Raw genomic sequence first — 144,179 nt, 5'->3', positions numbered from 1 at the left:
CACATTTTCTAATTTTCTTATATGCAAAATAGAAATCATACAAAAAATTTAAAGAATGTTATACATATATATTTGTATGTATGTGTATTGTGTATATAGACAAACATGATTCAAAATAAAGCATGTTCTTGTGATAGAATGATCAACAATGCAAGTATTTGAACTCTTCCAACAAGATAAGATCCGGGGCTAGGGATCCATGTCAATTAACCACCTGAGATCTTGAAGTACAGTTAAGTAAATTATCTAAGTTTCTGGAACATATATTGATATTTAGCAGATCAATTAGGCTGGTCCTCAGCTAAGGCTCTTCAAACTCTATACTAGTAACATTTTTCTGTATATAAAATATATCACATGTTAAAAAAAAAAGTTAATTTTTTATACTATTTTCTTTGGAGGAAACATCCTTTTATGAATTAATTATTTTTCCAAGAAATACGTGCAATATGATGGATGGATCATAGATCCTTTTTTTTTATTCCTTGGATTTTAACAGTTTTTGAAGATACTTTAGCAACTGCCCTAACTCCTAATCGCCTAAACTATGTATTAATGTAAAAACTCCGTGGTAGTTTTGATGTGGTCAACCAAGTTAAATTATGTCATGTTATGTTTGATCCTTGTGTCTAAGTGTGCAGGAGTTTAGCAACACAAGAAGTCGAGTGGAAGGCGCAGTTAGCGAGAAGGATAGCACGGGAAAAGGAGCCGATAGGCTCGGTGCATCCGAGGGATGAGATGCTGTGGAAGAGTACACCGGTAGACGAGAAGGATGTGCGCAACGTTCGAGAGACGAGAAGTCGGGGAGAAAGCATGCTCGAAGAGAAGGTCGGAGTTGGGTTCGGGTGAGTTCAACTCCGGTTAGCCGGAGAATCACCCACGTGAAAAGATCAACCACTAAGGAGTTGATCTGCCACTTGGAATGCACCTCCAGCCCTTGAAGGCGCCTTCCCTAACCGTTACCCGAAGATAAAGTTTTATCCTCGGGAGATAGAATTTATCCGATGGAAGGCGCCTTGGACCACCTTGAAGGCGCCTTCAAGTTGCGAGTAACATTTTCTAGGTACTATAAAAAGACCCCTGGACCTAGAAAATATTAACAACTTTTGTATTAACTTTTCTAGTCATTTCTGAGCCGTCAACATATGTAAAAAGCTTCTTCGCCTTCAACGAAAGAGATCTTCTAGTGCTTTTCAACACCTTGGATTAATAATCATCTAGGTTGTAACCAAGTAAAACTTTGACCTTTTACCTACTCTCTTTAAGTTGTTATTTCTTTTATTATTGTTATTTGTATTGTGCTATTAATCAAATCAAAAGGAGTTCATTTTTTTGGTAGATAATTCACCCCCCCCCCCCTCTCTCTCTCTCTCTTCTAGGCCCTGCTGCAACAACATTACTTGCTTATGAACTCGATTAATATGGTTATTTAGATCAACGCACTCTTTGACAACTGCAGCATGTAACAGATGATATAGTAGTTGGATCTTGCTATAAATTAAGTATTGATTGAAGAATATGGTTAGGAAAATTTTATAGAAATGGAGTCTTGGCGCAATGGTAAAGTTGATACCGTGTGACCTAGATGTACGAGTTCGAGTCACTGAAATAGCTTCTTGCAATGCAGAGTAAGGCTACATACAATAAACCCAATGTAGTTCGATTTTTTCACGAGGCCCCACATTGATGGGAGTTTCGTGCATTGGACTGCCCTTTTTTATTCTTTATTTCTTAGAAAGTAGAATCAGAAACTATAAAAAAAACTAAATATAATAAAAAAAAATATTCTTTCTAAAGTATCTCATTAGAAATTTTTTTAAAATGTGAAAAAATTTAAACAAAACAAATGAAATTACAAGATTTCTTTTATTCTCATTAAATAAATAAAGGGGAAATAAAAAATAAAAAAAGAAATCAATCAAAAAAAAAGGGCGATCGGAGTGATACAAAGAGAACTCTGTTCTTTGTTAGTCCTATCCAAAAGAAAAGAGAGGAGAATATATGAAAAATGTAATTGATTCTTTCGTTTACTTGAGCCACTGGCCATACGCCGGAAATTTCGGGTTTAATACCGATATTTTAGCAACAAATCCAATAAATCTAAGTGTAGTGCTTGGTGTGTTGATTTATTTTGGAAAGGGAGTGTGTGCGAGTAGTTTATTTCAAGAATAGTATGGATCCATCCATCTGCACTTATGGTATTTATAAGGGATAGGGGAAATAGTAAAAAAGCGCATGATCTCGACGAATTTCTTCTGAATAAATTAAGAAATTATATGCAAGAACCATAGCATTTCGTGATTTATTGGTAAATCAACTTTGATTCTCAATCAACCAATAATGCGAGACCTTTAACATGGTTAAAGCTAAATTGTTTAAAGTCCGGACAAAACATGGTATTCTTTCTACCACTACGTTAGTAACCAAATAGTTCAAAAAAAAATTGGTAATTTATTTGATTTTTATATATAACATTCATATCAATAAATAAATTGAAACTATTTACGAGATAAAAAAAGAAACTTTGTTTCCTTTTTTTATCTAACGCCGAATTGGCGACCTATGTATAAAAAAGAGGAATTTTTGGATTTGAAGAAACAACAATATAATATAATTATTATTATTATTTTAATTTCTATAATCACATTTCCTTTTTTCATTCAAAAAAATGAAAAAAAAAGTACAAATACAAAAACAACTTTGCTAACAATTTTAGATTTTGATCTGGTCTAGTCGGAAGAGTCTTCCTAATATTCTGGTTTTTTATTTTATGAGTTTGATATGTTTAACTACAAATAGAAAAGAGAAGGTAGGCTCATTACATTAAAAAAAGCTATGGGAATACTCATACCATAAATAAATAATTGAACGTGAAAGACAAATGAATTGAAAGATTCATGTTTGGTTCAGGAAGAGATCACGGAAGTTGTGAAATTAATGGTAAGATAATCTACCTTCATTAAATGATTTATTAGATAATCGAAAATAGAAGATTTTAAGTACTATTCGAAATTTGGAAGAATTACGTAAAGGGGTCGTTGAGCAGCTCGAAAGAGCCCAGACTTGCTTACGTAAAGTGGAAATAGAACGAGGAAAAGTAAATTTGATTAATGCCACTAGTGATAGTTTGGAACAATTAGAAAATTACAAAAATGAAATGCTTCATTTTGAACAAGAAAAAAGCGATTAATCAGGTCTGACAATGAGTTTTCCAACAAGCCTTCACAGGGAGCTCTAGGAACTTTGAATAGTTGCTTGAATAATGAGTTACATTTCCGTATGATCCGTGCTAATATTCGCATTCTCGGAGCCATGCAAAAAATAACGGATTAGCCTTAGTTTCTAATTTAGGCATTATTTTTTTCCTTCCTAAAAAGAATAAAGAAACGCTAATGGTAACCCTTTGAGCCGACGAAATTAATAATATTATCCGTGAACGTATTGAACAATAAACTAGAGTAGTAAAGATTGTGAATATCGGTACCATACTTCAAGTAGGCGACGAAATTGCTCGTATTCATGGTCTTGATGAAGTAATGGCAGGTGAATTAGTAGAGTTTGAAGAGGGTACAATAGGCATTGCTTTGAATTTGGAATCAAATAATGTTGGCGTTGTATTAATGGGTGATGGTTTGATGATACAAGAGGGAAGTTCCGTAAAGGCAACAAGACGAATTGCTCATATACCCGTGAGTGAGGGTTACTTGGGTCATGTTATAAATGCTCTGGCTAAACCTATTGATGGGAGAGGTGAAATTTCATAATCTCCTGCCCCAGGTATTATTTCGAGATGTTCTGTATATAAGCCTCTTCAAACGAGGCTTATTCCTATTGATTCTATGATCCCTATAGGACGCGGTCAGCGAGAATTAATTATTGGGGACAGACAGTCTGGCAAAACAACAGTAGCCACAGATACAATTCTCAATAAAAAAAGGCTAAAATGTAATATGTGTTTATGTAGCTATTAGCTCAGGTAGTAACTACTTTCCATGAAAGAGGGCGATGGAATACACTATTGTGGTAGCCGAAACGGTGGATTCACCTGCTACATTACAATACCTCACTCCTTATACAGGAGCAGCTCTGGCTGAATATTTTATGTATTGTGAACGACATATTTTAATAATTTATGATGATCTCTCCAAACAAGCACAAGCTTATCGCCAAATGTCTCTTCTATTAAGAAGACCTCCCGGTCGTGAAGCTTATCCAGGAGATGTTTTTTATTTGCATTCACGACTTTTGGATTCCGGCATTAAATATATCGACAGATAAGAATATGTCTATCTGTAATGGAAATTACATTAGTAGGAATATAAGCTGAAACGTCTCCAGATTGAGTCTCATACAAGGTGAATGATGTGAAAAATATTTATTTTTCCTTTTCAATATAATGGGTTTATTTTAATTTCTAAAAACTGCAAACTAAAAAATATAAAATTTTCACAAACCAAACAGTTTTACATAACATAGCACCTCTAAAGTCTATACAAATTGCCTCTAAGGCGTAGCGCAACGCATGGCATCTCTAGCCTAATAGCCAGGGGTCGATTCTCAGGAACTGATGACATGAGGTTTATCCCACCATGCGCCTAACACCTGTATACCTGCATTTACCTCCCTCCATATCCGTGTGGTCGGAACTAAGGGGTCGTTAAGGTGGCGGATCTACTTTTTTTCTAAAGTCTATACAAATCAAATAAAGATCCTTAGGATATTATTGCTCTTTACTGGACCAAATGTACAGATTGACTTGGAGAATGTCTTGTTCCAACCATTGTGTATATGCAACGTGTTATTTTGGGTATCCCAACAAGATGGCAAGATAATCCAAGCATTTTTAAAACAAAATCATTTATAAAAAAACAAAACAGATTAAGAAGATATATGATGGAAAAGAGAACTAGCATTGCAGTTAGACCAGGCATTAAAAATTGATTTATTACTGAATAACTTAAAAGATAACAGTCTTTACCAGTTAGACCAAGCACTGTTGATTAAACAGAAAAATAGTGCTAGTTAACTCATTGCACTCTTCTTTTCAAAAATAAACTTTTTTAAAAAATTATGTTGTCAACTGCTTGGTATTACTAGCACCTATAGTGACAACAGTATAAGCCAGCAATGAATACAATGGAAAACGGTAACCGTTTACCATGTCTTATTTTATAGAATTTACCATCATTTCCAGCTTCACCCAAAAATTGATGCATGATCAATATGTATTAGTTATTCTGATGATATTCCAACAAGCTAGGCATACCAAACCTAGTTACTTTTCTTTCCAACTAGCTAGGTATAACAAGCTAGGCACAAGTAGCTATACAATAATGTGTTAGTGACTTGGTCTAGTTGTTAATGCTTTGTTAGTAATTTGAAATTAATATTCTTACATGGGGAAGCACACTGCAACTTGGTATTTTAACAATAAAGAAAATAATGATGAAACAAACAATTAAGTTTTCATGTCATATGGTGGTTCAGCAAAATCAAACAAATAATAATTATGAAAACATAAAGCAGGTATGTTAATTGAAGTATAGGAGTGAAAAGAACATACCCAAAGGACGGTTCCATCACCACCAAGTGTTACAACTAGATCAACCTTTGAGTGCAGCTGCTTTATATCCTCATCTAAAAGGTGGTTCTAGTTAATTCACATCCATACACTTATGAGCAAACAAATAGACAAGACATCCAGAATTTGGACTTTGAAACGACAAACTAAAAGATGACTAGGGAATGTGAACCAAAGCAACAATCATCCAACTTCAAAGATTGTAAAATTAGAAAATCTTCATACATATTACACAATATTTTAGTACAATAAAATATACCACATATAAGGTTAAATGCTGACAGAGAAATATTTAGCCAAAACAAGTAGCGGATAATAAAATCTGAATAGTAGATAAAATAAAACTTGCAACAGCTATCAAGCAAGAATTAATGTATCACTTACCAGATAGTAAAGGATAACTATCATCTATGATGGTTTACTGTTGTTTACTTAAACCCATGGCTGCAATGAATCTCATTCATATGCTTTACTTGAACAGGGTGGGCAGAGAGTAAGCTAACTGATGGGCTTTCTTCTGAATCCCTGAAGTTCTTTTATTGGAGGAGCCACAAAACTATATATATTTAACTATCACTACGATGGCTTACTGTTGTTTACTTTTTAACTTGAGCTGCAATGAATCTCATTCGTATGCTTTATTTGAACAAGGTGGAAAGAGTAAGCTAACTGATGGGCTTTCTTCTAAAACCACGAAGTTCCTTTATTGGGTTAGACACAAAACTATACATTTATAAATCAATTCCAGACCCAATTTTATTGACATTGAACCCCAACAGCCACTAAGTTCTCAATATTACCAATTTCTCTATTTAACCAAATTTGTCCTTGACCTTGTTTGCATATTATAGAACCTTCCTCTAATGGTATCCATAGTTGTACACCTTAAGTTATTGCTACATATTGTGCTTACATATACACTTATGCTTTGGTACGTGCAATTCATCTCATAAACATGATCACCATTTGCTCATGTCTGGCACGAGGTCTTGGATGTTGGATAGGCAGCATGCCAACTTGCATTGAAGAGAACACTTGCACAACAGTGATTAGCAAAACGTAAACAAGTTGTACCAAATACATTCTATTACCATCCGTTTCCCAACTCAAAAACTAACAGTTGCTAAATAGTAAATACCAGTCTAACCTATAAAGTTTTTTTTAGAATCTTGTACAAGGACAATCAAACAAAAAAAAAGGGCAGGCACGAAACTTCCGCCAATGTGGGGTCCCCAAGAAGGATACATTGTGCGCAGTCTTATCGTGTTTTGCAAGAGGTTGTTTCCGAGACTCAAATCCGTAACCTCTAGGTCACACGGCTACAACTTTACCGTTGCGCCAATGCTAAGGAAAATGAAACAAAAAAGTTAAGAAATTGTTATTGTGCATGCTTTATCTGTTATAAGGCTTGCAGGGAGTATAACTATGTGTCAACGTTTGAGAGGGAAACATACGAAGCAGCTAAAATGTTTAAATAAATACCTATTTAGTGAACTAGAATTTAATTAGAGATTTTGAATGCCAAAGGCAATGAAAATACTCAATAATAGCAATCACAGGAGGTTGATTAGAGATAGGATTTATCTGAGAGATCTTCCCTTTCCATGCAATTCATTTTCAGAAAAACCAAAATCGATTAGAGATGGGATTTATCTGAAAGACTTTTCCTTTCCATGCAATTTATCTTCAAAAGAACCAAAATCTCATTGTCTCATCTTATTCAGTAATCCATATTGTCACAATTCTGCACACAACATACAGCCAAAAGGATATCAGCCACTCTGCATCTATTTATTAGGTCGTCGCAAATTAGAGTTGTTATATGTGTAGGTTATTTAGCAGCTAGTTATCAATTAATGAATTCATATGAGGTAAATTGCTGTGTTTAGGGATTTTAAAACCAAATTGGAATATCTAGGTAACGAGTTGGTGGTTTATGGGTTCAATATGGGTATATTTGGTATTAGATGGCTAGTTGAGGTTGGACAGGTGGAGAATGAGTAGGAATCACATTAGGCTCAAGCTGGGCCTGAAGTAGAAGCCTGAATCAATCCACTCAGATTGGATCAAGTTACAGTTTTTCAGATATTAAAAATTTCCTTCTTTCTCCTCCGAATTGCAAACCCCACCTCCCAACCCCAGAGCCTCACACGCATGAAGTGATCCTAGCCCCTCTCATTCTCTTCTGAAACTACATAGCACAAAGCTCATCGCCAGAGTCATCACCAACATGTTCGCCAAGAACCTGCCTTTAATAGTCATGCATATGCATACATGGCCAACCCTCTACACCATACAATCAAAAATTGCATGGGTTTGTGCCCAAAAGATGGATCTCTTATCAATTGGTGTTTAGCGATTATTAGTAAGGTGATCATGTAGTTTACATTAGGTATGCATTGCAATTAAAAGTCATAGCATATTTTTCATCTATTTTATGCTCATGTATTATCCTTTTTATAACATTATTATGTTGCCTTACCTTCTCATTTGTTAATGTTGACCCTCCTCTTGCTACTCCAAGGACACGACAACTAGGTGCTTGCCGTTACTTTGATGGGTTGAGATCAAATCTTTACTAATACACTTTGAAGATATTTAAGATTTTAAGTTTTGCAATGTTATTATTTATTTTATATTTATGTAGTTAGTCTTTAGGTATCTTATTTCTTCTATGTTTCATATATTTTTGCAAATAGATTAAGTCTTTATGACTAATAATGAAATTTTAGATTCTTTAACGACTTCTCTTTATAGCTAGGTTAATTTTTAATTGTAGTAATTTTAACAGTATTCGATTTGTATTTCTTGTAAGTGGTTCTTTTATAGCATGGCCGACCTCACCTAGTGGGATCAAGCTTGGTTGTTGTTGTGGTGGTGGTGGTGGTGGTTCTTTTATAGCATAGTTTTTTTGACTAAGGACATGTTAAAGAAATCCTTCAAATTGTCTTGTGGCTGTCATGTGTGTCAAGCCATACCTATAGCCAATTGAGACCTACTTGGATCCTGACAAGAATAAGATACAATGTTACCTACAATTCATCCTAGCCTTGCCCTAAAGCTACCCTTACAGGGTTTACTTGGAGGAGTTGGAAGGGGGGAAAGTGATATAAAAATGTACATAAGCGGTGGAGCTCCTTCTGTAAATTAGCAAGCCTTTCACTCTCCCCCTCCTATCTTTCGAACATGATCTTAAGAAACCAAGCCTTACATGTCAGCGAGAGTAAAAGAATGAACCTTTCCCACCAAAAGTGGATGTTAACCAAGATTAAGATAGTTGGGATTTTTCATATGCAAAAATTAAGATTCCTAGCATGATGTGAGAATCAAATATCACATTAAAAATTCATAAATCAAAGGAATCAGTAGAATCACATGATATATATCCATAAATATCCTTTTCTGAATTATAAAATAAGATTATTAGAATATTCATTGGGCAATCTCTTTAACATATTGTGACTAAATTTGAGATAATATAACTAACCATTTCCCCATGTCTGGACGAATTCAAAGAAAGAGGTTTCTCTCAAGAGTTCTGATCTCACTTGAGGCTCAACAAAAACATCAATTTCCTTATGGTTCTTAAGCCACCTGCAGAAACAAAAGAATTAGTATATTGAATAACGAAGTGGCTTCTATAGTGGAGGTGTTTGAATAGATATTTTTAATCTGTCATTCCTGAATCAATGGCATATGAAGAATTAGATCAAAATAGTATTTAAATTTTATGGCTCAACTTTTATCACTATGATTTTTCTTTTTAAATGAGAACACCAATGCATCTGCATATGTGGTTAAGTATGTGTGACATTGGTACCATACCCTTCTTAAGACCTTGCATAGCATGACCAAAAAAAATTAAAGGTTCTAACTATGTTACTTCTAGAAAATAATTCAGTTTTGTAGGAATACTGAAAAACAAAGAAAAAATTTCCTACATTTTAGAATATTTCTTATAGTTTGGATCACTAAGTTTGTACATGTTCCAGAAAGCTTCTTCTTAAGGTAAGCATTCATTCCTTTAGTTGCAAGCTTTTACAGATGCACTCAAGCATCAGCAACCTTACCACAGGTGTATAGTCCTTGTCTTACCACTTCCAGCTATTTCATGCCCACCTGGTTCTTAGTTTAAGACTGGAGGAACAAAAATAAAATAGATGGGTGTGATTTTTAATTTTATTATTGTTTTTCCTCAATGGATAGAGAATCAGAAAAGAATAGGAATAAATAGTATTTCAGCATCATAACCATATACACAACTATTGCAGATAATATGGAAAACATTTCAAAATAGTTTAAGCTAGGAATGAAAATGGCAGGAAAGAAATATCAAAAGCTTTGACAGCACGAGAGAATAAGAGAATGACAACTGCTATCTGCAAATCATACCTGATCATTTCAGAACAAAGGACGCCGACTGATTGTGAATTAGGCTTTGTTAAAATAAACACAGTCTTCGGTTGAGTTTCCCATTTTAGCAAAATCTGGAATCATAATTTTAGATCATGTAAAACAAACATACCATATACTGCAAAATCTGAATTATTAGAACAAGAACATCTGCGGCAGCATTCCCTAGTTGAACAAGGAGCAAGCTTATAATAAAAGAAAGTTATCTAACCTGCTTACTGCTGCGCTCTGCAGTCATTATGTCTCCTCTTTCGAAGGAGACAACTTCATGCTTATGCTGGCCACTTTTTTCTCCATTGCATCCCCATGAAAGCCTAAATGATGCCTGGAATGCCCAAAATGTTCCATTTGAGATCATTTAGAGGTAGAGATTTTTGCAGCAGTAGACACAACTACACAAGACTATTATCTAAGTAGAACTACTTAGACGTAGAATGTAGCATATGCTAAACCTCCAAAAAAGACAGTAGTGTGTATTGACCTTCCTTGCAACCTTTCTACCAATGAGTTTGGAGCTGGAATCAGTTGGTTCATCCTGAAGAATTTCATGCGAACAAATACCATGCTTCCTGCAGCATCTTTCACTTTGCTCAACAGCGGTAGTATCAGGTTTTGTTTCATCACATGTATTAAGCATTCCAACTCCAGAGTTGGGTAGATCACTCTCAGATGGATGAACTGTAGTAATAAACATCCTTACATATCTGATACTCCAACACTAAATAAAATTGTTGAAGAGTTGTGCAAAACATACTGATTACATATCAAAAAAAATGTTAATCTTTGAACCATTTGCTTGGTGACATTATGTTGAAAGTTAATAATTAAGAATAATAGAAATGAATTATGATAAATAAACATAATAACTCTATACACTGGAATTTTTTGTCAAAAGACACGACAAGAAGGAACATATAATAATACTATTTCAGCTATTTCAAACTTTCTATTTAGGTAGAGAAAGCATAAATAAGGCAAAGATTTATGTTGATGGTTCACATGTACACATCTATATCTCCTAATAACTATTGATGTATGCATGTGCAGATTCCAGCAAAAAAAAAACATTGTTCAATACAGACAGCTCAAAATTCATTGATCATGTATGAATATTTGAACCCTTCATAGAAGACACAAAGAGGAAAACTACCACATTGCTGCCAGTAAATGTTGCATTGAACAGTTGAAAACCATCAAGAGAATAAACTTTTCCAGATTTTAAAAGAAATAGAATTTAGGCAAATTACTAGGAAGCAATCAGCTGCAATCAAACATACAAAAGGACAACCTAAACAGAAAGAACAGACAAAATGATAATTTTTTTAAAAGGACAATCCGATTCAAGTGTTTTTGAAGGGGCCTCATCTGGGCTTTTTTTCAATAATAATAGCCCTTCTACGGTTTTTGCCCATCATAGATTAAAAATGATAATCTTAATTCAAAAATGTAAAAACATAAATATTTAATTATTTGATAAAAATAAATGTTACAATAAATTAATAACTAACATCTTAAGTTTTACTTTATGTATTAGCATATTAGATGGTAAAAACATATTAGTTTTAATTTATGTATTAGTTACTCTTTAAAATGATAAATGTATCGCCACTGTGCACCCTATGCATTCATAAAGATTTGGCTTATCTTTTTATGGTTTTGCCATGTCCTCATTGTCTGTGAAGATTTCCGGGTTTCTTTTGAAGATCCACATTGAAAACAAGACATGAATGTGGAGATACGTAGTCTTTTATCATGAGGGACATGAAAACTTGTCCATCCTCCTAATATGTGTAACCCTTGTCAATGCACATTTGGTAAAATCTTACCCATCCTCATACTAATGTGTAACCCTTGTCAATGGACATTTGGTAAAATTGAAATTTATAATGTTAGACTGCTGAGACATCTCACTTGTTACTTGTCTCAACTCAGTCAGTGTACGTGTATTGTTTTCCTTAATAGTAAATCACATTCAGCGAACATTTCAAGACATCGAAAATGTCTTAAGCCCACATTTTCTAAAGAAGTTTTTGGAGCAACCACCAATCTATTTAATTCAAGTGAAAACTAGCAAATCTTAAAAATATTGTTCATAGTTTCAAACAAAGTCCTAAAATGTGGTTTGAGAAGTATTGGACAATAACACTAATATTCTGATTTGGGCAATTCATGTTGATTACATTCAAATAACAAGAAGTGATGTGCAAGAAATCATAGACAACAAAAATTATCTTGAAGCAAAATTTATTACAAAAGGTGTGAGAAGGCCTTGTTATTTTCTTGGAGAAAAGTTTCTTATAGCTCTTAAGGAACTTCCTTATTCTGAAGAATATGCTATGGATAGTTTACAGGATGTTGGCTTGCTTGAATGTAAACCAAAAGAGCTTTTAATTATCCAAAGATTAAATTTTACAAATGAAGACTGGTTGCTAAAATCATTTATCCAACAGTTACCCAACCACACTTGCTTTGCAATTGGTGCTATAAGTCAGCTCATGCATCAGCCTAAGAAATGTCACCAAGAGGCAATTTAAGAATTCTTTAATATATTAAAATGTCTCTGATGAAAGGTTTATCGTACAATAAGCATAGACAAATATCAATGCCCTCTCAAATACAAATTGTGTTAGACCAAACATTAAGAGAACCAGCTCAAGATCAACCCATATGTTGGAGGCAATGTTATATCATGAAAAAGAAAAAACATGGTAGTGTGATCTAATGCCTAGGGCAATGGCACATGTGGCCCTTTAAGATTATGTGAACAAAATTCCTTCAAGATCTTGAAGAGATTAGGCTTTAACACTACAGAATGAATGGATACATTGCAAACAATTGAATGTTCTATGAGCGCATGAAGCACATTGAGATAGAATGCCCCTCCATTTGTGATGCAGGTATGTATAATAAGATCAGCGACCATACACTTTATCCTAAGAACAATAGATATCTTTATCAAGCATCTCTTTACTACTCAATTTGTTTCTCTAGAAGTTAGGTGTGACAGATATTACTTGGTGGGGAGTGTTAAAAAGAATAGATTAAAAAACTTAGTCATAGATTACCGAGTCATATATTTAGCTAGTTTGTCCTTATCTTTGAGATACTTATTTTTTGTCTATAAAATCATGAAACCTTAATTTCATTTAATGAATAACACACATCAAATTTTCCTCTCGACTGCTAAAAAAAGAACAAGCCGTCAAATTTTGTTTCCTTCTCTTCAAGCATACATAAAATAAATATTCAATTGAGTTGTTTGGGCATAAAAAAGTAAGTTCTACAACTTAGCAAATGTAACATCAACTTATCCTCTCAACTGATGACAATAAAACTAACCATCAAAACATTCATCCATACTCTTCAAGCATACAGAAAATAAAGATATTCACTCAAGTTGTTTGGGCATAAAAATAACTTTCTCAATGTATCAAATGCAAGCACAGAATCTTCGCAACTCACAGTTAAATACATTATTTAGAAAGTTAGAGATCACGAGTATTGGGTAATCAACAATCAAAACCATTGTTCATATTACCCAGAATATTTTCCTTCTCCAGGGAAACAAGTAAAGAAAAAATTTGAAGATGTAATACTCAATCGTTGAAAATATAGAAATCAGATATCTAAAACCAACCTTCATGTCTATTTCGCAAGTTGTTTGCCCTCTCAAATTCATATTTACGCTTCCATTTGGCTGCCTCTTCTTGAGCAGCAGCTTTTGCCTCAGCAGCTCGTCTTAGTGCCTTTGCAACAGCTGCAAGTTAAAGGTTGCTAAGAATACGTTGTCAACATTACAAGAAACAAACAGAAAAACACAAAAGACAAGAAGTTCTGAGATTAAACATGAAGGAATTGCTAGGTGAAAAATAAAGAAAGTGTGTTCACTCCAGATACGAGTGATGTAAAAAAGAATAAATTTATGAACATTCTGATAAGGATAAAAAAAAAATTATTCCATTGCAAACTAAATGATGAATACACATGCATGTTATTTGAAAACCATGTTACAGAAATGAAAAAAAAACATGTACTTAGACTTCATAATAATATTGGCCAGATTAAATATGTTGTACATACTACATAGTGAATCGAACAAAGGAATTTCTGAATAGTACTGATAAGAGATCACTTTCTGAATAATACTGAACAGAAAACTAATAAACAAAACTAGAGGAAAAAAACTATTTGCCAGGTTAAATAATATAAAGGGAACAGTGAACTGTGGAAAAAACGCAGCAAAAATATTCAACAGCAGGAATTATATACATGAGTGCATGAGATTTTTTGTTTAACAATTAATGGTCAGGACCATTAGCTATCCATTATCATGAGCATTAACTATGTTACAAGAAAAGTTGGGGTTTTAGTTCAGGAAGCACCATGTAGATGTTGTACCAATCCAATGATTTCCAGCACATAAAGAACTTGAAGAAGAAATAGAGTAAGTAATCTCCATCCGTCCAAAAAGGAGTGTGATGCAATTTTCATGTATTGCATTCATGCAAGACAGAGGCACTTCATTTGTTATTGTCAATCAAATCCAAGTGTACAATTTATCCTCATGTGGTTGTGATCACCAGTAGGAGACTATAGTCCTACGATTCATAGATGATGGCACTCTTAGGTAATATTGGCCAAATTGATTAAAGTAGCCATTTCCAACAAGAAAGTGAAGTCAATCAAAGCCAAAACTCACACTGTTAGAATCAAAAGATTAACTACCTTATCAAGACAATAACAGTTCAAAACCATGCCATTATTATGAGTTTCTTGGCTTAAATGGGCTTGCTTTTATCCTTTCCTACCTTCTTGACATTGTCTTCATTTCTACTCCTCCCTTTCCGTTCTCTTCTTTGGTATTTACATGTACCAATGAGTACCATGTGTCAATATCTCAGTCTGCCTAACATGGTACAGTACAAAGTCATGTCAACCTATGGCTGGAATGACTTGAACTTAAAAACCATGGAGATCAAACAATAGGATGAGCTCATTGAAGATAGGTAAACTATCTAAGTATTTGCTGGTTTGTTATTCTTAGGTTTTTAGTCCAAATACATAAGCACTCAGTTTAAGTTAAAGAAAGAGTTTTGCTGGTCATGTAGAACAAGTCCAATGTAAATCAAGAGTCTGCTAATCATGTAGAAAAAAAGGATGAGGAGAAAAAGAAAGAAGTTTCAGGAGAAACATAAGTCCAGATTGTTTGTTGTATGCATTTATGCAGCTGAATAGAAAAGATTCTCATTGGCCATTAAATTATATTATCCAGAAGAAACTAGCAAAATAAATCTGAATTACGAACGTCTTTCCTGTTCAGAGTAGGATATTTGTGAGTTAACTAGTTATAATAAATTTAGATTGTAGGTATAGTCTTACTTCTCATGGCTCCTGCAAACTCAATAAGATGGTCATCTGTTGCCTTAATCGGCGATTCTTGCATGTATTCATCAATGGTCTTCTCCATTTCCTGGTTATCTGCAGTGTCCAGAAAACCATTCTCCTTAACAGGTGAACTAGCTCCAACAATGAATACTTTGTCATAAGAATCCTGCAATAAGTGAGATATGATTTGGAATTATAAAGAGTCAACAGAGGTTAACTTTTGCTATGTTTTGGTAATAAAACATAGCATGTTGTGCAATCCCGATTAAGGAAAAATACCAGACATAATGGTAATGCAGAGTAGAAATTTAATTTTTCTTATAAAAAAATAGAACTTTGTAAAAGCTTATTTTAGTAGAACCTTATAGTTAGTGAAATAAGTTAATTTGGTGGTGTGATTTGGTTATTGTCATTAACAGAGAATAGGATATTTAGTCCAAGTTTGACTTAGTTGGATGATGTCTTCCCTAGAATATTTGAGAATATTTGAATTTATTTTCAATTTTGTTTAGGTTGGAGCCTTTAAAAGGGATCAACCGCCCTATATTAATCATCTTTTGATAAATGAAGTTCCTCTTTGTTTCATTATTTGTGAGGTGCCTTATTTCTGTGTGAGACGTTAGCCTTGTTGCAGCAATATGGTATCAAAGTCAATTCTTGATAGGTTTGATGCTTCCTCACGATCTCTTGTAGTCTTGCTCTCCTTTCATTCATCATTCCCTTTCATTTGCTACACTACTACCCACAAAACCTTTCCACCATTGTTGCCCATCAATTTGCATTAATCTCCTCTTATGCTAGTCCGTGATTCATGTCTTCCCCCTTCTCCTACACCGTCAATGCTCTTAACTAAGGCCACCTCCAGTAAAATCCACAGCCAAAATTTTGCCCTGTGTGAATCTATTCCAAACGAACTGACAGAGGGACATTCTTTCTGCTATCTCCACCTCTTATTATCCTTGGTCACCTGCAGATGCTAGCAATCACAAGCCTCTACTTTCCTATCATTGCTTGGTCTAAACAGAGAAAATGAGCATTATTTGCACACAAGTACATTAGAGCCAGCACAAAAGAAGCATACCTCCTCTTTTGACCCACCCAATCTACTTGAACCCTCTCATTTAGAAATAAATTTTTGACCAAGGGCTAGATCAATAATGTTTTTCAAAGTCACCTCAATTTGACCAAATTTTAACTCAATTTCATCCACTTCCCATGCTTAATTTCATCAAATTTCAATTGATTATATTAATTTCCTAACGTAATCTATCTAACTTCTAACTAATTTGCTTGAAATTTACATTTTTTTTCTAAATTTCTCAATTTTTGTGAGATGTCAATTACTCAGGAAAAAAAAAGACTTGTCCATTGCCAATATTGATCCAACTTGAGCAATCCGTATTGGTATTGGCACGCTTTGCCAACAAGGATATTCACTGAATCAATTTATTCTTTCCTACATGCAGAATTGATTGTGATCATCAACAGCAACAAAGAAGAGCTTGCAAGACCAATAACAATTCTTCTGCAACCTAAAAGATCTCCATTGATTGTTGACCCATAACTTGTATACTTAATTTAACTTGCTCCTTACAGATGCAGTTCACGTCTTTCATAAAAAATCTTCAGATTCTGCCTATCATCAGAGTTATAATCACTAAATTATTGGTCAATAAGATTTTATCTTCATTGACCAGCTATTGTCATCATAAACTAACATTACTATGTCAACATAGGCTTCCTCCTAGAACACATTGGTTCAATGCAGGATATGGAGTCAGAGATGCAAGAGTTATCATCTGACTTGAATTTCAATCAGATGCCTAATTGAACAAACAACTTAAATAAAGCATTCAAATATTAGATGTTTGACTAACATCTCATACAGATGAATTTGTTGCTTTTGTACAGCAGAAAATTTGGTGACTAGAATTGGAACTTCAAGACTTCTAGTATCAATTTGTATGGTTGTCTCAATTAGAAAATCAGATTTTTTGCAAAACACACACACTGACGCAAAAGGCCGTGAAAGTGAGATCTAAGCTCAACCCAATTCCTCTTCAATGGTTTCATATACCTGCAAAAAGTCTTTTTCATTTTTTTTTATGCAACCAGAACCTTATCACATGGACATAAAGCGTGTATCTCCACCTGCATTTATCCTTCGTATACTTCAGCTGCCTTACACTTCCCAAAACAAAAAAGGAAGTCCACATACGCTAACAATCGTGCAGATGCGTGAATACATAAGTAGAATCGTCATCAATTTAATGAACGATCACCCAAGCAAATCACGAGATCCAAGATAGTTTCCGAAGCCAAGAAACATCCAGGTCTTGCAATAACTACGGAGCCAAAAATAACCAAATGGCAGTAAGCCTGTACCTACTACTCACAGATTGAACTTTGTCCGTCTCTGCTCGGGTATTCAGGCAAGAATGCATCAGATAGAAAAAAACAAAACAAAAATAATTACTGATTACGTCCCCATTCTATGTCAACGCTACCAATCGAGTCTATACAAGTTTATCGCAAAGATCCCAATATAACGGACGCCAGGCGAACGAAAATGGACACAGAAATTACCTGGGAGATCAACCGATGCGGAGTCATATCCGGAGGAGGAGGAGGAGGCAGCGCTGCGGAGAAGCAAGGGGAGCCCGGCAAATGTCTATTCCTCCTCCTCCCTCCTCGCCGAGGGCTGACTCGTAATTCCTAGGGTTCGATTCGCGGAGGCCGATGTGAAGAAGAAAGAAGAAGACGAAGCAGAAGAAGAACGTTATAATTGGCGACGAAGGTGCAGACCGGTGGACTGTTGGGGGGATGTGAGTCCCCTTTCACGGGAGTGGGGTGCGTAGTTGACCGACTCCTTCCGGTCACGCGTAGCTACCGACTCCACTAGTCTCCCTCATCGTCCCATCGCCCTTGTCAACGCCGTGACTGGACCATCAATCCCTCCTTTATTCTGGACGAACGAACCGGTAGGAAAAAGGATGACTTGAATGTATAATTAAGGAATTAATTTATATCTGCCCTTCAAAGTAACTGGCGTTTCCCGTTCAATTAAAAGAATATTTGGAAGCTTCCAACCCATAAAGATAAGTCTGAACACTTCCCATGGGAACGGGATGGGAGTGACAGGTTCGATTAAAATCGGATTGAAAAAAAATTATTAAAAATCTATAAGATATAGAAAAATATTTTAATTTTTTAAAATAAAATTTAATTGAACGCCAGATCAGATTTTATTTTTTTTTAATCCCTGGGCAAAGCAAAGCTAAGGGCGTTGAATTAGAGCGTCGAAGCGTTCAAGGGTCTGTTTTGTTGGGTTCTTTGGCATCGCAGTAAACGGTCAAACTCGACGGTGTTCTCCACCACGTTCCAGAATCGGATTCCTTGGGTCATAATTTATTGATTTAGCCAGATGCAATTAATGCGCTACTCGATCGTGGCGCACGCCACGGAGTCCGTAAAGATAATGTTTCTAGAAGGATCCCATTCCCAGCCGGCATCTCGGTTAGTGTTCCGTCCAACCGCTGCCACCAGACTGTTTATACGAACTCTGAAGAGATGTAAAAATGATAGAAATTATTTTAAAATTAACGGCAGCTGTGTTTGTTTGATCAAATAAAAATATTTAAGACTGTCAAGGAATAATTAAAAAGAATCCATTTATTTTGATCCAGTGAAGAGGGCTTAGGAGATTAGAAGAAGAAACAACATTGTCAGCCAAACTTCAGGAAAAATGACAAACGAAAGAGGCGGCTTGTTGACTCCCGTGCCATCGCTTTGAATTTTGCGCCCTGTGCGTGCCAAACAGCCAATACGCCGTCAACAGTGAAGGTCTCTATCTAACAAATGGGGCAATGAAGCCGTAGCATTTACATGGGTAAAACAACCGATAGCTGTTGTCAATTGTGAGTGCGGATGACAACTTCATCTGAATCTAATCTAATGAAGAATTTGATATTCAATTTAAATAGAGAAGGGTAATATTTGATTGATGTTAAAAAAATCTTCAGATATATTAATTACTTTGATTGAGACATCTTATATAAAATATAAGTAGGATAGATAAAATAGAAAGAAATATCGAGTATTTTATATGATCGTAAAGTATCTTTTAAACTTAAAGTTAAGTTTTATAAAATTGTAGTTAGACATATTGTATTATATGGAGTTGAATGTTGGGCTATGACTCTAGTACATGAGCAGAAGATGAGAGTTGCAAAGATAAGGATATTAAGTTGGATGTGTGAACATACGAGGATGGACACAATAAAAAATGAAAACATTAGAAAGAAAGTCGAAGTTACATCTATTGAGGAAAAATTTCGAGAGACACATTTAAGATTGTACGTACATGTATTTAGACGACCAATAAATGTTCCAGTTAGACGATGTTAAACTATGATAAACATGCATATCAAACGAGAAAGAGGAAGACAAAAAAAGAATTGATTAGCAACAATAAAATAAGATAAAATTTATTTAAATATAGATGATGATATAATAGGAGATAGAGTTCAATGACGTAAAAGGATTCATATAGCGACCCCACATAGTAAGAAAAAATCTGATTGTTATGTTATATATGTTAACTATTTTGGTTGATATTGGAGTAAGCTATATAAATATTTATTCTATTTTTAAAATTATATATATATATATATATATAATAAGTTAATTCTAATATATTTTTATTAAAGGATGATAATTAGATAAAAAGAAAAAATTATCAATATAAAAAATATATGCAATGATTTGTGTAAATAGAGTATCTTTCCCAAATTCACCATCAGATACATTCAATTCAAACTTAAAAAAATAAAAAAGTACATTCTATTCAAACTTAAAAAAATACAAGAAAAAAAATGTGTAAATAGAGTATCTTTCCCAAATTCACCATCAGATACATTCTATTCAAAATACATCCATTCACAAATTTAATTTTCAACTCAATAAGGCTCGTTTATTTAATTGTGTGGGTATATAAATATATAATAAACTTAAATATTAATAAGCTTGGTTCATTAATATTCATAATATATATAATAAATATTAATAAGCTTGGTTCATTAATATTCATAATAATTAATGAAAAAACTTATATATATTAATATAAAATTTAATTATAAAAATAGTATGTATACAAAATATTTTTGATTAAACTTACCCTCAATTAGAGCATAGATATTTTTTTTTTATCAAATTTGACAAATAAATTCAAAGTCAATTAAATATAAACTGTTGAATTGAATAGTCACCTCAAAAAATGGAATGTACTGGCTGTTCGCAAATAGATTCATTCTATTCAAACTTGCAACAATATATTAGACACCCCTTAATAAATTTAATGTTCAATTCAAAAAAACTCCTTTATATTCATTTAATTGTAAAAAAAAATAACATATTCATATTCATTTAATTGTAAAAAAATATAACATAAAAAACTTAAATATTAATAAGCATGGTTTATTAATATTCATAATAATTAATGAATAAACTTATATCATATGTGTCAAACCGCTTTGTGTTACTCTTTTATGATATGACGACTTTTGACTTTGGACTTAGAGAAACAATTAAAGAAAATAATAAACAGGCTTTACAAAATCAAGCAAAACAATGATTTTTCTCCGTCACCATCTCCATAAATATGTAAAATCTAGGATTTCATAGTGAAAGATCCATTTGAATTATGACAATTTTGAAAGAAATATTTAACCATCGAAAAATGATAATACTCTCTAAAGCTTGTTATGATTAAATTCATTTGAGATTCCAATATTTTAAATTAGTTAGTGAATATAATGAGATTCCAATATTTTAAATTAGTTAGTGAATATAATTCAGTAATTTTCAAAATTAGTTCTCAGTTAAAATTATGTGGAGAGAATATTATTGATTGTGATATGTTAGAGAAAACACTTGTCACTTTTCATGTCTCGAATATGCTCCTGTAGCAACAATATCAAGAAAGAGGTTTTAAAAAGTACTTAAAACCGATTTCTCGTTTACTTGTGGCTTAATAAAATAACGAGTTATTGTTAGGACACTTGAGAGTTAGAGAGGTGATTAGTTCTGATCGCTTCGTTGATGACTTGTTACAATGAAAACTTGAAGCAATGTTAACTCGTTGGATTTTACCTAGTCTCCACCTCATTAAAGTGACTAATCCAAGGATTTACTCTCCTCACTCACAGATGCATTATAAAAACCTCATTCTTGGAGACGGAAAAACCTCATACAAACTTAACACAAGAAATACAACAAAAAAAATATAAAGCAAATACAAATGAAATTGAACAAGATTTATAATAATGAAAAACTTGCTTAGCTTGCTCTTTTATTTTTTTGATTAGTCTCTTAATGCTTAAAAATTGTAACAACACTTCTCCTCCAAACCTCAAGAACTGGTGTAAATTGTTGTGAGCTTGCTTGTCTTGAATCCTTCGTGAAAATACTTTTGATTGTCCCGATCTAGGGTTCCCAATCGATTGATTTTACTCCCAATTAATTACCACGTCAGATCTGATTGTTCGATCCTACAGAACAACTCTTTTTTGCTTGCATAATTGATTGGTAAGTCAAACCAATCGATTACCAGCTTCTTGATCGATTACCTAATCAATTCAGAAGTTTTCTGTTTTCACGAGAAACATTGTCAAATTGATCTACTAATCGATTGAGCCAGCCCCAGTCGATTAACTAATCGATCTGACACCCTTTTGTTCTCTCATGATAAACCAGTTAATTGATTCCCAATCGATCAACATCAGACTTAATTGATTGAGCATCTTCACAATCGATTTAGCCCTGCCACGAGAAGGTTACTATGCTTTACGAAGAAATGATCTCCCAATCGATTGGGGCATTCCTTCTGTTTTCATGTAAAATAGACTCCCAATCGATCAACCAATCAATTAGATTGACCTTAATAGATTATTCAATCGATTACCACACCTTCTATAGTGTGCTTCGTGAACCAATTGATTCTTTGATTGATTGATCCCCAATCAATTACCCAATCAATTAGTAAGCAATAAAAGTGTAGAGTTCTAAACGAGCTTCATTTCGCATTTAAGATCACCTTGTTCCAATATCCGAGTCAAAAGTTATGACCTTCAAAAGTTTACTATGTCAGAACTTCCTCGTTTCATTGTCAATTCCCTATTAGACTTACAAATATCAAGTGTTCAGTCAACCTTTGACCCACTTGGATTTTCTCTTACCTGACCCCGCTAAGACATTCATTTCCTAGTTCTCAACAAGGACTTCACTCATGTCAAGTATTTAGCTTCTAGCTAATCCACCTTGTTCCTAACTAGGTTTGCCAAGTTCCACTAGGACTTCACTTGTGCCAAACGTTGGAGCAATTGGTGTGACCCTAGATTTTGATGTTTGGGTAAAAGTTTAAGTTATGTTTACCCTTGCATTTGATATGTGTATTTGAGTTGGCTTGATGGCTTCAAGTTCGGTAAAGGATGAAGCATCTGAGGGACTGTGGACAAGGCAGTAAGGACAAGTCGAGGGAAGAGTACTTCGAGGCATACGTAAAAGATGATATTGGGGCAAGCCATGGGCTTGAATGCATCTGAAGGACGAGAGCCAAAGGAATGAGCCATGAAGGCAAAAGGTCAAGACTGCGAGAAAAAGTCAAGAGAGTCATAAGAGTCCAAGTGCGAGATAAATGTACTCGGGAAGGGAAACTCTATGTTTAGGGTGTTTTACTAGTCGACTGGAGTAGGGCATATAATAATGGTTGTGAAAACCAGTCAACTAGTACTATACACAGTGGACTGGTAAAGAGCCATTGACAGAATCACGGATTCTATAGAGTGTTGTTGGCCAGCACCAGTAAACTGATGCAAGGACCAATCAACTGGTAACGGTAAAATTTGCTTGTTAATTTTCCCAAACTCTATATAATGGAGCTTGGGGTGGCTGACCTTGGTGATAAAACAGACTTGGTTAAAGCCTATTAGAGTCTCAATATCTCAGTGTTGATTCGCGTGATGTGATCAAGAGATTATGACAAAGTTTCTCCACCAAGAAGTTTAGTACCCCGAGGTAGTTTTGATGTGATCAACCTAGTCAAGTTAGGTCTTGTTGATTTTTAACCCCTATGTCTAAATGGGCAGGAACTTAGGAGCACAGGATGTCGAGCGAAAGACGTAGCTAACGAGAAGAACGACATGGGAGAAAGCCGACGAGCTCGGTGCGTCTAAGAGACGAGGTGCTACGGAAGAGTACACGGGCGGACGACAAGGAGGTGTGCGACATTTTCGTGGGACGAGAAGTCGAAGCGGAAGATTGCTCAAAGGCCGAAAGTTGGGTTCGGGTGAGCCTTATTCCGGAAGGCTGAGATCACCCAAGTGGAGCCGGAGCTAGAGCGGAAGACCCGGACCTAAGTCAGCGGAGCCAGAGCAAGAACCCGGACCAAACAAGTTAACAAGTTGTTAACTTGGGTTGGGGCGCCTGGACCATGAAACTTATCCGGATCACATCAAACTCGATCTGTTGCAACGAAGATAAAGTTTTATCCTCCTCCAGGTGCCTGGAACCCTTCCAAGGGCCCCGACTAGAGCTATAATTACAACCCTGGTCCCAGAAGCTTAGATAGAACACTTGTAAACGATTTCTTTTGTCTAGCTTCATATTTTGAGTACTTCAACTGCTATAAAGAGGCTTTTCCGCATGAAGGAGAATTTAGTGCACTTTTCATCTTCCTTGAATTAACAACCTCTCCGGTTATAACCAAGTAATTTCTTTGTTCCTCTTCTTTTTAATTTTCATCTTTTAATTATTTTTATGCAAGTGTTAATTTTGATAAAGCTATAAAGTTTGAGAAATATTCGCTACTTTTGTAGGATTATTCACCTCCCTCTACCGGTCGCCAAGGGTCCTACAAGTGGTATTAGAGTCAGGACGTCTCAAAAAGACTAACCGCCGACTGAAGCAACGAGACGATGGCCGGTGCAAGCATTCACCTACCAAAATTAAAGGGAGACGTCGCACAATGAAAACGCCGAATAGAGGTATTTTTTAAAATAGATTTGAAATTCTGTTAATCATGAAATATGATTTTGTAGCACCCAAAGACCAACATGGAGCTGGAAAGGAAGAGTGTTTATGGACGAACAAAGAACAAGCCAATTTTGTGGCAAATGGTAAAGCAGAATTTCATTTGCTGAGCATCCTTCCATCCCAGGAGGTCAATCGAATCAGCAGCTACGACTCCGCCAAAGAGCTCTGGGAGAAGTTCCTGAAACTCCACGAAGGCACTTCAGAAGTAAAGTTAGCAAGGTGAGACATCCTCCCTGCTGGATCGATCGCACATGAGAGGGGGACGAGTGAATCACGTGGTTTTAAAAAACTCGTTTTCTCATTTTGAAATCAAAGTATACGAATGCAGCGGAAAAAGAAAATGAAAATAAAGAAATAAGAAAAACACAGGCGATTTTACTTGGTTAGGAGTCTTCGACGACTGCTACTCCAAGACCCAGGTCCCTGGACCTATCGATGGGTAATCCACTAAAAACTTCTTTCGGTACCTTCGGAAGAGGAAATCGAGTACAAAGAAAATTGAACAAGTACAACACACTACACTTGTCCTTTTGCAGTAATTAATTTAAAACAAATACTGACGCTTTAAATAGTGAAGTGGGAGCGCTTGTGTCGATGTCGGTCTACCGACCATGATCAGAAGTCCTCGGAGCAGTCGTCTGGCGCAACAATTTTATAGTAGAGTCGTAGCAGGAGCTCGGAGCAATCGAAACCTCAAAAGAACGCGTAGTAGCTCGTTAGTAGTTTTTGTGCAATGCCTTCTCAAGATAGCCTTATAAAAGGCATGGAAGGCGCCTCCAATGAGGCAAAATTGATTCCGAACAACCCGACACTTATCCGCAACTTCGACCAAAATTTATCCTGCAAAAGGCGCCTTCCATAGCCATGGAATGCGCCTTCTATGAATAGTACGAAGGCACCTTCCATAGCCATGGAAGGCGCCTTCGGACACTGTTCACCCGAAGGTAATTTTCTTCTTTTGTCCTGCAAAACAATGTTAGTCCAATAAACCTGCAAGACAAGTGTTAGCATAATTATAATTAAAGAATAGTAATTAGTTTCTGTCCTCCCAAGATAGGAACTAGTCAAGGTCTCAGCTTAGGGATCCCAAATGGACCTAAACTAGACCGATGTCTACCGTCCCTTCAACTGGGGCGCATCCTCACTTGGTCACTCTCCTCTAATGACTTACCTTAACTTACCAGTTTGCCAGACATCCGGTCAACCTGTTTGGACTGTTGGACCCCGTGATAGTTTTGATGTGATCAACCAAGTTAGTTACGTCCTACTGTGTTTGATCCCTGTGTTTGAGTGTGTAGGAGCTTAGGAACACAGGAAGTCGAGCGGAAGACGCAGCTAGCGAGAAGGACGGCACGGGAAGGGAGCCGACGGGCTCGGTGCGTCTGAAGGACGAGAGAGCTGCGGAAGAGTACTCCGGTGGGCGTGAAGAGCGTGCGCGGTGCTCGAGGGACGTTAAGCCGGGACGGAAGGCTGCTCGAGGAGAAGGCCGGAAATTGGGTTCGGGTGAGCCCTATTCCGGTTGGCCGAAATCACCCAAAAGAACAGAGCGTCGGAAGCTGGAAAAACCAAGCTGGAATCTGTGCTGCCAGCTTGGAGGCGCCTCCATCATGAAGGCGCCTTCAACCCTATTGAAGGCGCCTTCAACAGGTCAAATTTGACCGTTTATGCTGCGGATAAAGTTTTATCCGCTGACCGAGCTGGAGGCGCCTTGAACCTTGTTGGAGGTACCTTGGACCCTAGGGATAGACTTTCCAGGAGCTATATAAAGGCTCCTGGAGCTAGGAATTCAACAACAACTCAAGCAATCAATCTATAAGCAATTCCTAAGCAACTAGTGAGCTTCAAAAGTGTAAAAGGCTTCTCCGCCTTCAGAGAAGGAGATTTTTCTTACTACGCTCTTTTCTACTGTCCTGGATTAACAACCTCCTTGGTTGTAACCAGGTTAAATCCTTGAGTCTTTTCTGTTCCTATTTCTTTTTCTGTTTCATTAATTTAGTTGCTGTTATTTTATTGCTGATTTAAATTCTGAGTTGAAATCCGAGGAGGGTATAGTTTGTTTTTGTTTTCAGCAATTCACCCCCCTCTTGCCGGTCTCCGCTGCACCAACAAGTGGTATCAGAGCCTGATCGCCTCAGAAGGACTAACCGCCAACTGAAGCACTACGATCAAGACGATGGCCGGAGCGAACATCCATCCCCCAAAGTTCGACGGAAACTTCGCCACATGGAAGCGCAAAATGGAGGTATTTTTTAAAACCGAATTTGATATTCTGTTAATAATGAAATATAGCTATGCAGTTCCGAAAGACAAGGAGGAAAATACCTGGACGAAAAAGGAGTGAGCAGATTTCATCGCCAACGGAAAGGCTGAGTTCCACCTACTCAGCATTCTACCGCCGCAGGAGGTAAATCGGATCGGAAGCTACGACTCAGCGAAAGATCTCTGGTAAAAATTCCTGGAGCTTCACGAAGGTACTTCCGAAGCGAAGCGCAACATCCTCCGAAACCAGTTAACGAACCTCCGGATGAATCAAGGCGAGAAGGTAGCGCAACTCCAAGCGAAAATCAAGGAGCTGATAACGCAACTAACGAACCTTGGAGAAGAGGTAACCAATCGGGATTCTATCTGATACGCGCTCAATGCCTTCCCGAGAACTCCAGAGTGGGCCTCCTTAGTAGATGCGTACTACATCTCTAAGGACCTCGAGGTAAGTACGTTAGAATATTTATTTTCGACTTTTGAACTTCACGAATCTCGAGTTTCAGAGCCAAATGGAGTAGAGAAGACCAGTCAGAGCATAGCTCTAAAGGAAAAAGTAAACGGTTCTGACTCCGAAGCCTCAGCCGATGAATCCGAAGCGGCACTACTGGTAAGACGCTTCAATAAGTTTTTCAGTTATAATAAATTTAAATCGCAGAGGCATCATCGAAAGAAGAGGACGGTTCGTTGCTACAACTGCAACGAAGAAGGGCACATCAAGGAGAACTGTCCAAAATTGAAAAGAAAGGAGAAAGAAAAGGAAAAAACCAAAATACAAGAAACCAGAACCCTCAAAGCACAAGAATCTGAAGGCTACTTGGTCAGATTTGTCAACCTCTGAGTCGGACATCGAAGAATTCTCAGGGTTAGCGCTATTGGCGAACCATCAACCGGAAGAAGACTCAAGCTCAGAGATGAGCATCGATGAAGGGGGAGGAACATCAGAAGAAGAAAGCAACAGTGAAGGGGGAACGTCACCAGATCAGGTAAGTAAGGTACGCAATCTAACCCCGTCTCAGTCATTTCGATTTATTAAATCGTTGTTTAAAGACTTATTCGAAGTAGAAAAAGAAAATAAAGAATTAAAAATGAAATTAGCAAAAGCATGTCCACTTGAAATGTATGATAGTGTAAAATCAGAAAATGATAAATTAAAATTAGAAATTGAAAAACTGAAATCTGCTGCATACTTAAATCAATTTCCAAATTCAAAATTAAGAATTTATGGTAAATTAAATTGGTATATAAGGAAGCATCAAGGTCAACTTAGGAAAATACCAAGAAACTGTGTACCCCCTAGATTTTTGAATAATCCTGTAGGAAGGAACCTCTATTGGGTTCCAAAATCTGTGCTTAATTAATTTTTCAAAAATTAAAAGCTTACAGTGAGCAAATTAAACATTGAAATTCTTTATGGAAGCTTTGTCCAAGGAAGTGGTTGTTACTCCAATAACCAAGAAGGTCTAGTGCCTCGCCACGACCTAGAAGCTAAAATATTGAAAGAAAATGTTTAATTAACTTTCTGAAAAAGCATTAAACAAGAATTAAATAATGTTTTGAAAGTTTATCAAATATTTGTTAAAATAAACAAAAATTCCTTAGATTTTTTTTTTAATTTTAACTCTTTTTTTTTTTACATTTACTTAGGATTTTTTTACTTTGAATTTTTTTTTTTGGAAAATTTATTTTAACTTAGCAATTTTTTCAAAAATTCATTTTTAACTTAGAAAATTTTCAAAAACTTCAATCTTACTTGAAAATTCTTAAGACCCCATTTTTTGCTGTGATCAAAGGGGGAGAGAAAAGTACAAGTTTAGGGGGAGTTAGAAAAATAATGTTTAGGGGGAGTTAAAAAAAAAAATTCTGTTTTTTTTTTAAATTATGCTTAACTTGTTAGTTTAGTAATTTCTTTTTTAAAATTACTTTTTATGTCTATTTTTACCCTAACTTGAACTTGGGTTGATGCACATCAAAAAAGGAGAAATTGTTAGACCCCGTCGTAGTTTTGATGTGATCAACCAAGTTGGTTAGGTCCTGTTGTGTTTGATCCCTGTGTCTGAGTGTGCAGGAGCTTAGGAACACAGGAAGTCGAGCGGAAGACGCAGTTAGCGAGAAGGACGGCACGGGAAGGGAGCCGACGGGCTCGGTGCGTCCGAAGGACGAGAGAGCTGCGGAAGAGTACTCCGGTGGGCGTGAAGAGCGTGCGCAGCGCTCGAGGGACGTTAAGTCGGGACGGAAGGCTGCTCGAGGAGAAGGCCGGGAATTGGGTTCGAGTGAGCCCTATTCCGGTTGGCCGAAATCACCCAAAAGAACGGAGCGTCGGAAGCTGGAAAAACCAAGCTGGAATCTGTGCTGCCAGCTTGGAGGTGCATCCAAGCTGGAGGCGCCTCCATCATGAAGGCGCCTTAAACCCTGTTGAAGGTGCCTTCAACAGGTCAAATTTGACCGTTTATGCTGCGGATAAAGTTTTATCCGCTGACCGAGCTGGAGGCGCCTTGAACCTTGTTGGAGGCGCCTTGGACCCTCGGGATAGACTTTCTAGGAGCTATATAAAGACTCATAGAGCTAGGAATTCAACAACAACTCAAGCAATCAATCTGTAAGCAATTCCTAAGCAACTAGTGAGCTTCAAAAGTGTAAAAGGCTTCTCCGCCTTCAGAGAAGGAGATTTTTCTTACTGCGCTCTTTTCTACTGTCCTGGATTAACAACCTCCTTGGTTGTAACCAGGTTAAATCCCTGAGTCTTTTCTGTTCCTATTTCTTTTTCTGTTTTATTAATTTAGTTGCTGTTATTTTATTGCTGATTTAAATTCTGAGTTGAAATCCGAGGAGGGTATAGTTTGTTTTTGTTTTCAGCAATTCACCCCCTTTTTGCCGGTCTCCGCTGCACCAACATGGACTTCATGCCAGCTATCCGGTCGGCCCGTTGACCTAGCTGGACTCCCTCAGACCTATCAACTCCTGCACACTGGGTTAGTACAATAGATAAAATAGTAAAGTAAAATAGTGTCAACATATTTTAGGATTCGCTGGTACCTTCTTAAGGTTGTCTAGCTTCACTCACTAGGACTTCCATTGTTTGACTTCACTCATCAAGACTTCCTCCGCTTAGCTTCACTTACTAGGGTCCGGCTTCACTCACCAGGACTTCCACCGCCTACATTCACCACCAGGACTTCCACCACCTACCTTTACTCACTGAGGCCTGACTTCACTCACTAGGACTTCCACCACCTAGCTTCATTCACTAGGGTCTAGCTTCACTTACTAGGACTTCCGCCACCTACCTTCACTCACTAGGGCCAGACTTCACTCACCAGTACTTTCACTTGCCTAACCTCTAGTTAGGACTTTTCACTTGTCTATCCTTCGGTTAGGACTTACCCTTACTAGTTATCTAGTCTTGACTAGACTACTATCTTCCAAACATCAAGTCCTATTTGGATTAACCCTTGGTCAAACTGACCAGACTTAGGTGCATTGTCAAAAATCGAAACCTTAGAGGTCAATTGCACCAACACTCTGAACCCAGCTAACAAACCTATGGATGAACAGTGGAGAAAAGGTAGCGCAACTCTAAGCATGGATAAAAAAACTCATCACTCAGCTCAACAATCTCGGAGAATCAGTAACGAACCGAGACTCAATCCAGTATGTGCTCAACGCCTTCCCGAGAACTCCAGAATGGTCATCCTTAGTAAATGCATACTACATCTCTAAGGAGTTCGAGGTAAGTACACTAAAAAATTTATTTATTTTTTACTTTTGAATTTCACGAAACTCGATGTATAAATTCTAAAGAAATCAAGAAGTCGAACAACAATCTTGCCTTGAAAGCCAAGAAGGAATATCCTGACTCCAAAGTATCGATCGACGAAGATGAAGCGGCGCTACTATAAGAAAGTTTAATAAATTTATTAAAACTAATAAATTTAAATCATAAATGAGAAAGCATTATCGGAACAAAAGGAAGGTCCAATGCTATAATTGCAATGAAGAATGACACATTAAGGATGACTGCCCAAAATTGAAGAATAAGGATAAGGAAAATAACAAGAAGTCAGCTCGGGCCAAACATGATCTAAAAGCCACATGAGATGAATCATCGTCCTCCGAATTTGAAATCGAAGTCCACACCAAACTAACCCTAATGGCAGACCATCAAAAGGAAGATGAAACTAGCTTAGAGATGAGCATCGACGAAGGGGGAGGATCATCAGAGGAAAGTTATAATGAAGGGGGGCATCAGAATATGAGGTAAGTCAGGTACGTGCCTTATCTCCTGAAAAGCCATTTAAATGTAATAAGATTCTTTCTAAGGATTTAGTAAATTTAGAAAAAGAAAATATAGACTTGAAAAGATAATTAGTCAATGCATGCCCCTTAGATTTATTTAATAATTTAAAATTAGAAAATGACAAATTGAAAACAAAAATAGAATATTGGAAAAATTATGCATGCTCAAATAATCAAAATATTAGAAGATATAAGTTTAGGAATGTTTTAACTTTTCACACTTAAGATAACACTCTCCCCTTTTAGCACACATCAAAAGTATATGAACTTAAGGTTAGTTTCTATTAGGTTTTGCACCAACAATGTGAGAAAAACTTTCCGAAGTGTTTCTGAAATTAAGCTTAGGGCTTTCAAATAAAAGATTAAGTATTTAAATTTATTAAAGGTTTTGTCTAAAAGTGGTTGATAATCCAATAATCAAGAAGGCCTAATGCTTCGCCGCAGCATGGAAGCCAATTTTTGAATTGAATATTTAATTGGCAAACTGATAAGTATGAAACAGTTAAATAAAATGATTTTAATATTTGTCAATGATTTAACATTTGTTAAAATTTCTTTTAAAAATATAAATTTTTTTAACTTCATTTAAATTATTTCTGTTAATTTTTTTTCTAATTTAAATTTTTTTTTGACAAGTTGCACAAAATTTTATCTTTAACTTAGAATTTTTTTTTTGCAACACTCAAAAACTTTCTAATTTATTGCAAAATTTTTTTGAGAATGACCCTTAGACTTGTTAAGAAATCTCATTTTTTATATGATCAAGGGAGAAGAATATTAAGTCTAGGGATAATAATCTAATTTTTTAATTGAAAAATCTTCTTGTACTTATTTGCAAAATTATTTATTTTTACATTGCATTTGTTTACCCTACCTTAACTTGGGTTGCTCATATCATCAAAAGGGTTGCATTTGTTGGAACCCTAAGATTATTTTGATGTGATTAAACAAGTTAAATTAGGTCATGTTTGATTTAACCCTTGTGTTTAAGTGTGCAGGTGCTTAGGAGCACTGGAAGTCGAGTGGAAGACGCAGCTAATGAGAAGGATGGCACGGGAGAGAGCTAACGGGCTCGGTGCATCCGAGGACGAGGTGTGGCGGAAGAGTACACCAGTGGACGAGAAGAACGTACACGATGTTCTAGGGACGAGAAACTGGGGAGGAAGGCTGCTCGAGGAGAAGACCGGAAGTTGAGTTCGGGTGAGCCCTATTCCGGATGGCCGAGATCACCCAAACTAGCAGGGCCAAAGCGGAAGACCCGGACCGAGACGAGCATAACCGGAGCAGAGGAACCAGATCGCAAAAAGCCAACCTTATTGACTTGTGTGGTTTGGGCGCCTGGAGCCTATAGAGTCCCGGTGCCTGGAACCCAAAGTTTATCACAAGTGACATGGACGTTGACTGACGCGTCGGGAATAGAAATATAACGCTTATTTCAACAGTTAGAATAACAACTTGTAATTCCATTCTTTCTGTTTTACTTTTATTTGTGGGTTGTTAACGTTGTAAGAGGCTACTCCACCTGAAAGAGATCTTCAGAAAAGTGCACTTCATTCTCCTTGGATTAGCAATCTTCTGATTACAAACCAAGTAATTCCTCCTGTGTTTATTTTCTTTTAATTAGTCTCTTTATTTTTAATTACAAGTGTTCCTATTCAAGTTATAAGTCGAGAAAGGGTTGATTTATTTTTGTAGGGCAATTCACTCCTCCCCTCTTGCCGACCACCAAGTGACCAATATAAACGGGTATTTTAAATACCATAAGGGTCAAATTAGGAAAATATCACAGAAATACATTGCTAAGAAATTCTTAATAAATCCAGTATGTAGGAACCTATACCGGGTTCCAAAATCATATTTAGGTTAACTATTTTTCTGGACTTAGAGCTTTCAGAAAGAAAATTAAATGTTTAAATTTTTTAAGAGACTTTGTCTATAAGAGGTTGATGCTCCAATAACCAAGAAGACCTAGTGTCACGTCACAGTCTGGAAGTCAATTATTGAATTGAATGTTTAATTGACTTATTGTGAAACATTTAACTAATACTTTAAATTTTTGTTAGAAAAATAAATCTGATCATTAAAATTTGTTTAAAGTTTTTTTTTAAACGTTAATCTAAACAATCTTTTCCGTTAGATTTTTTTTTATCAAAATGCAAATGTTTTAAATTTGGTCAAAAAAATTCAACTTTTTGTGAAATTTTTCTGTTCAACCCTTGCAAAAAAAAAAAATTCAATTAAAGGAGTTTTTTTTTTGGTTTTTCCCTTAGGCTTTTAATTTTTCAAAAGTCATTTTAAAAGTACCTCATTTTTAATGTGATCAAAAGGGGGAGTAGTAAAGATTAAGTCTAAGGGGAGAGTAGTACAATTTTTTAATTTTTGTACTTAATTTTTTTTTATTTGCAAAATTTTTTATTTTATAACTTTTTTTTTGTTTTACCCTAACTTAACTTGGGGTTGCTCATATAAAAAAGGAGGAGATTGTTAGGACTCTAAGATAGTTTTGATGTGATCAACCAAGTCAGATTATGTCATGTCGGTTTTTAACCCCTGTGTCTAAGTGTGCAGAAACCTAGGAACATAGTAAGTCAAGTGAAAGTCGCAGCTAGCAAGAAGGACGGCAAGAGAGATCTGATGGACTGGGTGTGTCCGAGGGACAAGTTGCTGCGGAAGAGTATGCGGGCTCGCGACGTTTCTGAGGGACGAGAAGCCGGAGCAGAAAATTGCTCGATGGCTGGAAGTTGGGTTCGGGTGAGCCCTATTTTGGAAGGACGAGATCACCCAAGTGGAGTCGGAGCCAGAGCGGAAGACCCGAACCTAAGTGAGAAGAGCCGGAGCAAGAACTCAGACCAAACAAGTTAACAAGCGGGCACCTGGACCATGAAACTTATCCAGATTGCATCAAACGTGATCCGTTACGATGGGGATAAAGTTTTATCCCCTCCAGGCGCCTAGAACCCTTCAGGCACCCCGACCAAGGTATAAATATAGCACTGGTCCTAGAAACCTAGATAGAACACTTGAGAACACTTGTAAATGATTTTTTTTCTAGCTTCATATTTTGAGTACTTCAACTGCTGTAAAGAGGCTTCTCCACCCGAAGAAGAATTTAGTGCGCTTTTCATATTCCTTGGATTAACAACCTCCCCATTTTTAACCAAGTAATTTCTTTATGCCTCTTCTTTTTAATTTCCATCCTTTAATTATTTTTATACAAGTGTTAATTTTGATAAAGTTATAAAGTTTGAGAAAGGTTCACTGTGTTTTGCAGGACTATTCACCTCCCTCCAACCGACCACCAATGGTCCTGCAATAAGGAGTCGTTCACTAGTTGGAATTAGTTGGGAACTAATTCATCGACGGATAGGGATCGTTCGCCTTACAAACACATTGTGGAGTAGGAGCTCTAATCTCCAAACTACGTTAAATCGTTAGGTTTGCTTTCTTGTTTTAATTTAATTTTTGTATTTGTATTTCCACTAAGTGCTAACGAGTGTAGGAAACAAACAAATAATTTGGAGTGGACCGTCTATTCACCCTTCTCTAGCTGAGCATCAAGGATCCAACACCAAGTGTTTCACTCCCAAGGACGATTGCACCAATAATTATTAATAAAATCATGAATCTTGTCCAACTGCTCTAGTCCATTCCCTGAAGTGAATGTGTCAACTGACAACAATTCTAGACGTGGATGAGGATGTGGAAATAGTCATCGTCAAGGACGTGGCTATCTTCATGACAGTGGTCATGGCTAGAATGTTTACTGTAATGATCGTAGTGGACATACAAATCATCAAAAGTGGAAAAATAATGAGACAAAACAAGAAAAAAAGTGGATCTAATTAAAATGTTGAGAATAAAAACTACGGATGTTGAGTGTTTGGACATTGGCCGCATACCTATCGTATGCCAAAGTATCTTAACGAGCTTTATGAAGTTTCATTGAAGGAAAAGAAGAAGAATGTCGAGGCAAATACTCTATCTTAAAATAATGCTAATAATATTTGTGAGGGTCTTGAAAATTTACCTCAACTAAAAGTTAGTGATTTTTTTAGATAACGTTGAATTTGATGATTTTAATTAATGTAATTATTTTCATTCCTTAATATCTATAATAAATTCAAGTTTATTGTTTGTTTGTTTTTTTGAAAGACTCGTGGATATTATTGCATCTAAACTGGGATTAAAGATCGAAGATGAGAATCTCTGTCTCGTAGTATGTGACTACACATATAAATTTCTAAACAAAAGATATTTCTCTCATCTTATTATGAAAAAGCAAATTGTGAATATTATTTCGGGTTAGTATAACCTTAATCGAAGGCTCCGGTAAAACAAATGTTTAACTACTAGAAGGGACTAATTTTTTGATCAACAATGCATTATTTCCACTCAAGTCCCATAAAAAATTATTAAGTTTTAAATATGTTCATTTTAATGGCTATCATTCGAAACAACCAATATGGAAATAACGAGTATTTATGCATTAATCAACCAAGGAACAAATGGATTCTAAGGATAAACCCTCAAAAGAAAAGAGGAATAAATGGGCAAATTGATCATATAGAAACGGAAATAATTCATTATTTCAATAAGGAAAAACTTCCAGAAGAAGTTGAAAGAAATAAATAAGAAATATTGATAAATTACATTTCTACAATGAGATCGAACAAATACAAATATTGTTGATATATTTACATACAATGTGGCAATTGATATTATGAATGAGGACTTTCAACCCATGACTTTAAAGGAATGTCGATCAAGAAGGGTGTAACGATCCGCCTTCTAACTACTAGGCTGTAAGACGAATCGCTACAGTTGTACTGAACTGGCTGTGCGGAAAACTGATCTAATTTAAATTTTTGCTAAACTATTAACTTCGGATCGATCCACAGACCGATCTACTGATACTGGTACGGTAGGAAACTCCGGATCGTTCAGCCGACCGATCCATAACTAGGCTATAATTCTGTACGCTGCTGGATCGGTCTGTCGACCGATCCAGCCGGCCCCTGATCAGTCTGCTGACCGATCAGTGAGCCGCGATCCAGCTCCTGATCGATCCACGGATCGATCAGGGAACGAACAGAAAGTTTCTGTTCGCAGAAACCAGATCGCTGATCGGTCTACCGACCGATCAGAGGCTTCCCAGCTCTTGATCGATCCACAGATCGATCAGAATACGGTCTACCGACCGATCAGAGACTCCCTGATCGGTCTGCTGACCGATCAGGGGTTTCTGATTTCGAGCTGAAACTCTGATTTCAGCACTCTGGCGTGCCAAAATACCACATAACAACTATCTAATGCATGATAAACTATTCTAATAACATGTAGTAACAATTCTAAACTTAAGCTAAAGCAAGGTTCATCAACTCACAACCTTTAACTACTAGAAATGCATAAAAAGCAAAGTATAAGAAAATGTCTTAAGGAAGAACTAGTTTCTAATTTGCTAAACTCTCCAAGGTCTTTTATTCCAGTTCCTGCCACACACACCATCCTTTGCATTGTCCTCCAGCTCCCTCTGCTAGTCCATCTTTCTTTTACCTTTATCTGCAGTATAAGGAAAAATAGTATCTGTAAGGTTAAAGCTTAGTAAGAAACCATCTACCTCACAAAAACATGCAACGATGCAAATATGATTTTAAATCATGCTATTTGAAAAGAACATACTGAATATGCAAGCATGACATGGCATGGTATCGTACAAAGCATGACATAACATAAGCTGAACATAAGCTATCATAAGGTATAAACAAGGAAGAGCTAAACTGAAGCTAAACTGATACTGAAATCAACCTCAACTAATATAACAAGTTTTGAGTTTTGAAAACTATTTCATAATAAGTGAAAATACATAATCATGCTGTTTGGGCCCGACAGCTGTGCGCGCATCCCTAACTAGACCCGAGTTTGCAAGTCCCGAATTTAGTAGGGTTAACTAGGTTATCTAAACCTAGGGACGACTGTGGGAGTCCAACCCAATGGATATCTGATCCAGTACAGTGCCACTGAAAATAAAATACTGAAAATAGCTAACTGTTCTAACTTGCTGTTTCTAGGTTATCTAAACCTAGAGCTAGGTTGTCTGAACCTAGAGGCGAATATGGGAGCCCACCCATTGGACCGTAGTCCCATATAAGCTAAAATACACTGATTTACTGTTTTAAACGCTTCTAATGCATTTAACTGAGCTATTAAACATAACTGAGGTGGTATTTAGCTACACTAACATTTTACCGAACACTTGGTGTGCTCCAACTCTCTCCTCTAATAGGGAGGTCACCTCTAGACACCCGACAACGTCTAGAATCTCCAACTAAAGGAGAACAACGTGTCCGGCCCGTCTAGAGGTGCTCAACTAGATCCCTAATCCTCGAGGAGGGTTTAAACACACCCCAAGCGCCGGAAAAACCTGCATATAGCTAAAACTAATGCGTGGGAAATCAAACGGAGCTATTATACTGCAGGTGAGGGGTTTCTTACCTCCTATTCGTAATTTCTTACGATTCTATTCGCTAAAACTCCGGTGGGGATGATCTTCTCGACGATCCGCTCACGTCTTCGCGTTCCTCTCGCGGAGAAGAACCTTTTTCGTGTTGGAGTCGTCGCCGGAAGGAGTTCCCTTGACCCTTGGGCTTGGTGTGCTGTGAGAAGGAGGAGGAAGAGGGGCGCCGAGAGAAGGAGGAAGAGGAGAAGGGTGGCGTGAGGGTTTCGGTGGAGAGGGATGTTGCCGAACCAAAATCTAAAATAAACCAAACCCAACTTAAGTTCTTAATTTATATTAGTTGGATTATTGAACCCAACTCCAATATAAATATAATTGGTTCCTCTTTTTTTCAGCACGGCCCTGCTGGGTTCACCGGTTACTAACATTATCCCGTATACCATAGGTCTCGGGTTCCATTCCCGCCTAAGCTATTTTGCGGTTCTAATTATTTTTGCTACTTCCGATACTCGGAAAATTCCGGAAAAATATCTAAAAATTCCAGAAAAATCATAGAATGTTTCTAAAAATAATTTGAGAATTTTCGGGCGTTACAACTCCCCATACCTTATAAAAAGTTCGTCCTCGAACTTAGAATAATTCTGGGAACTTCTGTCTCATGCTGGCTTCTGACTCCCAAGTTGCCTCTTCTGCTGTGTGACTGTGCCAAATGACTTTGACTAATGGTACTTCCTTGTTCCGCAATTTCTTAACTGCTCGGTCTATTATCTGAATAGGCCGACTCTCATAGCTGAGGTCTTCACGGATCTGTACCGACTGGGGCTCAATCACCTGAGTGACATCTGGGGTATGCTTCTTCAGCATAGAGACATGAAATACGTTGTGGACAGCTGACATTTCCTGGGGTAGCTCTAGCTCATATGCTACCTTGCCCACTCTTCTGCTGATAAGGTATGGTCCCACATATCTGGGACTTAGCTTGCCCTTCTTCCCAAAACGCATTACTCCCTTCATGGGAGCTACTCGAGAACACCGCATCCCCCGAAAACTCTAAGGGTCTAGGGTATCGGATAGCTTTTGGCTCTCTATCCTCTGGTGGATCTGTTGTGCAGCTGTGGTATCTGCTACTAGATCTGTCTCAAGCTCTAGTTCCTTCTGTTCACCACTCATACTACCAGATTGGAGATCTACACCTCCGTAGAGAGCCTCATAAGGTGCCATGCCGATAGTGGCACGATAGTTGTTGTATGCAAATTCCGCTAAGCTCGGATATTTGCACCAACTTCCTGAAGTCTAGGGCACACGCTCGGAGCATATCTTGAGTACTGATTTACTTTGCTGTCCATCCATCTGCGGATGGAATGTTGTCTTGAACTTTAACCGTGCCCAATCTTGTTGTACACACTCCCGAAGTATGATGTAAACCTCATCTCATCGAAATAATAGTACGTGGGACTCCATGAAGTCTGACGATCTCCTGGAGATACAACTGAACTAGCTTCTCCATGGAGTAGGATATCTTGATAGCTAAAAAGTGGGCTGATTTAGTCAACCTGTCGACTATTACCCAGATGACGTCAAAACCGTTCGTGGTTCTGGGTAGTCCCACTATGAAATCCATGGAGATATCCTCCCACTTCCATTCTGGAATCTGTATAGGCTGCAGAACTCCTCCTGGTCGCTGATGTTCTGCCTTTACCCTCTGAGGTGAGGCAGATGCTAACATATCTGGCGATGTCTTGCTTCATCCCGGACCACCAAAAACGGTTCTTCAGGTCTTGATACATTTTGGTGGAACCTGGATGCATCGCATAGGGAGTCCTGTGAGCCTCATCTAAAATCTGTCTCCGTAGCTCCTCCTGATCTGGAACACAGAGTCTGTCACCAAAATACAACACCCCGCTATCGGACACTCTGAATTCTCTACTCTTTGATTCTGCTAGCCCTTGCTTGATTTTCTGAATTTCAGGGTCCTGTTCTAGAGCTGACTGAATATCACCAAGCAAGGTAGACTCTAAGGTCATAGTAGAGAGCTGCCCAACGATGAGTTCGAGACCGAAATTTACGATCTCCTTCTGTAGGGTTGGTGACATGGCTGCTAGAGATAATAAGGCAACACTGGATTTTCTGCTAAGTGCATCTGCTACCTTATTTGCTTTCCCTGGATGGTAGAGGATGTCTATATCGTAGTCTTTGACCAGCTCTAACCATCTACGCTGTCGCATATTCAGATCCTTCTGAGTGAAGAAGTACTTCAGACTCATGATCAGATACTCTGCACTGAGCTCCATATAGGTAATGTCTCCAAATTTTGAGGGCGAACATTCTGCAAGCTCAAGGTCATGAGTAGGATAATTCTTCTCATAATCCTTGAGTTGTGAGGCATAGGCGATCACCTTGCCGTTTGCATCAAGATTGCTCCTAGTCCCAACTTAGAGGCATCACTATAGATGTCAAAGCTGGTGTTGTCTGGTAGAGCCAAAATGGGAGCACTGGTCAATCTCCTTTTTAGCTCGCTGACAGTCCTCTGTCCACTGAAATTTCCTGTTCTTCCTGGTAAGAGCCGTCAGTGGGGAGACTATCCTGGAGAAGTCCTCTACAAACTTTCTGTAATATCCTGTTAATCCCAGAAAGCTCCTGATTTCGCTGGCGTTCTTAGGTCTCTTCCAGTTACTTACTGCTTCTATCTTGCTGGGATCTACCATAATACCATCCTTTGAGATGATGTGACCCAGGAAGGACACCTGATCTAACCAAAATTCACATTTCGTGAACTTGGCGTATAGCTGGTTCTGCTGAAGGGTCTGCAATACTAGTTTCAGGTGCTCTGAATGTTCTTCTTGAGTTCCTGAATAGATAAGAATGTCATCGATAAACACAATAACAAACTTATCTAAATACTTCCTGAATACTCTGTTCATGAGATCCATGAATGTAGCTGGAGCATTGGTCACGCCAAAGGGCATGACTACGAACTCGTAGTGTCCGTATCTGGTTCTGAAGGCTGTCTTCGGTATGTCCCCTTCTTTGACCTTCACCTGATGATAACCTGATCTGAGATCTATCTTAGAGAACACTGCTGCTCCCTTTAGCTAGTCGAACAGATCATCGATTCTGGGAAGGGGATACCTGTTCTTGATCGTGACTTGGTTCAGTGATCTGTAGTCTATACACAGTCGCATGCTTCCATCCTTCTTCTTCACGAACAATACAGGCGCTCCCCATGGCGAGTGACTCGGGCGTATGAAACCCTTGTCGAGCAGCTCCTGTAGTTGCTCCTGAAGTTCCTTCAGTTCTGCTGGAGCCATGCGATAAGGCGCTTTGGAGATAGGATTTGTACCGGGAATGAGCTCTATCTCAAAGTCGATCTCCCTGTCTGGTGCTAAGCCTGGTAACTCTTCAGGGAAGACTACTGGGTAGTCACACGAACCTCTGCTAGCTGTTGGTTCTTGTCCTGGCTGGCGTTGACTACATGCGCTAGGAATCCTGTACACCCTGAGTCCAGTAGCTTCTGTGCTTTCATAGCTGAGAGAAACCTCTTGGCCTTTCTCTTTGGTTCCCCGCTGTATTCGAATTGCACTGCCGCTTCAGGTTGGAAGATGACTTTCTGTTTACGGCACTCTATGGTAGCACCGTATCTGATCAGAAAGTTCATTCCAAAGATAACATCATAGTCGGTCATTTCTAGCACTATCAGATCACAAAAGAGCTCTCTGTCTGCTATAATGACTGGCACTGCTCTGAGCCAGTGCGTGGATGCCATGATCTCTCCTGAAAGTAGTGTCGTCAAAAATTGACCACTGAGTGCTTCTGAGGGTATTTCTAACTTTTCGGAGAACACCCTGGCTATATATGAATGGGTTGCCCCAGTATCAAATAGAACAGTAGCACTATACTGAAAAATGCTAATCTAACCTGTGACAACTGTCGATGTTAGGATCAAAAGTAGCTAGAGGGGGGGTGAATAGCTCGTCGCGTTCGCTCGGTGCTTGGCGTTGCTCGGCGTTGCTTGTTTCTTCAAGAATATGCAGCGGAAAATACAGAAACAAATACAACTACGCTAACACTAGGATTTTACTTGGTATCCACCTCCAAAGGAGGTGACTAATCCAAGGATCCACACCACGCACGCACCCTCCACTATGAAACACTCCTTTTCGGTAACTACCGAGGGCGGAGAAGCCCTACAAGACTCTCGGTACAAGAAGAAGGAAGGGAAATACAAGTTAAGCAAAAGCTTACAAGATGTGCAGTAAAAACCCTAACCCTAACTTCTTCCTCTTGCAATAGATCTGCCTCTTGACTTGGAAAGCCTCCAAGAACCTTCAAGAACTGGCGATCACGTGCTTGTAGAGAGCTGTGGAGGAGCTGGAATGACTCTGAGAAGAGCTCGTAAAAGAGATGCCGAAGACCACGCTCGCCTGCGGACGACGCCAACGGTGGGATCCCGATCGATTCGAATGTTCGAATCGATCGGGGGGCTGAATCGATCCACGGATCGATTGAGCGCCCCCAATGCTCGTGAAAGCGCTGGATCGATCACGGATCGATCCACGGATCGATCCGGCGCTTATCACGCGAAGCAGCTCGTCGATCGATCGGCTGATCGATCGGGACCTCGATCGATCCACGGATCGATCCGAGCTTCTGAAAGAATCCGGATCGATCCACCGATCGATCCGTGGATCGATCCACGGATCGATCCGACTTGGTTTTGCCCAAAACCAAGTCCCAAACCTCCTAACCAACATCCGGTCAACCTTGACTGTTGGTACATCATGCCTCGCATCTGGTCACTCCCTTGACCGGGACTCCCTCACCAAGTGTCGGTCAATCCTTTGACCCACTTGGACTTTTACTCGTCGTGCCAATCCGGTCACTCCATTGACCTACTTGGACTTCCACGGATGTCCGGTCAACCTTGACCCATCGGACTTCCTTCCTTGCCAAGTATCCAATCAATCCTTTGACCTACTTGGACTTCCAACACCGGATGTCCGATCATCCTTGATCCATCTGGTTTTCCTTCCTTGCCAAGTATCCAGTCAATCCTTTGACCTACTTGGACTTCCCAACACCAGATGTCCGATCATCCTTGATCCATCTGGATTTCCTTCCTTGCCTGGCTTCACTCACCAGGACTTTTCACCTAGCTTCACTCACTAGGGTTTTCCATCTGCCTAGCTTCACTCACTAGGACTTTCCATCTGCCTAGCTTCACTCACTAGGACTTTCACCTGGCTTCACTCACCAGGATTTCCTTCTGCCTAGCTTCACTCACTAGGACTTTCGCCTGGCTTCACTCACCAGGATTTCCTTCTGCCTAGCTTCACTCACTAGGACTTTCCAGTCAAGTATCCAGTCACTCCCTTGACCTACTTGACTCTTCTTCAATCAATATCTTATTGTCAAACATCTAAACCCTAACCAAGACTCAGCTTGGTTAACCAGGTCACCCTTGACCTGAGGGATATTGCACCAACAGTCGAGGCATTGGCTACATCCTCTCTGGTGAGTGAGTAGATCCTCGCATTCGCCATAGCTGGAGGGGCTTCTAATCTGCCTTGGCTGATAAGTGGACCTTCTAGAGTGGCCTGCATCTGATATAACTGAGCTGGCTGGCCTGCATACTGAATCTGCTGTGGCTGAGGAAGACCGGTCTTGTTCGGGCACTGCTTGGCCATGTGCCCTTCTTGTCCACATTCAAAGCATCCTCGTGTGCCCTTGCGACAAACCCCTGGGTGGAATTTCCCACAAGTAGCACACTTTGGATAGCTGGGTCGCTTGCCAGATGGTCCTCCTTTTGGTTCACTCCCTGATTTGCGCTTGCTGTTGGAGTTCCCTTTCCAGTTAGAGCTGTGGCCTTGCTGTTTTTGAGTGTGAGAGTTTCCTTGGCCTTTGGACTCTGAGGAGACTTGCTTCTGCTGCTTTATGCTGTTCTGGTAATGCTCTGTGGTCAAGGCACTGCTCACTAACTCCTTTGTGGTTTGTGGCCTATGTATGCCACCAGCCACGTTCACTATCTTCGGCCTCGGCATCTTGAGCATCAACCGGATTCGTTCCTTCTCCGTGCTGACTAGCTTGCACAGACGAGCCAACCTGTTGAATTTCTTCACGGCTTCCTCAATGAAAGGTTGACGAAACTCGGTGAACTCGTCGTAGTGGCGGTTCAGTAACCCGTATGTGGAAGAACTCCTCGAAGAACTCCTTCTCAAAGTCAGCCCATGACACTGGGCGCTTCGTTCGATTCTTCTCCACCACATGCGTGCGTCTCTGTCAGCGTATGAGGCACACTTCACCTTCGTGTTCGGCGGTCCGAAGCTCCATCGTGCTCTCCGATATTTTGAACCGGCTTGTGCATCCCATGGTTCACTAGTGCCCGAGAAGTTCTCCGGCTTGCCGCTGCCACTGGATCGATAGGCTTCCTTTCTTGGCTCACCTGCTGGGGCTGCTGGTGCTGGTGGAGCTGGTGGAACCTCCAAGACTACCGGAGTAGTCAAATTCGGTTCGGGGTGACTGTGGGGTACTCTGATTAGCCTTTAAGGTGGCTATTTCTGTTGCTGTAATCGAGCCACTAATCTTGTAAGGTCCGGAGGAGGCACCGCGCCTCTTCTTGGGCTCGATGAGCTAATGCCCTTCTAGCTGGGCGTCCTCGTGTCATTTCTAAAGACATAGAGAACATAACATAACTAATGTAATCATAGTTATATAACTACTGATATCATGTTTAAAACTAGCACAGACTAACAGGCAGTAGACATATAAACATGAACTGTAATAACAAGACAAGGAGCATAAATAAAGTAAAGGTATTCTTACTTGGAAGCTGCAGGTACAATGCTGATGTGAGTGTAGGAAGTATGGAACACTGCTCTGATACCACTCTGTAACGACCCGCCTTCTAACTACTAGGCTGTAAGGCGAATCGCTACAGTTGTACTGAACTGGCTGTGCGGAAAACTGATCTAATTTAAATTTTTGCTAAACTATTAACTTCGGATCGATCCACGGACCGATCTACCGATACTGGTACGGTAGGAAACTCTGGATCGTTCAACCGACCGATCCATAACTAGGCTGTAATTCTGTACGTTGCTGGATCGGTCTGCCGACCGATCCAGCCGGCCCCTGATCGGTCTGCTGATCGATCAGTGAGCCGCGATCCAGCTCCTGATCGATCCACGGATCGATCAGGGAACGAACAGAAAGTTTCTGTTCGCAGAAACCAGATCAAGGATCGGTCTACCGACCGATCAGAGGCTTCCCAGCTCTTGATCGATCCACAGATCGATCAGAATACAAACATAAAGTTGCTGTTCGCAGAAATCAGGTCCCTGATCGGTCTACCGACCGATCAGAGACTCCCTGATCGGTCTGCTGACCGATCAGGGGTTTCTGATTTCGAGCTGAAACTCTGATTTCAGCACTCTGGCGTGCCAAAATACCACATAACAACTATCTAATGCATGATAAACTATTCTAATAACATGTAGTAACAATTCTAAACTTAAGCTAAAGCAAGGTTCATCAACTCACAACCTTTAACTACTAGAAATGTATAAAAAGCAAAGTATAAGAAAATGTCTTAAGGAAGAACTAGTTTCTAATTTGCTAAACTCTCCAAGGTCTTTTATTCGAGTTCCTGCCACACACACCATCCTTTGCATTGTCCTCCAGCTCCCTCTGCTAGTCCATCTTTCCTTTACCTTTATCTGCAGTATAAGGAAAAATAGTATCTGTAAGCTTAAAGCTTAGTAAGAAACCATCTACCTCACAAAAACATGCAACAATGCAAATATGATTTTAAATCATGCTATTTGAAAAGAACATACTGAATATGCAAGCATGGCATGGCATGGTATCGTACAAAGCATGACATAACATAAGCTGAACATAAGCTATCATAAGGTATAAACAAGGAAGAGCTAAACTGAAGCTAAACTGATACTGAAATCAACCTCAACTAATATAACAAGTTTTGAGTTTTGAAAACTATTTCATAATAAGTGAAAATACATAATCATGCTGTTTAGGCCCGGCAACTGTACTTGCTGTGCGCATCCCTAACTAGACCCGAGTTTGCAAGTCCCGAATTTAGTAGGGTTAACTAGGTTATCTAAACCTAGGGACGACTGTGGGAGTCCAACCCAATGGATATCTGATCCAGTACAGTGCCACTGAAAATAAAATACTGAAAATAGCTAACTGTTCTAACTTGCTGTTTCTAGGTTATCTGAACCTAGAGCTAGGTTGTCTGAACCTAGAGGCGACTATGGGAGCCCACCCATTGGACCGTAGTCCCATATAAGCTAAAATACACTGATTTACTGTTTTAAACGCTTCTAATGCATTTAACTGAGCTATTAAACATAACTGAGGTGGTATTTAGCTACACTAACATTTTACCGAACACTTGGTGTGCTCCAACTCTCTCCTCTAATAGGGAGGTCACCTCTAGGCACTCGACAACGTCTAGAATCTCCAACTAAAGGAGAACAACGTGTCCGGCCCGTCTAGAGGTGCTCAACTAGATCCCTAATCCTCGAGGAGGGTTTAAACACACCCCAAGCGCCGGAAAAACCTGCATATAGCTAAAACTAATGCGTAGGAAATCAAACGGAGCTATTATACTGCAGGTGAGGGGTTTCTTACCTCCTATTCGTAATTTCTTACGATTCTATTCGCTAAAACTCCGGTGGGGATGATCTTCTCGACGATCCGCTCACGTCTTCGCGTTCCTCTCGCGGAGAAGAACCTTTTTCGTGTTGGAGTCGTCGCCGGAAGGAGTTCCCTTGACCCTTGGGCTTGGTGTGCCGTGAGAAGGAGGAGGAAGAGGGGCGCCGAGAGAAGGAGGAAGAGGAGAAGGGTGGCGTGAGGGTTTCGGTGGAGAGGGATGTTGCCGAACCAAAATCTAAAATAAACCAAACCCAACTTAAGTTCTTAATTTATATTAGTTGGATTATTGAACCCAACTCCAATATAAATATAATTGGTTCCTCTTTTTTTCAGCACGGCCCTGCTGGGTTCACCGGTTACTAACATTATCCCGTATACCATAGGTCTTGGGTTCCATTACCGCCTAAGTTATTTTGCGGTTCTAATTATTTTTGCTACTTCTGATACTCGGAAAATTCCGGAAAAATATCTAAAAATTCCAGAAAAATCATAGAATGTTTCTAAAAATAATTTGAGAATTTTCGGGCGTTACAAAGGGATTGACCAAAATGGAAGGAAGTAATTCAGACAGAACTAACATCTCTCTTAAAACATGAGGTTTTAGGATCCATTGTAGAAATGTCTGAAGTTGTTAAACTAATAAGATATAAATGGGTATTCAAAAAAAAAAAATGAAAAACCTGAGAATGTATGATACAAAACTCGACTAGTTGCATAAGATTTTTTCACAATGACATAAGATTAACTATGAAGAGATATATTCTCCTATAATGAATGCTATTACTTTTTATCTTATTAGTTTAGTAGCACAAAGAAGACTTCATATTCAGATGATGGATACCGTTACAACATATTTATATGATGCACTAGATAATGACATAGACATGAAAGCCCCAGAAGGACTAAAGATGTTAGAAGCATGTAATTCTTGAGAATTATTTTCTATTAGATTACAAAGATATTTGTATGGTTTAAAATAATTTAGACGTATGTGGTATAATTATCTTAGTGAATATTTATTAAAATAAGGTTATATAAATAAGCATATTTGTGAATATTTGTTAAAATAAGCTTATATAAATAACCATATTTATCCAAGTATTTTTATAAAAAGGTATGGATATGGTTTTGTAATAATCGTTGTATATGTTGATAATTTAAATATTATTGGCACTTCTGAAGATATCTTAAATGCAATAGATTATTTTAAAAAAATCGAAATGAAAGATTTTGGTAAAACTAAATTTTGTCTCGATTGAAATTTCGAGTATTTAAAGAACAGTATTTTTATCCATCAATCAATTTATACTGAGAAAGTTTTTAAATGATTTAATATGAATAATTTATACCCATTAACCAGCCCAATGGTTACTCGATCACTTGATATACAAAAGAATTCTTTTCTTCCTTAGAATGATAATGAGAAAATTCTTGGTTCTGAGTGTCATACTTAAGTGCAATTGGTGTTTTAATGTTTCTTGCTAATAATACCCCCAATCATTTGACGGTCGACTATAAGTTGATCTAGTAATTTATTTCCTTTCACATAACCTGGGGACGAGCTGAAGGGGCACTTGAGATGAGCATAATCATATTTTTTTCTACAATAATATGACCCAACCTAATTTAACAAAAACCTAATTTTACTTTTGTTGTAAATTTATTAGTAAGATATAATTCTGCTCCAACCAAAAGATATTGGAACATAATTTAACCTTTTTTCGATATTTCTGAGGGACGATTGATATGGTCAAATGCAAATTTAATTGGGTATATAGTTGCATAATACTTATATGATCCACACACAACCAAGCCTCAATCAAGTTATGTGCTTACATATAATGGAACAACAATATCTTGGAGATCTCTGAAATAGACTATAACTGTTACTTTATCAAATCATGCTAAAATAATTGGACTTCATGAGGTAAGTCATGAATGCGTGTGGTTGAGGTCAATAACTTATCACATTTAGATATCATGTGGTTTATTAATAAATAATAAGACTCCAACGATACTTTATTAAGATAATACAACTTGCATAGTAAGGTGGAATCTATCATCCCAATGGCTCCACACGACCCACCCCACAATCATCTATGAAGAGATAAATCGATAAATTATAGTTGGTCATTGTGTGGATATTTTTCTAGGCTTTGCCAAGATTTAGCCCCTTGCCTATTATAACAATATCTACCCAATAATAATCAACTTATCATGCTTCGGATATATCAAAGCACATATGATCTACAATAAAATGGAGATATTGACACATAAAATTTCAATCAAGTAGGAATTCTAGCTTACCGATTTATTTAAAAAATATTACCAACTATAATATTTAAGAAATTGATTCAAAAGATTGGAATAGATAGTAAGTGATGATTTAAACATGGGGTTTGTAATATCAAAATACATGCATAAAGAAGGATATACTCTTTTAGGGTTGTTTTTTTCCACTAGATTTTTTCTAGTAGGATTTTAATTAGGCATATTCTTTATACAATAAACTTCTACGAGAGGGTCTTATAAATGATACGCATTTATTGCGGATGTTTACGAGTGACCTTAGTGACCTTTTGAATGGATGATCATTGACTTTTGTGTTACTCTGTCATGATATAGTAACTTTTGCTATATTAAATAGATGTATCTTTCCATTACGTATCAAAAGGCTTATAAATAGATATCTTTGTAATATAGTAAAATAAAAACTTATTCGTTTTTTTTAAAAAAAATTCTTTCTATTTTCTTGATATTTTATTTTAATAAATTAATTTATATAAAATTTAATTATAAAAAGTATGTATAAAAAATATTTTTTATAAATTTGGGATTCTCTTCCAAATATAATATTTATAGCATGTTAAAAATAAAAAATAATATGCATTTCATAAATAAAAACAATATAAATTATAAAAAAAAACATGATAGATGAACTCGATTAAAAATTTGAATAATAAATCGTGAATAAGATTTATGAATAAACGTGAATTTGACTCGAGGATGAAAATTTTTTTAATAAATGAACTTAAACAGGTACATAAATAAATAAATAAACAAAGCTAAACTTAGCTCCACTCGTTTACTCTCCCAATTTTTTTTTTTCTAAAAATATACTAGATTGTTAAATCAATTTTATGGACTAAATAACTACAATCAAATTTAAACTCCTCAAGGTAAATAACCACATCAAATTTAAACTCAATTTTATTTTTTTTAGTTGACATATTTAACTTACAGATTAATCCTAGGAATGATCGATTTGACTCTATAAAAATTTTTTACTGATCATCAGACTAAATCAAAATGTACAAATAATCCATCAATCTAACATTATTAGATCAATCGTCCATTAAAAAAAAAAAATCATCTTTTAATCTATAGAAATGGAACTCAATTCTAGTATGTTTAAGAAATTAAGAAGACGCTCTACCATGCTTGGTAAGTCAGCAGCTAGTAGAGGCATGAGGGTTTTCAATTTTTAGTAGTGCATTTTCCTCTTTAGCCAAACCTATAAATTGGCTTTTGGGATAGTATTCAACACTGATTATTTGTCTTAAATTAAAACGGAAGCTAAGCTGCAACTCAAATGAAATGCAATCAAGGACAGTAGAAGTTAGTCCCTAAGAGACTACTCAAACCAAAATCTAATTTTGTGGTATTATCAAACATGACAAATAAATAGCATTTCCGACCAGATTTTACCCACCATTTTATCTGTTTGTTTTTTTTCTTGTCTTAAAATCCTTGCAGACCAGCCACCACTTCTCAGTTTAATGATGGACCGATATTAAAACTTGTTACGAGAACAGTCAGCAAAAGTTTAATCTTCCTGGTCACTCCTCTCTCTTTTTGGAATTAAAAGATAAGAGAGCATCGGTGGCACTATAAACCAGTTCACGGAACAAATGCTCTGTCTGCCACATGAGTGAGTATATACTGCTTTTTTAAACTACTGTTAATGTTTGCAAGCTAAAGCACCACTAAAGTTGAGATAAGAGCATCTTTAAAGAAAAGATTATGCTTGATGCGTCCAATGCTAAAAAAATACTCTAATAATTTCCACATGTACCCACAATAGTGCTAAATTTGCCGTATGCCTATAGTGTTATAGTATAATAATACTTCATTCGCTACAACATAAAGTATTGCTACAGAGGCATTGGAATTATTAGTCCAGCTGAAAAAGAGGCTCAGGGTCTCAGAGAAACCATTAATCCATCACAATGCTAAGGCAGGTCAAGTTACTAAATTTTTTTCAGAAGAAACAGTCAACTTAGCTTCCATCTGGAAATTGTCTCTGAACTAAGATCAACTTACTGATCAATAAGTTGATCATTGCAATAATGAGTTTTATCATCAGAAACATATAGAGATTTTAAATAGAAAACATGCCTAATCAGTTATTTCATACAAGTATATACCATTTTGGTAGTGCCATGTTGAATATCTTCCAAGGTAGTAGTTCCATACCCCTTCAGCTAAGGAATCTAACTTGAGCAGTGAAACATCCTCATCGAAAGTACCGGAGCCATGATCTGCCTCTAACTTCCCCGCAAAAGTTATCTGCTCACCATCTTCTCCCGGTGAACTGTTTGGCAAGTGAATATCTGACTTCAAGAAGAAACATGACATTCTAACATTGTCATTCCCAATGCTTAGATTTATTTCATCATAAATCTTGAGAACACGCGGAGAATTTTCTCCAGTGAAGGAAACTTCATCTGTTTTTTCTTTACCTGACAAAATGAACATATAAACTGCCACTGAACATATTGAGGTGGAAATAAAAAGAGGGCAGAAGAAGATGAGAACTTTTGAGCAAAGAGGGCTTAATAAAGAAACAAGAATGATGATAAAGACAAAGGGAATGAAAAATTGATTGTGCAACCCATCCTCCAAGTGAGCATTGAGATTTTTCATCAGCACAGGGAGATTAATAGCCATGGCACCAACACAAAATTAGACAGCACCAGCAAATTTATAGAAGAGAATATATTCTTCAACTTCAGAGTGTGACATTCTTACAGGTTGGGAGTTAGTGGAAGCAATTCAAAGAGAGATTCTTCCTTTAAAATTGTGAAATAATTTGAAAGATGCTCATGAATAAGTACATTAATAAACAGGAGCATATTTTCAGAAGAAAGCAGTACACTGTTCTGTAAATGTCTTTTATAAAACTTCAATCAAAATGAAAATGGAGCACTGCAGCAATTGTACCTCAATATGGACTCAGTCAGACTTAGACTGATCAAACCAAGTCTAAGTTTAGATAAATGAAAATTCCTAATCATATTAAAAAAAATCCAAAAGTTTCCAAACTTCACATCCCATTTTGATCATGTGTACTATTTACACAATTGTCCAAGTGAATTCAGTTACTTCTAGTACAAGCATCTGGCTGCTACTCCGCAACTGAATGTGATATAGATAGACCATATTCTCAGTGTAGGGCTCCTTAACAAAATCTTACTATTTTATTAAAAATCTCCTCCCTTTACTAACTAATTTTGATGAAGCCTAAAATGAATTTACGTTAATATCCTTTTTTCTTTTCACACTAAAAATAATTTCAAGGTTTATTAGTAATTTCACAAGCGAAACAATCAATGATCTAGAATTCGAGACTCAGCTGCGGCATATTATTATGAATTTTTTTCATCATTAATTTTCTCTGGTTGTTTATATAAAAACATATAGTTCTCTTTAGTCCCACATCTTAGAATTGACAACACTATGATCAAAGAAGTTTCTATAAATATTTTAGGCCGACAATGTTAAAAAATATACTTTTCTTAGTTTTTTTACTAAGATAAGTATAATATTAAATTAATTAATTTTTTTCATAGGGAAACCGTAAGGGTGACACTCGAAAATCCAAACAATTCGGATTTTCAAAGTCCAAAATAATTCAGATTTTCAAAAGTACTTTACCCTAATGACTCTACTAATGATTCAACTTTAGTATTTTAATGCTAAAATACTTTAATTAATATAATTTCATTAGTAAAGGGTCAATGTAATTTCAATGTATTATATTACACACGTTACGCGTGTGCACAATCACTAGTATTAATGACAAATATAATCAATCCAGTTTCAGCATTTTGGCAGACTGAGAAGATGGAGACTCAAAAGTGTTTCTTCTCTTTTCATACAACTAGGATTCTGAAAGGATGATGACTTATGAGTGCAAAAGTTGGTTTTCAAAATGGAAGTAAACTACAAGTTTTGCATTGTGATTCAGAAAGAACAAGAAAAGAGAAATGATCTATTTCCCAAAATTTAGGAAAAATGAGTTATTAGACCTAATATAAACTCTTTAAAAAAACTGCACCGCTGACAACAGTAAAAAGTGTATATGAATGATAAAAATTATCAATAAAACTTAATAATTTGTCATTAAATTTTTTGATGATAATAATTTTGTTACTAGATTTGTTGCCCTAAATTCCGCTAGAAATAATCTGATACGGCAGGAAGTGTGAAATTAGTGACAACATTCTTCGTCACCAAATGATACAATAGTGATAAACGTTTGTGACAATTTTTTTTCCCATCACATACATAATTATAATCCACAGAGATTTAACACTAAAAAAAAAAAAATTAATGACAGCTATTTAATATTATCTGTGGTTAAAATTTCATCTTTTTATAGTGAACCCACAATAAAACTATGTGGATCATGAGTCCATAACTTTTTTGACTTGAGCTCGAACCCAACTTGGGAAATCAAAAACCTGCTCAAAGGGATAGGTTGGGTTTTGGATCACTAAAGAGTAAAGAATGCTATGGAAATTATAAATTGGGTCTAGTTGGTTAGTTGTGAATAATCTTTTCTTTGATTATGGAATTGGTTGGGTTATGTCATTTGTAGGTCAACTGCTACATATGTTCCACTTAATGAATTGGGTTGAATTAGATTTTCAGGAAAATGTAATAGGAGGAGGGTTGTGGTGGATAGAGTGAAATAGTTACAATGACCATGAGTCATGAAGGTGAACGACAGCTATTGGTGATCATTCATCAATTACTTCCTCTCACAGTGAGAAAGCTCATCAGTGTGGTCAGCATGATTCTTTGGAAATTTATAAATATGGTGAAATATTATTCCATATATTAAAATAATAGAATAAATTGTAACTTGGATCCAAATAGTGCATTCTTCCAATATATACAACACATCTAATTCAGTGACAATGCAAGTGTACCAAAAAAATAAGAACATACAAATTTAGCTACATGTCCTGCAACAATAAAAATCAGTATCAATCACTGATTTCCTTAATTGCAGTCACAGCTGGTGTTCTTGCTTTAATAAGTATCAAGAGATGGGTTTGAATTCGCAAATAATCCCAAAGGAAAAGAAGAATGGCATTCTTTTCTGGTTTCCATAGACTTACATTTAAGATTATCTTCGCATCACGCGATTTCTTTCTCGTTTCCGAAATCTCTCAAGCATAAACTCATCAGTAGCAGTTTGCCTCCATCTTGCAGCATCTGAAGTTTCTGTTGGTTTTCCATCCCTTTCATTTTCTCTCGTACCTTGGCCTTTGTACAACTCTGGATGCTCTGCAATGCAAAGACTAGCAACTGAATACCAGAGAGAATTTGATCATTCAGCTAATTAGAAAATGAATATGGTTTGTTAGTGTTGTATATGCAGGAGAGGGAGGGAGGGAGGGAGGGAGAGAGAATAAAAGCAACTTCAAATAACTGAAACTAACACACATACATCAAACATTTAGAAACACTTGACTGTTAATAGAAATAATTAAAGTTTTGGTTGGCATAGTTGAGTATTGATGATATGCACCTTCCGGTGCAGACCAATTATGTGTATGTGCAAATTGGACTAATTATTAAGTTGAGTGAAAAGTCAAACAAATAAGAGAAACAAAATTTCTCAAGATATCAAATAGATAGCAAGCTAGATATTAATATGCAACTACAAATCAAATAAAAATTAATGTGAATTTGACTTGCATTTGTTTAAATCAGAGAATAAAAATTAATGTGAATCCCAAACAATCATACCAAAAATAATATGTATTTTAATTTTTTTAATGATAGAAAAATCAAATAATACATAAAATTTTGTCATATTTATAAATGCATGTATTCACATACACATGTATACTAACATATAACATAGGGTTGTAAATGAACCAAACATTCGTGAACAAGCTTGGTATACAGTTCGATAAAGCTCGTTTATATTTGTTCAATAGTAAAAAGAATATATAAAATAAACAAGCTTAACGCTAGAAAGGTTGGTTTGTTAGCGTTCATGAACAAAAAAACTTATTAATTAAGTCGCGCAAAATATAATTATAAATTTTTTCCATTCAAATACATACAAATATAGTAATTTATAAATTTTATAATTTTAAATTATCCATAATATGTTAAAAATAAGAAAATAATATAAGTTCCATTTGTTAAATACGCATTTAACCTAATTTATAAGGGCAATGACACTGTCAATCAAACTCGACAAAAAATCCAAACTTAGCTTAAACTCAATAAAAGGGTAGCCCGGTGCACGAAGCTTCCGTCATGCGGGGTCCCGGGGAAGAATCCATTGTATGCAGCCTTATCCTGCTTTTTGCAAGAGACTGTTTCCAAGATTCGAACCCGTGACCTTTTGATCACATGACAATAACTTTAATGTTGCGCCAAGGCTCCCCTTAAACTCAACAAGATTTTTAATAAAGAAGCTTCAACAAGCTCGATAATAAACAAGCTTGAATATAGCGAAGCTCAGGTCGGTTTGTTTACACTCCTATATATACATGATTATGCTTATATCTATATATCCTTGATGGTTCAATTCAATTTTAGAGATTTATCATTAGCCTAAAATAAAGCTCAAAGTTCGAATTCTTATCTCGAACTAGGGTTTCTCTTCTCAGCCGAAACAAGACAATGTCATGCCGAATGTACCAACAATCCATGTAAGAGGCACTAAGGAGAAGAATTGGGGAAGGAGGTGGAATGCTAGCAGAACCTTTGTCCAAGGTGAAAAACTATGGAAGATGGTGGAACATTTGACAAAACTCTTGAACATGGAGAAGAATTGAAGAAGGAGGTGGACACGCAACCAACCAATGTCATAAAACATATGCAATCTCACTGTCATCGCAAACACTCAACTCAACCAACCTTACGAAACACTCATTTAATCCATGCTAAAACTAAATCTAAACTTGGAACTTTTTATTTTCGGAACTAAAACCAAACCCATGAACCAAAATTTTTAGTTTAGTTCGATTTGGCTTTTCAATCTCAATTTGGGAATTACACCCCCCACCAAAACCCATTGGGCGACACATGGGGATAACATTGGTGAAGCATGGAATTTTCACCAATACCAATTGATTTTTATTTTGACAAGCGGGCACAATGGCATCTATCATTTGTATGAGATACAGAACAAGTTTTAAACTATGAAATTGAATTTTTGAAGTTTAGCATCTTCTAAAAATTTACTAATTCTATTTCTCTCTATATAGACCAAAAATGGCATAACTTGCCATCTTAATTATAGTAATTTATCAAACACTTGTATCCTTCTAGTTTTGACATTTTCCTACACTCGAAAACTATCTTTATTTAAGGCCACGTGCATGTGAATGATGAGGATGTTGAAATTTAATGCATATGTATTGACTATCACACTAGATAATTCACCAATAGTGAGAAGTGAACAATCTCAAATCCACCTCAAGGATGCTCAATGTATTAACAGACCTTGCCTAATATCAACTAATCCTACAAGATTTGCTTAACTTGCACCACTATCTAGTATACAAACAAATGATGCTTATACTTGGAAGTGCATATCGAAACATTATTTCACTAAGAAGGTATTAAGAGAAATAAATAATATTTTATGAACACAAAATACCTCTCTGAAGCTTTTCTGCATAATCCCGACCACGTTGGAAGTAATCTGCACTATAACTTGAAGGAATATTTAACTCGGATTTAGTTTTCCTGACAAGTCTCTTCTCTTGCAATAACTTTTTGGCAGCCTCAGTTTCTTCAATATTCCGTAGCTTGTATCTGTAGCATGAGAAAAATCCTAAGTAAAAGTGTACTGCATGAAAATGTCTATGAGATTAGAGAAAATTTTTTCACTAACATATGCTAATAGCGATATAGAGAAAGTAGATGGTATATCAGATGAAAGAGATAGAAACTAGTTCTTCAATAGAACTGCATCATTTCATGTTTACTGACACATGGACACAACTATGAGCTTTTTCATGATGGGCAGAGTCTGGCCAATGAAATTATCCAACAATTTCAAAAGTTATTCAATTGATACATATGAACTGGAAATAAGAAGTTCAAAAACATGTTACACTATTGAAGTTGTACATTTGTCATAGGTTTTAAAGTTTCTATTTTATCCCCAAAACATAAATTTGGTTAATGCTTCCTCTAAACACTAATTTATTATCACATTCCTCCGGATGCAACCTGGAAGATTGCCCTCTTTTTTCTAATAATACCCCAGAGAGAAGCCAATGAATCTCACTATTCCAAATGATTTATATAGCCTACTGATTCTGTGAAATTGATGTGTTTATCGAGTTATTCATGAAGCTGCTTTGAGTATCTTCATTGACAAAATACTCCCTATAAACACCAAAAAAATCTTCTTCCATATGTGAGAACAACTAACTGGGGTGTAGCCAATTTTATGGTACCAAATCAATTTTTATCTGAGCTCATATTCAATGGCGCCATCTTATTTATAGATAGAACATGCAGTCTTTTATTCTAAAGAAGAATCTAGTGTTCACCTCCTATAAATATTAAAATAAATAAAAAAGGGGAGGGAAATTTTACAGAAAAAGATATAAGAGATATCATTCTAATAAGGGAAGTTACTCTATCGGAAGCTGGATTTCAGCAATGCCCGTTGTCCACTGTGTCGAGCTTTCTTCCGAATTCCTCTTCTTCACCTGCAATAAGAGTGTAAATTCTCTCTCTCTCTCTTTTTATCTTTTCCAATGTAAGCTAATTTGAGCTGACCTTAAGATGTTCAGGCACAACATACAATTCATCCATCGGATCTTTCTCCTCCTTCTCACCTGAGTCGATCCTCTTACCGTGCCTCTTTGCCAGTTCTCGCTCCACATACTTAAGCCTTCAAAGAGAAACCATCAAAGCAATTTGCTCGACTTGTCAAAAATTTGAGAGGGGTGTCGAAAGGACCAGCACGTACATGTTGGGGTCCTCGATGGTAACAGCTGTCTCCTGAGCAAAGGTATCCTGCAGAACGAGGTCCTCCTTGCCGCCATCTCCATCGCCTTTATCGCCGCCCCCTCCCCCTCTGCCTGCGGAGCCCTTGCGGAAGGCGGATCCGGGGCCGACTGATGAATGCTGTGGAGTTGTGGAGAGAGCCGGGATTCCGTCCTTCTTCTCCCGTTGCTTCTGACGGAGCTTCACCTCCTCCAATGCCAACCTGAAAGCAACAGATCCCCGTCCACATAAGCAATAGGAATGGGAGGACGACTGAATCCGAGAGAATATTTTTCTGGTGGAACGGAATCCTACCGGCGCTCCTCTTCGTCGTCATCGGTGTCATTGCCATGCAGATCTAGGGTTCTCTTCCTGAAGTTCTTGGCCCGCATGGCTTGATTCGATTTGGGCTTGCCTATCATATTTAATCCAAAACTAACGTGTGATGTGGTATAGGGTTATGTTTACCGCAAGCACAATAAAGATAACCAACTTTTCAAAAATACTAGTAGAATTATCAAATTAAATAAAAAATATAACTGTCCTGTCCCATAAATACAGAGAGATAAATATAAATATTAAATATATAGTGGGATAAATTCCGCTCATCGTTTATTATCAAATTAAATAAAATTGAATGGATGCACTTGAGAAATTTAAAATAATAATAATAATAAATAATGTAATCGTCTAGTTTAAAATATAGTATTTCTTTTTAAAAGATATATATCTATTTGAGAATGGGTTAATTCTCAATTTAGTCCCTCATTATTGATGTGGTGTTTATTTTATCCTTAATTTTTCAATTGATCAAATTTAGTTTTTCAATTTTCGAAATTTTTTCCAAATTGATCATTCCGTCCAAATTCCTGTTAAAATAGACGAGAAGACTTGTTTAACCGATGGAAGTGACCAGTTACTATTATTCTTGCGCTATTTCCCTAATCCTAACATTGATTGAGTTTATGATTTAAAAATTTGTTTCCTTTGTTGGTTTATAAGCTCCGAGGAAGCACTGACCGAGACATCAAGGCTAGCAACGAGGCCTTCACCTCGGCAGGACAAGCTCCCATTCTTATGGCAATTGAAGTCATCATCAATGTAAGGACAAGATCCAGGAGGATAGAAGGGTTCAATACTTTCATCCCACACCCACCTCCCGCCGAATATGTCGCATTCCGTGGAGAGACCGCTCTGAGCTTTCACCTTGGCAGGAGGACTGGACTCGTTCCTTATTAATGCAGCAGCATCAGTAACGACAGGGACTGTAGCGGCTGCATTAGGAGAAGGAGGAGGAGGAGTCTTCACGACTAAACTGCTAATCTTTTTTCCATTTGTTCGATTCTTCTCATCAGGCTGTTGATGTGTAATTTGGAGATCTTGGTCTTCAGTTCCGCTCTTATCAGAAATCCACCCTTCAAAATAAGTCTTTTCCAAAGAAAAAGAAGAATTGGCACCGCCATTTTCGTTCTCGGAACTGACTCCTCGGTTCGCCAGCAACAGATCCGCCAAACCCTCGCTCACCGCCGCATCTTCTCTTGGGGAAGGCGACGTTGGAGGCGGTGCGGAGAGCTAAGAGTCCGCAGGCAAAGAGAAGAAGCGAGAAAGCGGAGAGAAAGAAGCAGAGGGATCAGCGTTGAGAAGGAGGCGTGAGAAAGCAAAAATAGAGGCGGTCACCACGAGAATGAAGAGGAGGAAATAAGTAACTGGTCACTTCCATTAGTTAAACAAGTCTTCCCGTCTATTTTAACGGAGATTGGACGGAATGATCAATTTAGGAAAAAGTTTAAAAATTGAATGATTAAATTATAGGGGGGAATTTGAAACTTTGTAAATATACTCTAAACTATATTAGATGCTGAGAATAGAGCCGTTAAAAAATGTTGAATCCTACCCAATAATGGTAATGGTGACACTTATGTTGCTTGTGTCGTAATAGAAGATGATAGAAAATGGGATTGTGCTCAACATTAACACAAATTATCAATATCATTTAATTGCGTTCAGGTTCTTTTCTCCTTTCCTCCTCTATAATAAGCAATCGCAAAAGATCTTCCGAGCAATGAGACTTAAAATTCAACGAACATTAGTTGAAGGTTGCCGTTGTCAGTGTTACCTCTTCGACAATCAAATCAGTAAAGAGAACTTGAGAGAGAAAGGAAGATGGAAAAAAATGACTGCCATAAGGAAAAATCATACCTTTCACCTACCTGAAAGCTTATAAAGCTTCATTCGAAGAGAATCCAAGTCACCTTGCTAGTTAGCCTGCGTCAAGCCATGTGGACAACTACATGAGCGAGGCGTATCGATCGCACAAGCGAACCTTTCTATCACAACTATTAGTTTGTACTTATTGCCGGCTTTCTCTTGTTGTAAGTCTAATGTCACTTTCACCATGTTAGCAAAAGATGACTGTACTTGCGTTAGCACCCCGACTTCTGTCAACCCGTACTAAGATGAATATGGATGAAATAAATCATGAATGACTATTAATCTTAAAATAATGATTAATATGTAAAAGAGATATTAATCTTGACCACGTCAAAATTCAAATCCTCCGTCAAAGATAGATAGGGGCGGGTATCTGAAAGAGCCAGTTTAGCATGATCCCTATATAGCAAGTTTTTAACGGGGCCCAAAACTAACCGGGCCACTTTGGATGTAAAAGAAGGTTAATTACATGTAATGGGTCCGAAGAGGCCCATGGCCTGTCTAGCTTTATCCGGACAACATCAAATTGCGTTAATGGAAAGACACTCGGATTTTTATTTATTTATTTATTATTTATTAATGCTTCATTAGTTTCCAAATAACTGACTCATTTGCAAATCTAACCTAAACTTATGTAAACTCGTGACTAGTTTAATCTCAACTTGAACTTGACTCATTTACTAAGCGAATTGATATCTCAACTCGTGTAAGGTTGTTTATAACTAGATTAACGCACTAGGATTCTTTTAATTAAATGAGTTATACGAATTATGTGAGACTGACATAGTTGCTATGAGTAAGAGTTTAATGTTAAAATTAATAATCCTAGTTAATTTCATTGATTATTTTGGAGGTGATCGATTTGATTCTATGGAAGTTTTCCTCCAATCATCAGGATAAATCGGAAAGCATATGTAGCGGTCAGCCTATAAGACCAGCATTCTTTGGTTGCGCCCTTTATTTGAAGGAAAATTTTTTACAAATATATCATAGCTTGGATTTAAACCGTAGATATTTATTATCTGAGTGACAATCTGAATATCCTACTATGATATAATAGCTCGGGACAAATTTAGTGTTAGAAGAGTATAGTGACAACATTAAAAAAATATTTTAATTTATAATAATTAATATTTTTGTATTTATCTTAAAAAGGGTTTCTATTAGCTTAGATTTGTAAATTTTAGAATTCTCTCCACTACCTATCCATAAGTAAGTGCGAGTCATTAGCTTATGTTGATTACGTCCCTACCCTTTATACACATTGTCCGTCGCTCCTATCGATTGAATGGTCCGATGAAGTGTTCGGATTGGGGAGATGTGGGTGGTTCGCCACTCACGACGTTTTGAGAAATCCATTGAACCTTATCATTTAGAGGAAGGAGAAGTCGTAACAAGGTTTCCGTAGATGAACCTCTGAAATGATCATTGTTGAGAGCATCATATAGAATGACGGATGATTATGAATGCATGAATGTATCCCTTTCCCTCGTGTGATTTAAAATTTTGACCTATTATTATTGCATTGTTAAACAAATTTTATTGCTGGAATTTTGATTTAAACGAAATCAAATCCAACTTTTTATTTGATATGGAAGCCTCATGATTTTCGTTTCAGTTAGAACTTGGGAGTCAGTCGATAAATTATTTTTTTAAATTTTTTTTTTACATGGTTTACCTTTATTTTTGTTTTGTCTTGTTTTTTCAAAGCAAATCGAACCATTTCTATGACCCGCCCTGAATCTTAATTCAGGGACTGTCCAAGAGCTATTGTGCGATTATGAAGAATTTTGGGACCAAATTCAAATATGACGCGTCACTCTCTTCCCGCTTCATTTGGCCCAACGGAGCACCCTAATTCTATCCCTCAGTTGTTTCAAACAGCATCAGGCAAAACCCTTCTCTCTCTCTCTACTTCTATGGCTCCGCCTTTCGTCTTCCCCTCCGATCTCAAAGACCTAGAAGACTCCGGTGACGGTCTCTCGCTCAGCGTGGAGTGCTCTGTTGACGTCTCCTCTCTTCGCTCCTCCCAGCTAGAAGAGCTCGTCAAAGGTCAGCCGCCCTCTCCTTTGATCTCTCTCTCTCTCAATTTGCAGTATTGTTGATTTACTTATAATTTGATGCCCAAGGCGTTGCTTTTGACCTCTCCGACCGGGAGATTTTCTGCATCGAGGAACAGGACGTCTTCGATCGTGTCTACTCCCTCGTCCGGCACTTCGCCAATCTCCCCACTTCCTCCAAATTCAATCTCGTCGAGACCCTTCGGTCCAACCTCAGTGTTCTCCTCCCTAGCGTCGACTCACTCTCCCGCGCCCCCAATTCGTCGTCTCCGTCGCCAACATCTTCTCCAGGGACTGCTGCTGATCAGGTCCCCGATATCACAACACGCATTGCTTCCCACCGCAATGCCCTTAAGATTTACACCTTCTTCCTCCTTACTATCGCCCGAACAGAGGAGTTGTCTGGCTCCGACTCTGGCGCTAGCTCGAAGGTGCTCCTTACCTCCAATTTTAAAGTGTCTTTGTTTCCATTTAGAGAAAGTATATTGATTTATTGTTCCTGAATTAGGTTGGAATGCAAGGCCGGAAGAAGAATCCTACATGTACATGGAATTGGCAGGCACAAAGGGTTCGGATTATCAATCTGATTGCAAACTCTCTGGAGATCAATCTATCATTGCTCTTTGGATCAAGTGATATTGATGAGAACTATCTTTCCTTTATCTCAAAGTATCCATATTTTCTTACTCAAGATTTAATAGATTATAATATGCAAGGTAGTAATGAGAACATTTAATGTTGCTAGGTGCACTTTCAGTCTGTATGAGATCCAGGCATTGTTGAAAGATGCAGACACCAGAGAAGGCCTGGCGCGTATAATCGGCACTATTTCCACAAAGTACCGGAGAACTGCAGAATCATGTGCATCAATTCTGCACTTGATTTACAAGTTTGACTACACTGTTCCTCATCTTGCAGAGTTGGTTGCTGCAGCTGAAAAGAAATTTGGTGATGGTTGCGTAGCAATTTCCCTAGTTAGAGAGATTGGTCGTACTGATTCAAAGGAGTATGTGAGGGATGGTGCTGGGGCAGAGAATATAGGAAGGTTCCTGGTTGAACTTGCTGACAAGTCACCAAAACTTATGTCCACAAATGTGGGCGTTCTGGTTCCTCATTTTGGTGGTGAATCTTATAAGATTAGAAATGCTCTTGTTGGTGTACTGGGCAAGCTTGTCTGTAAAGCTTATAAGGATGTTGAAGGTGAGGTTAGTTCCAAGTGTCTTCAGTTGAGGGCAAAGCAAGCTATGTTGGAGATATTGCTAGAGCGATGCCGAGATGTTTCAGCATATTCAAGAAGTCGGGTGCTTCAAGTATGGGCCGAACTGTGTGAAGTGCATGCAGTTTCAATTGGCCTTTGGAATGAGCTAGCAGTGGTGGCTTCTGGAAGATTGGAGGATAAGAGTGCGATGGTGAGGAAATCAGCACTCATTCTGCTTGTTACAATGTTACAACATAACCCGTTTGGCCCACAACTCCGTGTTGCAGCGTTTGAGGCGACATTGGAGAAGTTCAAAGATAAATTGCAATCAATGGAACCTCCCGTCACTTCAGACATCAATCTTGAGGATGATAACCAGGAAGATGGAGTCGTGGCTGAGCAGGGAGAAAGTGTTAGTGATAGCTGTTTAACTTCGACTGAGGAGCAGCATCAGGACAATGATGCAATCATTCCAGAGATTGGGAATCTAGAACAGACTAGGGCATTGGTGGCCTCACTTGAGGCTGGTCTGCGGTTCTCACGCTGCATTACTTCATTGATGCCAACGCTAGTTCAGCTATTGGCTTCTTCTTCAATCACCGATGTGGAGAACACAATCCTTCTACTCATGAGGTGCAGACAGTTTCAGATTGATGGTTCAGATGCATCACTCAGAAGAATGTTGCCATTGGTAAATATAATATCTGTTTCATGTGATTGATTAAATTTATCTATTAGATATATATTTTTTTACTTTCATTTGTTCTTGAATCTTCAATTTCATTGAGATTTGCAGGTTTTTTCCCAAGATAAATCCATATATGAAGCTGTTGAAAACACATTTACCACTATATACATAGGAAAAAATCCAATGGAAACTGCTAGGAATTTGTTGAATTTGGCAATGGACTCAAGTATCGGGGATCTTGGAGCTTTGGAAATTTTAATTAGCTCTTTAATGTCCAAAGGGGAGATTTCTAATGGCACGGTATGCACTTCTATTGTCTCGCTGTGTAGTTTGGTTATTTCTTATAACTTTGCTAAAAAGTAAATGAAAAAGTAACGAGGGAATTTACACAAAATGATATTTGTTTGAACTTAAAATAGTTGGCTCATGATGATTATAGTATTTACATGACTCTATATTGTTGTTGGTATATGTTTATCTTGAGTGATATATGTTTGAATCTTTTGTTTATGACAATTATAGTAATAATTTTACTAAGACTATTGGAAGTTTACTTGTTTTTGTAATGGGGGAAAAAATCGGACATGTTATCCTAGATTTCTATGTAGCTCCCCTACCTATATCAATTATATTATGTAAATGTAATAGGGAGCAAATTGGACATGTTACCTTAGATTCCTATTAGCTTCCCTACCTATATCAATTATATTATGTAAATTTAGAATTTTTTTTTGGTATATTTTCAATATAACTACTAGGTCCTCAATATTTCCTCACAAGCTAGTTTTAAGATATCATTAGAGCGTCAGTTTATGACAAATATAATAAGTTCAAGGATCTCTCAAAAATTTAGTTAGCAAATCCGCTAGCTAGTCATTGGAACTAATGAAAGATGTAATTGTCTCTTAGATTGTGCCTTCTTCCTCTCTTTATTCAAATGATAATCCATCTCTTAGTTTTATGTTTTTTTTTTCCATCTAATGAAAACTGGATTGGTGGCATTTTGTATGATGCTACTGTTGCAAACGAAATGGCTTAGGGTAGGAAGATAAGGAAAATTATGGAAAAAATCTCTTTTGTTGTAGATAAGGGTTGAGATGACTTGCAGATGTGTCTTATCATTATTGGTGTTTGGTTTAAAGGTGACAACTTGGTAGGATTACCCATGTCCTAACCTAATTTGGCATGGTCATGCCAGAGACAGTACAAAAGTAAACAAATTGAGCCAAAACTATTCCCAGTTTCTTCAATGCACCGAGGAACAATATGAAAGAAGAATCAAGGGTCTTACTTTCATTAGCAATGGTCGACCATCTTTTCTCTCCCGTAACTTATGGCTCAATGATACCATACAAATTTGAGGATTTTGGGAGAGAAATGAAGAACACGAGCAAACAGAGTGATAGAGGAAAAAAGGAACATGAGTGATAATTGAAGTAAATCTTTTTGACAATACATTGCATGAATTTATCTCTTCATGCAAAGATGGAAAGTAGGGTGAAAAACTGCCATTAAAGTAAAGATGACCACAGCTTTCACGATACACTATTTACACAGGGACAACTTCCACTATGCCGGGGAAGAAGACTTAGTGCGTTGGTTGTTTTTTCCAATAGTATGAATGTTGTAGATTCCTCAGCATCCTCATGTAAACATTTAATGGGTGATATAGAGATGCCTCCTAAGATTTGATTTTTTGCAAACTCCAACTCAAGACGAATCATGTGAGGAACATAATGATGGACTTGTTAAAATGATCTCGTACAACTCTAATATAATCAGGGAAGATATCTCAAAGATCAGTATTAATGCCCTGGAATTAACCAATATATGTGATCATCCCTGGGTTGTGCTTTGTTACTGTAGGAGACTGCCAATCACATTGTAAGCTTGAGAAATGCTATTTGTATATGGATCTTGAGATTACGTCTAGGTCTCATAGCAAGAGAAGGACCACAATATGCTCATGAGACTTTGGATTGATGGAGTACATATAGGAGGGCAAGTGAATGTGATTATCTGCTCTGATGAGCCTCTAGTGGACTTAGGAATCTAACAACTCAGGTGGTGAGATGTTCTTGTTAACCTTTGCCCATGAACCATATGTTGCAGCCTAGGATTCATATGTATTTTCATTCAACTTCTCGGTAGTAATGGTCATGGAATTGGAAAGGTTTGTAACAATGGCCATGTGAAGAAACTGAGTGGTCAAGGAGTTTGACATTCGGTGGGATCAAAGGCAGCTCTTAGTGAAGGCCTCAAACACCAGTAAGTAAAGGTTACAAGTGCTATGGGAGAAGAATTGCTTGAATAACATTTGATTTCCTGAAAGTTACCTTGAACTAATTTTCTGCTTTTTTCTGTTGGGATTATTAATTGTACTTTTTATTTTAATTTTCTTTTGGTGCCTCTCTTTTGACCTATTCAGATATCAGCCTTGTGGGACATCTTTAGCTTCAATGTCAATGGAGTAGCTGCAGCTCAGAGCCGTGGCTCTCTGTCAATTTTGTGTATGGCTGCCAAATCAACCCCAGCTATATTAGGTTCTCATTTGCAAGATATTATTGATATTGGCTTTGGCCGATGGGCAAAGGAAGAAACTTTGCTTGCAAGAACAGCGTGTATAGCACTTGAAAGGTTGTCTGAGGAAGATAAGGATAAACTCAGAACCACTAGCAACAAAGTTTTTGGTATCTTACATAATTTAATAACTGGTTTCTGGCTTCCAGAGAACATTTGGTATGCTACTGTTGACAAAGCCATAAGAACTATATATGCACTTCATCCACAACCTGAAGCTTTTGCCGCTGATATCGTGAAGAAGTTTGTCAGTGCTATTTTTAGTTGTAGGGAAAGAGATGAGGTTACGGATAACTCATCTAATGAGTTCCATAACTTCATGTTCACAGTGCCTGCAGCAAAGCTTGGTCGATTCCTTTTCGTCATAAGCCATATTGCACTGAGTCAGTTGGTCTACATTGAGGCCTGCGTCCAGAATATTCGGAAACAAAAACTGAAGAAAGAAAAGTTAAAGATTGAAACAGAAACTGTAAATGGTGGTTTAACTAAAGAAACTGAGGTGAGATTTCAGTTCATGGAGATTATGTATTGCAATTTATTTGATAAAAGATAAAGTGTCACTTCTCTTTGAAAATTTTAAGGGGCCAAATTTTTGTTGTAATTTGAAAATGAACAAATTTATCTAATTCTTGAGGTTGTCACAGATTCAAGGAATAAATGCTGAACTGGGCCTTGGGGTTTCTGAAGATGCAATAATTGACTCACTTTCAGAGAGGGCTGAGAAAGAAATTGTTTCTGGTGGATCTATTGAGAAAAACCTCATTGGATACTGTGCTCCCTTTCTCTCAAAGCTCTGTAGAAATTTGAATTTAATTCAAAAGGTGAGTCATTGGGTTTGTTCTTCTCTTAGCTCATAGGCTGGGCTATTGCCTATTAGAATATACTGGCTTGTTTTACACTAATTTGAGGTACGACTGGCTTGTGTAGTTTCCTGAATTGCAAGCCTCTGCAATGCTTGCTCTATGCAGATTAATGATTGTTGATTCAGACTTTTGGTAAGAGATGTATACTTTGTAAAATTAATACTGCTTGGACTGGTATGCGAATATTAAACCGAAACATTTTCAGCGAATCAAATCTTCAGCTTCTGTTCACTGTTGTGGAGAGCGCTTCAACAGAAACTGTTCGTTCCAACTGCACAGTGGCTCTTGGTGATTTGGCAGTTCGTTTCCCAAATCTTCTTGAGCCATGGACTGAGAATATGTATGCTCGACTAAGAGATCCTTCAGTATCCGTGAGGAAAAATGCTGTCTTGGTGTTGTCTCATCTTATCTTGAATGATATGATGAAGGTGCTGAATTTTTATGTTTCTTAATTTCTCTCTGCTATTATTTAACATAACCATGCACACATTTTATCAGGTGAAAGGCTATATATATGAAATGACAATGCGTATTGAAGATGAGGATGAAAGAATTGCAAGTCTTGCCAAATTATTCTTTAACGAGTTGTCAAAGAAAGGTTCCATTCTGATGATTTGTAAGTTAGCTAACAGATGAAAACATGATGTTCACTCTGATCTTTATTTTGTCCATGCAGGAAGCAACCCAATATATAATCTACTTCCTGATATCCTCAGCAGTTTAAGCAATCAAAATATCAGTGAAGATGCATTTAACAACATAATGCAGTTTTTGATTAATTCTATTAAGAAGGTAGTTTTTTACAAAGTGCTCTTAGATGCATTCTGTTTGTTTTGGTTTCTCATAATCAGATTCTATCACTCTAGGACAAGCAAATGGAAGCACTTGTTGAAAAGCTGTGCAATAGGTTTAGTGGAGCTACAGGTATGTTTGATGACATCCATATTTATAATGATCATTGGCATTCTTTTATTAATATAAATTGAGTTTTCCTACAAGCATGTTCAAAAGCTTTGTTCATTTATTGCCTTTATTGAACATAATTGTTATACCTTGTGTTGATTTCCTTTGTGATTAGAAAAATTTCGACAATTGCCTAGTAATTTCCTTAGTGCACTATGCTGACCATCAGACAATATTGTTTTGATGCTGAATAACTTTTGAACAGGTCACTATAACAATAACAACAACTAAGCCTTTTCCCACTAGGTGGGGTCGGTTGTATGAATCCTTTTACGCCATTGAGTTCTATCTTCTATTATATCATCATCTATATTTAAATAAATTTTATCTTGTTTTATTATTGCTAACCAAGTCTTTTTTGGTCTTCCTCTTCCTCGTTTGATATGTATGTTTATCATAGTTTCACATCGCCTAACTGGAAGTTTCACTATATACTATCAAAAACATGGAAGTACTCAAAAGTCAAAACCATGTGAATGAGTTCTAAATAAAAATAGCTGAAACAACATTTAGAAATTAATACAACTAATGAATGTTGTACAAGAAGTCATAACTAGAATTCTAGTAGGCTGGGTATGCATATCTTTTCGTTTTGTCCCAAACTTGAATCTAATTTTACTCACTCTCAACACTCGATTAAATATCCATCTCTGTTCCTATTCCTCTATTTGGACCTTATCAAATATGATAAATAGCTATACACATCAAAGGGCACTTGACTTAAATGTGTATAATATGTAGACAACTGTTAATAGTAATACCCATTTGCTTAAACAAATTCAGACACGACACATTCTTGATTTTTTAATCCAATGTTATTACTTGAACCTGACCCTAATCCAAACTTCATTGTTCTTTTTAGCGTTTCTTGACTTAAACTGGCTGTGTAGGTGCTAGTGCTCTATAAAATATAGCCCATTTCATCATTAGTTAATATAACAAGCAGAAATTTTATACAGTTTAAGTATAATTCTTAAAGTATGTTATTAACAAGATGATAATGCCTGACATAAGTCATGTTGAAATTGCAAAGTAGAGTAGTTCCATGGTGACATGTAGTCTCTCTTCTAATTAATTATTGCATAACGTTGCCTAGTTGATATAGAAGTGAAGGGAAGAAATTTAACAAGGAACTGCAGAGTAGAAATGCGACGACTATAATGAAGTGTACATATTAGCAATATAAAAATTTGAAATAATAATACTATTGAACTACATCCTACTCAACGAATTTACAATGGTAAAGTCAACAATCATAATCAAATGTCATGAGTGATAGAACTTTATAGTGATAAATAATTAATTTGACCACATGCGTACTACATGTCTACACCAATGATGGAGCAACTATTTGTTCCTTGGGCTTGCTTACTAGGGAAGATAGAAAGTTCAATAGAAAGTTCAATAGAAAGTTCACAAGATAGATATTATGAAATGATAGAAGGTAGGAGAGATAATTAGTTCAATGCTTTTTTTTATCTTGTTGTTGACTAGGGAAGAAAGAATGTGAGAATGGAAGATTTAAGACTTGTTTACTTGGGAACATAGTAGTCAAAATTACAGCCTGGACCTTAGAATCTTGCGATACTATAGTCCAAATTGACCTAAATGATCCATATCTCAAATAGGATTTTAATTGGGCTAAGATCTTATGATCCTACGATCTGATCATATGCTTGCTTACTCTTCATATGTACGAGCTTTGTCCCAACAAACTTGATTGAGAATATATCTATATTCAATAACAATTGACATTTTCTATAAGATATAATTTTTTCTTGCCATATCATTTGAAAAAAGTTTTCAATTATATAAGATTCCTTTTAACCCAAAGTTGAGAATACTTTTTTTTTAATTACTGATATTATCATCTATCTCCAACTATTGTTACCTCCATCATTTTATAATTATCATTCACTTATAGAAGTTATAATAGGTATATAGAAATGTACTTTAAGAATTTATTATAATTTTAGTTAATTACTGTATTAAATTAGAAAATAATGTTTTTATTGCTACTATATATTGAAAGTCTATAAATGCTAAATATAATTTTGAAATATTCTTCTTAAATTGTTGGATCTTATGATCCTACAATTTCATCATATGATTCGAAACCTATGGATCATTCACGTTCCTTTGATCTTGACAACCTTGCTTGAGAAGGGGCAGAAAATGTTGTGTCAAGAGGGTGTATCTCATTTCAAGGCTTCATTTGATTTAGTTGGCAACTTAACCTTGAAAATAAACTATAAAAAAAACTAATTAGCCTTCCTTTGGCACATAATGATCATGCAATCCACCATCCACGGGAGACCTATTACATAAACTTTATATATTGTTGTGGTTTGGACTTTGGAGGTCATCTAAAGATTATTTCACATCTAATTGTTAGTTTATGTGTCTATACACCCTCCGAAAATTATAGTGAAATTGAACCTAGAGGTATGCAAAGTCTAATAGACCAAGATAGTGTGCCATTTCCTTGTCCGTGTAACTCTCCAGTCAACTTAGCTGATGCTTCCAATATTTCCGAATTACTTATGTGAGAACACCTCTAAACACTGAGAATGCATGTTAATTCAAGATGTTGTATACCACATATATAAGAATACTTAGCCATAATCAAAGCATGCTAATTCTAGATGCACATGTAATATGCAAATAGATATACTATAAGAAACTATAAATAAGTGATTTAAAATAGACTCAAGTTGCACATAGACATGTGCCACAATAATTAACAAATACAAGCACAAACAGACAAGATATTAATGCTAAGTTTTTCAATTAAGTTTATCCTCTACCTCAGTATCTCTTCCTTAGAACTTTGAATTGTGTTATTAGAGTGTGTGACTATAAAGAGTCCCACTCATTTAAATCCTTGAGTGGGTAACTCACACCTTGCTCTTGACTCTTCTTGTTCCTTAGATAGCTCTTCCTCAAGGTAGATGCAAAGCTCCTGACTACAAGGTCCCTAATTAAGCATTCAAAGTCTCATATTACACTTGCTACACTATCTTACTAATACCTTTCTAATAGTTGAAAAGTTTAAGGTCACATTTGTGCTTATACACATTCTTAGATGGTTGACTACTTAAATGCACAATCATGGTGTACTAAAATACACTTTTGACATGCTTTCTCTCCAATTTTCCTCCTTGTTATCCATCCAATTAAGCCAACTCTTAATTCCACATACTTTGTTTTTGTCTAATCTAACTTGTCTTTTTACTGAATTGAGGATAATTTAGATGTCCATTGGTTAATTATTCACTAGTGTTGCATCATATGACAGAAGGTATGCTGTTATGCTGGAGAATTTAACTTCTGGGGAATTCTTCTATCTGTAGTTATCTTATATTTTTTTTTTGCTGTGATTAGTTTATGTTGCAACTCTGCATTTCTGTGACACTTGCATTGAATTAAAAGGAATTTGATCTGGAAAAGTTGTTTTACTTAAGGATGAATGGTTTTGCTCATTCCAAGATGTTTCTGATCAATTGTGTTTTCTTACTTTTCTTGTGTTACAGACAATAGACAGTGGAAACATATAGCTTATTGCCTTTCTCAATTAACATTCAGTGAGAAGGGGCTGAAGAAGCTTATCGAATCTTTTAAAGCATATGAGCATGCCTTATGTGATGAATCTGTGATGGACCATTTCCGGAGCATCATCAATAAGGTAAAAGCTTGAATTTCTAAATAATTCTAGTGACTCTTAAACTGCTTAGCAAGTTATAGTAGAAATATGCAAATTCTGATCTTGTCCATGATTATCTTAAACTTTTTTTTTTTAAAAAACTAAACAGTGTAAAAAATTTGGAAAAGCTGAGATTAAGTCTTACATCGACGAATTTGAAGAGAAGCTTAACAAGATACATACATACAGAAAGGAACAGGAAGCAACTGCTAGAAATGCACAAGTTCACCAACAAAACTATGGCAGTCTTGAAGATTTCCTGATCAGGGAAAACACTTCAGGTAAAGCCACTAATGAAGGTATGCACTGCATTGTGTTTATAGTAAGATTGGTCATTTTAGAATCCTTCTTAAATTATGCAATTTGCTTGTCTGTTTCCCTTATTGCTTTAAAATTTGGTAATATTAGCTTGGGACAGTGCTGAAGAATCTGAATATAGCTTGAGTGTAAATAAATTCAGGCTGTTCATTTTACCTCTTAATGAGAATGCAAAATGTATAACTATTATTGATTTTTAAATGAACATCTTTGTATAACTTATGGGCTTGTTGGACTTGGAATAAAGGCTGAAGGTAGTGTTAAGATCAAAGGAACATTTCAAGCTGAAACTATGTGCTAGGCAGGATATGCTTCCCGAAAAATGACAGTTTGGTTTATCAAAATTCATAAATCTCAATTGACATAATCATCAATTTTATCTCTTGTTTTGCAATTTTTATCACAAGCTTCTCCATGTTATTTCTTGCTGCGAGACAATACTAAAAGATTCATTCTATTTTCTGAGTGATTGAATAGGTGGGGTGATCAATCCTTCACTTGGAGGCAAAAGTATTTCATCCGGGGAAGGGGGTTCACTAGAAACAAATGATGCAACATCAAAGGAAAGTTGTGTTTCTAGTATCGCCAATGAATGTGAAACAGATGGTACAGAGGTTCAATCTTCCAAAACCAAGAGAGGTAACTAAACTTATCTAGTTATAAAATTCAGGTATTGTTACAAAAATTTATGAGTATGGGTTCGTTCAGGTGTCTCTAAATACCAAACAAGGAGAGTTAGAGTATCGGCATCGCTGAATCAAATTGACAGTGGTACCAAACAACGGAGAACTCGCTCAACCCGAAGGTCTGGTCTCTACTACCTTGGTTTTATTTAGTTTTTGCATTCAGCAGTGAAGGCTATCAATACATCTTTATGCAACAACAAAATAAAATCCAGAATGAAAACTGAGTGACTTTGTCATTTAGAATCTTTTTTCCTAGAACAGATCAAAAAAAGTTTTTATTTTGTCATTGAAAATACAACAAAACCAAAAGATAGTTTCAATCAAATTGTCTGCAAGTAGTTCATCCCTGTTTATGTTCACTGGCAAATTATCAATTTGTATTATTATATCAGTATTTTGGGGTTGTAGTAAAATCGAAGACTAACCTTAGAATGAACCCAAATTACCCTAGGATGGATATCATATAATTTCTCTATGAGGATGCCATTGTAGATGCAAATTTGCTATTTATGCTTCATATTTTTGCATTGTTAGCAAGAACTCATTTTGTTTTTATTGGGTGCAGATAACCAACGCTGTTATCAATATCCCAACATCTCCGGGGAGAAAATGAGTTGATATCCGCATATGCTGATGCTCCAGTTCTTAATTTTTCTCCCGTAATGTTTGGGTAGCGAGTTCTTGATATAAAACGTTGTATTAGGTCTATTGGGAAACCATCATACCCATCTCTGTTGGAAAAAAAAATCATCTCTATAAGTTGTAAAATCTGGTGCAAATTCATTATTAGTGTTTTTTTTTTTTTTTCAAATTCTCAAATGCAAGAAGGAAAAACATTCTGTTGTATTATATGGAGAGGTACTGCTGCATATGCAAGTTGGTTACACGAGGTTGCGTGGGAATGTGACTGCTGCTATCATCCGGCATATGTTTTGGATTTCTTTAAATCGATTACTCGGGTTTACTGTACGCTTTGAAGAGTGAAGATTAACCATCTGACTTGTAGATGAAGACTTCCCTATGAATTTATACGTATGGCTCCCTCAATTCACAACTTCATCAGGATGAGTGTTTTTTAATGAATTACCAGATGCATGGGTCGTCACAATATGGGCCGGAGCAACTAGGCCCGTGTTGAAGTCAAGGCCCAGTGTTCAGCCTACAAACGCAGGCGAAGGGGAGAAAAGCCGACGAGGGACTAGATCTTGATCTGGTGCTGCGACTGCAGGCACTGCACCTCTTGTCATGGCGTCGCCGGGCATCCTTCCGTCTTCCCCGCTCCAAAAGCTCGGGACCTTCAAGAGCCCTTCCGCCGCCGACACTGCCGCTTCCTCCGCCGACGCCTCCTCCTCACCTTCGCCCCTCGAGGCCTTCGCTTCCGATCCCATCTTCTCCGCCTTCCTCTCCCCCGAATTCGATTCTGTGCGCTTCTCTTCCCAGGCCCTAAGCTCCGGCTCCGCCGCCGCCCTCGCTGAGTCCCTCCAGGATGCCATTCGCCTCCTTCAGAGCCATCTTCGAAAGGAGGTGCTGTCCCGCCATCCTGCCCTTCTTGCGCAGCTAGCCTCTCTCCGCTCCTCTGAGTCTTCCCTCGCCGCAGTCCGCTCCGGCGTCGAGTCCCTTCAGTCCTCCCTCCGCCGTTCCCGTCTGGATCTCGCCGAGCCTCGCCAGGTGGTTCGTGCCCACACTATCCAGCTATCCAACCTCCACGCCGCTGCCGATCTCCTCGCCTCCGCTGCCAGACTCCTCCGTCTCTCGCGCAGGCTGCGAGATCTCGTCTCGTCAGGCACTCCTGACCGTCTTGACCTCTCCAAAGCTGCTGAGATGCATCACGAGATCGAGCTCCTCTACCAGGAACGCGGCCTTTCCGGTATCTCCGTCGTCGAGGATGAGATACGCTGGCTCTCGGAGATAGGGTCTCGCCTGAGGACTGAGGCTATGAAGACCATCGAGAGGGGCATGGACGAGTCCAATCAGAACGACATTTGGTGTGGCCTTCAGGTGTTCTACAACCTTGGGGAGCTTAGATCTGCTGTCGATACCATTGTCAGCAAATATAAGGGTATCGGGGTCAAAAGCGTAGGAACGGCGCTCGACATGAAGGCGATCTCAACATCATCGGCGGGTTTTGGTCCTGGCGGGGTTCAAAGGAGCGGGACACCACAGATTGGGGGAGGGAAGAGGGCTACAGATGCCCTTTGGGAAAGGATGGGGAAGTGCATGGACGAACTTCACAAGGTCGTGACTGCGGTGTGGCATCTACAGACCGTGCTCTCAAAGAAGAAGGTGCCATTTACGCAGGTCCTATTCCTCAATGAGGTCTGGCAGGTGAGTAATTTGTTTAACATATCGGACTCCTTCTACGAGACTTTGAGTAAGAAATTGGTTTTTGATTTGTTGTTTTTTTTATCTGAACTTTTGAAACCATGCAGTTATCATAGGAGAGAATTTCTAGAACGTTTTCCCAGTACATTATGATTTCTGCAAAATTCTGTCTGTAAAATAAATTCTGTTTTTTCAGGTTTCTTTCTGCTAGCATATTCTTTTATAAACGCAAATCCATTTTCCTTGATATTCTATGTTGCTTTCTGAGTGTTTTAATTAAATTCATAATTGTTTCTAATCTACTTTCACATCTTTTTCATCAAATGGAACAGCTTAAATGGACTTTTCAATCTGTTTAACGTCTGATTCTTTGAACATAGTTGATGAAACTGTTGGCGGGAGATTGAGTTTGTGGAAAATGATTGACCTGATGAATGGTTGGAATTGGAGGGAAGGATCCTGCCTTGTGAGTTCCATATATCATTAATTTAGTTGCAAATTATGCAGAATTAGGATAGGTTAACATGCAGTTGAAGTGGGATATTGAATTTGTGGAAAATGATTGGCCTAATGGGTGTTGGGAATTGGAGAGAAGGATCCTTCCTTGCGTGCTGCAACCTCCATATCTTATTAATTTAGCAAATTATATATGCAGTTGAATGGAACTTTCATCTGGTCATCTTTTAGGTATTAGAACAGCAAAGCTTACCTCAGTTAATTTTGTAATGATCTTAGCTGCAGTTGCTAGAGTAGCCCTACCCTCTGTTTTGTGTGTTGGTTTTTTTGTCATCTATAATGAACTTGAAATTATGGTTTCAGAAATTATGACTATGCTATCTGTGATAAATCTGTTTTCCTTGACATATTCTGTTATCTTGGTGAATGCAGAAATTAGAATAAAGGTTGTGTTGTTATTATAGCAATCAACCACAGGAATCACATTTCCTTTGTTCTTTTGAATTCTACACCATGTTATGGATTATTCTTTTTAACTTGATTTTGTTTTTGCTGATGTTTTGGTGCACTTTGTTGTTTAAAACTTTGTCTCTTATTTCACTTTGCTGAACCTGATACAGGAGGGTGATCCTCTATTAACAGAACGGGTCTGGGAAGCACTTGTGAAAACTTTTGCTAGTCAAATTAAGTCTGCTTTCACAGCATCTAGTTTTGTCAAAGAAGCATTTACACATGGGTATCCAAAGTTGTTCTCTATGATTGAGAATCTTCTTGAAAGAATTTCACGGGACACGAATGTGAAGGGGGTTCTACCCGCTCTGAATCCTGAAGGAAAGGAACAATTGGTTGCTGCCATTAACATATTCCAAACAGCATTTCTTGCTTTATGCCTAAGTCGTCTTTCAGATAATGTAAATAGCATATTTGCAGTGTCTAATCGCGGAAGCATTCCATCAAAAGAGCAGATCTCTAGAATTATATTGCGTATCCAAGAAGAGATTGAAGTTGTGAGAATGCACGGGCACCTTATCCTCCTTGTTTTGCATGAGATTGGCAAAGTTCTTCTCTTGTTAGCAGAGAGGGCTGAATACCAGGTAAATAGTCTCCAACAATAGCTACCTCACCTATTTGGGTTTTCCTATGCATTGATGCTTATGTTTAATTTCACAAGTCTTGGTTGGTTACTTGTTATACTTCTGTTACTATATAGAATTTGTACCTTGGGATGTGCATCCAATTTTAGTCTCCAATGGATTCTAAGAACTATCTGGTTAGAATTTTCAATTTCATTTGCATATTTGATTTGGGATATTTCCTATTATTGTTTTGGTTTCTCCTTTGTAGATATTCTTTTGCTTTGTTCATAGGCATTGAGAATTTATGAAGGAGACATAAGAATTTGATGATTTGTATTTCTTCTGAGTCTCTTCCGGTTTTTCCTCGACTATCTTAACAGCCAATAGATCATTTGCAATTAGAAGCAGTTCCAAAAGTTGATGAAATGAAAGAAAATAGTTTGAGTTGGTACTGTGTTAGAAGGTGGTCAATCAATTGAATTAGATTTGAAGGTTTATAGGATATAGGGAAATGAAAGAACATTAGTTAATGCAATAAAAAGTAATTTTATTGATCTGAACAATTCTAGTGATATGGTCTCGTATAAAGTTAAACTAAGGGACAAGATCTATGTGATCACAAGTAGTTGGAACTTGCCCCCGCGGGCTGGATCAACCGGTTAAGGCGTGGCATCCTTGCACAATGAGTTGTAGGGTCGAAGGTCCACGGACGCGCACTGGATGAATAATCTGGGCCGGCTGTGTTAAATTCCGGAGACACCACGCTTTACCCGGGCCAGCATTCACCGCTGATTTACCTCCTCCTAGGATCCCTGTGGGGCCAGGCCTAGGGGGCCGCTGGGCGGCGGGACCCGCCTTTTGCACAACAAGTAGTTGGAACCTACATGACTTTCATGATTGTTTTGATGAGAACATAATTCCTAGAGTAAAATTTGTTCAAAAATTTGTTGTGGTAAAAATTGGAAGTTTCCTTTTATGACTTTGAGAAGCAGTTTCTAAAATTGTTTGTGTTTTTGAAAAATAAGAATTGTCTTTGAGCTTTTATGCCTTTTCTATTTCAACATTATTTTATCGTATAAGTTGGGGTATTACAATTAGCTTTCTTGTGGTTGTTTACTGATTAGACATAATCTTTGATATTGTGTTATATTTAACTTCCAGATCTCCACTGGTCCCGAAGCTTGCCAAGTCACTGGTCCTGCCACTGCAGCCCAAATCAAGAATTTTTCTTTGTGCCTGCATTTGCAGGAGATACATGCACGTGTTTCTCACACAACTTCTTCACTTCCAGCTATAGCTTCAGATGTCCTGTCTCCTTCACTTGGCGTCATCTATGGAGTTGCGTGCGACTCAGTTACCTCCTTATTCAAAGCTATGCTTGATCAATTGGAATCCTACATACTGCAAATCCATGAGCAAGATTATGGATCTGCAGGAATTGACTCAATGTTGGATAACAATGCCACAAGTTACATGGATGGGTTACAGAAATGCTCACTCCATTTTCGAAATGAGTTCCTATCCAAGCTTCTGCTTTCTTCTGGCTCTCATTCTGAGACTATATGCACAATGCTAGCTCGCAGAATGGCTTCTCGAATTTTAATCTTCTTCATCAGACATGCTTCTCTTTTGAGACCTCTGTCCGAGTCAGGTAAGCTGAAGCTGGCAAGAGATATGGCTGAGCTGGAGCATGCTGTTGGCCAGAACTTGTTTCCTGTGGAACAACTTGGTGCACCATATCGAGCACTTCGTGCTTTCCGACCTATCATCTTTCTGGAGACAGATCAGCTTGCAGGGTCTCCATTACTCAAGGACCTGCCACCCAGTGTTATACTCCATCACCTTTACTCTAGAGCTCCTGATGAGTTGCAATCTCCATTACAAAGTAATCAGCTGACACCTAAAAAGTACTCGATATGGCTTGATTCACACGGTGAGGATCAGATTTGGAAAGGAATTAAGGCTACACTTGATGATTATGAGAGAAAGGTCAGAGCTCGAGGAGACAAGGAATTCAGTCCTGTGTATCCACTGATGCTTCAGATAGGGTCATCATTGGTCGAGAATACTTCTCAATAGTGTTATCCGATCTGTTTCAGGAGCTTCATTTGGTAGAGGCTTTAACATTTAGAAACATATTTTTTTTAAGGTTGTCTTTCCCCTAGTTTGGAATTTATACAAAGATCTACATCATGGCAGATGAGGCAGGTGAATAATATGTTTATATTGAATGCCTACATCATTGTTTTGATCATTCCATGAAGTTCATTATGTATCTTAATGGTTATTTAAATCATACATGTTTTGGCGGCGACAGGTAAAGATTCTAATAGTCAATTTATTTTCACTGAACTTTAGTTTTTTTTTTAATTTCTTGGCAAATATATAATACGCGGTTATTATTGTTAGAAAGTTTTTAGAGCATCTTATGTTCTTTTGCATTGCTTTTCTAGATATAAGAAAATTCAGCTAGAACTCTGCCTACTTCAGAGTGTTTTTTTTGTATCAATTTTGTTGATGATTGTCATAGCTTATATACAAGATAAACAGAAAGCTAAATACAACAGAAAAATTAATTAATTAATTAAAAAAGCCATCAATTATATTCCTCAAACCAATGGGATATTTAGTTTCTCTCAAGACCATCAAACTGATTTCAGAGAAATAAAATGAATACCAAAAAAATAATAAAATTAAAAAAAAAAGTTCACAGATACTCTGATGTATCATAAATTATATTTTTAATTTATATGATAGACTATTCTCTTCCATTCTCATTTTCTGGACTTACATTGAACTGGTGAAGAATAGCTCCTGCATTACCATATACACTGCCAAATTGCGTGTTAGCATTTCCATCATTAGTGAGAACCTGTCGTCTGAGAGATAAGAAAACTGACGATGACTCTGCTGTCCCTCCTACTGCATAGAAGTAATGGCGGATGATAATATGGATTCGTAGTTGACTCTCATTAACTTTGTGACTCTAGAAATTCGATCATGGCTCATTCTGTGAGAAGCATGGCTCTCCTGTGTCCCGGAGCTATGATGTCGGATATTCATATTATCATCCAGATACTAATGATTTGAATCTCAAATATGATATATTTGTAATAATTATTTCTCCAAATGAGAGACGTAACTAAAGGATGTTAGGCTCCTGAGTCGATCATGACGTGCATTTCCTAATTTATTTTGATGACCGATAGAAATTTTTCGTGGAGCTGGACAGGTTACCTGGGATTTTTTTTAATGATTATATATTATATTTAATATTCTTCACGTGGGGTAAATATTAGTAAAGATCAATAATTTCAAAAGGATTATGGATAACAATAATTGCTAAGTAAGTGACAAGTGATGGTCATGATAGACAGACTATTGCGATTTGATCTCAGCTCGATCTTGATAGATGATGGCGAGCAATAACGCTGTTGAAAGACCAACTTTTTTTTTTTTTTTTTCATTGGTGGTGTTCTTCATCCCTCAAACAAACAAAAAAAAAACTCAAAATGTTGATTCACCGATCGATCATTGTTACAATAATTTTTTCATCATTTTATATTGACAATTGAACGAAGGAAAACCAAAAAAAAAACTTGTGAAATTAATTTTGATAAATTATACATTCTCACGGATAGCCATGGGCTAAGCATGCTTTCCAGAACGCCCTGTCGTCCTCCCTTGGATCTCTGTTATCCTCCTTCACCGACCTCTCCTCCTGCTCTTCATCACCTTCCACAATATCCTCTTCCTCGTCCGACGACGATCCCCAAGTCATCCGATAAACTTGCGACGAGCACTTATTTACAAAGACGACGCCTGCTACCAAACTCGAGCAAGCTTCATCCTCTGTGTCTCCTTCATCATGCGCCATTGTCTTGTAGACGCCGGACTCCGCGTCGCTCGCATCTTCTTCTTTCATCGAACAAGGTCGGGAAAACTCGATGTCAAAGTTGTCTCCGACTTCAGCAGCAGCAGCAGCAGCAGCAGGAGGGGAGGAAGTAAAGCCCTTGTGCATGATATCTATGGCGATCGACATTAGAAGTACTGCAGTATGTGGGGAAACAGAGCACGCGCGCGCACACATATATATATATGCATATATATTATATTAATCAATTATCAATGTGCTTGTGCATGAGGATCCGTGTTAGATTTGGCTTAGGCATGAGTTTGAGATTGAAGATATCTTGTGGGAAATGAAAAAGGATGATTGTCCAGGCAACTTAATTGGTTCTAGAAGCCTTACTTTTTTGAGCAGTGCACGGCCCTTAGTTTGAGAATGAAAAGGTCGTCATTAATTAATTAATTAATTAATTAAGTGATTTTCCAGAATGAAATGGACAGCGCATTATTAACTTGAGTTGAGGCCTGCGAATTGAATTGTTTTTGAGTTTTTTTTTTCTAGAAGGAAATGGACAGCGCATTATTAGCTAGGTAGCTAGCTGCTGTCGAAGAAATTAAATGAGAAGAATAATAGATATAGATATAATAAGCATGTTTCACAAGGAATCAATCTTCTATCGGTTGTATGGCTGCCGGGAAAGGGTATTCTATGCTTTTAGACTTGGACAAACGGTTTGGAATGAGCAATCAGCTATATCTTGCGTGCATCGCAACAAGTAGAGTCGAACAAGTTTTTTTTTCTCTCCATGTTTTAAAGCATGATAAAGATTTAATTGGGCTATGGTAGGGATGCCAATGGAACAGGATAGAGACGGATTTGCCCTTCCCACCTTCATCCCTGAAATATACCTCTGCCCCTAAATCTATCTCAATCTCTGCCCTATTTAATTGGAGAATCTCCATCCCCATCCCCGCAGGGATTAAATCCTTATCCCTGGTCCCATCTCTGATTCAAATGGCCATTAATCCAAGTCAGTGAGCATGAACCCATACTCAAAAATTTTCCCAAACCTAAACTCATACTCAAAATATCGTCTCGAATCTGTGGGACCCTATGTATAAAATTGTCATCCCTATCCCAATGGAATAGGACAGGGACGGATTTGTCCTTTCCACCTTCATCCCTGAAATATACCTCTGCCCCTAAATCTATCTCAATCTCTGCCCCTATTTAATTGGAGAATCTCCATCCCCATCCCCGTAGGGATTAAATCCTTATCCCTGGTCTCATCTCTGATTCAAATGACCATTAACCCAAGTCAGTGAGCATGAACCCATACTCAAAAATTTTCCTAAACCTAAACTCATACTCAAAATATCGTCTCGAATATGTGGGATCCTATGGAAAAAATTGTCATCCCTATCCCACGAGTTACATGGATGGTTACTATAATCCATAAGTGCATGTCCTTGGAAAAAATTTTCTCCCACCTTCTGACCACCTGACGATGAACTATAAGTTGATTTCATGATATATTTCCTTTTACATAATTTGAAGACAAGTTGTGAAACATAATCAACTTTTATTAATGGTTGATTGATCTAATAAATTTTAAAATTAATTTTCAATGAATATATTTATATTTTACGAGATATTTAACCTTTCTTACCTGAAAGACCACTATACTAAAATAAATACCCCTCCTAATTTATCCTCTTATATTAAGTGGACGGAAGAGTACATATCCCTTATGATTTACTCCTACGGTAGGAGATCAATTTAATTGTTATTATCAATTTTAAGCATGATACGACTTGATAGTGTATGCGGCGTCAATTTCTCAGAATATATATTTTATTTTTAAATTTTTTTTTCCACCAGGACAACCTTTTCAGTGCATCTACGTCATTCAATAAATCGGTAGCTGATAACAATGATTTTGAAAGAAATAATGAATAAATTTAACATAGACCTTTTAAATTCTAACGAATTTAATAAGAAGTTTCATTTTAAAAATACTAAGATTTAACCGTGTCCTTTCAATTACATAATAAATTAGTACATCATCGACAAGGCTTTGCATGACTTTTTTTTTTATTTATAAAATCATTATTTAAATCAAAACTTACATTTAATTCTCTAAAAGTAAAAAAATCTCCATATTCAAAAACTAGTATGATGGCTCTGCTCGAAAGATAAACAATTTAACACAGAATAATTAACAACAAAATAGCACGAGTGAGGAACCCCAACAATAAAAGTAATCACTAAATTCTGTAGGAAAATAAAAAAAAAAAAAACTTGATACTGCACTTACGGGGCATGCTTGAACCATTTTTTGTTTCTTTTTTTCTGATCTGTGAACACTCAATACTTCTGAGCTACAAGAAATGATTTCACGAATTTCAACTGTCATTGTGATGCATCAACTCTCCACTTTGATATCGATCTCATCTAGTTGCCAATCAGATGGTTGCTGAAATTATACAAATTACGACGATTAAACAGATATTTTCATGCATTTTGCAACAGTTAGCTTCTGAGATGAAATGAATCCATAAATCCATACAAAGAAACAGATTGGTAGAATACCTACAAGCATTTTTGTCTTCTTTAATTCAAATGGGATGTCTTTTGTGGATCACCCAATAATGAATTCATGGGGATGAGCGGCCAAAGACCTGCAAAAGATCTAATATAATCAGCAATTCCACACAAAAAGAAGAGTTTGAGAGTTTGTATCACATTGACAGAGAATTGTACCCCAGCTAGAAGATCCTTTGAGAGTGCAGGTTTATTTTGAAAATCATCTGCAACTGGTCTGTTCTGTGGAAATTGGCGAAACACTTTGTTTTTGAATGCACCATCTTTATCTTGCCCTTCAACCTTTTGCTTCTGTGAAACAGTGAGAAATTGTTAGGTGAAAATGCTTTCAGCCTTACAGCAAAAAATCAGCAGTGAGAATTCCAATCAGGGATAGGGATAGAGACATGTATTTGCTATAGGAATCCCTATTTATCGAACAAAAATTAGTTAGAGGCAAACACAAAAATTAGTTAGAGACCTTCACTCCTGAGTTTTGCTAGATTGGATGAGAATGGTTGTTGGATAATGATTAACCATAAATGATCATTGCAGGAGGGCAAAAGGATGGAGATGAAGATGGGGATTCTTTGGGAGAGGCTTGGAAAGATGATCAAAACAACAAAGGTCAAAATTGTAGCAAAGGAGGTAAAGCCCAATGGGTTAGATGTTCAGTGTTTACACAAGAATCCAATTAGATTTTGATGTTAGATCTGAGAGGAGTGAGATATGCACAATAGAGATGGGACAGAGAGAAACAAAGGGGTTGGTGAAGTGTGAAGAAAAAATGTGGTGGGCTCACGAGGTAGGGAAAATCAAGATTTCTCAATGGTAGAGAGAATAGTAAACTACGTAGTCTCCCCTTGAGAGGATCGCGGAAGAACATCCTAAATCCTACAAGATGACTTATTCTGGTAACAAATTGGAAGGAAAAAAGTATTAATATTCATCTATTACTCCTAATATTCATAAGCTCAATGGAAGACATGCCTTATCTTTTTTTTCCTTGATAGATCTCAAAGCTTTAGATTGTTCCAACTTAGACAAATAGAAGTCTCGCTCCCTCTTTGCAGCAGATATTGCCAGTTGAAACTTTTCCTCACGTTCATGTTTCTTGATAGCTACATGAACAATGGAAGTCACAAGTTTCACACACAACAACAAAAAAAAAAGAAAATAAATTGATTAAATAACAAGTACACTTACCTACTTCACCAACCAGATCATCCCATTTGAACTTGCTCAAATACTTGATGTTCCAAATGTCATAAAAGAAAGCTGATCTACGCTTTCCTCCTGAATGTTAACAAAGTCAATCATATTGGTCAGATTAACAGAATTAAGATCCAACAATCCAGTGCAATAGTTTTAAAATCAGACAACAGTACAAAAAAATAACAAGGCTTTATGTAGTCTGAGCAAATATATTAATAGTGGGCTTGTAGATGTTAAAGGTCATATGAGAGTCTGAATAGTATAGGGATGATGAAATTAAATAACTGGATTAAATTAAAAAGAATCCAATAAAATTAATTCACTAGAGGCATCAAATATGGATATGCAGCCATTCCATTTTTGGTTTCTGAAATATTATTTTATTGTCTTATCTAATTTTACAATTTACAATATATCTTTTTTTAAAAGCCTCTAAAAGAGATCCCTAATCATTAAACAATAACAAGGAATTCAATTTTTATATTTTATCTAATCTCATGATTGTCAACTAATGTATGCAATCCTTGAGATCGCTAACTAAGGAATGCAAATTTATCTCGAGCTACATCAAATGGAGAGCCTAACCACCTTGCCACCAAAAGTCAGCATTATCTCCTTCCTTGTTATCTTCCTAGATAAAACTGTCATCATAGCTTAAGCCTTCTTTTCCTTCCCACAATAATTTTTTGTGCAAATCTCAACTTCCTTTCTCCATAAAAAGCAAATAATTTAGTGTCGATCTGATGTTATCCCCCTTACCAACTTTAACTTGCTATCTTCTCTAATCAGCAAAGGATCATACTTTACCTTCCATCTCTCAATAGATCACATCTCTCCATTTAACTCCCATAAGAATTGCAAACCCCATAAACACCTTTTGACAATCTTTATATAAAAACAGCGTTGATAGACCATGGTGGTTGTACATCACACCATTGTTTTCTTTTGGTGACACCATATTTGTTGTCTTTGATAGGCAAGAGTAAATGGAGTAACATGTGTTGAAGAAGTAGAAGAGAAAGTCGGGTTCATTTAAAAACTTACACCAAACTGTGGATAAGCTACTTACTAAATTGAACTCAATAAATGCCAACCCCGCCAAGAATAAGAGCAAACCCAAAAAATACATCCCTAATATCAAATATGGTGCCTGGCGCTAAAAAAGATTTAAATCAATTTATTGAAAATTATAATGTTAGTAATAATAACATATCGTTATATCCTAAAATTTTATTAAAGCCTAATCTGATCTTTTTATTTCCTTATTTTCATCCTTCCAAGGAAACATAAAGGAAGAAAATCGCTCTTTTTTTCATCTATCATCTTCACTTTCATCTCTGGAACTCTTTTGTTCTCTATCCCATTAGCAAACACAACTGAAATTTCAGAATGGAATTCGACAGCAAAAACAAAGAACAAACATTGTGACAAGCACCCATGTGGTAATAAACAAATTGTAAGATCCATCAATGGATGAACATATTTTGGTCATGTGGCCTTAAAAGGGAATGTGGTATTGATGAAATCAAGATAGGTCAAGAAAGTTTTGAGAAAAGTCAAATTTAGCCAAAGATGGTTCAAAGTTCTTACTAAAAATTTGAAATCTAAAAACCAAACAGATATATATGGAGGTGGAGACAATCAATTTTCAGTTCAATCCAGTACAAGCTTCAAAATTTTTGAAACTCAAAGAAAGCTCAAAAAAGTCCCTTTTTTTTATGCCAATTCAGTTCAGTTCTTCAAAACAAGTTGAGCGAGTAGGTTAGGGTTTTTACAGAGACTTAGTATGAATCCAAAAATCTAATGTCTATAGGTATAAGCAAATATGGGTATACAAACAGCTTGCATTTACAATGTACAAAACTTGAATATTAAAGAACTAAATGCATAGGGAAAAACAAAAAAATTGAAAGGTATAAACTTATATGTTCATGAAATGATGATGCCAACACACAGAAAGGAAAGAAGCAGGTACAAATAATTTGCCTAATGTTACTATAACAAAATGTTCATGCACTTTACCTATTTGTTCACCATTTAGCATGCTCGCAACCTCCTTAGCAACACTTTTCTTTGTGAATTCTACCCACCTAAAAAAATTATTGTTAAAAATGTTAAAAGAGAAATTTATACAGAGGAAGACAAACTTCACATTAGGCAAGACATGCTAACTACTAGTTACCAAGCATCAACATCCATAACTGACATATTACAAACATCAACAGCCCTAAAATATAGGATTTAGCGATAAGCAAGGAGTTTTAATGAGTTGGGAATGAGCAAGTCAGGATAAATTCTAACCAAAAAGTGTATATTTCTTTCCAAATTATAAATTAATTTTTAATAAATTTAAATTTAAACTTATACTTCTATCAACATGATTATTTTTGTTGTGCAAAATTAAAATTTTGTTCACCAGTCAAACAGTTGGTAGAAATAGTAAACTAAATTTCCTATAAATTTAATTTAATTTTTTAAAACTTTTACAGTCATAATTATTTGTTTGGGTTTGTGTTAAATGTTCCATAAAAATATACCAATAGTTACTCAGTCAAGCGGTAAGGAAGCTAGATCTAGAGAGCTTCTAGCCAAAGGTCGAGCTTTCGAATCCATTTATGGCACTATTGGGTCATATTTAACTTTATTGCTCTCATCTTGAACACGATGGTCTCACATCTACTGTGATGTGCGGACACTTCGTGGTTAAAGACCCAAAAAAATATTGCATAAATATTAAAATTGTGTTTGCATCAATTCAATTTTAAATTTGTATCATTATTGACATGATTATTTTGTATATTGTTAAATAATTTTTAAAGTTGTGCCATAATTTTCTTATGAATTCAAACTTAAACATATTTTTCTGCATATGAGTATTTCTTATTCTATAAAATTAAGATTTTTTCTATTAATCAAGCTAGGCCCTTGAGGTTGGGAATGTTTTTAGTGAATCCAATTATCCACACATCTTTTTTGTCTATTAAGCAGATTTTAAAAGTGTAATTTGAAAAAAAAATTTACAGCATCATTTTGATGTAAAAAATAAAAAAGGAGCACCCCCTGGATGATTTTGAGAACTAGGAGTACTCTTTTAATTTTTGCACCGAGAAGTTTAAAGGCTGAGATACTTACCCTTCAGAAAATCCTTTCCCTCGAAAACCACCAGATTGCTTCCGCTGAGCTTTAACTGCATCATCTGAAACAGAAAGATGAAAAGCATACTATGATTAATTTGGAAAACATTTAAAGTGCATCTTGCTTGCTAACACTATAATTCAAAAGAAAATTTCAACTAACATACTAATATTAGAAGTGTACCAGGAAATTCTCTAAAAATAAAGAGAATAAAATGAAGAAAAGTCATTGGAATCCATAGTATCACCAGAAACTAGGCAAGCATATTTGTATAAACACTTAATCTTGGACAACTTACTAAAAGAAATTCCCAAATTTCCAGTATTTGTCTGTAGGTGCCTCTATATTAATATTGACTCAATCATGCCCTCCCCCAACAATTGTTGAGAAAATTGTACTTTTGTGTGGTTGGGCTCAGATGTGCTGAAAATATGGTATAAGTTAGCTGTGCTTTGTGGTTTAATACGTGAAAGTAGTCATGAGAATTTTACTATATTGCCGACCAAGACTCTGCTTAAGCTTCCAATTGACTAGAAATCCATCCAGTCAATTATTGTTTGAACTCACAGCCACCATTATCTTTCTCTTGCAATGTCATTGCTAAAATCTATCATTGCTACAATTTTTATATTTTTATTTATAAAATTTAACTTAATTTTTTTTTAAATATATAAAAGATAGAGTTTTTCCTATCGATTACTGTTAGACAAACTTTTTCCATTGTTTTACAAAGTACACCCACAACCATACACTTCTTTTTAAATTTTGCTTGATATTTCTTTATCAGCTTGTCTCCCTCACCACATTATTCATCTCCTTCCTTCGACATTTTCAAGTTACAATAACGCCATTCCCATAGAGATGGAAGCAATGCCCTAGAAACCACCAGCAAACTAGCAATAGCAATAATGCCACTTCCCCCTCCTCCTTTCCCATCTCTTATGCCTCTCCTTTCCAAGCTGGTTTTAATCTTATACTGCATAGTCAGATGTGATCAAATCAACTGATTCATTCTATAATTTGTCCGATTTCTTGATTATATAAGCATATATAAATAATCATCCAATCTCTGAAACTATAACTGATTGCTCAAGTTATGACACCATCCTGAATCATGACTGGACCAACTGAAGAAGTCGATTTGAAAACTCTGATTGCAACAAGTTCAATATCAAGGCTTAGAAATAAAATGACAGGAGAAAACTTGCTTAGGGATGCAATCAGAGATTTTTTTCAAAAAATTGGAAATGGATTTATTTGAGGTAAATTTGCCACTTATGCTTACCAATCACCAAAGGTTTTCAAATAAACTTGCAATGGCATACAATAGGACCCATTATATTTCCAATAGATAACAAATTATAAGGTGTCCTAAATGAAAGAAATAAAATTTCTTGATCATAGATGATGGGCATCCATGTCCAATGCATCAAGATAGTTTGCAAAGCAACATAGAGAATGTTGTTCCTGGTTACCATGTGTAGCATCATGAAATATATGGTCTCAAATGAATGAATGAATGAATGAATGAATGAAGATTCAAACCAAGACATAATAGGTGTGGGAAAGCATCACAGGACAAATTACCATATGAATCCCAATCAAACACCAATAGAAGCATACACAAAGCTAAAAATTTGACACATCAAACTTGTCCTGCAAATAAATTAGTGCAAACATAGTGATATAATGTCAATGAGATAATTTGAGCTGACACCAATATAGCCAACCTACTACGCCCATATCAGCTGGCGCACAAATTTAGGATAACTAGTGTAGATGCAATATCCTTTGTCCAAAGTTGCCTGATACTTGACTGGTCCATATGTTTTATGTTTTGAACATCACTAATGCGGATTAACATTAAGGTAACCATGTAGTTAGTAATATGAAACTGCAGTTTGTATAGTTCAAAGAATAAATCCATGTAGCTGACCCCAATAGTTGGGACTCAACCTGTGATTGCTAAGGAGCTTTCCATAACAAATCCTATGAGGGATCCTGCATAAAATTTTCATTCCTATGCTGAACAAAATAGCACTCGCCCGATATGAATAAAACACTACATGTCCGATACTAATCAAGATAATCCACCCATGGATTGCTCAAAATTGGGTAAAACCACTGACAATATTTCATGCTCCTCAACATGAAACGACAATTGTCCTGCTAGAAGGTCAATTAATTCAATGTAAATATTTGTGTATGTATGGCAACAGTACTAGACTACTACCCTATAGATTTTTAATACTTGCCTCTAAAATCGTTCCCTTAAAGTTCTTGTACCAATTACTTCTATCAATCATATGAGAATGTATTACCCTCTGGAACCAGATATATCCGTTGTATCTCTCCATATTGAGAAAGGATTTGGCGAATGTGAGAAGGATCCATGCGTGGCGGAACTCGACTAAGGTAGCAGATACCATGTTTTCCCTCACGTTCAGCATCTTCCCGAGACCTTTTTTTCTTGATTTTATATTTAGATCCTCCACTGTTTTTCCATGCCGAATCTTCCTTCTTTACATGACCATGCTCTTGCTCCTCGTCGTGTTCCATGGTTGGCCCTGTTCAACTAAAACAATAAGCATAAATCTAAAACCTTCGCCAGAAAGAGCAGCTCGATAGAGCTTGCCTTGGTGATTCGAAAATTCTTTGATGGCGGAGGACAGTTAGACGGTAGAGGAGAGTTAGACGGAGGAGAGTTTTTCGGCTGGAGATCGGGGCGAGATTGTGAAGCCGGGGCGAGGAAGGGGAGCGAGATAATTTAGGGTTCGCGGAGAGGGAGAGATAATTTAGGGGGCGAGTAAGGAGGTGGCTCGCGAAGAGGAAGGTGGCGGAGAGGAAGTAGATGGCTCACGGAGAGGAGACGGCTTGCGGCAGGTTTCGAAGAGGGAGAACTTTCGGCTAGAGACGGTTGAGCGGCGCCGCACTCTGCTAGGGTTCGCGGAGAGGAGACGTCTCGCGGAGAGAAAGGTGGCTGGCAGAGAGGAGGTGGCTCGCGGAGAGGAGGTGGAGACGGCTCGCGGAGAGGAGCTGGACCGCGGCAAGTTTCGGAGAGGAAATCGGCTTCCTCTTCGCGCGGCAGGGAGCGCGAGGGGGTTCTCTTCGGCGGCTAGGGTTCGCGTGTTGAGGTGGTTCGCGCAGTGTGCGTCTTGAGTTGGCGCAGTTTTTTTTTTTTTGAGCGTTTTAACGCGGCTGACGTGGCACAAGTACCGCACAAAACCGCACCTTATGCACCGCAGCATAAAATTATATATATAGTAATTGTTGAGAAAAAATAAATTAGATGAATTTCATATTAGAAAAAAAAATCTAAGCATTCACAAATTGGACAATATGCTTGAATACACATCCAAATCCAAACAACAAGAATAACTAAAAGATTTAGTAGACTATTTTCCGGACAAAGGAAGCTTAGAGATACTATTAAAAAAATTACTAAACCTTGAACACACCTCCACGACCGAGAAGTCTTCTTGTGTTTCAATGAATATGTAATTGTTCATTTGTTCTACATGTAGACAAGGAATTGAAGGAATATAATTTTGAAATTTTACATGTTCAACTGCGACTTAATTTAATTTGAGCCATACTCACCAGTATAGTGCCAGTAGTCCTGATTGAAACAATTGAATGAATTAAATTGTTATTCATCTATTGAAGCTCCCATGGTAGATAAGTTACAAAAAGAATCAACGTAAATACATCTCTGCTATTTAAACAATGAATCTAGTAACGAAGCTACCAGTTTTGACCTTTAAAACAGAATAGAATGGGTAACGAGAAGAATCATTTGTCTGCTGATACTCATAGTACAGATGAAGGCCACTGTTGCCAGATATGATACAGGTGACATGCAGAAGCTACCTCCTCATAAGTGTATATCACCATTAATGAGGTTAGCTTTATTTTCTTTCTTAAGTTGTACTTTCAACTTCTTACCACCTAATTGAAAGCCATTCATCATCTTGATGGCGGTCTGGGCAGCAGCGGGTGAATCATAACTTACAAAACCTGCAAGAGAAGAGGATAATTTAGGTGTCTGATTAATTTGATCCAAACCCTGTAGAGCGCATAAAGATGGTTTACCAAAGCATTTACTAAAGCATTTAGTAGTCCTGCACTCTTGGTGATTCTAAAATTCTTCGCTTGACGGCAGAAGCAACAAGTCGTTTGGAGAGTTCGACGGCGGGGGACAGCAAGTTGTTTTTTGATGGCGGAGGACAGTTCGACAGTAGAGGAGAGTTTGACGGAGGAGAGTTTTCCGGCAAGAGATCGGGGCGAGATTGTTAAGCCGGGGCGAGGATGAGAGGGGAGCGAGTTAATTTAGGGTTTTATATTACAAAATAATTTTTTAATAAAACATATTTAGATTTGATGTTTTAATAAAATTTATATCGAAAAAACTAAGTTCTTATTCCAATATGTAATACGAGGCTGTGTAGGTAGGGGTGCACATTCGATTAATTCGGTTAATTTAATATTAATTTTATATAATTTTTTTATTATTATTTTACATAAATTTAATTAATTCGGTATTAATTAAAATAACTAATTCGGCTAATTCAGTTTTAGTAAAATTGTAATTTGATTCGATTAGTAACTCTAAATCGATTTTTGATTAATTTATAAATTGAATTAACCGAATGCTTACCCCTATTTGTAGGTACATTTTTAGGATTTTATTTATATAAAAAAATAACTTTTAATAAAAGTTATTTAAATTTGATGTATTAATAAAATTTATATTAAAAAAATAAAATATTTCCGATAACTTGTTCTCAATAAATCATATACTTCTTTATCTTTTGAATTGTTCTGCCGGATTGGTCGCTCAAGATCTTTGGTCTTCACCTGGACCTGATGAAAATAATTGGATCACTTCTTATAGATTCACTGAGAATGATTCTGATCTAGTTCATGGCCTATTAGAACTAGAAGGCGTTCTGTTTGGATCTTCACGGACAGAAAAAGATTACAGTCAGTTTGATAATAATCGAGTGACATTACTTCTTCGATCTGAACCAAGGAATCAATTAGATATGATTCAAAACTATGAAAAATACGAATCGGAGTTTGAAGAAGAGGAAGAGGACATCGACCCGCAACAAATGGAGGAGGATTTATTCGATCACATAGTTTGGCCTCCTAGAATATGGCGCCCTTGGACCAATCTATTTGATTGTATTGAAAGGCCCACTGAATTAGAATTTCCCTATCGGGCCGGATCATTTCGGGGCAAGCGAAGCATTTATCATGAAGAGGATGAGCTTCAAGAGCTTGAGAAGGAGTTCTGGCAGAGGGAATATTTAGAATGACTAACAAAAATAAAATATTAACATGAAGTTATATATATAAAAAATAAATTAGATGAATTTCATATTAGAAAAAAAATCTAAGCATTCACAAATTGGACAATATGTTTGAATACACATCCAAATCCAAACAACAAGAATAACTAAAAGATTTAGTAGACTATTTTACGGACAAAGGAAGCTTAGAGATACTATTAAAAAAATTACTAAACCTTGAACACAATTCCACGACCGAGAAGTCTTTTTGTGTTTCAATGAATATGTAATTGTTCATTTGTTCTACATGTAGACAAGGAATTGAAGGAATATAATTTTGAAATTTTACATGTTCAACTGCGACTTAATTTAATTTGAGCCATACTCACCAGTATAGTGCCAGTAGTCCTGACTGAAACAATTGAATGAATTAAATTGTTATTCATCTATTGAAGCTCCCATGGTAGATAAGTTACAAAAAGAATCAACGTAAATACATCTCTGCTATTTAAACAATGAATCTAGTAACGAAGCTACCAGTTTTGACCTTTAAAACAGAATAGAATGGGTAACGAGAAGAATCATTTGTCTGCTGATGCTCATAGTACAGATGAAGGCCACTGTTGCCAGATATGATACAGGTGACATGCAGAAGCTACCTCCTCATAAGTGTATATCACCATTAATGAGGTTAGCTTTATTTTCTTTCTTAAGTTGTACTTTCAACTTCTTACCACCTAATTGAAAGCCATTCATCATCTTGATGGCGGTCTGGGCAGCAGCGGGTGAATCATAACTTACAAAACCTGCAAGAGAAGAGGATAATTTAGGTGTCTGATTAATTTGATCCAAACCCTGTAGAGCGCATAAAGATGGTTTACCAAAGCATTTACTAACACCAGTTGCTTTGTCTACAAAAACTTTAGCACTTAGAACTCTTCCAAATCCCTGAAAGGCACTTGATAGCTCTTGATCACCATATTCTTGTGGAATATGATAGATAAACAAATTAGCTCCAGGAGGGCCTAAATCAATAATAAAAAAAACTCATCACTAGAGGAAATTTCAATTTCATGCTGAAACTAGGTATTTAAATCAGACATCAGCACAAACAACAGTACAGAAAGATATGAACTAGATGGAAAGATTAAGAAACCCATTAACCTTCTATTTGACCACCAGAAGTTGTGGAGGGGCTTGGAGATGTTGCTGGATTAGTCTTCATAATGACAGGCTGACCTGAGACATGGGAACTGCCCATATGTCTATTATTTGTTGGATATGACATTGGATACTGAAGACCTGGCAAACTGGGGTATGGAGAACGTATAAAATTGCCAGATTGAGTTGTATTAAAATTTCTTGGTGCTATGTTCGGAGAGATATCAGAACTGAATCCCTGTAGCGAATCCCCTTGATTAACAGGTGGAATTATATTATGAAATGCAGCTTGATTTTGCATTGGAGTTAAAGGGTACTGCAGTACTCCATAAGCTCCAGCTGGCTGCAGAACAGTAAGAAATAAAAGAAACTCCATTTCATCAGCATATATTAATCATGTTATAAATGGAAGAGCAGTTCTGAATCCACCTTTATTCTAAATAGACTTTAAGAAGATCATCTTCAAAATAAAGTAAATTAATTCATTTAAGCTAGCATCATTCAAAATAATCTACAACAAAACTTTCATAGAGAGAAATAAAAAGATTAGATCCAGTGGAGATGGGGTGGGGCCTGTAGCTCAAAGGATTAGAGCACATGACTACGAACCATGGTGTTGGGAATCCGAATCCCTCCTTGCCCACAAGCCACAATCTTCCCTTTTGGGAAGGGCCTTTCCTATGGGGTAGAAAAATCATGATTGAGATAGTAGATCTAAAGCTATTGAACTTGGGTATGGTCTTTTATCAAAATGGAATGTCCTTAGTTTTTCTTTTTATTTATCATAAAAGGTTTAAAGTTGTGACCCTTCAAACCAGATGTCGATGTTACTATAATAAGAATTCCCAAGTACCAAAACAAGCATGCTTGTATGTTGGCTTGTAACATATTCCTTATGGTAACTCTTTGCAATATTTGACTATCATCAAATAGGTTGTGCTATTTGAGGAGTTCCTTTGGCTACTAAGTCAAACTCTAGAAAAGTAGAGTCGAATGATCATAAAAATCTAGTATCAGTGAACAAAAAGTAGAGAAATGAAATCAATAACTCTTGTGTCATTCCCGTCCCATTGGAAAGAACTTGCCTCAAGTTTGCATCTTCATCTAATCAATAATAAAGCATAAAATCCATAATATTAAAGGTATAGCCTCCCAGGAAGTTTGATCTTATAAGCATTTTCACCAATTCCTTAAATTCACTTGAAAATTTGATCTCACAAGCATTTTCACCAATTTTTCTATGGTAGATTTCTTGAATAAAAAATAAATTGTTAAGAAGGACCATCTTGGCATCATTTCCAAATATCACGGAAATAGATATCAACTTCATAAAATTCTTTAGACACTTCAAATTTTACCGATTTTGCTAAGCATAGCAGTAAGCAAAGAATATCTTTTAGTTAGAGCATCTACCATTTAACTTGAACCATTTGTTTTATACTTGATAACAAAAGGTAAGTTAGCAAAGGTGCCTCACTATAGCCACCCAAGTTGTCCCAACTAAAATTGCCAATTCAACAAAATGTCAAATGACAATCAGAATTACAATATTACACTTCATTGTAGGGACTGAAAGTGCCCAAGATAACTACATATTGGATGCAACTGACAACAGTAAAGAAATCCCAGCATAACCAATCAAGCAGATGCAATGGCTATCAAGAAGCATTTGAAGCAAGTGCTATCAACTAAAATATAAGTTTATGATATAATATAACACAAGGTTCAATCATTTTGCAACATATGGATAGATATAGGTATGAAACTTGAACAAGTTCCCAAAGTGGCGATAGATATAGCTATGAAAATTGAACGAGTTCCCAAAGTGGTCTCTTCAAGATTTTTTAACCATTCAAAAATAAATAAGTGTGCCTTTGAAGGAAGCTGCTATGCACAAAATGATAGGCAAAAGATGACAAAGATAAAAATTAACGAGAACAAAGTTGAAGATTCTCAAGATTTAGTCCTTAAAACATAATTGAGCCTAAAAGAGGCAACAACACTCACCTGATACCCATATCCATTATATGAAGGAATATACCCCATCGGTAAAGCTCCAAATATTGATGGTTGCTGCAGTGAATTGGCATGGGGAATTCCAGAAACCTGAGATTGAGCTTTTTGTGCCCTTCGAGCTTGCCTTTCTTTCTCTGTGTCAGCCCACTTAACAACTAGAGGAACACTTGAACCCTGCACGAGGTTAAGAGTCATATCTGGTTGAGAAAAAAAGGTACTAAATCCAAGTCATACGAGCAAACTGAAACAATAGGCACAAAACTTGTATAACATAGGTAGTAGGAATATGAACAATACCTCCAGGATCCTTTTTAACAACAAAAAAAATGTTTGTATAATTAGGCAGTTATTCGACAATAAGTTTTTTAAGTGGGATTTAAACAACGAATAAATGGGAATAAACCACTGACAAGAAATTGCTTCGAATGCTAGTTTAATGGTCAATCTTCTGACATGGGCGATCTGTAAACTAATCTTCTTCCCAGTCATGCCACTATAACCATTGCTAATGTACCAAGAAGCAACCTAAAATTCTAGTATCAACAATGGTAAATCACATTGACTTTAGTTGACCGTTCCACTCAGAGCACCTATCATTTGAGTGAGTTTTCTATTGCATCATTATACATCGTTTCTTTTGAGTTAAATTATGCTCTCATTGATGCCACAATTGATCATACAAATAGCTCAGTCCATAAAAAATTAAGGGGAATTTGAAGAACCTAATAAAGAAACAAACCTCCATTCTATGCTTCCCATTTAGGGCTTCTAGAGCTGCCAAAGCTTGTTCTTTTGTTTCATATTTCAAGAAGGCACAACCTGCTGCATTAACAAATTTTTTGGCACACAAACATTGGTGATAGAAATAATGTGAACTAAAATTTGTTCCAAGAAGGATGCGTCAAGACATATAAAATCTATATCTTAAGAGACATGCACCTTTGCTGGTCTGTTGAGAGCCTCTCAAGATTTGTAAGTCTTTAATAGTACCATACTTGGAAAACAGAGACAAAATAGCAGTATCAGATATGTCCTTCGGAAGCATTCCAATGAAAAGCTTGTGTTCTGGTTAAGAAATAGAATGTACATTAAATCATCCATATGGAGTAAATTAAAAAACAGCAAACTAATACATGAGTCCTATCAAAATTTTGTAGTGCACAACCAAAGAAAAGGGGGGGGGGGGGGGGAGCTAAACCAAAAAATTGAAACAAATCTCTACTGCATTCAAAGGAGCACATATGTATCCAGTGCCCTTACCTAGTCTTTCAAGCTCACCATCAGCATATTTTACTTGCATTGGGCTAGAAGCCTGAGACACAAAGTCAAACACCATGAATCTTAATAAAAACTATAAAAATGGTATAAATAAAACTACAGGAAATGTGGCAAATTTTTTTGATAGGCTAAGGTCAACAGAATATATGAAAGTAATCTGTTGGCAATGTTTCATGTAAAAGCTATATCAGTTTATAAAATAATCTAGAAAAGAGTAGGTAGGTAGCACTTTCATTGCAAAATTCTGTGTGACGACATGGAAATAACAATGTTGCTAACGAGTCACTACTAGAATGGGAAACAAATTTGAGCAGCAAAACAGTAACAATAGCTTAAAAAAGAGGTAAAGCAAGAATAGGTGTATGGCTCTGTTTGCTCATTATGCTTTAAATCACCAAACACCAGAACTATAAACTTTCTATATTTCAATGTTTAAAATTTTTCAACCTTGACATTTCATGCAGTTATTAACTAATAACCATGCAAAATCAATTATATCGATTCTCAGTTTTCTAAAACCATTAATACTCTAATTAATTGGATGTCTAAGGTTTCATTTATCAAAAACTGACAAATTTAAATCATTTTCCTAAATGCCCTGAAGACAAATGGGTGTCTGGTAACAATGATTCATCACATGCAATGATAGTGAACAGTTTTGAGGAATGGTAATGGTGTAACTTGCTTATATCCAACAAGTCTACATGACATGTAAAGATTCGTCCACTTTGAAAGAATTTAAATTCATTCAACTTCTTTAAATATGTTTAGATGCTAATGCTTGTTACCTTTCAGATATGTGTCAACTCTTGCAGGAAGTGTCTTTGTGAATTTATTTTACCAGATCATTCAGACATTTTCTAGTGGCACCTCGGTCAGTTCCAGTTTAGACTCATGAACAAACAGTCAAAATTATCTCTTAATTTAGTAAGGATATAAATGACAAGGAGGATGAAAAAGGAAAGCAACTGTTGCTAGTAAGTGATTATCCTAAACCAGCAGAAAACAGTTGTCTAGAATAAACATTTATTTGCTACTGCTTGACATATCCCTACTTCAAAACCTTTTATTTAATATAGCAATGTTCCATATTCAAGAAAGATCATATTTAAGTACTTTCTCAACCCTCATTTTCCAATTTAATGTCATAATGTAAAACAACTACCAGGAATTCCAATTTGACCATTTTGAAAGATGACCAGCTAGCCAAATTAGAAATCCACATGGCTGAATTACAGAACCTAAACTGGGCACTCACCCTGCACTTCATCGAGATACTGAATGCTCACAAACTCTACAGCCTAACTAGGTGGATGACATGAATTTTTAGTACACACACACACATAAGTTTCTCTGAAAAATGTTCCATGGTGAGATGATCTTAATTTTTTCTCTTCACAAAAGAGAATGCAATACAGAATGGGTTAATATCAGATTAAGAAAGAAACGACTAGCATAAATGAATACAAAACAAAAGGTAGCACTTTCTTTCTCTTTAAGGTGCTAAAGTACATACACAGTCCACTCCTCTGTATAAGGAAAAATAGCCCCCGATACTCTAATAGCTAATTGCCATAAACAAAAGAAAAAACTATTTTTGTAAAAAGACACTTGTGATACTTTAAGAAGTTTGGCATAGAGCAAGAAAAGTCTTCTTAATAAGAGGAAGTAGTTACTCTTTAGTCTTTTATCAAATATCATAGGCTAAACACTCTGATTACTATCCAAATTATTTGAAAATTTCATGAGAAATTGGAAAATTATGCTTCTCAAGATTTAGAGCATTAGAAGGTAAATAAGTGTGTATGTCTGATAACAAAGCTATGTTGCTTTGCTCTCTTGCTTTAGTGGTAATTTCTACTATCAAGTCAATTGTATCGCTGCCCTGCATATTTTTAACATTCTTCAGTGGTGACAGCTTTAGTTAATGCCAAAATGCACTAAAATAACTTTAACTAGCAAAATAACTAAAATAACTTTAACATATTGTAAATGTTAGTGAAAGAACTACAAAGTTAGGGTAAATTGTTAGGCATATCTTGTACATTTAGCCTGTCAACAAATATAGATTGAATTTCAGTTTCGCCAAGTAAATACATAAACTTTTCAAATATGTCAAAATCATGGACAACCATCAATACGCAGTTTATTATTCCATTAGTTTGTTGGGTAGCTGAAGTTTGCCTTGTCTTATCCTACTGGTTCTTCTATGTGGCTATTATGCTTCACACAAATTTTCATAGTAGTTACAGAATTGGCTATACTTTCATAACAACTTGCAAATGATTTCACATATGAATTATTAGGTTATAGGCTAACTTGTATGTTTGGTCTGTATTGAGCTTATTGAGTCTATGAAACTAGTCCAGATCGGCAAGCCAATGGAAAGGATAGTTCAAATGATGTTGAGCTTTTCAATTCATGTGGTTGACTTTCTAATTCATCATTCTTGCTTAAACAGCAACTGATCTATATCCCAAATTGGTTTGATTAATTTTCCCATCAATTATTCCTGTCCCAATAGCTACAATCTTGGCTCAACTAAGTCAATCATCTTTCTTCCAAATGATTGTAAATCCAACAACAGAACCACGTATTGCAGGAAGGCTTTTGACAGATATTCTCTCGAATGTGATCAAAGCACCATTTACATGAATTTGGATGGACAATGCAATAGAACTCTGCAATTCCTCGACAGAAGCATAATTCAAACAGCTTTATTATCGAACTCCAACTGCACATTCAGTGATCCCCCATTAAAGGCCTAGCATCTCCTAGTAATCTGTGATGCTAGATAAATCATGGTACAATTCCCACTTAAATAACCAAGTACAATTATAGAATCTCCAACATAAACATGATGATGGCCCAAGTCACAAAAAAACTCAAAAAGTTGGCGTAATTCTGCATGTAAGCAACATAAGAAACGCGGATCGACAAATATGTATTATGCAATTGAAATAAAAACAGAATGACGAATGAAAGGAAGTGTGAAATGTCATACACCAGGAAGCGTCCGCTTGTTATGGCACGCAGAGACCGCCTTGTCAGCCTCCTTCCGAGATGGGCAGATCAGGAAACAGCAACCTGCACCAAAAACCCCAAAGAATTGACCAAGAAAACTCCTAAAGCATAACCGAAAATTAAATCCCGAAATCATCAGCAATGCACGGAGATCCAAGGCGACTGACGATTCGAGCAAGCAAGAAGGGATCTCAGGATTAGGACCTCGCGAGGCCTTGGTAACTTTGTCTTTGATGATGCTGACCTCGTCGACGAGCGCCACCTCCTGGAACAACGCCAGGAGCTCCTCCTCTGACATATGCTTTGGTACCTGCCCCACAAACAACTTGACGCTCTCTTCTCCCCTCTCTCCTCGCCCTCCTCCTCCTCCTCCTCCTCCACCACCGCCACCGCCACCACCTAGATTCTCTCCTTCCTCCATTGTTGTTCCGTAAGATCTCCTTGTTTCTTCTCGTGTGGTCTTCTAGATTTGGTCGCTGCTCCTCATCCCAGCGTCGTTCTCCTCGTTGGTGGCGCTTTAATAATGGAAATGATTTTTTTATTAAGTTTTGCTGTTTTTTTCCATTTTTTTTTTGGGATAAAATGTTTTACTGAACAGAAGAAAAATTTTGACAAAAAAAAAAATAGCAATAATTAATTTCCTTCTTCATTTCCATGTTTTAACTTGTTAAGATAACGAAGAAACCAATTTACACTCCACGAACTAACTACTACGTGGGCCATGCCCAGCAACGTGGCTCCTCTGCAGCAGCACTGGTGGTGCGGTTTCCTGTCCATGTTCGTGTACCGGATCCGAGCCATTGCCTCGTGCAACGGGGACACCACAGCAGGCGTCGCCTGCTCCGTCCGTCGTCGATCGCACGGCTGTCGATGGTCGTACTCCCACCGTTACCGTCGATCTGGAACCGCAACGGGAAGGCGTGGTACGATACGACGGAGGAAGTGGCACGACCGTAATTACGGAGGAAATCCTGGTCCAAGCGGCAGGGATGCCAGGCTGGCCGTGCGGGGTTCACTTTGAATTCACATGCGGTCAGCATGCGAGATACACGTGAGCTAATAGCCGCTGGATTTGATGTGTTCACTGCCCGGTCAGATGACCGTAGTGGTGAGTGGACCTTTTTGTAATAAATTCAGCGGGTTGGAGGTTTTGGTAGACACGGCGGCCGTTGGTCCACTGGGAGGGCATGATACTGATGAGGCGGGGGTCCCACCAAAGAAAGAAAGCTAGAAATGAGGAGGAACTAAGAATGAAGAGGAATCTCTATGCATTGTCCTCTTTATTGTGTTTGTGAGTAGTAAAAAACAAACACAAAAAATATAATTCAAACGTTCTGTTTTTTTTTTTATTTCTAAACATAAATCAGTTTTATATAATTTGTTTTAATATTAAATGCGAACTTGTAATTAAATAATATATAATGTTATAATAATTTAAAACAAATTAATCAATGCTCCGAAATCCCATAATAAACACAGAATAAAGCATCATTTGATCAGCTCTATTATAAGGTTCAAATTTAATAATTGTAGTCCGAGGTAATGACGTAGTGATTAGATAATTTAAGTGGCTAAACAGATATGAAATCTTTTATTTGAGAGGAGGTGAGGAAATGAGAGGGAAGGGTAAATAAAGAGAAGAGTAACTCCAAATTTTGTTTGGGAGACACTAAGCTAAAGAAAGGAAAAGTAGAGAAGGATAAGCTTTAATTTTCCTCCTTAAAATGAAATATTTTCTTACACTTGAATTTACACTTGAATTTGGGATGTAAGAATGGGTAAACACGTAAGGAGAATTAAAAAAAATATTTCAATATTATCTCTGTTTCATAATATTAATTTTCAAATGTACTATTTTAGTTTAATCTTTACGACATGCTTCGTCCAATGAGAAATCATGACCCGCCTAGCTACGCAGTGAAGCTGAGCCCGACGGAGGATCCGTTTGTGAGCACGCGTCAGCTTCTCTGGTCGGCGCTCAAATTGGTGCTCGGATCGGGATTGTGTTTGTGTAGATCTTTTGTCTTCAAAGCTTCACCTTGTTTCGGTCTCGATTTTTTTAGTTTTTTCCTACGGAAATACAACGGAACGTCTGTTTCTGTTCAAATTTGTTGCTTCTGTTGCTAGATCTTCGATACGCCTATTGTAATCGTAATTATTTTAGGCTTCTTAAACATACATTTCACTAATGGTAGTTGAGGGAACGATGGGAATCACTTTTGAGAAGCTATTTAGTTGCCTGTTTGCAAAGAAGGAGATGAGGTTCCCGAGGGTTGGGCTTGATGTTACTAGTAATACGGCCATCCTCTTGAAGCTCGAGATTGGAGAGATTGTCACCACCAACCCAACAATCGGTGAGCATTAATTATTATTCATCTCTTGCCCTATCTGATTTGCATGTCAATCAACAATGACAAAGAAGAAGAACAAAAAGCATAAAAAACATAATAGATCATGTAGTGAACAATTGAACTATAATGGGATTTGATCTGTTCGAAATATAAGTCAGATGTGTCGGGTGAAAGAGGATGTACGATGACCTCTTATTGGTGGAAGGAAGGTTCCATTCGCAAGTGATAACAAACCATTGGAATATTTTCTGGCGTATGATAATTATTCCCTGACAAGAGAATACGATTCCTTGACATTATTGTAGCTTAGCGCTTTCCGTCCCGCCCAGGTTTAGCTACAAATAGCTCGAGATGACCGTTCAGATATACCACCCCACTCGAGTCTTGATGAGGAGGATGAGCTATGACGAGGAACCCATCTTTAACGCCTTGCTCACTAAAGGGCCGACCTAAAGTTATCTTAGTGAAAGTACCAGGCCTGGTGACACGGCCCGAGCTGGAGGAGTCCGATCAGTCGGGGCAGGTCAGGAACTAGTACAAGCTCCATCTTATGTCTCATATCTGGGAGACCTGCCCTGCTTGTGCCCGACCAAGAATTATGCAGCTGATATTGTGAAGCGGTCTAACTCCCTCTTTCTCCTGATTGTTGACTACCACATTTTCTTGACTTTTGATTGTGACGTCCTCTTGACTATTGACTGCCTGACCTTATCTGGCCCCACCTTTAGGCACTGTATCACAAGTCTCCCCCTAAGTCTAGTCGAAAGAAGCTCAAGTCTGACTGACTAGGCCATAGCAAGCTTATGACTCCACCTGTGTACAAGGGACTGACGTGTAGATGATTACCTTTGCCAAGACTGAAACTGGTATCCTTGTCACCATGCTGCTATCAGTCCAATGAAGGTGGATAGTCATAGTATTGCCATTGGCTAGACGATGTTGGAGCAGATGAAGATGATCCATGCTCATGTTGTTGACAAGTGTTCGCAAGAGCAGTGCTCGCTCATAAACCTATCTTAAGCTACTTCTTATTTCATTATTTCTCTCTTGTTTCTTTTTAATCCCTCTGTAATTTCACGCCTCAAAATAATCTATATTCTGCCTAACGTCACATTGACTGCTACCTCCGTCATTTGACCCTTACTTAATGTACCCCATTTTATCACCGCATCAAAATGTTTTAATTTAAATAAAATTTTACAGCATAATCAGACACAAAAACTAGTACAAATATATACTAATGGCTAAAATATATACCTTGTTGAGCTGTTTAATAAAAACAATATTGAATAATTAGGGGAATCAACTAACTATGAAAAAAATAGAAACAATAATACCATAAAACCCCAATACCAAGCGAATTTGTAGCTATTGTTACTTTTTATTTCAAAATAATAAACGTTCAATAATCCAAATTAGCAAAAAGAAAAGTAATAATGCAATTGATATGGTGCATAAAAGTGGAGTCCGATAAGATCAGACAATCAATAGTTAAGGAGACGTGACAGTTAATAATTAAGAAAACATGGTAGTCAAAAATCAAGAGAACATGACAATCAACAATCAAGGGACGGCGGGAGTCAGACCATCTCGCGTCATTAGCCACATAATTCTTGATCGGGCACAAGTAGGGTAGGTCCCCAGATCTGAGACGTAAGATGCAGCCTGGACTAGTTCTTGACCTACCCCCGACTGATCGGGTTTCCCCTAGCTCGGACTTTGTAGATGGTTCTGTTGCTTTTACTAAGATAACTCTCGACTGGCTCTTCAACAGTCACATCGTGAAGAAGGAGTTTCTCACCATAGCTCATCCTCTTCATCAAAGTTCAATCTCGGTGGTACCTCTGAGCAGTCATCCCGAGCCATCTGTAGCTAAACCTGGACGAGACGGAAAGCACTAAGCGACAATAATGTCAGGGAATCATAACTTCCTCTCAGAGAATAACTGCCATACGTCGGGGAATATTCCATTGATATGCTATTACCTGAAAGTAGAACCTTCCTTCCATCAATAGGAGACCATATCCTCTGTCACCCGACAGATCCTGATACCCAATATTCTATGACAACGATCAGACCCTGGAGGTATGCAGCGTCATATAAAAAAGGAGGTCCTCTTTCTTGACCAGATACGCACAAATACGCACTCGTCTTTAATAGTTCTTTTTTCCATCGTACACTGTTCTTCTGGGTAAAAGAGACTTGAATTTAGCGTCGAAGGATCTGCGCCGAGAACTTTTCCCTGATTTCTAGTCTCTAACGCCTAGGGTGCTTATCTGAGTGTATGTAGAGTTCAAGTACCATCAGTCCGCATACTATAAATCGGAGAAGTCCATGTGGGGGTTTGCTTTTTGGACATGCATACACAGGGTGTGTCAAAATCGCCTCTCCATTAATACCAACGTTATCTCTACCGGCCTCCGTTTGACTTAGATTTTGGACAAGATCAAATTTGACGCCGTCTATGAGAATTGTACTCCACTAGTTCTGGAACGTGAAGATGGATGACGCCGAAAGGTTCTTTGCCACTATCACAATCCCGGAAGATCCTGACAAACAAATTATCTCCTCCTCTCGCTCCACGGATATTCGAGAGTCGAGAGATTGATTTGGAGCTTCAGCCGGGCGATAGATTAATTTTTCCATTATATTTTTTTCCTGACTCCATGGGTATTCGAGAGTCGAGGGACCAAGGTAGACCTTCAACCGATTGGCACGACTCCTCGATCATTTACACTATGAGCTCTGCTCTATTTTTACGGTTACAAGATCTGCTACATCTCTCTAATAAGAAAGTAAGAGCATAGTTCCTTGATCAAGGACTAGGGCCCTAGATCCTTGATCAGACACTCGCGGTACAATTTCCTGATCAGGATCTAGATGCATCGTTCTTTGATTACAAGCTAGGGGCATTACTCTCTGATCAGGGATTAGAGACTCAGCTCCCCGATCAGGTGCGCTACAGGCTCTGCACCCTCCACTCATGGGGCTCTGTATCCTCCTACGTTTACGAGCTTTGCACCCTCCACCCACGACGCTTTGCTTCCTCCTATTGCTATGGACTTTGCTCCCTCATATTGTTATGAGCTTCACTCCCTTTGATAGTTAGGGCTCACATTATTCTCTCTCTAACTCCGCTAACGTTTGGGAGTCAAGGGATTGATATATTTGTCTCCCTGATTTCATGAGTATTTGGGAGTCGAGGGATCAAGTTTGATCCTCAGCCGGTTGACACCACTCCACGATCAGATATGATAAAGGCTCTGCTCTCTCATATTGCTACGGGCTCCGCTTCTATGAACTTCAGGGCTCAATCTCCCCCGTTTAGGATCGAGTTATCGCTACTAGACCAAAGTATCGCCACCGGTCTCGGACCGGAGTATCTCCATCGATCTCGGACCGGAGTATCTCCACTAGTCTCGCACCATAATATCGTCACCGATTTCGGACCAGAGTATCTCCACTGGTCTCGGATCGGAGTATCTCCACTGGTCTCGGACCATAATATCGCCACCGATTTCGGACCAGAGTATCTCCACTAGTCTCGGACAATAATATCGCCACCGGTTTCGGACCAGAGTATCTCCACTAGTCTCATATCATAGTATCGCCACCGACCTCGGACCGAAGTATCTCCACTGATCTCGGACCATAGTATCGCCACCCATCAAAGATCAAAGTATCGCCAACGACCTCTCGATTGACGTTCCGAGCTCTTGTCCCAGTATGAGTTATAAGCGAGCATGCTTTTCGCGACTAGAAATAAATGGATGGGATTTAGTGTATGGCTAGCATTCTATTTGATTTTGCTATATGGTGATATCTTTTGTGGAATTGAGTTTGTGATGAAAGAAGGTGGAGCATATTTTTTTTAGGATGGTTGTTTATGATGATGTGATGTGCTTTGAGATGTTTGAGGATTTTCTAATTCATGGAGGTATATAATGATTGATGGAGTGCTGATGTATGAAGATATATGTTTGTTTTTTTTTCACATCGTATTATAGGGTTTTGTATTGGCTTCTATATGGGAGTTGCATTTCTAATTGGTGGAGTTTTGTTTAAGTGATGGTGGAGTGTTGTTGATGGTTAGCGTTATATGGTAGCAGGAATGATGGTTGTGTCATATTATGGATGCATAGCTTTGCACCTATTTTCCTGGTAAGGCAAAGTGTCTTCTAAATTTTGAAGAGGTTTGGAGATTTTGCTGCTCGTGTATGATGAAGCTGGGTGCTGTCTTATGTTTTTTTCTTGGAGCTAGGTGCCTTGAACATTTTCCATACTCATTGAGACGAAAACAACAAGATAAGATATGCCATAAAAAAGTATTGGTTTGTATATTTTGTCCGAGGGCACTGCAAGATATCAAGCATAAAACCAACAAGTCACAATATATAGATTCCAATCCAGTGTCTTTGGAAAAAAAAAGATTGCATGTGCCAACAAATTTCATATGATCAACAATGAGCTAGCCATGACAAAAATAACTATAGGTTAAAGGCACTCCCTTATAACCATTTTGAGTTGATAAGATAGACGATAAATTATGCGTATAGAAGAAAAAACAACATGAGATCTAGAAGTCAAATTCTGACTAGTAGTCGGGTTCCTACCCTCCTCTATGTACTACTCATTGTCCAAGCTAGTAGCCCAAATGATTTATCTCTTCCGTGTTAATCTAGAGACGGATTGACGGAGGCATTAGGAACAAATAAATCACCTTTTTGCCACCAAGAAACAGAAGTAAACTAGACTATAAATTATCAAAAAAAAAATATTTAACAATCAAAATTCAACCTCAGCTCAAAGCCAAGTAGTAAGACTAGTTAGTCTAAATTTGTCTTACTCACATTTCTCATTATTCTCTTAGAATTGCTATTTAACCCTAAGTATTATTTTTTTTCCTAAAAAAATTCGTCAATTTACCACAACTTCCAAAGATAAATTAATAAATTTCTTCTTGTATTGCCCCTCCCTCTTTGCTGGAATAGTTGCAAAACTTCACTTGTTTCTTTTCTAACATTTCTTTTTCTCTCAAATAATAGAGAAAATATTACCTCACAATATTGTCTTTTTAACTTTTTCTAATGTGTAACAAGCTAGGTATACATATATTGGTGTGATCAATTGACTTTTCATTTATCAATATCCTAATAATATTATTGAGCTTGCACATGGAGAATTAATCAAGTCAAACCTAAAGAGAATATTTCTTTATAGGTACATCAAATTTTGTAAGCCCCACCAAACCCACCAAACGCAATAGAACTTTTCCAGAAAGTTTCTTAATTTAACAATGTCTAATTGAAGAGTTTGAAGGTAAATGTCAAAATCAAAGATTTCATATTGGGATCAATGATAGGACAATATTAAAGTTGTAAGCACAAAATAACATAAATTACATCACTTAAAGTTACATCATAAAACAAGTTACAACAATCACATCCTCATCATCACAATCTAAGTACATACAATTATAACATTAGCAACTCTAAATTCTCATTCAATAAACATAATTCATCACTCAACTGCATAATTACATGATTGTTATTCCCATATTCAGAACATCATTATATTCAATTACACCCTCGTAACCAATACATTTCTTCAATTCACTAATTTTCAACTTTAATTTTTTGTTATTCCTCTTCAATTGATTAATAATTATCTTACTTCTACCTGACGTTCTAGGTCATGCCATAAGAAAAAATTACATTTCCTTTGCTGAATTTCAAATCAACTTAATCAAAACTTAATAATTAAAAAAACTCACACTACCGTGTTAATATAATGAAAACTTACTTTATATTTTGGATATGAAAAAATCGCCTTCCTAGATTTAATTCCGTCCATGATGTTTGGAGAGTAGCTTCACATATATTTCATAACTCGCAATAACATAATATGTGAGGAGCTTCACATTACTCATCGTTCATACGTCGTCGAGTGAAACATGATGATGATAAAGAATCGACTGCCATGATTTTTCTTTCCTTGTATCTGAGTAGTATCAATATGTGAAAAGACATAAATTCGATTAAAGCATATAAATTTCAACAAAAAAAACTCACAACAAAATGTTTCGATTCTGTCCAAGAATGACACACTCAACATTATCTGCCCATCATGTAAAACCTTCAAGTAACTTACACTTACTGCCATTTACGTTATATGTAACTTTTACTCAACTTTAGCAAATATGAGGTTACCAAAGGTCAGTCTGGATCCTCTAGACCAAATAACCCTGGACCACTCTGGACCACAAAAAATCGTATAAAAGGGTCTCACGTGCACAACGTGTGCACGCAGAAACCTCTCTCACGACAGAATCCCCAGCCCTAACTCTCGCGATCCTCTCCATTGGCGACCTCATACCTCTCACGCAGAAGACGAAAACTCCCTAGCCGTTACTCTCGCGATCCTCCACCTCTCACGCCGAAGACGAAGACTCCACCCTCGACCTCCGGCGACGCCTAGCCCTGCCCTCACCGGCGACGACCCACGCTCTTTAAGTGAGGATTTAAGAGTTCAACTGTTGGTTCTAGCAAGATATAGTTTTCCTTTAATTCCTTCCTATTTAAATGTTTGAGTTCCGGATTTACAACAACATGAGGACCTTTCCTGTTGATTTGTTTCCAATATCTTTTTAAAACAAAATTTTTGTCTAATTTGTTTCATTTGTAAGTTGCTAACTGAGTTGTAGAATTTGTATAATTTACCTTACTTTCAACAAGTTCTTGGCATCCTTCATACCCTTAAGATTAGGTTGGCTTGTGCTAAAAACCTTCTCCGCTTGATTGCAAGGTGAATTGTGTTAAAAATTACTTGACTAGCAAAAAGCACAGTGAATTTCTACAAGACATACTTCTTTAATAAGTATCTTGGAAATAGAGCATCTCAATATCACCAGTGTTCTTGCCGATGCCATCCTGGGGTGCTTGTATAGGTTTCTTTGTTTGATTTTTCATGATTCCTCTACCTCTTCCTGCTCTTGGAATTGCTCTGCCATGGCCTGAAGGTTTACCGAGGACATGCAGTTCTTTTGTAGCTGTTTTTTTTTTTTTGCCCTAAATTGAATATTTTTTACAGGATCAAAGTAATTATCATGGAGGATGAATCTATAAGTTGTCGTCGGTTGAATTTTGAAGGAAATGAAGATAGACAAGAAGGTGACTTTGATTATATTGATGAAGGTAATAAGAATCATATTGGGATTGTATTGAGCTTCATTATATCAAATTTCTTTTTTTAGCCATCTTGCTTTGTTTGTTTGATTGTATAGGCTTGAACATTGAAACAGATTTGGATATACCACAATTGGGATTGGAATTTGAAACAGAAGAAGATGCATATCAATTTTATTTGACATATGCTAAAAAGGTTGGGTTTGGTGTAAGGAAAGGTAGAATCCACAAGGATGAATCAGGTAAATTACTTGATAGAGTTTATTTTTGTTGTGCCCAAGGTAAAAGAGGAAAAGACAAACGAGATCTTTATGTCAAAGCAAGTCGTGATGAAACAAGGTTTGGTTGTGAGGCTAAAATGAAGATTTGTAATCGGAAAAAAACAAGTTTACTGTGGTGCAGTTTGTTAAAGAGCATAATCATTATCTCTCAAGCCCAAGCAAAACGCACCTCTATAGAAGTCATAGAAATATTTCTTCTTCTGCAGCGATACAGATTGAGATGGCAAGTGATGTGGGAATCCCCCCCAAAAGCATCTCATGATCTTATGGTGAGGCAAGTAGGTGGGAGGAAGAATTTAGAATTTATTCCTAAAAATTATAAAAACTACTTGCGATCTAAAAGAACAATAAATATGAGAGTTGGGGATATAAGGGGTGTATTGGAATATATGCAGAAAATGCAGTTTGATGATCCTAATTTTTTTTATGCTATCCAAGTTGAAGAAGATGATTTGATTACTAATATTTTTTGGTCTGATGCTAAGATGAGAGCTGATTATGCTAATTTTGGAGATGTTGTTTGCTTTGACACAACCTACAGAAAGAACAATGAAGGTCGGCCAATTGCATTGTTTGTAGGTGTTAATCATCATAAACAATCCATACTTTTTGGTGCTGGTTTATTATATGATGAAATTAGTTTGACTTTTGAGTGGTTATTTGATACATTAACTAGAGCTATGGGTGAGAAAAAGCCAACTACTATTCTTACAGATCAAGATACAGCAATGGCAAAGGCGTTAGCTTCTAGATGGCCTGAAACACATCATCGTTTGTGCATTTGGCATATTTATCAAAATGTCATACATTTGAGTGGAGTTTTTTCTAACTTTAGAGACTTTGCTAAAGATTTTGCCTCATGTATATATGATTTTGATGAAGAGGAAGATTTTATTTCAACATGGAACATGATGTTAGCTAAGTATGCACTTGAAGACAATGATTGGTTGAGGCGTATGCACAACATCAAGGAAAAATGGACTTTAGTATATGGACGACAAATGTTTTGTGCAGATATGACTACAACCCAAAGAAATGAGAGCATAAATAGTATTGTGAAAAAGTATGTCACTTATAAACACAAGTTTTTAGACTTCTTCAGTCACTTCCAAAGACTCCTTGATGATCATCGATACGAGGAATTAAAAGCTGATTTTAAATCTAATACAACTGTTCCCTATTTAATGTTTCCTATTGAGATTTTGAAGTATGCTAATGAAATTTATATTCCTGAGATATACAAATGTTTTCAATAGGAGTGGTGCTTATCTCATGATTCTACTCTAGAAATTTGAGAGGATGTTGATACATTTGCAAAATATAAAGTTACTCCTCACAAAAAGAGAAACCATCATATTGTTACACTTGATAAGGAGGGTGAAAAAATTGAGTGAAGCTGTAGAAAATATGAATTTGTTGGAATTTTGTGTTCTCATATTCTGAAAATATTTATATGAAAAAATATCATGAAAATCCCAAGTGATTATGTATTGAAAAGGTGGACAAGAAAAGCAAAAATTGAATATTTTGGAGTTAATGATTCAATGGCCAACAATGCTAATTTGGATCCAAAAGTACTTCAAAATATGCGTTACAAAGAGTTGTATGGGTTGAATGTTCAATTAGTTACCAAGGCAGCAGAAAGGGATGACATTTACATGTTTGTTAAAGATGCTATGTTGAGCTTGTGTAAGATGGTGGATGATAAGTTGCAAGGTACTGAATCAAATGCCCAACAATCAAATGTGAGCCAAATATCCTGAGAAATTGAAGGGAACTCTACTGGAGTGAAAGAGATTAAAATGAAAAAAAAAACAGTGTCAGGTAAAAGGTTGAAAGGTGGGTTAGAGAAGATTTCAAGGAAAAGAAAAGCAGCGAGGAAAACAAAGCAAGCTTCAACAATTGTAATGGTTTCTATTCCAAAACTTCGCAAATTTTGTTTATTCAGTATTATTTGTTGTTAAATTCGAATAAGTTAAATCACTCTATTTTTTTATAACACAGGGTGTAGATCAAACTATTTCCAGCGTGGCCAGTGTACAATGTGACCGGTTTAGTCATCAAATTGGTATTTGTTTTACTTACAAACAAAACAACAACCAAGCCTTTTCCCACTAGGTGGGGTCGGCTGTATAAATCCTTTTACGCCATTGAGCCCTATCTCCTATTATATCATCATCTATATTTAAATAAATTTTATCTTGTTTTATTGTTGCTAACAAAGTCTTTTTTGGTCGTCCTCTTCCTCGTTTGATATGCATATTTATCATAGTTTCACATCGCCTAACTGGAGTATTTATTGGTCATCTAAGTACATGTCCGTACTATCTTAAACGTGTCTATCGGAGTTTGTCCTCAATAGATGCAACTCCGACTTTCTCTCTAATGCTCTCATTCCTTATTTTGTCCATCTTCGTATGCCTACACATCCACCTTAACATCCTCATCTCTGCAACTCTCATCTTATGCTCATGTGCTCGAGTCATAGCCCAACATTTAGCTCCATATAACATAGCAGGTCTAACTGCGATTTTATAGAACTTACCTTTAAGTTTAAGAGGTACTTTACGATCACATAAAACACCCGACGCTCCCCTCCATTTCACCCATCCTGCTTGTATTCTATGTAAGACATCTCTCTCAATCCCTCCATCATTTTGTAAAAATGATCCTAAATATTTAAATCTCTCGGTTCCAGGCAACTCATCCTATCCTATCTTAACAATTGTTTCATTACTTCTAATATTGCTAAACTTAAATTCCATATATTCTGTCTTTAATCTACTAAACTTAAAACATTTCCCTTCTAGTGTTTCCCTCCAACATTCTAGCTTAACATTTACTCCTTCACGTGTCTCATCTATCAAAATAATATCATCTGCAAACAACATGCACCACGGTACTGTGTCTTGAATGTGCGTAGTGAGTTCGTCCATAATTAGTGTAAAAAGATAGGGACTTAGGGCTGATCCTTGATGTAACCCTATCTTTATTGGAAATGCTTCAGTCACTCCGCCTGAAGTCTTTACTCTGGTCGTTACATCCTCATACATATCCTTAATTAGTTCAATATATGTTACGCTAACACCTCTCTTTTTTAAAATTCTCCATATAATTTCTCTTGAAACTTTATCATAAGTTTTTTCTAAGTCAATGAATACCATGTGTAGATCTTGTTTTTGCTCCCGATATTTTTCAATTAATTGTCTAAGGAGATGTATAGCTTCTATTGTTGACCTTCCAAGCATGAACCCAAATTGATTTTTTGTCACTGTGGTCTCATTTCTTAATCTTTTTTCTATTACTTTTTTCCAAAGTTTCATAGTATGACTCATTAGTTTAATACCCTATAGTTTGCACAATTTTGTATGTCTCCTTTGTTCTTATATAAGGAAACTAAAGTACTTATCCTCCATTGATCAGACACTCTTTTCGTTTTCAATATCATGTTAAATAATTTTGTAAGTCATTCAATGTCTTATTTTCCTAAGCACTTCCATACCTCTATCGGAATATCATCTGATTCAACGACTTTTTTGTTGGGATCTTAGATGGCTAGAGGGGGGGGGGGGTGAATAGCTTCTTTGAAAAACACTAAACAGAAATTTCTTTAAGAACTTTGTTAGCACAGCACAGCGGAAGTAGAAAAACTAAAACAAAAGAAAACAAACGCACAGCAGACACAAGGATATACGAGGTTCGGGGATAACTTGCCCCTACTCCTCGGCGTGTCCGTAAGGAGGACGACTCCTTGATCTTTCGGTAGATCACACCCAAGACAAGATCCGGCAAAAGATGTCTCCTTCTCGGTGGAGCAACCTCTCAACAAAGTCTCAGTTGATTATAGATTTAAGCACAAGACTTACAGTGGCTGAGAAAAATATTAAGATGAGCTTACAGCCACGCGGAGAAGAGAACAGAGCAGAGAGCGCACAATCAACCTTCTCAGCAAGGAGCTCACAGCTTCACCAACTTGCTCTCTCGAAGGCTTGATCACAAAAGACAGAGAATTCAGAATTCTTCCTTTCTGAACTCCTCTTCTTCCTTCTTATGTCTCTCTGCTTCACTGGCTCGAATCACCGCCGTCTGCAGAATCACTGCTGCCAACCAGGCGTAGCCAATCACCTCTCCTCCTCTTCTGATTCTCTGAACACATGCCAATGGAAATCACTGGCGTCTCTGGATACCAACCAATGGGAAGAAGTCAAACTGAGCAGCCCAATCGTAATCGGATTTCGCCAGTGAACGTTGATGCCCCAAATGTATTTGTTGCAGCAAATTACAGTGAAAAGGGTACTTGTCTCCTTCTCTTAATGAAGCTTAATTTGAATCCAGACATGAGAATGTGACCTGCAACCTGCAAGCTAGAAAGACTCACAGCGAATGGTTAAAAACAGATAGGTGAATACAAATACGGCAATCAGAAAAAGTGCATGCAAAGCGAACAATACCGTGGGTCGGTTTGCAGACCGAACCACGTTACGGATCCACTCAGCGCTGACCGAGGATTATCTGATCGGTCCCCGGACCGATCAGCGCCGCTCCTGTGCGCGGCTCGATCGGTCTGCGGACCGATCAGATTAATGCTCGGTCCCCGACCGATCAGATGTCGCTGTCCCGATGCTTAAAGCCTCGATCGGTCTCCGCCGATCAATGAAATCTCGATGAGCTATCGATTGATTTCGATCGGTCCGCACCGATCAAGAACACAGCGGCTACTGATCGATTTCTGATCGGTCTGCAGACCGATCAGTAAACGTTCAGTAGCCACTGATCAATTCCTGATCGGTCGGCAGACCGATCAGGTATAAAGGTTTCACTGGATCGGTCCGCAGACCGATCAGGTGTCCAAGGTTTCACTGGATCGGTCTGCCGACCGATCCAGCTTCTTGACTCAGTCCGGGTCGAGCCCTCTCTGACCTAGTCCGGAGAAACGAGCTCCCTAGCTCTCTCCGACGAGCTACCGAGCCCTCTCTGACTTCGCATGCCAAGCTTCCTTCTTGGACTTTTCAACACCAGATGTCCGATCACCCTTGATCCATCTGGATTTTTCCTTGCCTGGCTTCACTCACCAGGACTTGCACCTAGCTTCACTCACTAGGGTTTTCACCTGGTTTCACTCACCAGGGTTTTCAATCTGCCTGGCTTCACTCACCAAGACTTTCCAACTGCCTAACATCCCAGTTAGGACTTTCTCAATCAGGTCAACCTAGATTAGTAATTAATCTGAGTTAAATATCTGATACAAACTTAAAACAGTGTCAACAACAAAACAACATCCAGGTCAGACTGTATCAACAATTTCCATTGTGCATTTCATTTAAAATTTGTTTTACTTCTAAAGTTTGAATTCTACGACAAAAATTAAAATTTCTATGCTCATTTGACCTAATTAAATTATCTAAGTTAAGTTGATCATCTAAACCTTCATTAAAAAGTTGATAAAAATACCTCTTCCACCGCTCTTTTATTTCTCCATCATTTACTAATACCCTTTTATATTCATCTTTAATATATTTTATTTGGCTAAGATCTCTTGTTTTCCTTTCTCTCACTTTAGCTATTCTATAAATGTCTCTTTCCCCTTCTTTTGTATCCAATTTTTGATATAATCGTTCAAAAGTTTCATTTTTTACTTCACTCACTACTTTCTTAGCTTCTTTCTTGACTATTGTATATTTTTTTTTAAGTTTTCCTCGTTCTTACAAATATATAATTTCTTATAAGCTATTCGTTTTTTTCACTTTCTCTTGTACTTTCTCATTCCACCACCAAGATTCTTTACTTAGTGGTGCATGCCCCTTTGACTCACCGAGTACACTCTTAGCTACTATTTTCAACTTTGATACCATCTTATCCCATGTTGTATTAGAGTTATCGTATATTTCACCTAATGCTTGTACTTCTACCTTCTCCGTAAATATATTTTGTTTCCCATCCTTTAACTTCCACCACTTAATTCTAGGAATTGTATATATTTTTTTTCTATTGATACTATGTTTGAGGCGTATATCCAACACTACTACCCTATGTTGGGTAGTTAAGCTTTCTCCAGGGATGACTTTGCAATCTTTACAAATCTTTCTATCCTTCTTCCTAATCATAAGAAAGTCAATTTACGATTTATTATTCCCACTTTTGAATGTGACTAAGTGTTCTTCTCTTTTCTTAAAAAACGTATTAACTAATATAAGGTCATATGTTATTGCAAAATCTAATATAGTTTTCCTTTCCTTATTCCTCGTTCCAAACTCATAACTCCCATGTACTTTCTCATATTCCTCATTTGTTTTACTTATGTTAGATAATTAATAATATAACCAGCTAAGATTATTTTTTATTTTTTTGTTTTAGCCTATAAATTTTGTGTTGATGCGGGAAGCATCCGACGATCGAACTCGTATTTTGATAATGGCAAAGGATTCAAAGTTAAGGTGTTTTGTGATCTAATAAGTCTGCTTGAATATTTCAGGAAAGTCCTAACTGCGGTTAGGCAAAGGGAAAACCCTAGGGGGTGGTAACCCTAGGTCATAGGGGGTGGTAACCCTATGTGGAAAGTCTTGGCAGGTCGATGGCTTCAGGCAAAAGTCCTAGGGGGTGGTAACCCTAGGTGGAAAGTCCTGGTGTCGCGAACCAGGTGAAAGACTGGACTAACCGGGAAGCGGATGTCCAGCAGAAAGTCCGGAAACGTCGAGTGCTGAGCAAAAGTCCAGTCGATCTAGAGGATCGCACTGACAATAGGTAAATCTCGTGAGTGGAGTAGGTGAGGACGCGCTCCCCGTAGAGGGAACAGTAGGCGTCGGGTCGACCTAAGATTTCCGGACGGAAATCCGAAGTCAGATCCAGATAATCTGATGACTATCGATAATATTTTGTTACCTTATTTATGACTTTATGTGCTAACTTTGTGTTGCAGGATATTGTTTGGGACTAACATGTCTTACAGGTACAAAATAATAAAATCTTCCCTCGGATGAACAGTGTCCGAGGCGCCACCATGGAGCTTGGAGGCGCCTCGGGTGCAAAGCTGGAGCTGGCTGCGAAGCACCTTGGGAGGCGCCTTGAAGGAGTCATAAGGCGTCTTGGAAGGCGCCTTGAATAGGGCATAAGGCGCCTTAAGCAGATGAACTTCGACCAGTTCAAGCTTGATCCACGCGGGAGACTCGGCAGCATGGAGGCGCCTTGAACACCCTTTATAAGGGGGTTTCGAGCAGCACCTTTGACAATTAACTTCCAAGCTTCCTTTCTTCAACGTGCCGCTAACAAGATCATTCCGAAGTGATGCTGCAACATTCTGACAACCCGGAGCTCCGTAACTTGTGGTTTCTATACTGTTGTTGGTATAACCGTGTCTCTTTTTACTGTACTTATTTGCAATACTTGTACTCTATTCGAACTTATAGTTGTTGCCCACGGAAAGCGATCAAAGATCGCGGGCCTTCAAGTAGGAGTCGCCTTAGGCTCCGAACGAAGTAAATTCCCCTGTGTTTGTGTGTTTGTTTTTATTCCGCTGCGTTTTAACTCCGATAGTTTTGCGATTCGAAAAATGAAATAGCCGCGAGCGCTATTCACCCCCCTCTAGAGCGTTCTCGATCCAACATTTTGTGCCAACAATTGGTAGTTCTGTTGGTAGTTTCAATATGACTGAGACTCAATTTCCACCATTATTGGCATCACAACTTTCTCAGGTATATATACATCTTTGTTTAACTACATGTAACTTCTTTGTTTCCAAACTGAATTCATTAATAGTTTACAGTTGTTTACTGTTATAGGTGCAATTCCCATATGTGCAGTTTGCTAGACCACCTCCTGCAACCTCCTCCCCTTAGACATCAATGATCTCGTATGTGTCTAAGTCGATTTATATGTGCACTTGAAATGGTAGGAATCTATTTATATGTGCAGTTTCCTTTATTGACAGGTTCCAAATGCTTTGGGAGTCATACTTGAGCTTCGATTGCTTTTGGAAAATTTGGAGCTCTAGGGCATTTTCACTGAATGCTTGCGGGAATATTTTGGTGGTTGTTGTCCTAGGAATGTGATCTCCTTAGGGTGTCTACCTTTGTTTTTGTTCTTCATTTCCCCATTTTGTTTCTACTTACTTTGACTGATAGTGCTTGTGAGTTGCATATTACGGTCTTAACATCCTTTTGAGATATATTTTGATGTTTCTGTATAGTATGTGATTTTTGGATTTGTTTGCAACTTCATAGTTTGTTTTCTCTTAATTAGAACACTCTTTCAAGTTGATTCTTTTAGGTAATCGAAGCTCAGGTTGTGTTTACTCCTTTATCAGTTTATGAGTTTGAATTTGGTTTGATGTATAATTTTATTACGAATTAAATATTTTATGAGCCAGCTATAAAATAAAATGTTCTTACCAAGGGAAGAGATGACAGCCTCCGGGCATGACTTCTTGTACTTCTTCTCCTTCATGGAACACCTACTGTGTGGTTGACGTTGAATCACTAGGGAGGCAAATTCCCATTGCCTTTCTGGAAAGGGTGAAGGAGGACTTCAACAAAAGATATGGAGGAAAAGCTGCAACTGCTGCAGCCAATAGTCTTACCCGTGAATTCGGATAATGTTTTCAATGATCACTAAGATTCTAGTCTTTTAGCTTTTGTCTAACCATGATTATCATGGAACATTTTGCTAACCCATCAAGTCCAAGCTAAAAGAGCACATGCAGTACTGCATAGATCACCCTGAAGAGATTAGCAAACTCACAAAGGTGAAAGCTCAGGTTTCAGAAGGCAAAGGAGTTAGATGGAAAACATTGAAAAGGTAGTTTGTGCTTGTGATGTCACATTATTTCATTCTTAGGTTTTTGGCATTCCCTGCTTGAGGACATTCTTTGTATTCCTTTTTAACTGATCTTTTTGGATTATAGGTTCTTGATCGTGGTGAGAAAATTTAGTTGCTTGTCGATAAGACTGAGAACATTCTCTCCAAGGCACAGGATTATAGACAGCAAGGAACACAAATCAAGAGGAAGATGTGGCTTCAGAACATGAAGATTAAGTTGATTGTTTTGGGAATCATTATTACACTAATTTTTATCATAATTCTGTCTGTATGTCATGAATTCAAATGCTAATATATAATATCTGATTCGAATAGCTTTTCACAGAAGTTGACACTTGTAGGATTTCCCATCGAGTCTGTGGTTACCATGCGTTTGTATCATGAACGCAATTCCATAGTGCTAAATTGAACATCTATTTGATGATACTACGTTCTTTTACATATTTGAATGAGATAGTTGTGAACAATTTATATGATTGTGGCATTATCAATTGAGATTATTAATCTAACCAGATTGGTTTAAATCATGAGTCGACTAATCTGACCCAAATTCAACGGTGACTCAGGAACCATAAGGGTCGTTTAACTTCTTAAATAAAAGCAGAAGAAAATTTGACTCATAATTTTGATACTCACGGAAGCATCAAAGATTCACAGTATCGGAAGATATATTTGTAAGGTTGATATTCAAAAGATAGTATTCAGAAATCACCAGCAGAATCAATGATTAGAAAATCAAAAACAAGGAGCAAAAGCAATGGTGATAGCAGATATGGATTACATGTAAACAACTAGGAAATGCAGCAAAGTTGCAACTATAAGAATGGTGGAGACCTCCTGCAGTTTTGAAACCTGACTCGAGGCATCGACAGGTCCGAAGGCTGAACCGGTCATTGAACCATCGGATGTGCTGGAGCTGGAGCTTGAGCCTGACCTGCAATTGCCATCCAACAAACAGTCATCTGAAAGAAACTAGAACAACACTTGAACCTTCAATTACCTTGTCGAACAAAAAGTATTTCTCATCCTAAGACTTTAACAAGAACACACTAGGCAGAATAATAGAAGTCAAAAGCTTAACACACTAAAGAAACTCAATAAATTCATAAACAAGAACAAAAGAAACACATGACCAACCTTAATTATCGACACCTCAAATTTGTTAACATAACACACATTCCTTTCAATATAATTTCACATCATTGCTTGAGTGAAGAAGTATCAGAATGAGAACTAAGCCCCGAAAGAAAAACAACACAGAATAAATCATTATAATATTTTAGAACCATTATATAACATGTTCCACAACATCCATCTTAACAAAAAACTAATTATCCTATTGGAACATCCATTATATAACATGTTTAACAACACCAACATTAGTCAACACTAATTAACTACCTGAACTAACAAAGTAATAAGGTACACGGCCAAAAGAGTTAGATTCAGTATAACTAATATCCAGACCACTGTTGGTACATTTGACTTTCCTAGAATATGTCCACGAGAAGCAATGGATTCACTTCCTAACCTTGACTCTTCCTAACCTTCCACCGCTATCTTTCATCAGACAGAATATCGGTTACCACCCACTTTTGCCAGCCATGTTGCCCACATCGATAATACCTCATTCCGAGATTTTTGGTCGATCTAGAAATACACACCAATGTTCTTCGTCCGCAGTCCTTGCATGGTACATGTTCACATTTCGTATTGTCGATGGAGCTGTAACTTAATGATGCCATGAAATACCAACCTATTAAGCAAACGAGAATTACTTAAATTCAAATATATCTTTATGTTCACAAAATGTATGCTAAATAGATTAAAAAATAGAAAATAAGCAATAATTGTCACATAACTTATCTCATGTTGTTAATAAGCAATAAGTAAAATGCTAGCTATTTCCAAGATACTTATTAAAGAAGTATGTCTTGTAGAAATTCACTATGCTTTTTGCTAGTCAAGTAATTTTTAACACAATTCACCTTGCAATCAGGCGGAGAAGGTTTTTAAGCACAAGCTCAAGTTTGAGTTACTATATAACTTGAATCTCAAGCGTTAATATACCAAACATGTCTGGTCTGCATATCTAGACAAGCTAAGTTGTAGATCAACCCAACTATGCTGCAATACAAGCTGATGGGCATCTCTCTTTCACATCTAAATCTAGTCAAAATTTTGTTTTAAAAACATATTGGAAACAAATCAACAAGAAAGGTCCTCATGCTGTTGTAAATCCGAAACTCAAACATTTAAATAGGAAGGAATTAAAGGAAAACTCTATCTTGCTAGAACCAACAGTTGAACTTCTAAATCCTCACTTAAAGAGCGTGGGCCGTCGCCGGTGAGGGCAAGGCTAGGCGTCGCCGGAGGTCGGGCCTCGTGGGCGCGTTCCTCTGCGTTTGGGCGCGTTTCCGCCGGCACACAGAAACCAAAAGTGGGATGCCGCGGAGGTTGGAGGCCGTCAAGGATGATGGAAACTGTCAAGGACGTTGGAGGGGTTAGGGCTTTGAAAGTGCACATAGAATCACTTAAAGAGCGTGGGTCATCGCCGACGAGGGCAGGGCTAGGCGTCGCCGGAGGTCAAGGGTGGAGTCTTTGTCTTCGACGTGAGAGGTGGAGGATCGCGAGAGTAACGACTTGAGAGTTTTCATCTTCTGCGTGAGAGGTATGAGGTCGCCGACGGAGAGGATCGCGAGAGTTAGGGCTGGGGATTCTGTCGTGAGAGAGATTTCTGCGTGCATGCATTATGCACGTGAGACCCTTTTATACGATTTTTTGTGGTCCAGGGTTATTTGGTCCAGAGGATCCGAACTGATTAAAGGTTACTCATTTCCATCACAAACAAGAAAAAATAATAAAAGAGAATATACTTTATTTTGCTTTCTCATCCTTATAGGTTAATGAAAATATAAAATTAGTGGATTACAATATATGCTTTATCAATGCCCTTAATGTTGAAGTGTTAAACTCAATAACTCACAAACACCCAAACCTTTAAATAGAACTCTCTTTTAAAAAAAATGTGTAGGATTAGGAAGCACTAACTTTCAATTAATGATGAAAAATCCTGATGCAAGATAATTATCCAATCACGATGAAAATCCTCGAGAACACCTTATTTTTTAATGGTTCATGTGAGAAATTCATGCTCTACTATACATGCAAAAAATTCCTCAACATGCGAGCAATTTACTAAACCTTTTGTTCAACAAGTATACAAGATGCTGAGCAATTCCAATTTCAAATAATGTTTACATTTGTATGAGATGACAAGATGTTGTAGCCTTGTATCAAGATTGAATTTATTGTGCATGAAAATTTTTACGAGTTAAATGTAAAAGGGTATGTATCTTGCAGAAACTTCCTATGAATAAGATAATCAAATTTAGAAATTTAAATAATTCAACCCCAAGGGACATATAACATTGTATACCTTTAACTAAATCAACTATAGTTCAAAGGATTTACCTTTTGAAGGACTCATTTACGTCGAGTGCAGATGTAAATCAACTAACTCCATATACAATAAGCTGAAGGACTCATTTAAATTGAGTGGAGATGTCTCTCCATTGTCGGATAGACATAGAATCAGTGCAACATCTATCTTTGTGAATTTAAATTTTTACGATGGAAGATGAAGTTGTGTTCCTCTGGATCCTAATTATTAAACATATTCTGGACTTAACCTCTTACAAAAAAACTAATAGGAAGATTAATAACCCAACCTCTTTTAATAACCCAACCTCTTATAAAAGAACTAATAGGAAGATCAATACCCCAAAAAAGGTGCGCTTCGAATTAAATGTTTGTTTTGTTGTTGATTGAACAACAAAATAAATCTTCTAAAATGGAAAATACTACTTTTCCTATTTCATCTTTTAATTCGACTTCTGTTGACATAACTAGGATAACTGAGTCGAACAATACCACCACTTGACAAAAGTATTTTTGAAGCCATCCCGAACTCAACAAGCGTTAATCAATAGTCACAAACAAAAAAAACTCTTAGACACCGTAAAAAAGAGTGTGCTCAAATTCAACCATGCCTAAACATTAACGATAAACCTAAGCAAAACTATTACAAAAATAAAAACGGAATAAATAATGAAGCTGCGTACAAAACCAATGGTTGGATGATGGGGACGCAAGAAACACGACTCCAAACTCTTGTAAAAATACATTGTTTTTAAGAAAGAAGATGGTGGTCCTAAGTAAGAAGGCAGTGTGATTTTAAATTATCAAATTTGTCTAGGAAAATGTAATTTCAATGTGGACTTGATATGATAAAGTATCAAGCTCAACGTGACTCATATCATACCCAACATGAGAACATTCTTATACTTTAAATTATTTTTCTATCTTATTTAAGTTATTTTTTTCGTATATTATATTATATTTTTATTTTTATTTTTATTATTTTTAAATATTCTTTTAAAATTAATTATTTACTCTCTTCTATATATTAATCTTTTTTATATTACAATTATTTATTTATTTTACTTTATTATTTTATTATTACCTTATCATTTTTATTTTTAAATCTCTTTATTTTTATATTATTTTCTTTATCTCTTAATATTTATTATTATTATTATTATTTTAATTTCTTAAATCCTTTTATTCTTTTCTCATACATATTTTAATTATAATCTATCCTATTTTATTTTTATAATTTTTACTTTTTTTTTATCAATTCTTTTTATTATATAATTTTATTTTTAATCTATATACTCTATTTATTTTTATTTTATTTTTATTATCTTAAACGTATTTAAGACATACAAAGAAACTCATATTAACGAGATTATAATTAATATTTAAGAATTATTATATAATTCTCTACTTATTTTAAAAATTCAACAGCAACACATTCACCATTAAAACACTCACAACCATTGCGAATACAATAATATCAAAATACCAAATGCTCAAGAGTTTATAACAAAATAAGAATCATTATGTGTACAAAATATAAGACAATGACCTTATTTGAAAATAAATCTTTATCTCCTAAGAATTTTATATGCTGCATGACTTATTTTGAGAATATAAAATTACTAAAATTTAAGAAGAACGATCGATCATTATATTGGGGGAATATAGAAAAAAAAAACTTTGAAAATTTTGATATCTGCTTCAATATAATTTCAAACACAATATTATCCTAAACTTTGGCCGATCAACATAAACTAGGAATATATTTTAAAGTGGTACATGAGACAAAATTATAATTAAACATGGAGCAATTATACTTAAAAGCGTTATACCAATGAAACAAAGCAGCATATTATTATCTAAACCTATAAGATTGAAAGAAAACATTTTTCAATCTTGTTATAACCAAACATTTAACAAAAAAATTTACAACGAAAAAACAAAGGCTGAAGAGACAATAAAAATCCGGCCAAAAAGAATCAAAGAAGCCTCGGCAATAAATAAAAACTGGAATAATTTTTCAAGTAACTGAAACTTATGGAAATGAACTAATCAAGCCAACGATCTAATTTTCAGATATGAAAATTATACCTTTCCAATTCCACCCATTCCAATAATAACGCAAACAACACGGTGATCTGCAAATACATTAAGAGAACATATGCCATTTGTAGTTACATCCTACCATCTAAGAAACAATTGAAAGGAATGATCGCTATGATAGAAAAATATTGACGGTTAAGAGACGGCCTCTGTATTATTGATAGAAACTGATGAGTTCACTGCCTTTCTTACCTCTGAAGAATAATACAGCCTTTATCGTCTCCCATTTTGCATGTTACTGATTGTCAGCGATCTTGGGAGTTAATATAGAGAGTTAATGTTGGTTTATATTGACGACGAGACGAGACGAGACGAGACGAGACGAGCAGTGACTGCACAATGCAGCGATGCCGACAAGACGCGAGGAAATCTAAACCCGTGAACCAGCAAATCAAACTTTAAAAAACTAAAAAGGAAGAGCCGATAAAAACAAAAATTTTAATAACATGACTTTAAATTTGCACAATAAACTAATAAGAGTTTGATTAAGCTTATGATATGAGGACTGCACAATAAAATGCAGTGATGTAGAGAAGAAATGTGACAAATGAGTGACTACACAATATAATGCAGTGATGTAGACAGGAAACGTGAGAAAAAAAATTATCAACACGTGAACCATAAATTAAAATAAAATAATAAAAAAAATTTAATAATTTTTATTTAATATTTATAAATAAATAAATTTAAATACAACCGAATTTAACTCAAAATACTTATACAACAAGTTGAAAACGTAAGTCCGATAATAGCGGCAAAAACTATTACAGAGGATGAATATGTAGTTACCTTTCAGGTTGTGACGGGACATTTATTTTTTTTTTATTATTAAAGTAATAATCATTTTCTAAACAAATCTCTGAAAGCCTAAGTCCAGTTAAATTTTAATTTAGATAAAATTTTAAAACTTAATATAGATTCCAGCTTACTAAATTAATTAACAATTTTTTAAAAATATGTTTCTTTGAAATTTTTTTAATTTATTCTTGTGGTAATTTAGGTAACAATTTAGATCATTAAATTTTCTAATAACTTTATTATATGAGCATGTATGATTTTTTTTATTATTTTTTTTTAAATTATCATTTTCTAATTTTATTTTATTAAATTCTATTAATAGACAAGATTTAACTAGAATTAATTTAAACTCTTTATTTTATTTTTGTAGTTTGTAACAATTCTTTGATAAATATTTTATAAACTGAAATGATTTATCAGGAGGAAGAGATCATACCTGACTTGTCTTGTCGATCTCATTATCCGTAACTCCTCCTGAAGTGTTGTTTTTTTTTAATGTCACTTCCCTTTTATTGATACTCTCGAAAACAAGAAAAGAGAAACAAGAAATAAGAAAAGGATCTTGAACCATGTCTCAATTGGTTTGATCGGAAAGAGTACCTGGAACTGCTTCGTGGGTGCGCTCGCTGCGACAACCTCGATGCATGTTTCATCCTCGGCCTCGTAAGTCGATTTAATTCCAACTAAGTATGATCAATCGTTTGATTTATTTTTCATACATTCATGTTGATTGTTGCAGGAAGAGATCTTCAACTCGAAGGAGAAGACGGTGGGATTGAGCTACTTGCAGAAGGCGAGGATGGGTGAGCACTGCGTTGCGGCGTACGTGCTCGGCATGTTGCTGTTTTCTGAGCCAGAGACGTGACCGCTAGCAGTGCAAGTGTTAGCGAGCTAGCGGCCACATAGAAGACGGGCAGTGCGGCGACGTCACTTGGTGGCTGTGGCTTGATTTGAGAATGCAGAAGGGAGGCCGCGGCAACCATGAGGGACGTGACTTGGGTCAGGCTCGAGAGATTCGAGTTGGTGTGCCCGAATCGACAGTGTGGGAGAGCATTCAGCACCCACGACTAGGACTTATGGTTGCACAGCGAAAAATCGGAACTTCTGTAGCAACGTGTGTAGATGGAGACACGAGGCGAATTTGTTCGCTAATTCTTAATATAAAATCTTTAAAAACAAAATTACTTTTCTCACTCAAAAATGTAATATATTCCTCCAACGACAACTATGTTCTTTATGATTTAGTATAACAAAATATTGAGATATCTTGAGAGAGATTTGCAAATCAAATTGGATAGACTGTGTTTGAACATTTCCTAGAACTCATAATGAATAAAAAATTATTGATTTTTGTAATCATAACTGATCTCACATGATCATGTACCTTATGGTCCTCTGTTCTCTCACCTTTAAATATACTTGAAGTAAGGTTCTAATAAAGAGAAGAATGATCGAAGATTTTTACATGATTGATTTTTTTTTTCATGAGAAAAGAGATCATATGCTGTTTTATAAAATAAATTATGCTTAAGGGTGTTTTGTAAAAAAGGAAATGTTTTTCTGGGTGTTTTTTTCAGTAGTTTCAATCTTTAGAAGGGTGTTTTAATAAATTATCGATTATTTTTAGTATATGTCCCGAGTCGCCAGCCCGCTCACTGAGCTAATAGATGACTGAAGATAGGGATGTAAATGAATCAAACGATTCGTGAATTATTCGGAGCTCAGCTCGATAAAAAGCTCGTTCGAATTTGTTCGTTTATCTTATCGAGCCGTGCTCGAGCTCGACAATTTATCGAGTCAAGCTCGAGCTTAAGGATATTCGACTCGTGAGCTCGCGAACATGTTCGTTTGTAGCCTCACGAGCTAAAAAATGAGTCTTAAATCGAGCCAAAAAACGAGTTCTAAAACGAACCTTAAAACGAGCTTTAAAACGAACAAAAAAATGAGCTCTAAAATGAGCCCGAGCTCGCTTAACGAATTAAGCTCGTTAACTATGATAATCGAGTTAATAACGAGCCGAGCTCGAATTATTCGCGAGTTTGATAATTTCAAAACGAGCCGAGCTCGAGTCTTATAATAAAAGTTCGATTCGAGCTCAAGCCGAGCTCGAGCCCGAATATAATTTATAAACGAGCCGAACTCGAACCTAATACTATTCAACTCGGTTTGGCTCATTTACATCCCTAACTGAAGACCAAACACACAGCAGTGAACGACGACGGCGGCGGCGGAGAGTAAAAACCAGGCTCAGAAATCGCCCTTTCAAGACCTAACTCTCCCATTTGTTCCACGTCCAAACACGGTGAGAGTCTGCGCTTTCTCGAGACCTCCTCTACGAAAGCGCGCTCCTTTGGGGGATTTCTTTCCTTTAGTTTCCTGCGAGTCTGCGACTCTTGGTGCCAGCGCTTAATTGGTGCCCAGTTTGCTGAAACGAGGGTTCATCCGTCGGGTTCGGTTGTTGTCAGTTCCCATTTTGTCGGTTGGAGTCGCGTCTCTGCGAAAGTCTGCTCCTTTTAGTTTTTCTGCCTTTTGTTCACCTTGGAATTTTCATTCATCGTGAAGTTGGGCTTAGCAGGTTCTGTGCTGAAAGGGTTTAGGTTCGTAAGTTGATGACATTTTGGTTTTCTTGCTTGGTTTGATTATTGGACTTTGAAAGCCATCCCTAGTCACTACAATGCCATAAAATTAAGATTTTTAACTGGAAAACATGTCTCTTCTTTGCTCCAACAAGTTCCTATCAAGGTATGAACTGTTGGTGTGAGCAAGAAAAACGGTGTTCTTGCACTTTTGAATTTTCTCCCTTTTTTCCCTCGATTTCCTGAGTAAACACACCAGGTTGTTTCAATTTGATCAGATTTATATAAGACAATTATCTAGCTTCAGTCTCCTGTTTGCTGTAATTGCATCTTTGATTATTATGGAACTTCGATTCGGTTGGCCTTTTATTCTAAATTGGAAGTGAAAATTGGTAGCAGTTGCCCTACATATTCATTTTGCAGCCATAACTAATTTTGCTTCATCCTACTAACCGTGGTTCAAGGTCCTATTCATTTCTTCACGCAGCTACAATAACTAATTTTGAATTTTTGCAACCACATGCAATATCAACAAGAAAAGAGAGAAAATAGAAATATAATCTTAAAATTATCAAACACTATTACTTTTTCCCCGACAACAGCGTCAATTTTTTATAACCAAGAAAACAAGATTATCAAAAGAATTTTTAAGTTCTGAACCCCCTCAAACTACACTAATATAGTATAGAAATGATTTTAAGTAAATTTGCTCCTTACGATAGTCAAATTTCCTTAAGTAGCAAGTTATTTTATTTTTTAAATTTTGTTAATTTTTTAAAAAAACATTTAACTACTTTAAGTAAATTTTACTTTGAATAAAAAGTTACCATATTGGGATTTTCATAAATAGATACGGATCCGTGACTTCTCTCGGACTCGGTGTCAGTCATGTACTCTTCCTCAGACTCGGAATCTTTGTTTCTTACCATAAGGGCAAGATGACTCAAGTGCGTCGGTTCTTCCGCATCGAACTCCTTGGAAGATGACTTGTCCTATGTCTCTTTGAGGGTCTTCTTCCTTCTTATTGATTTTGAATTTTCTTCCTTCCGATAAGGACATTCCTTTAATCTCGCGTGCAGTTGCGTGACTGTCTCTCCGAGAAACATTTTAATATTAAATAATTTATTTAATAGTAAATCTCTTTTATTTACCTTTGATGCACCGATTCCTTCGTGTAGTTTTACCAGATGGTCCTATAATTCTTTTACATTTTCGTAGGGCTCAACTAGGTTCAGTTCTTCCATGGTCACGCCGCACTGAATTGTGTTGATTGCTTTGTAGTTTAGTTGCGCCTTATTGATTATCAGGGGAGTCCAATCTTTTGGCTCAATCAGCTTTCTATCAACCATCGGAGGAGTGTATCCTTGAGTATGGTAAACCAAAGCTTGATGTCAGACTTGAGGTAGTACTCCATTCTGTTCTTCCAATAGCTGAAGTTCTCTCCTTTGAACAATGGAGGACGGACGGTGCTATACCTTTCTTGGTAAGAGTTTGACATCCTTGTGATCAAAGAATAAAGAAGAAGAAAATTTCCAAGACTCTCGTCTTGGGATTGCAATGCGGAATAAAGAACAAAAAAATATTATTTAAGAATTAAAGAAAACACTTTTAGAGAAAAAGATTTTTTTTTTAAAATTGCTAGAAAAACGATTAAGTAATTTCAGAGCTACCAGGCTATGATACCAATTGCAAGATCGAAAAGTGCGATAGAGGGGGGTGAATATCGCACTTTAAAAACTTTTTCTTTTTAGACGTTAAAACAAGAGTAATGCAATGGAAAATTAAACACTTGTGTCGGTTACTTAGTTCAGAACCTAGGTTGACTCCTACTCCAAGACCCGCGATTTCTTGATCCCATCGTTGAGCAATCCACTAGAATTCATCTTTCCGAAATCTTCAGAAAGAAGTAATATGTACAACATGATGAATATAAGATATTAACACATGATATTTTGAAAATTAAAACAATACAAGCTTAAACAAATATATACCGACAATATGTAGTAGATTGAGTTCGGTCGGTACTTCTGCATGGTGCAGTAGCTTGCTTGAAGATGAGAAACATAGTAGTAGCACGAACAGAGATTTAGCACAGAGGTGAACCGAAAAATGATGATCTGCCTCGGACCTCAAGCTCTCCTTTTATAAGCATGGTTCGGTCGACTGATAAATCATCAGTTGCCTGATTTGTTCAATCGACTGAAACTCCTATTGGTCGACTGAATGCACTCTCTTCCTTCTTTGTCGAGATCCGATCTTCACGTATTTATGAGCTCTAATGATTCGATTGACCGATCACCTTGTTTGGTCGACCGAACAGTGAATTTTCCCTGTTTGCTGAGATTCACACTTAATTCTACATTACTGAAGTGATCGTTTGGTCGATTGATCCCCGGGTTCGACCGACTGATTAGCCTCGATTCCTTTTTTGCTCTTGCTCCATCTGATTTGTGCCACATCATCAAGGTTCGGCCAATTGTTCTGCTGGTTTGATCAACTAATCAGGTGTTGATCGAACTCTTTTCTACTCTGATTTGAATTTTGATCTTAGTCGATCTAGTTCGATCGACTGATCCCTGGATTCAGTTGACCGATCAAACCATTTCCTACAAAAGAGTTAAACACAATATATACCTGCAAAACAAAGATTAGCACAGTATAGTATGATGCATGAGTAGTAATTGATAGTAACACTGTCTTAATCTCAACTTGGAAACCTTCTCAATTTCTTCAATTGGATCAGTGACCTAGAGTTTGTTCCTTTCCGGAACACGACCTTACTGTCTCTCCTCTCCAGTTGCTTACCTCAACATACCTGCCAAATATTAATCCTCCAGACCTGTTTGAACCTTGTCGCTTAGCATCTGATCGACTCATCAGGACTTTCCCTCAATCTTTGGTCCTCCAAGTGTCGAGTCCTCTCGACCCACTTGGAATTTTTGCCTAGCTTCCACGATCTGCTAAGATTACAACATGACTTAACTTGAATCTTTGACAATATCAAAACTCAGGTTCGATTTTGATGCACCCTACACCAACAATTTCCCCAAACGAATAATCACACCTATAATTTTCATATATTGTCAAACATCAAAATTTAAGCTTGAGTCAACTCAAGCTTAGTCAAATTAATTAACCTTACCTAGTAAAATTAAACCAACAATATATCATTAAATTTTTTACACATATGTATAATTAATTTGAAATGTAATAAAAAAATCTAGATAGAAAGAAGATGATTATGATGATCCCGATAAATATGTAAATAAGAACTCGAAACATATGGTAATAAATATTTAAAAATAAAGAGATTAAAATTTTAAAACAGAATACATATATTTTATATGATCTATATATGATAAATAAAAAATTAAATTATAGTTAAATAAATTACAAAAAAAATAATCTCCACGATTTTATGGGTCTCAAGTCTCCTGTGACACAAAACCATGCGATGGCTAAGTCTGAATGAAATTAGCCATGACCACTAGCATATGGGCAAACAGAACTTCATTATTCACGTCACGTTCGACCCTCCTTCGATCCTCCTTGGCTCTTCTCTAGTCGTCAGTGGCCCTCCTTTGCTCCTCAGCGATTCTCCACAGATCCATATCAACTATCCTCTCATCCATTGACTTCAGTTAAATACGCAGTTCTTGATTTTCACGTTTTTAAAGACTACACCTTAGTAGAAAAAGAGGAACTAGCACGACCCCTAAGAGTTCTCAAACGATCAAATGCAACTCTAGCCCGAGAGCTAAGGCCGTAGAGGGTGGAGTTTTTGTCCTTCCATCGATAACATTATATATAATAAATCTCATTTAGCTCATCAGTGGACAGAGGCTATGAATCCCTTTGACAATGGCTGAGATGTCTAAACAACTTTATCTGGCATTTACTCCTATGTAAAAAAAATATATAATATAATTAATATTCAATTTGATTACAATTACTAAAGTTAATTAAGATAAAAATGAACAAATATAATAAAATTAATAATCTTATACGTAGGGTCGAGAATAGACAAATATCTCATCCTTCTTCTTGTGAGTTTTAAGAAAGACCTCCATACATATGAATTACCGGAAAATATCATGTTCCTACGTACATAAATAATTTTAGATAAAATTATACAAGTTGGATAATAATTAAATATAAAATTTATTACAAAATATAACTTCAAATTAAACTCACCAAATCCATGACATGCTCAACACTAGATTTGAATCCTGACGTATACCAAACGATTCCATTGCTCGGGCCACCTAACTCTATATTTCTTTTTTTATCAAACTTTTTCAATATTTTCTTACCATCTTATAACGGAGATGGTCATCCATATACTCCACATCACCTAAAAATATACACCAATTTAATACAATTCTCTCTTATACAATACTAAAGAAGGAAAGGAAAGAAATGAATAACTAAGAAAGAGGAAGAATTGTTTTATTTTTCCTCTTTTTGCCTTTTGGTCTTTCATGTATATGTCCTCTTTATTGTGTTTGTGAGTAGCAAAAATAAACACAAAAAAATAATTTAAACGTTTTGTTTTTTTATTTCGAAACATAAATCAGTTTAATATAATTTGTTTAATATTAAATGTAAATTTAATTAAATAATACATAATTTTATAATAATTTAAAACAAATTAATCAATGCTCTGAAATCCCATAATAAACACAGAATAAAGCATGATCACAACATTCAAAATATAATACTACAACAATTCTCATCTGCTGTACATATTTACAACACTTAAATCCATTCTGATCCGCTACACACACTTGCAACCATTGTCTATATACCATAATATCAAAATAGCACAAATAAAAATTTTATTTGATGATTCTCATATGCCATACATATTTTCACAACAATCTTCCAATAACAATTTAAACAAAAATAATTTAAAAAATAACTCGTAATAAAATTACAACCTCTACTCTAAATTTACTAATTTCTTTTTTTGTCAATTCCATATTGATATCGTATATGTGGAGTATATTCAGTCATAGAGTTTAAGTAGTAAGGTAAATATACACCAACAGAAACAAAGGTAAAATGAAAAATACACCCAACTAGACTATACGATTTGAACAAGCTACCGCTACAAACAAACACAATTTTAGGGACGAATTTTTTAAAAATTTTCGTCGCAAAATTTTTTGCGACAAAATTTGTGTCAAAAATATATTCGTCGCAAATAAATCGTTGCTAAATTTTACAACGAAAAAAAATAATTTGTCCCAAATTTTGCAAGGAACTATAATTTTCGTCACAAATTTTGTTGCAAATATATACCGTATAGTGTCTTTAAATTTAGGACGAAAATAAATTTTTGTCCCAAATTAGAGATAAATTCTGATTCGTCCCGAATTAGAGGCGAATAAGATTCATCTCGAATTCAATTCGTCTCTAATTTGAGATGAACATGGGTAATTCGGTGTGGGATTTTGGGACGAACCCAAATTCGTCCCAAGGTTCATCCCAAATTCGGGATGAACCCGAATTCATCCCTAATTAGGGACAAACCCAAATTCGTCTCAAATTTGAGATGAATCTTAGTTCATCCTAAATTTTGTCCCAAAATAAAAAAAATAAAAAATTCTCTACATTTTTATTTTCTTTATCCTATTTATATGTCAAATACATCATTACATAATCTGATCTATAAACAATAGAATTCAACTACAAAGTATTAATATTTACAGGATAATTCAACTATACACAAAGACTAAATATTTCTGTTTCAAAATAGATAGTGACATTCGAATTTAAAACAAAAAAACACAAAATAGCTAGCCGGACTCGAAGACAATGATCTGTATGCTTACTTCTACTAGATATACTGATCAAAATGGATTGTCGGCTTGAGAGTTGGACAAAACACCTACCACTTGTGTATTTGTCACAGAAAATAATACCATCAGTATTATGCAAAAGAAATTCTCGGTAGTAAAAGCTAAAAACATAGGTCACAGTTCACACCATACAATAATGAGAAAATAATTTTTAAGAGAAAAATAATTAAGCATAAAATGATGGAGAATAGAGCAAATGAAAAATACATGTGCTACTTTGTTTCCGCCATGGAAATATGAGAAAAAGAACAGCATAATTGGATATGCAGTGCTAGGGAAACCACTATGAGACTTGGGAGAGAAAACATTTATAATTATTTGAAAAGGTACGACAATCCCAAATTCATATTGCAACCCTTAATGGACAATCTTCAGCATGCTCATACAAAAGGGAGAAAAGTCATGTGGCTGTGTTCCCCCACAGAACAACATTACAACACCAAATACACAAAAAGGATATACTTAAGGATATACTAATGTATGTACAGAGTAGGATCTGCATGAATAAGATTTCCAGTTTATAGGGATCCTTTTGCTTAACTACCACAGAACCATACAATACTAAGATACTATTTTTTATCATCCACATTGCAAACGAGAAGCTTCACTAGGACAACAAAGGTAGCTCTTTGAATATTTTCCATACAATGTGACATTATAAAGCATGCACTAATCTGTGGTCTTTTAGTCAACGACACCAGAGAGGTGAGTCATGTGTCTGGAAGCCTTATCAGCTGCAGCTTTAGAAAATCTTTATTTTGATATTGACCAAATTCATATTTACTTGAATAAATCAATCTCATCAAAAGTTCAACATAAATGATCTCATGAATGTAAGATATACTTTTGTTTTTTGATTCCATTAACTCAGGCATCATATGACTGAATGTTCTTCGAGACCAAGGAAGTGAAGGAAATGAACAAAAGTAGAGATCCTTATCTTGTAACGTCCATCCTAAATACCTTTTAAGAGTGGGGGTTATTTTCTTACACTTTTACTTTTTCTTTAACTAAGCGCTACTCTACTTGACAATAATTAAATGAATTTCTTTTACTCTTTAAAATGAATCCACATACAATACATCAATTAACATACCTCACGTGCTAAAAGTATCAATCTCAAAAACTAATTAAGCATTTCTTCGTTTTATTACTTTAGAATCTCATGCATACTCTTTAAGAGACATGGAATCAACATATCCAACAAATATTAACTAAAACTAATCTATTTCATTTCCCACAACAGAAATACTAAACAATATCCAACATATGCAAAATTAACAATTTATAAAATCTTCTTGACAATGAATAGAAAGTAAACTCCCTAAATATTCGTAGTAATTTAAAAAAAATCTTAATATGTTCTTAGCAAATTCCGAAGGCTTTCCATAGTCCAAGCATCACACACACCATCATGCATCCCCTTGTCGTCTTCCTTCAAATTTGTTTTCCTTTTCCTTTGTCTGCAGTAAGAGGAAATGCAACTAGTAAGCAACAAAGCTTAGTAAGTACTACCTAGCTCACAAAAATCTCGAGATGTGCAAGCATGTTTTTTTTTAAAAATATTTTTCACGCCAGAATCTTTACTACTACTTACACTCGTGGTACATGTAAACATGCATAAATACTTTTGTACTAATAGAGGAACTAAAACAGGTTTAACTCAAGGAAACATGCATATACAAGCATTTAACTTTCTTAAACATATACAAGCATTTAATTTCCTTAAACTCGTTTTTTCTTAACTTAACTTGAAACTTGGAAATTCTTCAAATTTGAAAACTTTGCTAAAGCATATACTTGAAAATAAATAGCTTCACCTAGAATCCCTAAGGCGTAAATGTCATCTTATGTGCGTTCCCTAATAGGTTGGGGTAGCGAGCCACCAATCCTAAAAGAGCATACCTTGGTCTACCAATGCCAAGACCTTGGAATTGGACACCTGGATTCATTTACGACAACCTTGGAAGTCGGGTACTGGCCTTTCAAAGTAAAATAACTTAATTACTTCTTCTTTAAATATCTTGGCATTTTAACAAATACCTTGTGTGCCAGAATCCCTAAAGTCTTGACTTTGGGATCTACTTAAGGCCTTGACCTTTTTCTTTCTTTTCTTTATCTTTCTTATACTTCTCCTAAGCCCACAATACTGATTGGGTATTCTTCAATATGCATCTACGAGTGAAATCAACTAGGTAACACACAATCATGCATAGAACACAAAAGAAATATGCACATATAATATTTCTACGACGAGAAATCAACAGAAAACACCTCTTACTGCAGGTGAGCAGTACTTACAGTGTTATCTTGAACTTACTAACGCGAAACCCCTCAAGGATTCCGGTGAAACTTCAGGTCCTCGCGGTTTGCTCACGTCCACGCGTTCCTCTCGTCGAGACGAGTCGGAAAATATCAAAAGCTCTCTCGATATTCGTCCTAGCCGGCCACCACAGGAAGCCCTAAGCTTCTTGTTTTTTTTTACCCAGGCCAAGGAGGAGTCGGCGCATTGGAGGGAGAGGAAAGATTAGGTTGAGATAATCCCATTATTTCACTTAAGTTCTTCTATTTATGCCTAGGGACGTATTTATTTATACATAAAATTATTCTGCTTTCTTTTCTTTGCATTGGAGGGAGAGGAAAGATTAGGTTGAGATAATCCCATTATTTCACTTAAGTTCTTCTATTTATGCCTAGGGACGTATTTATTTATACATAAAATTATTCTGCTTTCTTTTCTTTTAGCACATCCCTGCTGGGGCACTTGGTCATCCTAAATATCGTTAAGACTTTGCTTACTAAGAGGTTCCGGGATTGAACCTCGGCTTGACAACTTTTTGCCGCAACTTTATTTCTTTTGATAAAAGTATCAAACGACCTCCGAAAAATTTTATAAAAATACTCTTAAAGTTTCTAAAAATCTCTAGAATATTTCTAAAACATTTCTAAATATTTATAAACACTTTTAGAACTCAAAACAAAGAAATTTAGGGTATTACATATCTTTCTCAGACTCTCTTTTACTTTGCTGGAAAGACATTAAACTCAAGGCTACTCATGCAACCGAAGGCAACACTTCATAACATTAGAGAGACAAGTAGTGCTAACATTTGCTGGTGATTAAGGGGAAGATTAGAGAGACAACATTTTATAACATTTGCTGGTGAATCTCGTAACATTAGAAAGCCAAGTAGTGAAAAGATAATTAGATAGACAAGTAGTGAATCTCATAACATTTCTTTAACTTTGAGAGTGTAGGAAAAACTAACAAGGATAGATTACATCTTACATAAACTTGAACGCACCTACTCATAAATATGATCTTGTATACATTCTGCCAACTCTGATCGCACCTCATCAATGTCTTCTCGAGAATACTCCGCTTGTGTGAACTGTGACATTAATGAAAAAAAAAATCAACATTGACTTTGCAAATTTTAAATAGTTTATTTCAAATAATTTGAAACATAAGTAAGAAAGCATTACTATAGATCGTAGTGAATCTCTCTCGATAATTTCAACTTCTTCAACAATTTGTCTCATAAATCGCATCACATAATAACCACATTGTTTGACATCTTGTTGTCAAGGAGCCTATGGTAATTAGAGACAAATTATTAATGATAAACATACACATTAAAATATATGTTATAAAAATTACACATGCCTTTACTACTACCCACATAGCCTTTTTTCTACCTTTCCTTCCCTTGTTTGAATTAAACAATCTCAAGGCCCTTCATACATATGATTCCTTGTTTGAATTAAACAATCTCAAGGCCCTTCATACATTAATGATTTTTTATATATTAGTTTTGTATTAACATAAATGTTTAATAAAAAAGAAATATGAACTCACATTTCCACTATATATTTCCAATCCTCATCATGAATGCGGTGCCTTAGAGAATCCAACAAATAAATAACTTCATTGTAAGGGTCAATGACAGTGAGAATTCAATGAAAACCATACACACACACATAATTAGTACATATAATTCAATAAATTTTTGAAAGACAACAATGGAAAGTGATGTTTTATTTTTACTTACCCAATGATACATAGCACCAATACTAGTTGATCCACAGATGCATCACTTAGTCTGCCTGCCAAATGACTTGCCCTTTGGTTTAGCCTTTCAAGCTTACCTTTTTTGTCATGTGCAGTGTTTGCCATATATAGAATTTTATGTGGATTCACAAATCTGAATTTCTCTTTTTTATTATCTTTCAACATTTTTTATAAAGATATCTGCCATTGCAAACATAATAAAACGAAGAGGTAGATTGAGAAATGAAAGTTATGCTAAAAATGGACGATTATCATGATTACAATAACCCTGCTAAATCTAATCACTTACTATATGTAGCCAACTACACAATTGCCTGAAAGTGACTCCAAATAATACAAAGGAATGATGTTGTCGAGGATGTCTAATATTCTTATAGTTACTTGCCAAGACAATTGAATTTTACAATGGCATATCTAATTATTATCACAAAACAAATAAAAAATCCACTGATAGAAGAGATAACATTCTTAGATCTTTTATAACATGAAAAGCAAACTTAAAGAGTTTGGTCAGCATCTCGCCTGTCCTTTACAACAAAACTATTTTGTTAAACTTGAACTTCGATAAAAAAAAAAAAAAAAAGAAGAAGAAGAAGAAGAAACCTTTTAAACGAAGAAATGACCAGAACAACTCCTAAAAATCCCAAAACAGCAAATCTACTGTAACCCATGAACATAGAGAAAAAAAGAACTCGGAAGCCAAATCCGTAGATTAAAAAAGAGGGAGAACAAAATGGCTTTTTCCCCTATAAATTAGAAAGAAAAAAAAATAATGGCTTATTGTTATCATGTTGGATTTCCCTCGTCTTGGATCAATCCGAAGCAACTGCAAATCTTCTCCTATAATCCCTAAATGAGATAGAGGTTAAATCGAACTGATCCCACCGAAAAATTAGAACTTCCTCCAAGAAACTCATCAAATACTAGAAAATAGAATAGTCATAGTAAGATTTTGCGAAGAGGCGATACATACACAACGAGAACATCAAAATTCCTGACGACGAAACTAAAACATTAGAACATTGAAAATCCACAAACACAAAATAAAATTCGAAGTCAATATACCGATTCCTCAATACTAAAGAGAACGAAAAACTACACATATAGATCAATCAATTTATATTGCTGATTTGGGACTCGAATGCAATGGCAAGACAAAGGACAACAACAAGGAAAAAGAAACAAGAACAAAGAAGGGAGCTTGAGAAAGATCTCAAAATTTCACAAAAGGTTTCAAATCTTACAAGGAAGCTACCAAAAGCACATTGCCTCAACGTCATTGGGGTTACAGTAGCATACAGATGAAATCACTCTCACAAGGAGTTTCAAGGCTTGGAGGAACAACTTAAAAGGTACTAGGACAAGGAATCATTGGGGTTACAGTAGTATACCAGAAGACACCGGGATCTGTCGTGGTCACACTGCCTCAGCGTTGGGGGCGAAGGAGGCGAAGAGATGGGTCGATCTGTCGTGGTCGATTGCCTCAGCACCGGAATCTGCCACTTGACAAAGGTGTGGTTAAAGAGATTGGGCAGTGCGAAGGAAGTGTGAATGAGGTGACGGAGGTGAAGAGATTAGGGCATGAAGAGGTGAAGGAATAAGGTGATTAATCCCGCGGTCTTGACGGAGAGGAGTTCGGAGGAGTGGTTCACGGAGAAGGGTTTGCCGAAGAGGAGTTGGAAGGAGAGGGCGTGAGCAGAGGAGTTGGAAGGAGGCGTGAGATGAGGAGTTGAGAGAAGGGTTTGGGATAAAAAATGATCGAAAGATAGGTGGGCCAGTCAAACTAGGGGTTTTCTACTCCTTACTTAATCCAACAGTTTGTATTAATCTAGATTTAGACGAGAACTTAACAATAAACAACACTTTTTAAAAATCGTTGTCGTAGATACTAAAAAAGGCTAATAGACAACGCTTTTTACGAAGCATTGTCTTTGACCGATAAAAATCACTAATAGATAACGGTTTTTAGAAAAGCGTTGTCTATTAATAAGAAAATAATGAAATAGACAACGTTTTTCACTAAAAGCGTTGTTAAAAAAAATAGACAATATTTTTTAAAAAAAGCGTTGTCGTTTAAGTGTTGTAGAATCCCAATTTTCTTGTAGTGATTTTAATTTACACAAACAGTAAATCATTACAAGAATAGTTTATTACAATTTTTCAGTATCTACATTTTAAAATTTTTGTCAGATATGATTTTATGTCCAAGTCTAAATCTATAAGCTCTCATATCAGCTTATATAAAGTTTGCATATCTCTGAAACATGAAACTCTCTGCATAGCGCATCATAAAAAAAGCACAATCCAACCTACAAAACAAAAGCACAATCCATCGTAAAAAAAACACAATTCAAATATGATGGAACAGATACAAATACTTACAATTTGCTTTGTGTGGGGTCATTACTTGAATCATTTTATACTCTCTCCCGGAGAAAGGTGCTAATCCTTTATGTCATATGTGATAATATGACCAGTTTAACTTTTTAAAAAACAGCACCTACAAATAACAAACAATAATAATTAATACATAACCAATGATTATTGGATATAAGAAATTTGATACTTACAGTTTGATCAAAAACAGTAGTGTAATTTTCTTTGGTACTAAGAGAGTTATAATGAATTATTTGACATTCCTTCATGTTCATGACCATTAATTAGATGCCAATGATCATCTTAGTTATTTAGAGGACAGAAAATATATCTAATGTCCTTATCAATTTTTGCACTTTGTTTCAATGCATCCACGTGCATCATTCCAAACAAGTCCTATGCAAACAAGATAGCTAATGAGTTCACTGCATCAAATATATATTATAAACAATTTACAATGAGAGAAGGGACATACTCGAAGTCCAACCCCACAAAATATGGATGGATGGTACGGTTAGTTATAGTTTTTGGCTTCATTAGCAAGAATAGTCCAATAAACATTTATGCAATCCCCATTGGTGTATTGCGTCCAATCAAATATTATCATAAAAGATTGCATATCTAAAAAGAAAGTATCATTCGTCCATATTGGATGCACCGTCACCCTATACACAAGGATACAGACAATGATATTTAATAAATTAAAAGTAGAATAAACATTATTAAACTCCAATAATAATCCTTCGTTGACATGCGGTTTAAGTATTTACGCTGCCAAATACGTTAGCTTAACTGACTGAGCTTCAATAATGCATCGACTATCACACCATCTGTACTCTTCTTAAAAAATGTCTTCACTTGTTGAGATAATTAAAATACTACTATATCATTAAGGATTATAAAATAACGACTTACCTACTCTCGATCATACCTTCAATATTTTGATCTCGACCTTGTTAAGTTCATCACAATTTTTTTCTATTTGTGATGAACTTGTATCTTCGGTCTTTGATGGTGCAGGAGCATCTGGTTCGACAGCCTGAACAATCTGTTTGTCTTTTTTTTTTTTACATTTGGATATCAAACTTCTCTAAGTTCTCTTTCTTTTGGGGCCTATATGAAAATTAGTTGGTAGTATAAGCAAATTAGGATCTATGCCTTCTGATGCTCTTGGCTCCCCTAATAACTTGTTTTGTATAACTTGTTGGAGTTCTTTAATCTTATTTTCGGCATTGGCAATGATTTTGTCTTTTACAATTAAAATTCTGTTATCCACGTCAGAATTGATAGTGTCAGCCTTGGTGTCACTCGTATTCTGTTCCTTACACAGTTCACTTATTTGTAGATCCTTTTCTTTAAGCATAGAATCTATCTCAGCAATCATAATATCTTTTGCTGCTAAGAGACTATCCTTTTCTTCCATGACCGTTGCTAGATTTTTATTAGCTTCCTCCAAACTTTTAGTAGCTTTATGTAATTCTTGCTTTAAACTTTCAATTTTTTCTCCCTTTTCCTTACACTACTACAATCTACCGTATCGTCACACTACAGTAGACCTTCTTCGGCTTGCTATAAAGATCCTTGGCCAACCAACTCAAGAGCCTCAGTTGGCTGAGCCTAGTTTGGTAGTAAATCCAACTCTGATTCTGCCGAAATTAAATCTACTAAAATTTTATCTGCAGTTACACGGTCTATCTTTTTTTTTTACTGTGTCAACATGATAGTTAGGTCACCTCCATCGTAGTATTCTAGGCAATTTTTCAGGATGGTCTGAATCAATAATACTAATGTGCTCATACACCCATACCTACAATATAATTATAAAAATAATTCATATTCATTACAAATATCGTGATATATAGGTAATCGGATTTACCGTCAATATATTTAGAAATCCCTTGAGTAAGGGGGTCTTGGGCGTTGCATCAGCAACATGTGGTTTTGGTCTTAATGTAAGCTCCAAGCCAATGGAGTCCAATTGAGGAGTCATGAAACTGTATACTGCATTGCACCAGTTAAACCTAGCTAAGTTGTCAAAATCATCTACACGGTCAATTAAGAAGAGCACAGGTATTCTAAGAACACTACAACTACCACAAAACAGAACAGTTGCAAAAAAATACAGGATATACTGCTGATAGTACAACTTGTCATTTGATCTCGACTTCCTAATCAGTTTCTCCAAATGTTAGACAGAACAATCCGAATCTTGGAAAAACTCCACGTACAGTGCACTGGAAGCCTCATTTAAATCGAGACGAACTATCTCTCCATTATCGAGTAAGCCAAGAATCAGTCCCACATCTACCTTTGTAAATTTGAGTTTCTTCCCATGGAAGATAAAGTTTTTTTCCTCCTGATCCCAATTATCAAACATATTTTGGACCTGAGTTCTTACAAAAGAACTATTAGGGAGGTCGATGATCCACAAAAAATGTGTGCCTCGAATCTTATGTTCTTGTTCTATAGTCGGTTGAACAAAAGAAATAAATTTTCTGAAATGATAAATAATACTTTTCCAGTTCATTCTTTTAGTTCTTTCTCTGTTGACATAACTTGGATAACTTGGTCGATCAGCACTCACACTTGTCAACACCTCTTTTGTAGCCATTGCGAACCCAGCTACCATATAGCCACACACAGAAAAACAACTCTTAGATTCCGTAATAACGACTATGCTCTTATTCTAACATGCCCATAACAGTAACACAAACCCTAGATTAAACCGTTATAGAAAGCCACTAAATGAGCAACGGAGCTACGTACGAAACTGATTCTAGAACACCGGTGATGGTAGAGTCACGCCTCGAATGGAGCTATGTAGAATGCCTTTGAGAAGAAGATGATGACCGAAGCAGGAGAGTGTGCGCTTTTGCAGATTGAAACTTGAGCCTGATATCCCATAATTTTATTTTAAATTTAATCGACTCGATTTATTTGTATGATTAATTATTATTATTTTGTAATAATACTCTTTAATATCATGCCCCATGTTGGGCCTGATATGCGCTCATATCAGGCCCACGTTGGGCCTGATACGCTCTCATATCAGGCCCAACGGTGGCTGATTTCATTTTTTTCAACACTTTCTACCACACCTATGGAACTTTAAATCATGATTTGATAGCACCGTTGGAGTCCTTGAAATTCCAGAATCCCACTCGAACTAAAATGAGTCCAATCAGAGATGTCTAGGTCCATTAGTGGGTTTTGACCAAAACCCACTGATGACCCTCCCCTACTTGGATTTACCTGAAAACAAATTTCTTGTGAAGGTTTGAGTGGGGAGATGGTATATATGGTGTCAAAACGAATTTATACAACCTGGAAACTAAGTTATGACTCCGTGCCAGTTGGCACGAAACCCACTGATGATCATGCTATAGATTTAAACCCTATGGTAGCACCTTTTAATTTAATTTTATTTTATTTTTTGATAAGGACCATGATAGCACGTTCCGATTTTATAGAAGAGGGAGATAGAATCAAGTTTTAAGAAACGATACCATATCATGCCCACGTTGGACCTGATATGCACTCATATCAGACCCACGGTGGGCCTGATATGCTCTCATATCAGGCCCAACAGTGGCTGATTTAATTTTTTTTCAACACTTTTTACTACACCTATGAAACTTTAAACAATGATTTGTTAGCACCGTTGGAGTCCTTGCAATTCCAGAATCCCACTCGAACTGAAATGGGTCCAATCAGAGGTGTATACGTCCATCAGTGGATTTTGACCAAAACCACTGATGACCCTCCCCTACTTGAATTTAGTTGAAATCAAGTTCCCTGTGAATATCTGAGTGAGGTGATGATATATAAGATGTTAAAACGTATTTATACACCCTGGATTAGAACTTATTGCTACGTGCTAGTTGGCACGGAACAATGCATCTCTTTTCTTTTCAATGATATATATATATATAAAATCTGAATTTATTCTAGTTAGACAAAGTTTGTAATTTATATCTCATTTTTGATTCCTTATATTCTTGTTCAATAAGAAAGTTTGAGAGGGGAGGTGCTATAATTTTAAAACATCGCGCCTTTTAAGTTTGGAGGACCAACAACCATTATTTTATTTTTAAGTCAAATATGTGGTAGAGAGTAAAGGTATAGAGATAGAATCAAGTTTTTTGAAACGAGACCATACCAGGCTCACGTTGGGCCTGATATTATATCATATTAGCCCCAACGGTGGCTGATTTCAATTTTTTTTC

The 144,179-nt window shown here is 36.6% G+C and overlaps 6 protein-coding genes, 1 long non-coding RNA gene and 1 pseudogene across 10 annotated transcripts in view; 3 read left to right on the top strand and 5 right to left on the bottom strand.

The window, feature by feature from the left end:
• The window catches only part of LOC122036621 (putative NAD kinase 3), a 22,506-nt gene extending 4,175 nt beyond the window's left edge, over positions 1-18,331 (bottom strand). The window contains exons 1-8 of the mRNA XM_042596007.1: positions 17,966-18,331; positions 15,374-15,545; positions 13,632-13,751; positions 10,476-10,672; positions 10,206-10,319; positions 9,974-10,068; positions 9,069-9,175; positions 5,564-5,637 (exon numbers count right to left, since the gene is read on the bottom strand). Of these exons, the coding sequence (XP_042451941.1) occupies positions 5,564-5,637; positions 9,069-9,175; positions 9,974-10,068; positions 10,206-10,319; positions 10,476-10,672; positions 13,632-13,751; positions 15,374-15,545; positions 17,966-17,992 (906 nt within the window). The 5' untranslated portion in view covers positions 17,993-18,331. The remainder of the gene's footprint in view (positions 1-5,563; positions 5,638-9,068; positions 9,176-9,973; positions 10,069-10,205; positions 10,320-10,475; positions 10,673-13,631; positions 13,752-15,373; positions 15,546-17,965) is intronic.
• Positions 3,117-4,952, top strand: LOC122036622 (annotated as a pseudogene).
• Positions 18,332-50,370: 32,039 nt separating the features above from the next.
• On the bottom strand, positions 50,371-57,884 carry LOC122036619 (protein COP1 SUPPRESSOR 2-like). Its single transcript, XM_042596005.1, has 7 exons — positions 57,732-57,884; positions 57,400-57,639; positions 57,207-57,321; positions 57,063-57,136; positions 56,071-56,228; positions 53,564-53,732; positions 50,371-50,896 (listed from the first exon to the last, which is right to left on the bottom strand). The coding sequence occupies exons 1-6, from the start codon at positions 57,836-57,838 to the stop codon at positions 53,572-53,574; spliced, it is 855 nt and encodes a 284-aa protein (XP_042451939.1). The 5' UTR covers positions 57,839-57,884; the 3' UTR covers positions 50,371-50,896; positions 53,564-53,571.
• A 3,611-nt stretch (positions 57,885-61,495) lies between these two features.
• Positions 61,496-73,474, top strand: LOC122036636 (condensin complex subunit 1-like). Of its 2 annotated transcripts, none has more exons than XM_042596020.1 (17): positions 61,496-61,679; positions 61,757-62,118; positions 62,196-62,356; positions 62,433-63,576; positions 63,682-63,873; positions 66,002-66,652; positions 66,798-66,974; positions 67,081-67,148; positions 67,222-67,444; positions 67,515-67,614; positions 67,693-67,808; positions 67,883-67,940; positions 71,513-71,664; positions 71,792-71,963; positions 72,478-72,639; positions 72,709-72,805; positions 73,252-73,474. In XM_042596020.1, the coding sequence occupies exons 1-17, from the start codon at positions 61,547-61,549 to the stop codon at positions 73,253-73,255; spliced, it is 3,972 nt and encodes a 1,323-aa protein (XP_042451954.1). In that variant the 5' UTR covers positions 61,496-61,546; the 3' UTR covers positions 73,256-73,474. The 2 variants fall into 2 exon arrangements, with proteins under 2 accessions (XP_042451954.1, XP_042451953.1); XM_042596019.1 differs by having other exon boundaries at positions 71,792-71,981.
• Positions 73,475-73,878: 404 nt separating this feature from the next.
• On the top strand, positions 73,879-78,838 carry LOC122036625 (conserved oligomeric Golgi complex subunit 5-like). Its single transcript, XM_042596009.1, has 3 exons — positions 73,879-75,011; positions 76,085-76,558; positions 77,702-78,838. Exons 1-3 carry the CDS (start codon positions 73,932-73,934, stop codon positions 78,617-78,619), a joined length of 2,472 nt encoding a protein of 823 aa, XP_042451943.1. The 5' UTR covers positions 73,879-73,931; the 3' UTR covers positions 78,620-78,838.
• A 3,728-nt stretch (positions 78,839-82,566) lies between these two features.
• Positions 82,567-90,493, bottom strand: LOC122036627 (pre-rRNA-processing protein ESF2-like). 2 transcript variants are annotated; one of them, XM_042596011.1, is made up of 9 exons: positions 89,959-90,493; positions 89,645-89,890; positions 87,321-87,384; positions 86,211-86,278; positions 84,180-84,269; positions 83,964-84,094; positions 83,154-83,285; positions 82,983-83,071; positions 82,567-82,866 (listed from the first exon to the last, which is right to left on the bottom strand). In XM_042596011.1, the coding sequence occupies exons 2-8, from the start codon at positions 89,880-89,882 to the stop codon at positions 83,048-83,050; spliced, it is 747 nt and encodes a 248-aa protein (XP_042451945.1). In that variant the 5' UTR covers positions 89,883-89,890; positions 89,959-90,493; the 3' UTR covers positions 82,567-82,866; positions 82,983-83,047. The 2 variants fall into 2 exon arrangements, with proteins under 2 accessions (XP_042451945.1, XP_042451944.1); XM_042596010.1 differs by having other exon boundaries at positions 82,987-83,071.
• Positions 90,494-90,955: 462 nt separating this feature from the next.
• LOC122036628 lies at positions 90,956-91,617 on the bottom strand. Its single transcript, XR_006127413.1, has 2 exons — positions 91,416-91,617; positions 90,956-91,340 (listed from the first exon to the last, which is right to left on the bottom strand). It is a non-coding gene; the product is annotated as an uncharacterized LOC122036628 (long non-coding RNA).
• A 1,409-nt stretch (positions 91,618-93,026) lies between these two features.
• On the bottom strand, positions 93,027-100,585 carry LOC122036618 (RNA-binding protein BRN1-like). Of its 2 annotated transcripts, none has more exons than XM_042596002.1 (9): positions 100,301-100,585; positions 100,077-100,159; positions 97,055-97,106; positions 96,734-96,859; positions 96,534-96,616; positions 95,786-95,968; positions 93,782-94,121; positions 93,499-93,642; positions 93,027-93,423 (listed from the first exon to the last, which is right to left on the bottom strand). In XM_042596002.1, exons 1-9 carry the CDS (start codon positions 100,515-100,517, stop codon positions 93,281-93,283), a joined length of 1,371 nt encoding a protein of 456 aa, XP_042451936.1. In that variant the 5' UTR covers positions 100,518-100,585; the 3' UTR covers positions 93,027-93,280. The 2 variants fall into 2 exon arrangements, with proteins under 2 accessions (XP_042451936.1, XP_042451937.1); XM_042596003.1 differs by having other exon boundaries at positions 96,534-96,613.
• Positions 100,586-144,179: the final 43,594 nt, after the last annotated feature.

This window comes from Zingiber officinale, unplaced genomic scaffold (genome assembly GCF_018446385.1).
Source record: "Zingiber officinale cultivar Zhangliang unplaced genomic scaffold, Zo_v1.1 ctg182, whole genome shotgun sequence".
Classification (NCBI taxonomy): Eukaryota; Viridiplantae; Streptophyta; class Magnoliopsida; order Zingiberales; family Zingiberaceae; genus Zingiber; species Zingiber officinale.
The sequence above is the reverse complement of the archived record's forward strand: the minus strand, read 5'-3'. Positions and strand labels throughout refer to the sequence as shown.

What these genes read in the sequence shown, in the direction of transcription:
- LOC122036636 (XM_042596019.1), top strand. Translation starts at nt 61,547, where the DNA reads ATGGCTCCGCCTTTCGTCTTCCCCTCCGATCTCAAAGACCTAGAAGAC. An exon ending in GCTAGAAGAGCTCGTCAAAG is followed by an intron (nt 61,680 to 61,756) that starts GTCAGCCGCCCT and finishes TTGATGCCCAAG; the next exon opens with GCGTTGCTTTTGACCTCTCC. An exon ending in TAGGTTTAGTGGAGCTACAG is followed by an intron (nt 67,941 to 71,512) that starts GTATGTTTGATG and finishes CTTGTGTTACAG; the next exon opens with ACAATAGACAGTGGAAACAT.
- LOC122036627 (XM_042596011.1), bottom strand. Translation starts at nt 89,882, where the DNA reads ATGGAACACGACGAGGAGCAAGAGCATGGTCATGTAAAGAAGGAAGAT. An exon ending in GGGAAAGGATTTTCTGAAGG is followed by an intron (nt 86,279 to 87,320) that starts GTAAGTATCTCA and finishes TAATTTTTTTAG; the next exon opens with GTGGGTAGAATTCACAAAGA. An exon ending in TCAAGGAAAAAAAAGATAAG is followed by an intron (nt 83,286 to 83,963) that starts GCATGTCTTCCA and finishes ACTGTTTCACAG; the next exon opens with AAGCAAAAGGTTGAAGGGCA.
- LOC122036625 (XM_042596009.1), top strand. Translation starts at nt 73,932, where the DNA reads ATGGCGTCGCCGGGCATCCTTCCGTCTTCCCCGCTCCAAAAGCTCGGG. An exon ending in TCCTCAATGAGGTCTGGCAG is followed by an intron (nt 75,012 to 76,084) that starts GTGAGTAATTTG and finishes AACCTGATACAG; the next exon opens with GAGGGTGATCCTCTATTAAC. An exon ending in CAGAGAGGGCTGAATACCAG is followed by an intron (nt 76,559 to 77,701) that starts GTAAATAGTCTC and finishes TTTAACTTCCAG; the next exon opens with ATCTCCACTGGTCCCGAAGC.
- LOC122036619 (XM_042596005.1), bottom strand. Translation starts at nt 57,838, where the DNA reads ATGATAGGCAAGCCCAAATCGAATCAAGCCATGCGGGCCAAGAACTTC. An exon ending in GACGACGAAGAGGAGCGCCG is followed by an intron (nt 57,640 to 57,731) that starts GTAGGATTCCGT and finishes TGTTGCTTTCAG; the next exon opens with GTTGGCATTGGAGGAGGTGA. An exon ending in ACCATCGAGGACCCCAACAT is followed by an intron (nt 57,322 to 57,399) that starts GTACGTGCTGGT and finishes TTCTCTTTGAAG; the next exon opens with GCTTAAGTATGTGGAGCGAG.
- LOC122036618 (XM_042596002.1), bottom strand. Translation starts at nt 100,517, where the DNA reads ATGGAGGAAGGAGAGAATCTAGGTGGTGGCGGTGGCGGTGGTGGAGGA. An exon ending in ATGGGAAGCATAGAATGGAG is followed by an intron (nt 95,969 to 96,533) that starts GTTTGTTTCTTT and finishes AACCTCGTGCAG; the next exon opens with GGTTCAAGTGTTCCTCTAGT. An exon ending in TTCTGGTGGTCAAATAGAAG is followed by an intron (nt 93,643 to 93,781) that starts GTTAATGGGTTT and finishes TTATTGATTTAG; the next exon opens with GCCCTCCTGGAGCTAATTTG.